The following is a 119891-nucleotide window of genomic DNA, read 5'->3' as shown; positions in this document are numbered from 1 at the left end:
CTAGAGGTCCACGCATAGTTGCTGGGCCCACACTTGTACCTGAGGGAAACCCAACCGAATTGGCCTGGTTGTTCACACCAGCTGGGTTGGCCTTGAGTTCTTTAACAAGAGCTATTTATCAAACTTACTCTGCCAGACACCACAAGTGCTTTACCTGAGAAGTTACTTCTTAGCCCTGTTTTAGAGAAACCCAAGGCTTAGAGCTCTTAGAATCCTGCTGGAGGTGACACAGCTCCTAAGCAGCAGTTAGAACCAGAGTGCCAGACTCTAATGCTAGCACCACAAACCTTCATTATGTTCCTAGCAGAAAGACTCCAAATCTAATTTATCCCATGAGCCTCTATTCACAGCCACTCAGGAAAGGACAGTCTTGCTCTCAATACGTGACTTGCTGGATTAATGACAGCAAGGAAGCTGGTGCGCATGCAACATGGCGTAGTTTATTAATAGGCATCAGACATGATGGATGTTTAAGAAGTACTCCTAAGGGTCAGGGCAGCCCCTCTTCAGAGAAGGGAAAGGCTGTTTGTGCTTTCTCAAGGCTGACACCCTGAGAAAGGCCTCCTTGGGTACATCCCAGCCCAGTACCCATACATTCACCTCCAAGCTCCTGAGCACATGGGGTCATGCTCTCAAGGAAAGCGTCACATTGCCTGGCCTTTGCAGAATTGACAAAGTGCTCCATTAATGTTGAGAACCCTAATGTACCAACTAGCTCTGCTTATCTCCCCCACCAGCTATGACTACCCAAATGTGAAACCCTCAACAGATATTCATCTGAAAAATTTAAAACATTAAAACACTAGTTGGGGCTGGGTTGTGACTCAGTGGTAGAGTGTGTGATTATGTGCAAGGCCCTGGGTTTAATCCCCAGCACTACAAAACATAAAAAAACACCCAAGTTGATACTCAAGGTCTTTATTAACTGTAACAGCAACTGTTTGATTGAGAATTTAACTTTTCCCCTAATTTCCAAATACCTGCTGGTTTTGGAAGGACAGTTAAAAAACAAAAAACTGGTCATGAAATCACACAGGACTGCCTCAGGACTGCATGGTGCCCTCCACTATCCATCCCCAACAGTGAATGGAAGGGAGGTCTGAGGGGACAACACATCAAAGAAGACAGGAGAGGACGGAAGAAAGTGCTGGCAGCTTCCGCCTTTCCATTCAGTATGGTTGGAACTGGTGGCACTAGACAAGGAAGGGCTTTGTCTATAAAATGTTTATAAAGATATTAAAATGGGACATCTGAAGACCCCTTCCTTCAGGGTTATCCTGGGGCTGCGGAGGGTGTTCTCACCCTGGAAAGAGACGGCTCTGCAGGTGAAGGAAAGGCACTGGTGCTATTGTTCCTCCCCACTCTCCTGCTTTCCAGGAGCAGTTCCCCTTGGCCTGAGCTTGGATTTGTTTTATTTTTAAAGACTAAAATGGAGAGGAAGGAGATATGCTGAGGCAAGAATGGATATTCTGTGCTGGATTCATGGAATTCTCCAAGTTTGAAGTGTCTAGGAATTTTGGTTTTAAGCACCGCCAAGAGCAACCTTTGGAAATTTCAACATGGCCAAGTGATTATCACGCATACAGCATCTCTCTGCCAGCCTTCTGTATTAGAAAGGTGGTAGAGTAAGAGTTAAATACCCTGGGAAACATGTTTCAGTTCAGTAATACTTTCCACTGGGTATCCATGACACATAGTATGGTCTGCCAGGGCTGTAAAGGAGAGGTTAACAAAGAGAAACCATAGACCATCTGAACAGGGATCCAAAAGACTTCTAAAGCTAAGCTTTGCCAAAAGGTATTGACTTCCAGGACCTGCCTAGAGAAAAACAGTATTAATCCCATAGGCAGAAAAGGTGTCACAAATCAGTAATTGGAAAAAGGAATATGCATCTATCATCCTTACAGTCTTCAGTTAGAAATTTCTGTGAGCTATCCTCAAGGAAACACCAGTTCTAAAATAGAAAACCATTACTAGAACAGGAAATGCCCTGGAGCATAAGCATTCTAAAATGGTGACCCACCTGCATCAAGATCTAATTTAATCGTTGATTAAAAGCTAAGAGATAAGAAGCTGTGGGGTAACTATGCCCCCTCCAAGTTCAGACAGAAATCACCCTACCAAAGAGACAAAGTTTCTTTACAACAAATACAACCCCTCCTAGATGATTAGGGTGGGTAAGTGATTGGGTTTCGCAGATTAATAAATAGTTGCCCATATGCTTGAAAGTCCAGAAAACATGCCAAGAAAGGCAGTTCTGAACCAGACAAAGGCAGTAGGGCCTCCTCTAAAGGGGACTGCAAAGAGGAAGGGCCCCCCTTCAAGCAGCTGGTATTCAAGATGGGGAGAGGGAAGGAGATTCCATCCCTGGAACATAGCTGCAACATGCCGAGCAGTGCCTTGATTCAAAGCAGATAACTCCACAAACGGGCTGCAGAATGGACTTGGGATGAATGAAACCCAAAGACCTAGCTGAATTCTGATGGAAATGTGGGACTTTAATGGTATTAACTAGGAAGGCAAGGTCTGAGAGTTCCAAAGAGAAAGTAACCTAAACAGAAAAACAAAACTATTTTGACTCTACCTCAAAATTAGTAAGAAAACCAAAATTCATAGGAAGGTAGATTAAAGATATTTCTTTTCCTTATGGCTGCCTGAGCAGCACTGCTCCTTATTCAAGCACATGCTAAAGTACTCATGGCTACAGGAAAGAAAATGCTAGGAAGGGGCAAAGTGTAACTCCAAACAAGAATTTGCATCTTTAAGACATCTGAAGTTGCTGACTTGGGAATGAGTGCCAGAAACACAAAGCAGACATTTACTAAGGATGTGTTGAACCGACAAGCCACCTCCAAGTTTCTCCTGAGGGTAAAAACAACTGGTTTTCTTTAAGAGCTATTTCCATCAAAAAGCCCAGGACAAGACGGGCATACAGAGCCAACCTCATTGGTCTTGCCAGAGTAATCAGGAACAGACATTTGTAATTCTTATGTGTTTCCTAGTTTATGGAGGGGTTGCTTCTTGGTTGGGAGTACTAATCCAAGTCTGTGAGCTGGGGATTCAGGTGAGGACCTGGCTTTCTGGTACCATCATCTATTTCACACTGAACCTGAACTGCTTTTCTCCAGCTCAATAACCTAGAATGTAATTCCCCTTTACTTGACAATCCCCAATCAATTAAGACAGCTTCAGAAGCTCAGCTGGAAGGCCCCAATTCCTTCTGTCAATTACTGGCTAAAGGAATACAAAAGTGGTAAATGAGCCTCAGAGACAAGTCTAAGACTTCCAAATAAGCATCCTTGAGCTGCTGGTATTCAGGCAGACTATAGATATCATAGTTCTCCTGGGAACCATCATTTCTTGTCACTCTCAAAACTATCAGATAGGTCTGTGGAAAGAAAAGTTTATCTTCCATCCCATCTTAGAGAACTGTTTGTGGTAGCAATGTATGCTTATCATTTAGATCAAATCCACCTCCCTGTTGACCTGATTTTATCCTCTGAGGGACGTAGTGGTTTAAAGGCACCATATCCTTCTTCCTGTCCTGTCTCCTTCTCTGGGATCAGTCACTCAGGGGGAAGCCAGTTACCATGGTGAGGACACTCAAGATGCCCTATAGAGAGATCCACATGAAGAGGAACTGAGGCATCCAGCCAACAGTCACAAAAGAGGGAATTTGGATCCTCCAGCTCCAGATGACAGCAGCTTCAGCCCACACCTTGCCTTCATCTTCATGAAACCCCATGCTAAAACCATCATGCTGGGCTGCTCCCAAATCCCCATCCCAGAGAAAGTGACAGACAACATTTGCTATTTTCAGATATTAAATTTGGAGGTAATTCGTTACACAGCAATAGATAACTCACTGACTGCTCTAGGTGTTAGCTGGAGTCAGTTTCCACAGGATGCCACTACCAGTGCATGAAGAATGAAAAACTCATTCCCAAAGAACCAAGCTCCAGGGTACAAAGAGGTCCTGGACAAGCTTCTTATGCCAATGACAGCACAACTTTTTTCCAAGACTATGTGAAGCAAAATTTGGAGTTTAATTACTATCAAAACAGGAATACATTAAACAAACAAATAAAAAAAAAAACTTCTCTGATTATCAACTCTGAAACTCAAAGCATCCCCAAAACATTAGGGATCCAGCTTATTCCTGAGACACCAAGCATCACAAAAGTTTTCACTCTGAACTATTCACATGTTGTAGCAGACAACAGAACAAAGTTCTGTAGACCTCCTTCCTCTCTGTCTTCACAAATAGAGTCTTTTCATAGTTCAAAAGAAAACCAAACAGCTTTCTTTTCTTACTCAATGGGCCTGTTACTTTCATCCTGGGATCTGATCTCTTACAAGGTTTAGGGCAGCCAATCCAACCAGAAATTCCCAGGACACCAGTGACTACTTTAGTAGTCTTCCTTTGAGGGGACGGATTCATCAGCCTTTCTTCCAGGGAGTCACTCTCCTGAGATTGCTGTGCCAGTCCATAGTACCAGGAGAGTAGGGTGGGGAGGAGGACAAATGGAAAAGCAAAAGGGAAAGAATGAGACTTTCCTGAACAACCCACAGCAAGGCAGAATGGTCCAGCTTTACAAACCACCCACTATAAACTCCAAACACACATACTCAAAACTCAAGGAAGAAAAGGGCTCAGAAGGAACTAGGGGAGACAAAGGACAATGACACAGAACAGCAGACTCGCCTATGGACATTTTTTACCTTCCTAATACTGGAAGATGTTTAGTTAAAAAGTTGCTGTTCAAAATTGTACTGAAAACATATCTAAAAATAGGTCTGTCATCATTTTAAAAATAAAAGATCACTGCTCAGATAAGAGAAGTGACAGATACTATTAGATACCAACACTTGAGGTATCTTAAGATGTAGATTTGAAAAATGGCCTAGCAGAGGAAAGGGAAGGAAAAGGAGAGACGAGAAGGGAGGAGGGAAGAAAGGAAAGGGAAAATTCAAAGTACAATGGGAATGGCAAGAAAACTGGAACACATTTTTAAGCCCATGCTCATCTATCCCAGCAGCCAAATGAAGCAGATCAAAACTGGGAAAAAAAATATAGTTTTTGTCTAAGAACATTCTGAAGGTTTTAAACTTAAAATATAAGAAACTGCAATTCAAGACAACAAATATCACAAAGTTCACTGGATTTTTAAAACAGTGACTACTGAGAATGGTACTCTTCAGAGGTCATTGCTAGGTATTATCTGACAGAATACTATAATCAGGCCTTATCCACCAAGTGGAGGACAAAACGCCTCTATTACTTCATGTAGACCTGCTCTGGGAGCAGTCAAAATCACCTGAATATCTCATAATACAAGAGGACTCTGCCAGCAACAAGATCCAAGCAGGGAGGAATGGCAGAAGAGCAAAAAGTAGTTGGTTACCAAGGGCTCTCTTCTGTTGTAGAACTTAAAAAATATCTGCACAAATGTCCTTTGGAAAGGAATGGGATGATGAGCTACAATATCAGAGACAGACACATTCCTCCCAGAGGAAAGAGAACTGGACTTCAAAACAGTGTCACAGGGTAATGCTACCAGAGTTGCACAAGCTGTGCTCTGTCCCTAAGGACAAGCTCTTCAAGGTAAAAGGGAAAGCAGCTCTTTTTTTAAGTTTATCATTTCCCTTGCTGGTTTAAAGATACCAAACTCAGTGTCAACTCACTGGTGGGATATAAGGAGAAAACAAGGTAAAGAGCATGAATAATGATGAATTCGCCAAACTCCTGTATCTCTTTTCCAGCCATCCCAGTCAGGATGCTATTGATAGACTGATACTAGATTTGGGATAAATCTGAGGAGAAGAGGGTTTCAGTAGAGAAACGATCAAGGAAACCAGTTTAACTGTTTTCATCCATGGGCTGCTTAGTTCTACAGAAATACCCCAAAAGCCTCAGGCTAATCTGTGTAGCTAGGCAGGGGCTGGAAACAGGGAGAAGAAATGGTCAGATAAAGCTCATCTTCCCATCTTTTGGCACACGAGGGGAAAACGGGAGGTGAGACTGCACTGGGGACTGCTGGTACTGCCTCTTCTGTCTTTTCACTGTTGATCATATTGGCCAAATCAGGTACACACAGGTATCCGCGTTGCTGCTTTTCTTCTGCTCCTTGCAGGAGAGTCAGATGTCCATTTCAAACTGAGCATCGTCCCCTGGTTAAGACAAAGGAAAAAAAAAAAGTTTAGTACAAAAAAGAAAAGCAAAATAATTTTAAATGGCATTCCCTACAAATAATTCAAACTGTCCCATTCTCTGGTACCTCAAAACACTTTTTATGGCTGGATTTAGTGCTTCATGCCTATAATCCTAGCACTTAGAAGGCTAAGGTAGGAATATCATGAGTTCAAGGCCAGCCTGGGTTACATAGCAAGACCCTATCTCAAAAAATAAGAATAAATGAAAAAAAGATTCTTTTAAATCTGGGGGGAAAAAGTCACATCACCAGTGGAAAAAAGCACTTGTGGAAAAAGACACAAGTGAACTTTTCCAGAGTCCCTTTGTCTACAGGCTGACTATACAACAGCTTCATCTATCAGGTGAACATAATATTCTGGAAGGTTGGAATTTGGGCCATGCTCTGAACCAACACTTTGTCCATTAAAAACTCAACTGGAATTACAGACAGCAGAATGCTTCTCAGGCACAGGCGTCACCAAGCACAAGTGCAACACCTGAGGTATATACAAGAGCTGGCCATTTCCACCTCTCTATTCTGCGTAGGTAGGGAGGCCTTGTTATAAATAAAACTGTGTGTCTGTGTGCAGAAGGTATTTATACAAGTTGTTACAGGTAGTTCTGGAAAACAAGGGAAACAAACTACACTACTTTTCTCACACCATAACAATGTCCATTCTTCTTGGCAAAAATAAGGTCTATTTTCCAAGGATGACGGAAATGGGAGCAATGAGATTCTGTTTCTCTCTCTCTCTCTCTCTCTCTCTCTCTCTCTCTCTCTCTCTGTCTTTGGAAATGGAGTTTGAACTCAGGGCTTCATGCTTGCAAAGCAGGTACTCTACCACTGGAGCCACACCTCTGTCCTCTCTATAGGGGACTGGACTCAGGGCCTCCACTTGAGTAATGTACCCCCAGTCTTTTTGTTTTTCATTTTATTTTTTCAGATAAGGAAGGTCTTTGCTTTTACCTGGGCCAGCCTCATACTTCATTCTCCTGAGTAGCTGGGATTACAGGTCATCACATCTGGCCCTCTGGGGGTGTGTGTGTGTGTTCCCTATCAGTTGTACCTGATATATACTTTTTCAGCCTACAACAGAAAACGGACATTCTATTTCCCAAAGCCACATTCTTGGCCCCCAACACTGGCATTCCCTTACCAACTGCATGCTTCCTGTCATGATTGTTCATGTTGTTCAAGTTGTTTACTTCCACTTTGGAGTCTTCAATTAAGGTGCCAGGGCTAGTGACTCCAGGAATATTAGGCAGATGGCAGGGTGGGGTCTGAGCCATGGGAGAATTGCGCCGATCCAACAGAAACTTTCGATCATAAATGATTCGGGTTCCTGGGAAACAGGAATGAGGAATTTTAAGTAAATTAAATGGCTACCAACATATAATACTGCTTAGGAACTTAGCTTAAATTCTATCTATCTAAGGATTTTCCAATTCAGGCCAAAAGAATAAACTCTAACGTCCCTGCCCGTGAACAGGTTCACCTACCCTTTCTTCCTCTTCTCCCAGGAAAGTCCTGCTTATCTAGATACTCAGCTTCAACATCACTTTCTCTATGAAGACACCCTCCCCTTCCTCTTCCTTTAAACATTCTTTCTCCCCATCCCACTCAATACACATACACAGGACCCGTTTATCAGATTATCTCCAAAGACTTTTAGTTCCTTATGCCAGGGCTGTGTCTTATTCATATTTGATCTATATCCTAACTTTAAAATCTTCAAAAAAAAATTTAAAGGAAGGAATAAATAAGTATGTGAAAAAATAGACAGCCACCTTTAAAGGCGTTCCAAAAGAGCATTGAGACTGACATGCTCCCCAGACAGAGCTTCCCAATAAGAGCTACCTGAATGTCTTACATAATACCACTGAAGAGTATACTTAACCTGGCAGTTATAAAAACCTGCTGCTTTCAAACCCTGATTACAGCCCCCCCGCTGCGCCAAAAAAAAAACCCAAAACAAAAAAATACCCTGCTGCTTACAAGTAGCTAACAAGTACAAAAAGGTACTCAACACCATCAATCACCAGGGAAGTGCAAATCAAAACCACAATGAGATACCACCTCATACTTGGTAGGGTAGCTATTACCAAAACCACAATATTTAAGTGTTGGCCAGGATATTAAGAAATGGGAACTCTTATTCACGGTAGATAGGAATGTAAATTGAGTACAGCCATTATGAAAAACAGTATGGAGGGTCCTCAAAAAAATTAAAAATACATCCATATAATCTACCAATCCCACTTCTGGATATTTAGCCAAAGGAAAGAAAATCAGTAGCTCAAAGAGATACCTATATTTCTGTGTTCACTGCAGCATTATTCAAAATAGCCAAGACATAGAAACAACTTAAATCTCTAAAGAATGAATGGCTAATGAATATGTGGTGTAGCTGGGGATATAGCTTAGTAGCAGGGAGCTTACCTAATATGTGCAAGAACCTGGGTTCAAGCCCCAGCACCACAAAAAAAAGAAAGTGTATGCACACACACACAATGAAATATTCATCCTTAAGAAGAATGAAATATGGCTATTTGTGCCAACATGAGTGGACCTTGAGGACATTATGCTAGACGAAGGAAGCCAGACAGAGGACAAATACTCCATGACCTCACTTGTATGTGGGATTGAAAACAACAACACACAACTCACAGAGAGCAGAATGGTAGACACCAGGGGTGGAGATAATGGGGAGATGCCAGTTAAAGAGTACAAACTGGTAGTTACAAGAAAAGTAAGTCCTGGGAATCTAAAGTACAGCACATGACTATATTAAACAATACTGTATTATTTTACCAAAAGTAGATCTTAAATGTTCTCACCAAGTTCACAGAACAAGGTAACTATGTGAAATGACAGATGTACTAACAAATTTGATTGCGGCAATCATTTCACAATCTTTATATATATAAAATCACTAAACTGTACACCTGAAGTTTATACAATTTTGTCAATTATGTCTCAGTAAAACCAAGAAGGGGGAAACCTGGTCAGTTCCTTTTGTCATGGTCCTCACAAGTTACTAATGGCTATAAATAAAATATAAAACCAAGTGACAAATAGAGATGCCTGATGTTGGGCAAATGCAGCAGATAGATATGCAGAGCTTTGCTGCTGATTCTAAGACAAGACTGGTTTAGTAAGAAAGAATGTGGTGATCATTTAGCAATATCCACTGAAGCTGGTGACAGTGGAGAAGGGGAGTCTTAGCTCAGCATATCTGTCAACGCTGCGTAAGTAACAAAGGGAAGTAGTTGTGTGGAGCTATCCTGCTCACAGTGTTCTTAAATTGAGAAAAGAAAAACCTCCTTACTTAAGGGTTTAGGCATCCAAGCTAAAGGTAATATTTATAGATTAAAGTAAAATTGTGTGAAAAGATATCCACAGTTTAAAGAAGTATAATCTAAATACTACCTGTTGATAAATGCTTTTAGATTCTCAAGTGAAAAAGAAAGAAAAGGGGTAGGGAAGGAGGAAGGAAATGCTTTGTCATATTAAAATAAGGAGAGTGGTTTAAGCAGACTCAACATACTACAACTACATCCCAAGAAACAGCTAACAAATCTATTTGAAATGTGAGGAAGTGGAAAAAAGTAAAGAACTATAGAATGGAAACAAAACAGTCCTCTCAAAGAAGGGAGGAGACAAATAATAATAATCTAAAGAAATAATACCAATACTGAGCTAAATAGTTGTGAAATTTTTCTTGTGGATAGTATCTGCAGTGATAAAATTAACACTTTCGCACAAAAGCTACTAATTTCCTTTGCTCTAATGGAAAATAAGTCAAACCTGCCTTCTGAAGTGAGAAAAAGCCAAAAGAAACTCTACCCTCTACCTTCACCATCCTTACTTAAACTAGAATACTAAACATAGTCTCTAGACCATGGGAAAGTATGACTTAAGTGTCTCAGATCACAAATGGATCTAAAAGTCCTCTTTGTTCTGAAGGCATTTCAAAATAAAAGAATCCTTAAGGCTTGCTTTCAAACCAACTCCAAAGGATACCAACTTGAAAAAAAAAAGTCTATTTCTGCTACTAAACTGAATAGTCATTTTTTTTTTAGTTTATAATAAATGAAAATAAACCATCTGGCTTTAGCCTCTACAATAAACTAAGAAAAATGTTTTGCCATATTGGGAACCTTCTAGGGGGTTGTGATCTGCAGATATCCACATCAGGATCATAGGGGTTGCTTGTTAAAAATATTCTAACTCAGCTGGGGATGTAGTTCAATGACAGAGCACTTGCATAGGCATACACAAGGCCCTGAGTTCAATTCCCAGCACAACCCAGAAGTCCATATTTTGAAGTTTCTGAGGTCATTCTTACAGTCATTAAAATATGAAAACTATATTGGGAAAGAATCCAACTTCATTCTTCTCTCAGAATCCTAGTAACAGTAGTTCCAGAACAGATGGACTATGAAAAGATGAGAGATCATTTTGACAGATGATGTTAAGACCCAGAGAAGTGATGTGATCAAGGTCACAAAGATAACCAGAATCAAAATCTGAAGGAAACACATGGTCTCTAGCTCCTAATCCAGCCCTTTTCCCATGGTACCACAGTCCCAATGACTTCCAATAGTGAGAGTGAACTGTCTGAAGTGAAAAGATTTCAAAGTGCTACCAATATACTATGAAATAACAGTACACCAAGTTTGGAAACTGCAGGATAGAAAAAAATATAGGACAGAAGCAAGCTTTCTAAGTTACTGAACTAAAGAACTGAACACACTACAAAGTAGGTAGTAGAGATTCTGCCTAAATGCATGAGGTAGAAGAAAAACTTGAAGAACCACTATGACTTTGTAGAGCTGTTAAAACAGGTTTTTAAAAATAGCTTAATTGATGGAATTCATATGTAATTCATCCATCTAAAGTGTAATAAGTTTTAAAACATATTCACAATGAAACCCCTTTGTACAATTACATGCTAACAGAGAAAAAAATGAAGCATATTCACCAAATTAACCACGATCAATTTTAGAACATTACCCCATAAAAAAACCTTGCCCATCCCTTCCAGTCCTAGGCAACCACTAATTTATGTTATCTCTAAGTATTTACCTATTCTGGACACTTCATTTAAATGGAGTCATACTATATATATAAGTATATATATATATACACACACACACACACACAGTCTTTTGTGGTTGTTTCTTTCACTTGCATATTTTTCAAGACTTATTCATGTAGCACAGACAGTCCCTATCTAATAATGGCTCAACTTACAACTTACTCACTTTATGATGGTACAAAAGCCTATGAATTCAGCAGAAACCAGTTTAATCTTGACCAGTGCCTGATCTAGCTAAGTGCCATATGATATTCTCCTGTAATGCTGAGCAGCTGCAGCAAGCTACAGTTCCAGCCAGGCACATGATCAAGAGGATAAACAACTGACTTTCTACGTGTACTGTGTTGCTAAGCTATGATGCTTGGTAGGTGTATTAGACGCATTTTTGAATTGTGGTATTTTCAACTTCAGAAAAGTTAACACATTTTAAGTTGAGGAATATCTGTACTTCGCTTTACTTTTTTAAATTGTATATATTTATGAAGCACAGTGTGATGTTTTTATTCATATTTTTGGGGTAGTATTCAACTCAGGATAATTAAAGTATCTACTACCTTAAATTTTTGTCATTTCTTGATGGTTGAGTACCTTCAAAATCCTCTAACTACTGTGACATATAATGTATTGTTGTAATTATATTCATATGCTTCATTTCTTTCCATCGCCACACAAATTTTATTGTAAAGTAGCCCCCCTTATCTAAGGTTTTGCTTTCTGTAATTTCAAAATATTAAATGGAAAATTCCAGAAATTCATATATTACTTTTACTGCAGAAAAGTTACAAATGTTTTACTTTATTATTATTGTCAATATCTTACTATACCTAAATTATAAATGAAGCTTTATCGTGGGTATGTACGCATAGGAAAAAGAGTAGTATACAGGGTTTGATATCAACTGTATGTAGTTTCAGACATCTGAAGAAGTCTGTGGTTTCAGATACCTGGAGAACATCTTGAAGTGTGTACCCCCACACATAAGGGGAGACTACTGTATGTCTGTATCACATTTTGTCATTTCATCAGCTGATGGACATCAGACTTGTTTCCATTTTTTAGCTATTACAAATAATGCTGCCTTAAATATTCATGTACAAGTTTTTGCTTGGACGCCCATTCTCTTGGGCATATACCTAAGAATGCTGAATCACAAGGTAACCTTTTGAAAAACTGCTAAAGATTGTTTTCTTAAGTGGCTGCACAATTTACATTCCATCAGCAGGGTGTGTCCTAATTTCCACACACTGTAGCTAACACTTGTTATCTTTCTGATTATAGTCATCCTAGTGGATGTGGAGTGGTTTCTGACTGTGGTTTGATTTTAATTTGCATTTCCCTGATGGCTAATCATGTCGAGCTTGCTCTTTTCATGTGCTCACTGGCCATTCCAACATCTATTTTCTTTGGAGCAATGTCTCGGGGCCTTTGCACATTTTTAATGAGCTGTCCTTTTATTGAGTTGTAATCATTCTTTATATATTTTAGATACAAATCTCTTATCATATATAATTTGTGAATATTTTCTCCTATCCTGTGGACTTCCTTTACTTCCCCCCTTGAAGATGTTCCTTACAGCACAAGTTTTTAATTTTGATGGAGCCCGATTTAAGTTTTTTTTAAATTCCTAATGATTTTGATATCATATCTAAGAAACCAAAGTCATAAAGATTTCTGCCTGTTTACAACTAAGAATTTTATAGTTTTAGCTCTTATATTTTGAAGACTTTGAGCTATGGGGTCCAACTTCAGTTTTTAAGTGCAGCCCCATATGTTTGAAACACTATTCTTCCAAACTGAATTGTTTTGGTACCCCTGATGATTCATGGGCTGTAACTGTGAGGGCTTATGATCGCTCGGTTCTATTTTATTGACTACATGCATATCCATATGCTAGTACCACACTCTCATGACTGGTAACCACTTCCTGATTTCAAAACTTGCAGTACTCCAAGTTTGTTTTTTCTTTTCCAAGACTGTTTACGTCCATTAACGTTCCATATGAATTTTGGAATCAGCTCCCTGATCAGCTGCAATTCTGAAGGGGACTGCCCTGAATGAATATATGAATGTTGAGAATATTGCCATCTTAACAATATTGTCTTCTGATTCATGAACATTCAATGTCTTTCCATTTATTTAGGTCTTCTTTATTTCTTTACATTTTATAGTTTCCAAGTACCAGGTTTATGCTTTGGGTTAAACTTATTCCTATGTATTTTATTTTATGCTAATATAAAGATTTTCCCAGTTTCATTTTTGGATTGTTCATTGCAAGTGTACAGAAAGCAATTAGCTTTTCTGTACTGATCTTATATCCTGCTAAACCCATTTGTAAGCTCTAATTAATTTTTTGCTGCACTCCTAAGATATATTTAGTTTGAATACAAACACAGTAAATAATTAAGAAGGTAAGAAAGCAAAGAGCTAGGATCTTAACTAAATTCTGTTAATGTTCTTAAATATGGCCCTGGAAAATATGACTACAAAAGGAGGGTATTTCAAGTTTTTGTGCTTCAGATCACTGCAGACCAAAAAATTTAATTACAAGGTTAAATTAAGGATTCTATGGTGTTAACTCAAAAGCACCTGACCATTCAAAACACCACAACTATTCAAAGAAGAAAAAGAAAAAATGGTTTTACTATGAATAAAATGCCTGGAAAAAAAAGTTTCCTTTGTCAGATATTACTGTAAAAATATAAGAATTCCAAGAAAACAATTTAAAAACCTAAAGTGAATGGTCTTTTATACAGATCCATTACCAGACACATTTTTGAAGCAAGAACTTTGTAGTAATTCATATTTCATCTAAACTATGTGACATGTTTTTACCAGCCCAATTTAATGTCAACCAACGCAGCCACAAATTAACTAGAAACAAGTTAACCTTAAATTCCCAAAGGAAAGAAATTAAACCCAGAGCTCACAATATTAAAATGCAGCACGACTTTGATCAATTGATGGCATATTAAAAAAACAAAGAATTTATTTGATCCTGGAAATGGAAACACTTTCCTTCCAGTGAGTTTGCAATTTCCTCTTCTATGGAAATAATCATACTCCTTGTTTTTAAATAGGAATGCTATTAAAAAAAAAAAATCACAATATTGTACATGCTATTTACTAGTTTTCAATGTTTACAATCAAGCTGTAGTAAAAAGGGTAAAAGATGCATAGTTAGGAAGAGTATGGTTACAAACCCTGATGTTATTTTAAAAATATAAAGGTGATGTACTAGACAAGTAAAGGCAGGAGGACAGTGAATGGTATTATCTTGTACAGTGGAGAGCTAAGGATGACAGACTGAGACAAGGTTTAACTATATTATTTGGAGTTTAAAAGGTAAGTACCAGAAGAACCCAACATGATAATACAACTTACAGAAATCGGTAACTGAGGGCTGGGGGTGTAGCTCAGTAGTCAAGTGCTTGTGTACAATGTGCAAGGTCCTGGGTTTCATTCCCAGCACAGAAGGAGAAGGGGAGGGGAAGGAAAGGGAAAGAAGGAAAAAGGTGGAGGGAGGGGAAAAGGGAAAGAAAAGGAGAAAGGAAGAAAGAGGTAAAACGCAAGACACAGGAAATGAGAGTTCGAAAGTAATAACAGGTGTCCTAAATTTTCGTCTATTATAACAGGGAGTCAGTAGTATTGTCTAATATTAAGAAATCAAGACACAAATGTGTGCATACATATTATTTACAGCAATAGTATTAACCAACAAAAGCAGTATAAACAGAAACAGTTGAAAGTGGTTGTCTATTGGCATTTTACATGCCTCTGTACTGTTCAGGTTTTTTTCTGTGGTGTCTTTTTTTTTTTCCTGGCGGTACAGGGGCTTGAATTCAGGGTCTACAACTTAAGCCACTCTGCCAGCCTTTTTTTGTGAGTTTTTTACAAGATAGGGTCTCACAAACTATTGGACGGGGCTGGCTTCAAACTGTGATCTTCTTGATCTTTGCCTCCTGACTAGCTAGGATTATAGCCATGAGCCAACGGTGCCCAGCCTCTGTTCTGTCTTTTAAATTGCATGTATTACTTAGTATTCACAAAAGAACTTCAGAACAAACAGGAACCTTTAGATCAAATTAACATTAGATATTTATTTTATTTTCATCCTTTAGTGACCAGATATTAGAAAAACTCAAATACCTTGATCCTGCATTTTCTAGACACTAACATCACCCGGAAAGTATGGGAGTAAAACAGATTTCCTTTGATGGAGAGTAAAGATCTTTTGATCTAAAAACTAGCAATTCTCAAAGGCAGAAAACAACAAAGCCAATGAATGAGGCCCAAAACTGCTTGCCAAGATGGTTGGTACAGAAACAAGGTCATTCGAGCTTAAGGGCCTCTTTCAAGACCAAGTAGATTAGTTTAAATGATGATTAATCCATGCATTATGCTATATATACCTAAGAAATTATGCAAGTTGGACAAAACAGGTAAGAAAGCCAACTGTAACATGGTTAACTTGCAGGGTAGCTGTTAATACACTTTCACAGGGTCCTCCCTATTACAATCTTTATTAAGGCTGCTTTCAGAGCTAAGCACCTACTCATGCAACTGGACAGCTTGTAAAAGAAAACATTAAGTACTGTGCCCAAATAGCAGTTTGAACAAGCAGGTGACAAAACCCTCCAAGAAGGCTAAGATGGCCCTATGCACTCACATACTAGGGTCTCAAGCAGCAAGGGACAATGTGGAGTCAAAAGGGGCTTTTGGTTCATCAGAGAGGAAAATCTCAGAAAACCCCTAAGCTGACTTACTCTCGGCACTGGATCAGATGCCCACTAGATCAAACACTGGCAAAGCCATTACTGCCTTAGAGTAGTCAGAGTGTACACCTGGAGCTTGGCATACTACTACTTAAAAATGAGGAAAGCTGTAGCAGCATGGAAGAGGTTGGAAACCAACAGTGTCAGCCACATTTGTGTTTAACATCTACCTAAATTTAATATTATATAAATATTAATTTAGCCAAATGGTTTAAAAAAAAAAAACGAAGTTGGGAGAATGGGAGAAGTATGTCTCTTTCTGTCTCTATATACACAAAAAGAATGATCAATAGAGGGATAGATATAACATCTCCCTCCCTCTGGGAGGCGGGGAGTGTATATCACAACTAAATCTCATCTCTTATAGTAGGAAACTAACATCTAAAATTCTGAAATAAAATTAAGCCACACAATTTACAAATTCAGAGGTAAACACTAGAAGAAAGACTTAAAAAAACAAAAACAGCCAGATGTGGTAGTGCAATTCTGTAATTCCAGCTACTTGGGAGGCCTACCTGGGCAAAAAGTGAGAGGGCTGGGGAAGTGGCTCAAGTGTTAGAACTCCTGCCTAGCAAGCATGAGGCCCTGAATTCAAACACCAGCACTGCCAAGAAAAAAAAAGTTAGTGAGACCCCATTTCAACAAACAAGCTGGGTATGGGGTAGACACCTGTAATCCCAGAGATGCAGGAAGTGGAGGTAGGATGACTGCTGCTAGACTCTGGGCATGAGTTCAAACTTCATTACCACTTTGAAAAAAAAAAGTTAAAAATGGTAATTGCATGAACTCTGAAGACATGCTAAATAAACAAGTCAGTCATGAAAAGACAATTACTATATGATTCCTCTTATAAGACGTCTCTACAGCAGAGAAATTCATGAAGATAGATAGCAGGATAGTGGTTCTCAAGGGCTGCTAGTTTTGTTAGATTTTAATAGGGAGTTACTGTTTAATAGGAATGAAATCTCAGCTTTGCAGAATGAAAGAAGTTCTGGGGATGGATGGTGATGATTGTTGAAAACACTGTGAACTGGTTGAAAGCACTGCCATTGAACTATACACTTAAATGGCAAATTTTATGTTATATACATTTTACCACAAAAAAAAATATTTAAAATGTTGGGGCTGGTGGAGTGGCTCAACTGGCAAAGCACCTGCCTAGCAAGTGTGAAGCTCAGAGTCCAAACCCCAGTACTGCTTTAAAAAAAAAAAAGTTCAAGAGAAGATGGACATGGAATCCCAGCAACTTGGAAGGCTGAGGCAGAACCATTTTGAATTTGATTTGAGGTTAGTTTGGGCTACCTAGCAAGACAAGAGTCTCAAAAAAAAAAAAAAATCAAGACAAAGTAAAGTAACAGGAGAATTTTTAAATACTTGTGAAGCATTTAATAAGTGTACATATAATATAGCAATACTGCCAGGTCAGCAGAAATCATGAGAAAGGAAGGTATCCTTCAAATCTTTCAAATCTAGAAATTGAATTTAAAAAAAGAAACAAAGCACTTGGCAAGGAGCCTCGGTATTCTATTAGGAATTCTCAACAACTCTCCAGCTGCATCTCCCATAAGAGCCCATCAAAAGATCAGAAACAGAGGACAAGCAGCGAGTGCTTCAAGACCACTCAGAAAAGAAGGCCTATTTCTCCCACACCCATAATAATAGGGAAAATAAGATGTGAAAACACAGAAAGGACTATAAAGGAAGCATCTTATTCCTTCAATCTAAGAAGGTGATAGCAAGGTTTTGATTGCATTAGAGAACACTCATGAACAAACTTCAGTTTTAAACATCTGTTCTTCATGGAGGTTACAGACAAATAGACAAGACTAGTAAAAAGTTCTATGGCAGATAATTAAAAGAAAGGAAACCAAGTGCTGTCTAACCCCATTGTTTTCCAGGAAGATTGGTAACAACCAAACCACAATCTGAGTTCATAATCATCAAATCCTGAAGTGCTAAATAAAACCAATAAAAGATATAATTTTTAAATCAACAAAAGATACATCTGGAGCTTCAGGGCCTTCTAATGTATTATGACTACATATGGCAAATGGAAGACATTCAAGATTTGTGAAAGGTCTATCCAACGGTCCTATGATTAACTCCAAGACTCAGTAACTGGGAGCAAATATTTCCAAGATTATGTTCAAGGATGGTTCCCTGCGCAATCACTTAGGACACTTCTACAACAGAACACACACCTAGGGTAAAAGAGAAGATGATAATAACTATGTTCCTATTCAGAAAAATCCAGTGTTAAGATAAGGCCTCAGAGAGCATCTGGTGGAAGCCTCTCATTTTATACAGGAAGAAACTAATGTCCAGAGAAATTAAAAGTACTTATAAAAAGTAACATAGTGACACAGGACACAGGAGACAACACAACACAAGTATTCTAGGCAAATCTGGTCTTCTGGAGTCTGAGTTACAAAATGAGTTGAACCAGTTACTGTCAGGTATAAAATAGCATATGGCATCATACTCACTTTAAGCCTATCTAGCCTTGACCACCAGGAAATCTGAGTCAAATGAGGCACACCAAACATTCCTACTGCTGTTTGGGCTTGCCTAGAAATAAGTTTTCTCCACAGAATGCCTGGCACTGATTCCAAGAAAATGCTGATTGGATCTGCCAGGTTGCTGGCTGCATCCTGAGTCAATTCTTTGAATTAGATTTCACAGATGTTGTCTGCCGCCATCTAGAATGCTAATAATTAATTAAGGACTACTGCTAATGATATGAGGAAAACACTCGGATTCAAACCTGGCTTCTAATCCAACTATTTTCTTCCTTCCCATGTTCACAAAGTGGACAACTTTCCTCATGATGCCCTTCCACCATGATGTTCTGCCTAGCCTCTAGCCTAAGCAATGGATTCAGCTGACCCTGGACTGAAACTTGTAAGTCAAAATAAATCCTTCCCCCTTTAAACTGTTTCTCTGAGATATCCGTCACAATGTCTAATACACAAGACATCTGCTCTAGAATTCTAAGCAAATATTTAATCAGATGTAAACACTCAAGATTTCCGAGCTTTTTTGGTTTTAAGCTGTGGTCTTAGAACCAGTTAAAGGGACCTTTAAAAACTAGATATACATGGGATAGATAGTTGGTAAGTGTGAAGAAACACACAGGTTTTAAGGGAGCTCCAAGAAGCAAAATAAAATGATCAAATTTGAAAATGGTATCCTAGGTCTTACCCAATGACTGTAAGTCTCAATAGAACATGTGTTCTATCATACAGCAGCAAGAATCTTCTCAACATTAATATGATCACCTTAAGACTTAGTAGCCAAGAAAAGGTTCTTTGCCATTCACCAGGCTCCCTTCCTCTCTCACCAGATGGAAGTAGCTTTCTCCACATTAACTTTTCTCTATCTAACCTGAAAATCTTTAAACATGCAAACTATTTATCAAGTCTACAATGTCTCCAAATCACATTAAATTAAAGTTATCTTTAAGAGTTCAGGCTCACGCTTGTCATCCTAGCTACTTGGAAGGCTGAACTCAGGAGGATCGCAGTTCAAGCCAGCCCAGGCAAATAGATCTCCAAAATAACCTAGAAAAATGTACTGGAGATGTGGCTCAAGTGGTAGAGTACCTGCTCTGCAAGTGCAAAGCCCTGAGTTCAAATCCCATTCCCACCCCCGCCTCCCCAAAAAAGACAGACTTCAGTCCTCAAAAGGTCACTAACGAATGACCTTGACAGTGTCAGTGTACAGACTAGTCAGTTCTCCTTGCTATCTCACATAGCAGGCTTCATGGGATCTTAAGGCCCTGTGCCACATCTGTCACGCATACTGCACTCCCTTCCATATAGTGCACTATCTTAAGGATGAGAACGGCTGCATTCTCTGGGCTCAGAATTCAGTCCCTCTCCAGCAAAAACTCATCCAATATAAAAACTGAAGGACAGCCTCTTCAAAATATATTCCTGCAGCTGAGTGAATGAGACTAAAGCTGAATCACAATATATACTAATCTGTGTTGCTCCTGAGATCAGTAAATGCCATCTTCTTCATTAACAAACAAAGTGACTGAACACCCTTCATTATGTTTTTCATGCACTCCTCACAGGGATTCATAAAGTCCTGTGGCAAAGAACTTAAGTTACAGAGTTAAAGAAGTACAACTTTGGTTCAAAAGTTACAGATCTAGAACAAACCCAGCCCAAATTCACCAAATGAGAAATGTTATGACAGGGTCAGAAACTGGCCCTTTCTCTGTATCTACAGAATATGATCCATTCCTTCCAAAAAGAACCAGATTGAAAAGCAGGTCTCTCCCAAAATAATCTTATTTTGACACAGTTCACTCCAAGCGATTATTTTCCCTTCTTTCTGCCTCTTCTATTTCCAAACCCTTCAATGGCCTTCAGATAATTCTGCCCCATTAACCTATTGCAGCAAAGAGGAACCAGTAGGCAGAGAGGAAGAGGGAGGGCATAAAAAAGATTTCAAACCATCATAGTGACCCTCTGTTGTTCTTGTGGCAACAGCTAATGAGAATGCTATTATCAAAAAGAAAGGCCTTTTTTAGGTCTCTATTTCTGCTCATTCCTCAAAACACAACTATCCCAGGAGACAGCTCCATCGAGAAATCAAATAAGGTAGCAGAATCACAATTAGCTTGCATTCCAGAGTTAGAAAAGTCTCTTTAACTATTGTCCTTTTCTATAGTGGACAAGTATTTAAAACTAAAAACTGTCTGTAAAATCTATGTGGAGGCAGGTTAAATGCTATTTGATCAAGCTGTGGTGATTTCATGTGTTTGGAGGGTAAATAAATCAATCAGTATATCTGGCAGAATCTCCGAGCATTTTAGGAACTAATCCAGACTATGAGAAAGATTTCTATCTTTAAAGCAATGCTTAAAGACTATGAAGTTATTTTAAAAACATAACAGTTTAGTGTGTAAAATATGCCAAAAGGGCTTTCCTCTGTGGCTCTTCCCTTAGGGGAGTAAGATTAACATGTAACTAAAGGTTTAGTTCTTTCCCCAAATGCCATTGTTACTGCGAAGTGTTCTGAACTGCTAGGAGCACAAGTATTTACTGTTCAGTACCACCAAAAATTGTGAATTGTGGAGTAAGTTATAAATCCTACCACCTTCAAAATGAATCTCCACTTCTTAAAAGTTCTGAGTTCAAGTTCAAAATAACTATCTGGGGCAGATTTTGGTCTACCAAAATCTTTCACGATTAAAAAAAAAAAAAGCACTCCATTGGGCGGGGTGGTGCAATTCTGTAATCCCAGCACTCAGAGGCTGAGGCAGGAGGATCAGAAGTTCAAGACCAGTCCTGGCTACATACCAAGTTCTAGGCAGGCCTAGGCTACTTAGTGAGGCTCATCTCAAAAAGACAAAAAAGCGAAGAACAACAAAAGAAAAAATGCTCCACACAGGAGCTGCTCAACAGACCAAATCAAGGAGGTTTCTTCAACAAGGGAAAGCAAAACTGTAGTAGAAGTGTGTAACACTTCCTTAAACCTGTCTCTGTATACATATTGATGAACTTCACCTGCCTGGGTAATTTTAAGTCTTTCAAGGCAGTCACCCCTCCCCTGGAATGGCCTCACTGGATCCTCTGTCAAGTTCTCTCCTAGATTTTTATCCCTTGGTGTTGGCAGGGAGGCCTCCTTACTCTTCGCCTTGTTATTGTGCAACAGATTCAAGGTCGGCCCAGGCCCAAATGCATGGGATTGGTTGTAGTACACTCGGTAGTCCTGCCTACGGGAAGGCTAGCAGTCCGGTAGACTGCTGGGGTTGCCAACCAAGTCTCCAACCTCTAGCCAGAGACCAGGCACCCCGGTCACCAAAAGAAGGCAAAGTTCTGAGGTTAAAAAGGAAGCCCCATTCCCTTCAATAAAGCTCTCAAAATCACTTTTCAGTCCCCTCCCTCTGGAGAACAGCCCAGGCCGAGCACAACCTTTGAGCTCCCTTCTACAACCAACTCAACATGCTTCACCCCTACCCCCGTGTTGCTTATAAACAGTTCCCTGCCATCCTTTGGAAAGCAATGCCCAGGAGCCTTCCTCTGCACCGCCCTGCTCTTCAAGCTTCTTTCCCGGGCTCAAGAAATCCCACCCGACTACGGTGTGCTCTTGACAAAGGCCCCTTCAACCATCTCCACAGGCCTGCCTACTCTGAAGGATGCCATCGCTCTGCCACCCCCTCCTGTCCCTTGCTTACTACTTGAGCATTATTTTATCACTGTCTCCTCCCAGTCTAGGGACTCCTCTGACCCGTGGGGCCTCGTCCAGCCAAGTAAACAATACTATCAAAGCAGGATTACGCTGGGTGAGGCTTCCAGACTGCATCTAGCCTCCTACCGGTGTTCTACAAGCAGCCAAACCAGTCATCGCAGGGTCCCACACCGAACTCCTCTCTAAAAAGGCCCGTGGGACAGCTCGGAAAGCAAGTACTGGAGGCGCACAAATGCACAATCTGCCAGAGGGAGCGGCAAGGCCGAGTGCAACGCAAGGCCAACTGCACCGATCGGCTCTGCAACGGGCGGAGAGGAGGGAAGGCTGGGTCAAGTGCGCAGAACTGCCACGAAGCGTGAACAAGGGCTTTCTCCGCGCGACCGGAGGGCCGCGTTCCCGAGTGGGCGGGCGGGCGCGCGGACCCGAGAGAAAGCCGAGTGAGGGGCCCCGGAAGCGCACGCGGCGTCCCGGGGGCCTGGCGGAGCTGGGGGATGGGGGGTTCTCGAGGCCCGGCGGGAGCCCGGGACGCGGCGCGGGCCGGCGCTCACCTCCCGGCGTGGTGGAGAACAGCGTCCCCCCGGGCGTGGTGCAATAGTCATGAGGTAGCTGCGCGGCGTCGCTGATGGCCACGGTGCGGGTGGGGATGGCGCGGCTCTGGCTGGGCTGGTGGCCGCTGCCGGCAGACGAGGACATGGCTCTGGCGCGGGCTTTCCGCTTTGTCCGGCGGGCGGGCGGGCGGGCAGGCAGGCGGCGGCGGCGGCGGCGGGGCCCGGGCGGCTCCGGCTCCTCAGGCGGGCGGAAGGGCGCACTCTGCCGGCTCCTCGCTCGCCTCCTCTCGCTCCCTTGTCCCGCTCCGCTCCCGCCGCCGCCCTCTCAGCCGCCGCCGCCGCCGCCGCCCGATCCTCCGGCCTCCGCCAGCAGCCTCAGCAGCAGCAGCAGCGGCAGCAGCGGCGACGACGACGACGACCGGAAGCGGGCGAAGGCGGGAGCCAGAGGGAATTCGAGGAAGCAGATCGGCCGGATGTGACGTCACTGAGGACGGTGCCTCCGTGGGCGGGGCGTGAGGGTAGCGGAGGGGGCGGGGCTGATCCCCCGCTTGCAGGAATGGAGTTGCAAAGAACCTTCCTGGGGTGAGCGAGCCCGGCGAAGGAGGACGAGGAAAACTTCTGTTGTGTGTGTATGTGGTTTTAGTTGTCGATCAACACTATTTTCCTTGAGAAAATTTCAGCTTCCTATCAATTTCTATCCATTAAAAGTATAATTTTACTTTTTTTTTTTATGGTACTGTGGTTTGAACTCAGGACTTAGCACTTACCAGGCAGGTGATCAAGCATTTGAGCCACGCCTCCAGCCCTTAATTTTACTTAAAATTGTTCGTTGTTAAATACAGGCAAGGCATGCACGATGTATTAAGAAAAAAAGAAGCAAATCAGAAAGGGTTACTGTAGCGTTTACCCCCAGTTTCCCAATTGTTCTCTCTCTGGGGAACCACTGGTACCGTTATCCTTCCAGAGAACGCCCCCGTCACATATAAAGCAACACACAAACATTGAAGAAAAGAAGAGACCAGTAGCCATCCTCATTACAAAGATGACTATTGTATTAGAGATAAACTGAGGCACAGGGAGGGTTAAGACTAGGAGGTAACTGTGAAGTCTAGACCTGGAACGTTGTTCTCTCTCTAGGGGTTCTCAAACCATTTGGTCTGAGGTCTCATTACCTCTTCACATTATCAAAAATTATTGAGGATTCCAAAGAGCTTTTGTTAGTGTGGGTTATATCCATTACTAATGACTGCACTGGAAATTAGCACTATGATATTTAAAATTTTTCATTAATTCATGAAAAATAGCCTATCACCACATGTTGATATAATAGTTTTTTTTAAATCACTATATTTTCCAAAGGAAAAAAAAAAACAGTGACATTGCTTTACAATTTTGCAAACACTTTAATATCTGACTTAATAGAAGGCAGCTGGATTCCCCTACCTGTTTCCCGTTCAGTCTGTTCTGATGCGTTTTGATTAATTAAAGTATGTGAAGAAAACTCAGCCTCACACAGGTGTGTAGTTGGAAAAAGGCCACTTCACAGACTCCTGGGGGCTCTCCAGACCACAGTGTGAAAACAGCCCCCTGGGTTCTCACAACATGCCCAAGACTGGATCAGCAAGAGAATCGTGAGCAGGCCCAGCATTCCCATTCTGCAAATAAAGAAATTGAGGCTAAAAGACATTGAGGATTTAGCTCAAGAAGTGACCATTTCATCATACAAGAAGTCAAACAGATGCTTGACATAAACAAAAGAGCTTGCAGAGCATGGGTTGGGCCAGGGCCTGATGTGGTACTAATTGTATGGTGAGAGTTCCTTAATTCAGAAAGAAGAGTCCTCTGCCTGCACTGCAGTCTGAAGCCCCCAGAACTGTGGGAGAGGAACACTGAACTTAACTTTGAGGATCCTAAGACTTCTGATGTGCCAGGAGAAAGAGATTTCTAGTGGAAGGAAAAGAAGACACTAGTTTACATTTGTGAAGAGCTTATAAAGCTCATGGTTTACAAAATATAGCCCTTTTTGATATGTCTTTAATTACAGATTTCTAGTGTTCTAGGGACGATGCGGAGAGCTTTCTGGCAAGAGCAAAGGCGGCAGAAAAAGTTAGACAAAGAGGGCAGGACTAGAAAAGGGATGAAATGAAATAAATGAAGGCTGAACCAGAGTACTGTTTCCAACTCTTGGGGGCAGGGGAGTAACACCTGCCTTTTATGTATATTGTCAGTGGCCGCAACATTTTACAGTCCCTCCAGAAGCGTAAAGTCTTCTGATTTCCCCATGTCCTTGGCCAATGTTTGTTAATGCCAGCTTTTTTTTTTTAATCTTAGTCACCTTAGACAGTGTGAAGTGGTGTAGCCTTGTGCTTTTTAATCACTCCCCCAGTGATTTATAATATTAAGCATCCCCATAGGCCTATTAGCTATTCTGAGGTATATGTCCTTTGGTACACTGTCTATTCAAATCATTTGCCCTTTGTAAAATTGGGTTATTGAACTTTTTATTGAATTTTAAGACTCCTTTATATACTCAGAACACTAGTGCTTCAGATGACTTACAATTTTCCTTCTTTGTCTATGGAGCTCTGAGCTGGGATAGGTTGAGAGTAGATTGGATTTTCTGTAAGGTGGTAAGATCCAGGTCAGCCATGTTGCTGGAGAGTCCCCAAGTGTCAGTCTTTGTAGATATTTTATCTTTTGCTTGTCCATGTTCTCCAGGAAGCATCTTCCATTTTCTTTGCCTGGCACACCTGACTGCTAGGGCTCTGGGAGCCCTCCTAGAGCTGAGCAATAAGTAGGGATTGGGGGGAGGGAAGGATGGGGGGAGGGGGAAGGGTGGGGGAGGGGGGCAGGGTGGAGAAATGACCCAAACAATGTATGCACATGTGAATAAATGAAAAAAAAAAATGAGTAGGGATCCTCTCCATTCAGAATGCAGACTTTCACCTACCCTTTGTTGTCTGTATACCTTCCCCACACCGGGGCTGAGATGTATCTCCAAGGACAAAGGTCTCTCTGAGGTCTCCTATACCTTTTGTTCAACCTCTGTAGGGTTCTAGCCCCACCTTGCTCCTCTAACTACAGAAGTACCTGGAAGGATTAGGGATATAGTAGAGTGCTTGCTGAACACACACGAGGCCCTGGGTTGGATCCCCAGCACTGCAAATATAAACAAAAAGTACTTGGAACCTCCCAATCCTATCATGATAGAGTACTGGATTGAAGTGGCTTTTTTCTTATGAGCCACTGCTAAATCACTTATCTCTCTGCTTACCAGTCCCCCCAATTTTTTTGTCATCCTGGTCCACTGGTCTACTTAGTCCTTAAGGGTTTCTCCTTGTCCTATTTCTTGCCTCCTCTGCTTCCTTCTCTTCCTCCTTTCTCCTCCTCCTCCTCTTTCTCTTTTTTCCTGTTTTACTGTGCCTGCAATTGACCACCTCCTGCCTCAGATTCCTGCGTGCTGGGATTACACGTATGACCACCACACCAGTTTATGCCTTTAAAAATATTCCTCTATTCTCATATCAGAGAGGTTTGACAGGAGAAAAGGGATAATTCTACCTTGCCTTGTCTCACTTCAGGAGCACAGTACATGTTTTTCAGGAGTGTAACCAAGAGTCAATTGCAATAACAAAAGATTTATTCAAAGGGGTCAGTTTTATTTATTTATTTATTGTTTTATTTTTTATACGTGCACACAATGCTTGGGTCATTTCTCCCCCCTGACCCCACCCCCTCCCTTACCACCCACTCTGCCCCCTCCCTCCCCCCCACCCCCTCAATACCCCGCAGAAACTATTTTGCCCTTATCTCTAATTTTGTTGAAGAGAAAGTATAAGCCATAATAGGAAGGAACAAGTGTTTTTGCTAGTTGAGATAAGGATAGCTATACAGGGAGTTGACTCACATTAATTTCCTGTGCATGTGTGTTACCTTCTAGGTTAATTCTTTTTGATCTAAACTTTTCTCTAGTTTCTGGTAAGGGGTCAGTTTTAAATAACCTGGGCAAGTAAGAGAAATAGGCTCCAGTCTAGGCATCAAGGGTGATCTTCACAACACTGCAGAACTGACCATCTTGGAGACTGGGAAATGGGTAGGTACTGTCTCAACAGTCAGGGCCACCCAAGCTACAAGTCAGATCAAGGTCAAAGACACACAGAGCCTGCTAGATCCATACAAGCAGGTGAATGCCTGGCAGAATACTACCTCTCTCCCACTTAACTCAGTTCTGAATTCAAGCCTTCTGTGAGGGCATCTGATTGGTATAACTGCAAACACATTGCTACAAGGGATTGTGAGAAATTGTTTTGTTGTTACTTTGTTTTGTTTTTAGCTTTTCAGACCCTGCACTATAAAGAAAGAAATTAGAACCAAAAGAAAGTTCGAATAGGTATGGAGTGCATCAATGCATAATATTTACCACAAAAGGTGGGGATGTAGCTCAGTGGCAGAGCACTTGCCTAGCATGGACAAGGCCCTGGGTTCAATCTCAAGCACTGCAAAAACAGTATAAGGGAAAAAATACACACACACAACATAGCATTCATTCCCATCATTTTACCTCATCTAATTTCCTTCCTCCAAGCTTCTGAGATTAAACACAAAAAGAATCCCCACCTTTTGTATAAAAACTCAGAGAGCAAATGTTTTAGGCTCAAGTCATCTGGTCTCTGTCACAACAATTCAATGCGTCATTGTCCTGCAATAGCAGCCATAGACAATATGTAAATAAATGGATGTGTATCTAGTAATACCTTGTTTACAAAAATGAATGGCTGACAATATTTGGCCTATGTCTGTCATTTACAGACCTCTGCCTTTGCTTGTGCTATTCATTAACTCAACAATTACTTAATGAGTACTATGTGCCAGGTCCTGGCCTGGGAGTAGGAGATACAGCAATAACAAGACAGCCCTGCTGATCGCCTCCAGTTTCCTGACTAGTTCACACTCCTAGTTAATGTTAAGTTTGGGTGGGCTTCCCTTGACCTTCTTCTCCCAAGAGATAGACACAGTTATGGGCAGAGAGGTCTGGGTAAAGGCTTTTTAGGTTTCCTATTCAGAGATGAATTTTTGTTTGCCAATTGGATTGTGGTGTAGCTCACACACACTAAAATGCACTTCTTTCTCCAGTATACATCTGGATACTTTTTGGCAAATATTTACATCCTTGGGAACAGTACCACAATAAAGATACAAAATAGTTTCATCATACCCAAAAGTTACTTGTGTCCCTTTGCAGCCAGCAATGACCAACCTCACCTCCAACCCCTGTCCCCTGGTAATCACTGCTCTGATTCTATCACTATTGATTAGTCTTTTTCTGTTCTAAAATTTTATATAAATGAAATCATACTGTATGTGCTATTTTACATCTAGCTTATTCAATCCCATAATGTGTTGCTTGTATCAGCAGTGCATTTCTTTTTATAACCAACTAGTATTCCCCTTATGGATCTGTCACAATCTGCTTATTGAATGAGAATTTGGAGGAAAGTATTTTTCTGTCCTCTCCCCTAGAGCCTACCATAGGAGATCAGGAGGGCCTTCCCTGGCTTAAAATGTGCAAATTGGGTATTATATTAGGTTATCTTCATAATTAGGGAGCTGCTAAGCAATTGTGACCCCCCCACAGCCACAGGACCCTCTAGATTCATACCTGATGTTTTTTCAGGAGAGAAACATAAGAGACAGTGTGTTGCTCCTGAAATATAAGAGGCAGTCTGTGCTGGGAAGGTGATAGTGACAGAGAGCGTCTGTAAGCTTCGAGGATGGGCAGGTGCTGTACTAGACACCTTTGAGAGATTTGATCTCTAATACCCCACCTGCCATACACAGGAGGAGTTATTGTGCCTATTTTACAGAGCATGCAAAATATATTATATGTGGCCAGCCCTGTCATGGAGTTTTTAGATTTTATCAATATAACCAGAGTTTCAAACAATGGAAGTGGTTGGGTTAGGGACATAGTTCAGTGGCTGAGTGCTTGCCCAGTATACATAAGTATGCTTCATCCCCTGCATGGAAAAAAAAAAAAAAGGCACTGGCCTAGGTGTTCCTGACACCTAGGGGTGGCCTTCCTCTAGTCATTTATTCCAATATTTCTGCACCTTGTCTTTCCCCATCTCATTCTTTCTAATTCACCTGCATGCACCTGCTGCCCTGTTCTATAGTTCTGTCTTTCCCAGACAGGAAGGCTGGTCCCCACCCTCTGTAATGCAACCACCCATGCTAGATCAGTATCACCATAAGGATAATGGTCTTTTACATCTAGGTAACACTTCCAATTTACACAGTACTTCCACGACTATCATTACAGCTGGCCACAGGCTGCTTATTAGTCTTATCTAAATTACACAGATGAAGAAACTGAGTGAAGCTCAAAGAAGGTAACTGACTTCTTTGAGATTATGCAGGTAGGACCTGGTGGGTGGTCCTATGAATTTTTTCCTGCACCTGCTGGCCTCCTGCATTCCTAAGAAGTGTGAAGTGTCCCTTGGGCACCCACCCTTTATCATCACATCTGCTGAACCCATTGGGGCTGAGAAGCATCCACTTCCTGAGTTCCTGAAATATAAGAGGCTGTGGGGAAGGTGATAACAATAATAGATAGCATTCGTAATTATGGGCTTGGGCAGGTGCTGTGCTTGACACCTTTGAGAGATTTTATCTCTAACACTCCACCTGCCATAAAAGGTAGGAATTATCCTGCTTACTTTACAGATGAGGAAGCAGCCCCAAAGGAGCTAGTTTGCCCAAGGTGACCTGCTGTGTCTCACGGTTGTTGGGAACAGTTCACAATGCACAGGTTCTAATGTCAGACATGCCTTGGTTCAAATGTTGGCTGCACCACAAGCTTGTTGTATGACCATGAACTCTTAGCCTTGTGTCTGAAAAACAGGAGGAAGAACCCCTTATTCAGAGTCCCCTCTGAGGATTAAATGTCAGGCCCAGCTATGATTTGGCTGATGAGGATGGCGACTAGGCCAAACTGGATCCAGGAAGGTGCTAGTGGTAATCAGAGCTGGAGAGGAACAGTTCAGCCATGTGTCTGTATGTACAGAGAGGACCATACTTTGGAGGTCTTGTCAGGTGATGTCTCTTGTTTGTCATTGTATCCTTCAGGAAATAAGGTGCAGCTTGTTCAAAGTTACCTAGGCATAATAAAGTCCTCTGTTGAAACAAGTGTATTATCTGCCTGTTTACTACAATTCAACACCTGTCATTCTTGTCTTTCTCCTGTTCATCCTGATAGTAGAAGATTATTCATAGATACAACTCTCGCTCTGACTTGCAGGGTGAAAATCAGTGTCAGACTGGGCAATACACTTAAGACCACATCACATCTGTAATGTGCTGATTTGAGAGCTTGCGCTCAAACCAGAGAGAGCACTTTTGAAATGGAAATGCACAGTCATCTGAACCTTGAGCAGTAGGCCGCACCCTATGCTGGCCACTGCCCAAAGGCAGGGTACACTGTGTACTGAGTCTGAGAGCCAAGGGCAGTGCTTGCCAAGTTGGGGCAAGAGGTGTTCTGCCCAGGGAGCTTCTTCTCTCTTTTGGATGGAGCCCAAGGTTCTTAAGGGAATCCTGTTGTGGTGACTGAGTGGACATGGTTGGGCCTGAGACTGATTCTCCATTGAGTGTCTGGACAAGCTACCTGGCTTCCATATAACCAGCAACTGACTCATTCTGAAACATTTATTCACTCCTAGTGTGGCCCCCAGTTCCAAGTGGAGGGATGAGCCAAGGGAGACTTGATGGAGCTCCTATTTATTCATGGGCTCTGCCTGCCTTGGTGATAACTCCTTATACCCATAGCTTCTAGATGGGTTTTGGATGGGCCTATTTATCCATTCCCACTGGATTGGATTCAGAAGCACTGAGATTCAGAGCAATGACTAGCTGTGTCTACTAGGTTGTGTCATCACCCTCTCTTCCGTGGCTCTCCATTCCTCTTGGAATCTGGAATAAGGCCTGGTATAGTCTGCTGTCATCTCCCACCTTTTTCCCTCTCATTTTTCTCTTCTGTTCCTCCAGTGGGCCATGCTTTCGCCTTCCCAGGACCTTTACACATGTGATTCCCTTTGCCTGGTTGTTCCTTGTAGTGAACAGACTGTAAAGTGACCCTCATGATCCCCATCTCCTGATGTCACACCCTTGAGTGTGGACAGGACCTTAGACTTGCTCCTAACCAACAGAACATAGCAAAACTGACAAGACTCCATCTTGCTAGCAGACTCAGTCCTGGTCAGTCTATTTCTATCTATCTCTCTGTTTCTGTTTATCTATCTCTCTGTTGCTGGCTTTAAAGAAGCAAGCTGCTGGCTGGGGATGTACCTCAGTGGTAGAGCTCTTGCCTAGCATCCATAAGACCCTGGGTTCAATCTCTTGCACCACAAAGAAGGAGAAAGGAGGAGCAAGAAGAGGAGCAGCAGCAGGAGGAAAAAGCTACCATGAGCCCATAAGTCCTACAGTCACAAGAAAATTTAATTCTCTCAACAATCCAAGTGGTCTTAGAAGGGGACCCTTTCCCAGTCAAGCCTCCATGTGAGAATTCAGCCCTGGCTCACACCTGTCTCACAGCCTTGCAGAGGACCCAGATATAGCTGTGCAGAAACTGTGAGATAATTTTAATGTGTTAAACCACTAAGTTTGTTGTCCTTCTTCCCCCCAAAAAGCTGTGTAAATGTGCTATTATTTCCTATAGGCAGCACAGAAAAATAATCTATTCTCTAACATCCACCTAGCTGACTCCTCCTCTTCCCCTACTGTTCCCATCCCACTCAGGTTCATTTTCTAGAACAACTATCCTGCCAAGGCAGGTGTCCTCGGTGTAGGTTCCCAGGGCACTGTGTTTCTCCTCCATGCTATCCGATCAATTATAATTGTGTGAGTATTTAACTCATGTCTGCCGTCCACAGAATGTATGTGCCGTGAAAGCATCCTGTCTTGCTCTCTGCTTTTTGCAGGGACTGGCACAGTGCCTGGCACGTGGAGGTGCTCAGCAAACATCTTTTGAGTTAAGTACATGATTCACTTTCAGCATGAGGAGGAGTGGAGTGGTGAGCAGGCAGGCTTGTTCAGTGGTTAGAGGCTAACCTGGTCTAGGGACAAATTTGGATAACAAAGTCCTAAAACTCACTTTTATTTTTGGGACACATTTGAACAAGTAAAACTGAAGTGTATTTGGGGCATCCTTGGTAGGAATAGCAAGCTGTCCCCAAGGCTGGCATGAGCATGATTCTCTTGGAAGCTCCAGACTCTTTCTTCCTTGCAAAGGAACATCTTGTATTCTGATCACCAGGCAATTCTCTGAACAATGTCCTCCACCATCAGCTTCTACCTTCATGGTCAAAGGCAGGAAAACCTTTGCGGTGAGGAGAAGGGAGCTCCAGCTTGGCTGTTTTAATAAGGCCCACGAGTTAAGTGCAGAGGCATGCACTTGTAGCTCCAGTTGCTTGGTGTTGGTGAGAGGGGAAAGGTTGAGGCAGGGGGAGATGCTGAGGCAGGAGGATCACTTGAGCCCAAGAGTTCAAGACCAGACTGAACAACATAGCAAGCGCTGTCCAAAAAAAAGCCCATGAAACGCCACACAAGTTAATAGACATAAAGGTGAATTCATGTAGTGCTATGGACTGAATTATGTCTCCTTAAATTCTGTGTCTCCTTCTTTGGAGACTGGGACTATATGGAAGCAATTATAATTAAATATGGCCACAAGGTGAACTCTAGTCTATTATGGCTGCCATCCTACCAAGAAGAGGAAAATGCGAGCGCACTCTCCTCCATGTGAGGATGCATCCAGAAGACAGCCATCTGCAGCCAGCAAGAGGGCTCTCACCAGGAGCCCAGTCAGCTAGCACAGCACCTTTACCTTGGCCTTCCAGCCTCCAGAGCCAAAAGAAAATAAACTGTTGTCTAGCCTACCAGTCTGTGGTATTTTGTTATAGCAGCTTGATCGGACTAAGATAGGGATTATCCCAATGGCTCTATTTTACCAAACTTTAAAAAAAAAATTTGTCAGGTGCTGAGGATCAAACCCAAGGCCTTTAAGCATGTTAGGCAAGTGCTCATGCCCCCCCCCCACCGCCCCAGCTCCAAAGGCTCTATTTTATAAAAATAAACTTAGGGGGGGTTTCAGAGTCCCTAGATCTATGTTCTCCTGTATCTCTAATGGGACTTTATTTCTCACCACCTCCACCATTTGTTGTCCTCAGAGTTTGAATGGCCCAAATCTTTATGCTTTAAGCTTCCCCACCTAGGTCCTAAGGCACTTCTAGCTATGATCATTTTCCTCCTTCCCTTCTATCCAACTTACTGGGTTGTCTGCCCTTGCTGGTCACTTCCTCATTTTCATATGTTCACTCCTCTAGTTTTGGCCTCTACCCACACATTACACACAAACTGCTTTAGTGTCACATCCAATAGACACATTTTGGTCCCCATCTGTGTATTCTTGTGGTTTTGGTTTTTTTTTTTTTTTTTTTTTGGTCCTTTCTCCTCCCTTGTAATTCTATCCTGCTTCCCCTCATGTAAGTGATGATGTTAGGCAGGTTTTGCCCCTGGTCCCTTTCCATCTCACTACACATTTCCCCGAGTGAGCTGTCCAGTCCTATTGATTCAGCTTCTGCCAATGATTCCCAAATCTGTAACTTCAGCCCTGATTCCTCACTGAGCTCCTGACTTGGCTGTCCCTCCAGCACATTGAACTGTATATCCCCTAAATTGAGCCTGCCATCTCCCCCTCTGCTCCAGGTTCTCCCCACTCCTACTTGCCCTTGTGGCAACTGGTACCATTGTTCTTCTGATCCCTCAAGGTCAACCTCGAATCTTCCTTTGCCTCATGTTCAATCAATCACAATGACTGTCTTTTCTTCCTCTTATTTATTTCCTGTTTTTCAGCCCTACATGAGAGCCTGAAACATGATGAAGTATTTACTGCCTCTGGGTGATTTTAAAAAACAAAACAAAAAGGGATGCACAGAGAAAATGGTTTTTTGCTCTTTCTAAAGCAGAAATGCAGACAGATATCTGGAGTACTAGGATTTAATGGATTTCTAATGAAGTCTCTGACCTTAGAAGCATATGAGGACAGGCTTGGAGGCCCTTATATAGGATACTGACATGTGGAATATTGCTTTGGCATGAGGTAGGACTGGACAAGGGGTGGCACTTTGGTGACCTCCTAGATGCATTTTGTTTGACCCAACTTTGTTCAAAATCAGTTGATGAGTTTCTTACATTAAAAGAATCCCTAGAGATTTTAATATAAAAATACGTTTCTAGCTTTTCTTTAAAAAATCATACTTGGCCATTCTTGGCCCAGAGCACAGCATCAGTACTTGGGATTTTCTTTAGGTTTTCCCATTTGACTGATTACAATAGTGAGAAGTATTACCGGCATCTGCTTTTTGCCTCTCTCCCCACTTCCCCCGCCCATCCATCTCAATCATCTTCCTAATTTTAAGACTGCTCTTGCTCAGCTCTTGAGCTCTCCTGAGGCCCTCTCTTCTCCATCTCCATTCTGTGTTTCTTCAAAGCCCATTCTTGGCAGGCATTGCAGTAAAGAGCATGTATGCCTGTGCCTTGTCTTTGTTCTGCTTGCCTGACTTTTAGAATAAGACAGAAGAAGGTAGAGGAGGGAAAAGCTCTTATGTGCAGTTCTGAACATCTTCTATCATATGCATTGAACTGAAGACAGTCCAGGGAGCCTCTGGGAAAGTAGGAATGCTATCAGTGGCAGGTAATAGAAAACTCTCCAGCAATGGCTGGAATAAAAGCCACAAAACAAGATGCCAGAGTTCTGAAGTGGCAGCTGGTGATCAGGCTCAGGGGATGGCAGGTGAGGCATTCACAATCAAGGCAGGCAGAAGGTTGTCCCATTTTAGAAGAACATAAACACTTGCCTAGAAATTCCCAGCTGACTTCTGTTTTTATTTCAATGGTGATATGAATTGAATTGTGTCCTCTACCTCCCCCACATCCCACCCCAACCCTGCAAAAGATAGGTGAGAATCCTAACCCCCCACTTTGGAATGTCTTTATTTAGAGACAAATCTTGAGAGCAGTGATCAACTTGAAATAAATGTATTAAGGAGAGTTCTAATTCACTGTGACTGGTCCTCACAGAAAGGGGAAATCTGGACAAGACACAGGCATGTGTAGAAGGAAGGCATGTGCAAATAGGTACTGGGAGAAAATGGCCAACTCTAAGCCAAGGTGAGGCCCAGAAGAGATCCTCTGTCACAGCTCTCAGGAGGAACTGGCCCTGCTGACACCTTGATTATTAACTTATACCCTCCAGAACTGTAAGACAATACATTTCTGTTGCTTAAACCACCCAATTTGTAGTCCTCTGTTACCATAGCCCTAGAAAACTAATACAATTTGCCAGACTACAACAATGCTTTCTCCTAGTTTCAAGAGAGGCAGGGAAAGTGACAGCTTACTTTTCATATTGCTGCCCCAAACAAAATGGGGATCTTTAGAGAAGAAGAGAGGGGTGGATATTAGACTAGCAATCAATAGCACCTGCTGATATCTTGGTGAGACAAGGACAAGGAAGACTGATCCACCAGAAAGTGATGAAGATGAATGAATTAACAATTGTCTGTCCTCTTAGTAATGAAACAACTGATCAAAAATGCTTCCTAAGCATGTAAGATCTCCAGCCCTATGTCATGTAGCAGGTACGCTAGTGTCAGTCTCAACTCTTTCCTCAAGGAGCTCATCCTTAGAATAGGGACACAAGAGCTATATTTATAAACCATATTTGCTTAGGCACAGTAGTCTGAACATGAAAAACAGTATTTATTTATTTCTTCTTTTTTTTTTTTTTGGTGGTAGTGGATTTGTACTCAGGGGGCTTCATGCTTGTTAGGTAGGTACTCTATTGTTCAAGCCATGCCTCTAGCCCTGTTTATTTCATTTTAGTAACAAAAACTCTTAGTTTACCTGGGCATATGACTACACAGCCATAGGCTACATTTCTCAGCCTCACTTGCAGCTAGATATGGTCATACGACTAAATTAGGACTTTAGGATGTGCAACATCCGTGATATCTCTTTAAAGGCAAAGTGGCTTGCTCAGGTCCTGCCAGCTCAGATGAACTGCACCTGCAGCCTTGGACCAGAGATGGAAGGATCATGTCAAAGATGACAGAGGAACTGGCCATCTTGGTTTTGGAGTAGGACTGTCAACCTCCCCTGGATCATTTTGTTTCCTGAAAGAGAAAAAAACTATTTCATTAAAGCTGCAGTGTTGTGGGGCCTTTGATATACACCCCAAGAATACAGTAGTTCTCTCAAGTGTACTTGCAGACATAGTTGTCCATGGACACTGTCAGGGAAACACTCTCCACCCTGACAATTTACGTAAGCTCTAATTCCAAGTTACAGAATAGACCTTCCTCTGGCTTTCATTTTTCTCTAGGACCCAGAAGCTAGAGCCAGAGTGAGGCAATCAAGGGACCTAAGTGCAAAACTTAAAGAGGCACTTACTTTCAGATGCCTGCAAATGGAGGGCTGGCACCAAAGAGGGAGTGCCGCCTTAAATTTTGTATGCAGGATTGGACTCTCCCTAGTCCCAACCCTGCCAGAGGCCTTGGAATTGTCATTAAAAGATAGGCTTGCTCTTTGACCTAACTGCTAGCAAAATCTTGGACTCCACTGCTAGGAGCTCTTTCTATGGAAGAACCATGTTTCTAAATGATATGTACAAAATGATCATTTTCATAAAAAGTATAGAAAGAGATACGTGGAAGGACATGCATCCAAATGATAACAATAGTCATCTTTGGAAGGTAGGATTCTAGGTGATTCTCCTCCTCCCCCATTCTTTTATGTGCTTTACAAATGTTCTGCACTCTGAAAACGGCATTTTTGTGGCTATTCTACCAGCTGGGTGGATCCTTTGTCTTGCAGAGGATAGAAATTAGATGCAGATGAGTTCTGAAATGGAGGAAAAGTGAGTTTATTACAACAGGCTACTCCATAGGCAGAGCATTACTAGCAGAAGGTTTAAATAGCCATGCTTTTTCAGGAAAGGGAAGAGGTTTTTAGTAGCATGTGCCACTTCGCACACAGCTGAAAACGTGCCTGTGTCTATGTTTAACTCTCCTCTGGGCAGAGATCTTACTATGCTAATGTATTGCAATGAAGGCATAATGAAGCCCAAGACAGTCCTTGGTCAGATTTGTTAACATCTTTGTGGTCCCTGGTCTTAACAGTTCTGCTCATAGCTCCCTGGTTTTCTGCTCAGTTACTGCTTATTTCAAGAAGTGCAGCAGCTTGCCTATTCAAAGAGAGTGTAGCAGCCTGCCTGTTTTTGCTGGTTCCCTATCTTAGTTAATAGGGAAAATATTACTTAAAGTTTTTTAAAGCTGTCCCTCTTTTCCAAATGTGCCCCCTTACTGCTTGGACTAAGCTGACAGGTCCTCAGGGGTGCTATCTTCCCTGAGGACACTATGGGAGAGATATGATGGTTGAAAGGCACTATGTAGTGCCAGGGAGAAAATCCACCCAACCTCCACCTTCCTCTTGAGTTATTCCCAGGGGTAGCTCAGTCTCTTCATACCCTTGTGATGGAGCCTGGTAGATTGGATTTGATTTCTGATTCTGCTTGGCACAGGCCTCAAGACTTTGGGCAAGCCACTTAGTCTGTCTGTGCTCTGTGCTCAAGCTTTTACATCCCTGAAATGGAGATAACACAAGTAGTTATTTCACTGGGGTGGTGTTCTGGACGGAGTAAGAAAATGTATAAAGTGTGGATCTCTGTTTGGCTCAGGATGACTCAAAAAGAGGTGGGTGTTGGCATTGTTGTTGACACCCCCACCCGGATTTATCAGTTTCATCTCAAACATAGTATCAGACACACTTCACTCCTGATCATCCCTTCCCCACACCTGTTCCCACCCAGTAAGGGCTCAAATTGAAAGCCAGGCTGGCATCCTTGATACTTCCCTCTTTCAGTCCCCAAATCTGATCCATTGCCAGACCCTGAAGACTCTGCCTCCCACTGTCTTGCATTTTTCTGTCTCCTGTTCCTATTGTCTCCTAATTGTTCTTGGCTCCCGACAGTCCTCATTGCTGTCAGAGGGATCTTAAAATTTAAACCAGATTTTGTTATTTCTCTGTTCAAAACTCTTTCTGTCTTCCAACTGAATTCAGACCATGAAAGGTTACCAGGACCTGCCCATCTGACCCCTGCTCACTCTACTCCTTCCTTCACTGCCTAGTAGCCTTACAGACCTTCTGTAGGTTCCTGGCAAACACAGCCTTTTGCAGCTCAAAAAGGGGCTTTGCATCTGCTCTTTCCTCTGTCTTCGACACTCTTCTTCCCCTCCTATCCTGGTTCACTGACACTTTCTTTAGGACTCTGCCTGAATGTTTTTTCCATAAAAAGGCCTCCCCTAACAGTTACCCAATCTAAATCAGCCCTTCCTGTCTTTTTTTTTTTTTCCCTTGCCAGTACTTCCTGCAAGGCACTTTTCACAAGTATATTGATTAATGTAGCCATGTATTTCTTTAATGCCTGTCTCTAATACCGAATTAAAAGTTCTAGGAAAGCATCAACCCTGTTTCTCTTACTATGGACTGTCTGTAGCCTCTAGTATAATGCCTAGGGCAAAAGCAATTCAATAAAAAATTTGTTAAAAGAATTACTTAAATGTCAAAACAAAAAGCTCTCCAAGTGGCAAGATACGTGCCATTTAAGCTCACAGTAAATTGTAAAGAACTTGAATTGTGAGAACATATTCTGGCCTAGTTTGGCCCCCAAAATCATCTTGGAGGAGTAGTATCTGTCCATTTGCCATGTAGCCATTCATCTATCCACTCACACATCCATACATTTAACTAGCCATCTATCCACTCATTCACTCATCCATCGCCCACTTGCCCAGGTGTCCACACATTAGTTTATTCAATGTTCATTGAATGTCTATTATGCACATTGATTCAAAAGTTGGAAAGAGTTTAGAGATCATCTAGTATAATGCTCACAAATATTTTTAACATTGAACCATAGTAAACAGAATACACATTTACACTAATGATCCAGCAATACATACATTTGTATAAAACTTATACTAAAGTTTCCTTCAATCATACCCATATTATAGGCAAATCTGCCTATTGTTCTCATTCTATTCCATTTATAAGAAATGTTGGTATGAGCCACTATGGTTGGCAGCTGCTAACCAATAAGTCTAACCTCCTGGTCATATTCATGACCTGTGAAATTTACTCCTCATGAGTGAGGAGGGAACTAGTTAACTGCTTCTGATGAATAGAACATGGCAAAGTGATGCGATGTCACTTTTGGGATTAGGTTACAAAGGACTGTGACTTCTGACTTGTTAGCAGTCTCTCTTGCTCTCTTGCTTGCTTTCTCTGATGAAGCAAGCTGCCATGCTATGGGGTACCCTATGGAGAGACCCTTATGGCAAAGCCCTGAGGGAGGCCTCTTGCTAACAGCTTGTAAAGAACTAAAGCCTTCGTCCAACAGCCCACAAGGAATGGAATCCTACCAGCAACCATATGAGTGAGCCGAGAAGAGCATTCTTCCCAGTCCGTCTCTGAGGGACTGTGAGAGACTGGGAGAGGTTCAGAGCCAGAAGACCCAGTAAAACCACACCCAGATTCCTGACCTGCAGAAACTATGATACAATAAATGTTATGCTTAGCCATTTAGTTTGGTGGTAATTTGTTATGCATGAGTAGATAACTAATACAGTCACTAAATTGATTTTCCAACCTGTTGATGGGTATTGACTTACAGATTGAAAAACATTGGTGAAGTTCCAAGTGCAAATTTGGTGCTGGCTATCAAGGGGATATTTAAGAGTAATAAGATGTGGACTGGAAGTGGAAGTGTGGCTCAAGTGTTAGAGTGCTTGCCTAGCAAGTGCATGGCCTTGAGTTCAAACCCCAGTATAATAATAATAATAATACCTGGTGGTCATTGTTTTTAAAGAATTTTTAGTGTTTTCTGAATATCTAAAAATGTAGTAGGATATACACACTTTTAGGGCAGGATTCCAGAAGATTCTAGTAGATGTAAATGAGAGATTTACCCAGGTTGGGGAGTCCTTACTGGGGAAAAACGTAGACTTCAAAGGAGGACCCAAAGCAGTTTCCACCGCCAGAGAGCCTTAGAAGAGGGGGGAGGAGCTTATGAAGAACTCTGTTCAGAGGAAGGATCAAATTGGCCACAAATCATATTTTACTTCCACTGTGGTTAGAGCTTAAGGATTTCTCATTAGGGTAAGTGTAGGTAACAGGCTGCTGTGAGGATTAAGTGAATAAATATATGTAAAAATGCTTAGAATGGTGCTTGGTGCACACCAGGAGCTATGGGTTGTGAGAATGTCATTGTCATCTAGTCCTGCCCCCTAGCAGCATTCATCAGTATCTTTCAAAGGACCAAGTCAGCAGCCCTTCTCAGTTCTCTACCTCTTCACCTCCTTGGGGCTCAGCTCCACTACTAAAGTTCTCTAGCCTTCTGGGGCCATCCCTGCTTTCTCTCCTGGGGAATTTCTCCTGTCACCCCCCTGCTCCACCTTTAGGTGCTCCTCTAGTCTCCCTCCAAAGACCCTCCATTTCCCTCTTCTCCTCTCCCCTCCTGTCCTCTCTCTCTCTCTTCCTGTCTCTCCCTCTCTCCTTTCCTCCTTCTCCCTCTCCTTCTCTCTCTCTCTCTCCCACCACCTGGAGATTCTTCTTCTTCTACATGTTTTCACCCAGCCACCTTTGTCCCATGAGACATGAGCCTTGAGCCCCAGCCCTGCTTTCTCTCTGGAGCTCTACATCTCTGCTATCAGGGCCTCAAACAGATGTTCACTTACCATCATCCCCCAACATATCCTAACTCCTCTTCTTTCTCTACCTCCAGGTCAGCTACTCCTCCTGCTACCTTACTTCCTGTATGGGGCATAGCCACTTACCCCATGCCCAGCACCTCTCCCACATAATTTTCTCCTCCCTCACTCCATCAGTTTCTAAGTCCTGCAGAAAGCATTTCAGGAGTATCTCTTGAATCTGTTCATTTTCCTGTTTCCTCTACAATTAACTTAAGTCAGGGCCTGTCTTCCTTTCACAGACCACCAAAAGATGCTCCTGGATCCTTCTGTAGCTTTATGGTTGTATGTTTTGGCTGTGGAGTTAGAATTCTAATTGTACCACTAAGTAGCTGTGTGACCTTTGACCACTTTAATTTCTCTATACCTTAGTTTTCTTATCTTTAAAATGATATTGCTGATAGATGTGTGTGTGTGTGTGTGTGTGTGTGTGTGTGTGTATGTGTGTGTGTGTGTGGTGAAGATTGAATAGATAATGTAAAGTCTCTGGTTAAAAAAAAAAAAAAAAGTGATGGCTCTTTGAGCCACTCTGCCCTAAATAATTCAACGACTGGGATAGTGAGAGTCACTCAAGCTATAACAGAATGAAACATTTGTGAAATGAAAAATTATTTCAAAACAACAAAAGACCCAATAAGAGTCCTCTTTCATAGGAATAAACATATACTCAATGTAATATGAAACCATATGCAATTTGAGATTGGAAAGAATGAGTCAGTGATCTTGTAAGTGAAAAAGTTTTGGCACAAACATGTTATCTGCTTGGCAGTTTTACATGTCCATCTTTCATAATTAGGTCCATGACTCCTTTTCTTCATATGAAGCTAAATTTTCTTTCAAATTCAAAGGAAATATTGCTGTAAAAACAGCTAAATGCTTTCAGTTTGTGTTGATGCTCAGGTAACTGGTTGTTTCACACATAACTTTTAGGTAACCAACAATAAAACATCATTTTAAATATTCAAATACTGCTGCCATAACAAAGTGCTATCATGTTATGGATTTTGTAGACTCTTTCATCACATGTGCTTTAAGGACTTGGAGTTCACTTTGTCTAATTGTTTCCCAAGGTAGCGGACGACTTAACTCAGTCTCCCAGGGGCCTATTAAGCATTTGGGCTAAGTCCTGTTCATAGAGTTTCCGTTCCTATATATCTAATATATAGGAATTATATATTAGAATATATAATATTCTAATATATAATCAGGAATCAGCATTTTTTAAAAAGGCTTTCTAAGTGTTGAGCCTGCCAGGGTGGAAAACAGTGATTTTAGTCCAACCTCCAGGCCAGTCCAGAACCCCTTCATCTACATTCCTAAGAAATTGTTACTCAGATGTGTTTTGAGATCTTTCAGAGAGTTGTTAATCTTTCCTGGAAAAGTCTGATTGGTCAAAAGCTTAAAGGAAGGAAGGAAGTGGGTCTGCCAGAGACTTCCTTGAATAGGTCCAGTTCTGTCCTCTGGCATAACAAGGATAATTATATTGGAAAGCACTTCATGCCCTTTATTGTGGCTTTCAGGTTCCCCACAAATCTTTTCTTCTAAAGTTAAACAGCTAGTTTCCATACTGCTTGCAGGTCTTTCATCATAGGATGTAGGCACGCTCTCTGTCACACCATGCACACATTCTTTCCAGAGCTTTCCCCTCTACTTTGCCAGCACCAGAGACCCTAAACCAGCTTATGGGCCACTTGACCTACATAGCAGTGGAGCAGCATGCTGCCAGAGGCCATATAAAATTGCAAATACCCCATGGTGATGGCTCCCAAACACCGTCGTGCTAAATGATGCCACAATGGGAAGAAATTGTCACCAGTCCATAGCGAAATGAGGTAAATAAATAGGAACGACCTGGCTAAGTTTATTTTATACAAAAGTTTGTACTTTTTTCCTATATTATATCTTGCCTAAGTCCTTTTAAAAATTTAATTTTTTTCGGTACTGGAGTTTTAACTCAGAGCCTACACCTTGAGCCACTCCACTAAGCCTTTTTGTGATGGGTGTTTTTGAGATAAGGTCTCGCAAACTATTTGCCCAGACTGGCTTTGAACAGAGATCCTCCTGATCTCTGCCTCCTGAATAGCTAGGATTATAAGCATGAGCCACTGGCACCTGGCTAATTTCTTTTTTAAAAGAAAACATGAAACAGGACCAGGTATGGTGGTGCATGCCTGTAACACAGCAACTCAGGAAGCTGAAGTGGGAGGGTCACTTGAGCCCAAGAGTTTGAGACCAACCTAAGCAACATAGGGAGAGCCCCATCTCAAAAAAAAAAAAAAAAGCACCAATAAAACAAAACAAAAGCTATAAGGATAATAGTTTGCTTGGTTTGGTTTACTTGCTTCTTTGTTACAATAAAAAAATCAACAATTCTATGTTGACAATACTATTCCTTTTAGAATTGTATTAGTTCATGAAGACCAAATTTGGGAACACTGCCAAGACTTGCCTCCTTTGTTGATCTACAATGTTCTCTAATCAAACCCTTTCCTCTTGAACACTTACATCACAAATGTTGTGACAAAGAAGAAGAAGAAAAAGAGGAGAAAAAGAAGAAAGAGATGAAGAAGAGAAAAAGTGATGGTTGTAGTTTAGGTATAAACACTATTATTGTTGTTTTATGGTTACTGTTACCATCATTCCAAGTTATCCAATGCTCATTTCCTTCATCCTAAAGCATTTCTTTAATTGCATCACTCCTTTGCTCAAATATTTTCAAAAACTCTCCATCACCTCAGGTGGGGAATTGTTTCACTTATGGTCCCCATATGTTAACTCCTCCCTGTGTATGACAGCTGTGGGTGGCTCTTTTGTACTGACTCTGGACTTGGCTATGCTTTGGCTAATGAGGTAATCGTAAATTTGTGCCATAAATAGAGGCTTTAAAAGTGTTTTTGCATTTAGACTCACCTTTATGTGGGGGCTGCTCGTATTGGTGATGAGTGACTGAGTGGCACAAGGCTGCATTGTGTCCCTGCTGAAGTCCCTAACCAATAGCCTGCTTACTGCTAGGTATGTGAGTGAGGCTGCCGTGGGCAACCCAGCCCCCGCCAAGGCCTGCTGACTAAAGAGATAGATCATCCTAGCCAGTTCAGATCTGAGCTATACAGGTGACCTACCGAGTTGTGACAAATAAGACATTTGTTGTTATAAATCATTAAATTGATTTGTTGCATAGAAAAAGCTAAGGGAAGCACCCAGTAAACCTCACACCAGTTCTTCCTGGCATCAAAGGCTCTCAGTCAGCTCAATGTGCCTTTCCATGTGACTCCCTCTGCCTCCTCATCCCCCACAAAGGTGAATACCCGGTATTCTCAGGAATGCTTTATCTGTTTTTGCTACTGAGTGCCCCACCCCCAAATGGTCTTCCCTTTCCTACTCCTTTTCCTTACCCACTCTTGGCCTTTTATACTTATTGAAATTCAGCCCATCCTTTAAGACTTATTCAAGTATCACCTTTTCCTGCACTTGGCAGGCTATCAGGAGCTACTTGTTCTTGAAACTCTTTACTTGATGATACTACTGAACTCCTATTTCTCTTTGTTCTAGTTGAATCTTTCCCAAGGTGGAAGCTGTATTCTTGGTGGTGCAAGATCACGGATGTGAAAGAGTTATTCCCTTTTCAAATCTCTTTAAAAAAAGTTTTTTTTAAGAGACAGTCTTACCATGTTGCCCAAGCTGACTTGGAACTCCTGTTCTCAAATGAGATTCCCACCTCACCTTCTGAAGTAGCCGGGACTACTTTCAGTTTTTGGTTTTTTTTCAGTATTGCAGATTGTGCATGTCAATCATTTTGAATAAACCAAGGTGCTGGTGTCTTTACTATCTTCCTGAACACTTGCTAGACTGCTTTTATAACAGGAATAATGTACAGATGTAATAACATTACTTCCTTTTTATTTTATTTATTTACTTATTTCTAGACATGTTTCACTACATAGCCCAGGTTGACCTTGAACTCACGATCCTTCTGCCTCCACCTCTTTTTTTTTTCCTAATGTGGCAGTACTGGGGTTTGAACTCAGGGCCTCATACTTGCTAAGCAAACACTCTACCACTTGAGCCACTCCGCCAGCCTCACTTCCACCTCATGAGTGCTGGGATTACTTACGTGTGCCACCACTTCATTGTATGTATGTATGTGTGTACGTATGTATGTATTCTATTAATTTTTTTGGTGGAAATGGGGTTTGAACTCAGGGCTTTGCATTTGCAAAGCAAGCACTCTACCACTTGAGCCATACCTCCAGTTTTATTTGCTCTGGTTATTTTGGAGATGAAGTCTTGTGAACTATTTGCTCTGGTTGAAGGATTGACCTTCAACCTCAATCCTCCTGATCTCTGCCTTCCAAGTAGGTAGGATTATAGGTGTGAACCACCATGAGCCACCCGCCCTGGCTCATTATATTTATTTATTTATTATTTTGTTGTTGTTGTACTGGAGTTTGAACTCAGAGCTTCCAGCTTTCAAGGCAGCGCTCTACCCCTGAGCCATACCTCCAGTTCTAATTTTAAGGTTACTTTCTATCTATGGCAAATGGTGTAAGTGTGAGTAATGATATAAAGTTTCTTTTAAAAAATAAACATTGTACAGTTAAAAAGTGAGCCAATTTAAAGAAAAAAGTAAGTAGAGGGAGCTTGTAAACCTTCTTTCTGAGGAGGAGAAAAAAAAAATCCTTATTTGTAGCAGCTGATTTCCTCCCACCATTCCTGTTTCAAGGAACCAAGGTTGCTGAGCCCTGAGTTGGAGAAAGGGCAGGATGAAGCGAATGTCTGAGCCTGTGTGAGTGACTCAGGCTCACCACTGGGAGGAGCACAGACACAGCAAAAATCAGGAAGGCTGCACCACCGGCTGAGGCTTGAGAACTGCTTTTTACAATCACTTTCACGTGACTCTTCCTTCCCATAGTGTAGTGTAAGCACCTGAGGGTACTGGTGGCTGAATCTTCTGGAAGGGGACTGGGAGAACTACTCTTATGCCTGAGGACAGCAGTGACTTGGAGCAGCATCTAGTTCCTGGCTGTTGGTAACTCAGCTGCAGGAAAAGGTGCAGCCAAGCACAGATAGGCAGAAGAGGAATCATGCGTGGGGAGGGGGAGGGGATAATGATGGGGGGACTAACTCACACATGTCCATGGTACTTCACATTTTACTGCCATCCATATGTCCTTTTCCCTTAAGTGCTGCAAGATAAGGGCTGTCTGAAGAGAACAGAATGAGAAAGGAAAAATGTAAGGCCTTGTATTAGTTTACTAGGGCTTCTGTAGCAAAGTACCACAAATAGGGTGACTTGAAATTCACTGTCTTACACTTCTAGAGGCCAGAAATCCAAGGTCAAGGTGTCAGCAAGTTTGGTTTTTTTGGAGGGCTGTTAGGGAAGGATCTATTTCAGATCTCTTTCCTTGGTTTGTAAATGGCCCTCTTCTCTGTGTCTCTTAATTTGCTTTCTCTGTGCATGTCTGTCTGCATATAAACTCCCCCTTCTTATAAGGACACCAGTCATACTGGATTAGAGCCCATTTTAATGACAGCAATTTTAACTTGGTTGCCTCTGTAAAGAGCCTAGCTCCAAATGAGGTGATATTCTGAGGTAGTGGGGGTTAGTACTCCAACATTTTTATTATTTATTTATTTATTCATTTATGTACAGATGAGGTCTCACTATATTGCCCAGACTGGCCTTGTGCTCATGATCTTCCTTCCCAGCCTCCTGAGTAACTGGGATTATAGGCATATACCACTGTGCCTGATACCTATCTGTTGGGGGTGGGAGGGGTAAGAGGACACTAATCAACCTATAAAGGCCTTGAGACTGCCTTTAGAAATCCTTTGATGAGAAGGTCCCCATCACAGTCTTTAGTTATAGGAGTTGAGAGGCTGGCTCTGTCTAGGGGCAGTATCCCTTCCACAGAATTTAGAGTTTATCCTGCTCAGCAAGGGGCAAGCTGTTTAGGGAGCAACTGCATAACAATTTTGTCTTTGCACAAGAAGTTTGCTACCTATAGGTAGTTCACAAGGCTTTCAAGTATCATCAAGGTCTGTGTCCAAGCCCTGGTAAACACTGAGTCTCTGCTTGTAGGTTGGGGCAGAATGCCGGCTCTGACCGCTGCTCCTCCAGTGGCAAGAGTGAGCACTTCAGATTATATAAGCTTACCTGTTCACTTCCTTGGGCAGTAACCCGTGGACTCTATCCCATGTGCTTCTCCCTTATGCTGGAACGTAAGTCCCAATAAAGCCTCATTCAGATGGTATTTCTTGCCTCTTTGTGATTTCTATGTTGAATTAAGCAAAAGAACCCAAGTCTAGGCTGGGTTGATTGGTAACAAGTGTTCTAGAAAAGCAAACACAGTAGGCCTTTTAGAGGTGGCCCTTGGGCTCATTTGTGGAGTGGGAGGGTCCAGGATGAACTTCCTGGGAGTGGGGCTGGTGAGGCAACGCAGGCATGTGGGAAACCGAGACTGATGCCATCAGTCAGTAGTACTTGCTGAGTCCTTATCAGAAACATGGAAGCCCTGGCTACCTCAGGTATGTTTACAGCCTGGCTTGTGTAGAAGTTGGCCAGAACTGTAGGGCTGGTTTTAAGTGAAACAGTATCCCTCTTGTCCAGAATAATGAGCATCTTTGCTTGGGCAGAACTCATCTCTACTCATTTGTTATTCATATCAGGTACTTGGTATATAGCTGACAGGAGTTGGAAGAGGCCTCTGAAGTCTTCCTGGAAGGCACCAGGAGTCAAACAATCCTGGCTGCTCAGGTTTCCACTCAACTGGAAACCCCATGGAGGGTAGGTCTCTGTGTGATCACCTCTGTCGGTTTAAGGCACAGGGCCTTCTAGGTATTTGACATTCAGTTTTAAAAGACTTCCTTTAAGGATATTTCTTATCCTCTTCCTTTTTTTTTCCTACTCACCTATTACAGGATGAAATGCTTGAGACCAGAAGTATTTTGTATTTCAGGTTTTTGTTTTGTATTTTGGAATGTTTGCATATACATAATGAGATAGCTTGGGAACCAGCCCCAAGTCCAAACACAAAATTTATTTGTTCCATATTCACCTTACACAATGTTTTTAGTGCACTTTGGTTTTGACTATGACTTGTCCCTTGAGGTTAAGTATGGAATTTTCCATTTATGTATCATTTTGGTGCTCAAAAAGTTTTGAAATTTGAAGCATTTCAGATTTTATTTATTTATTTATTTATTTTTGCTGGTATTGGGGTTTGAACTCAGGGCCTAGCACCTGCTAGGCAGTTGCTCTACCACTTGAGCCCTCCACCATCCCTAGATAATGAATTTTTGGATTGGAGATGCTCTATGTTTATTCATTTCCTAGGGCTAATGTGACAAATGCCACACTCTGAGTAGGTTTTTCTTTTTTTTTAATATTTTTCTTTTTAGATGGTATAATCAGAATTCCAGACCAGCAGCCTGATTCTGAGGGTTCTAACATGTCAGGTTGGGCCACCAACCAAATAAAGAAAACAGAAAGCTGGACATAGTGGCTCATGCCTATAGCTACTCAGGAAGCAGAAAGTGGGAGAATCTTAGTTCAAGGCCAACCTTGGCAAAATGTTAGTGAGACCTCATCTCAAGAAATAAACTGGGTGTGATGGCCCATGCTTGTCATCCCAGTTACATAGGACAGCACAGGTAGGAGGATCAAGGTCCAAATCCAGCTCCAAGCAGAATCACAAGACCCTAGTTGAAAAAGAACTAAAAGTGAAAAAGGACTGGGGACAACTCAAGTAGTAGAGTGTCTGCCTAGCAAGTACAAGTGCAAGGCCCAGAGTTCAAGTCTTGTACGGCCAAAAATCCCTGCTATTCTGGGAAGGTGGAGAGTAAGCAGTTCATGTTTGGGATACTGACATGAATATTTTGGTTTAGAGGAGGAATTGAGGCAGGGGTGAGAGATATACACAATTAAGCAGTCTTGGTCAAAGCATGGTCTGGTTGATCACTATCTCAGGTCTGGTTCTGCAAGGTAGCTAGAAGTCCTACTGCTCAAGGGGACAGTCCAGATCCCATGAGATGATTGCTCCTGCGTGGGGGTGATCTCATCATTGGGTGATATGTCTGTGAAGTCTGCTGTTCCTGGAATCCAAGGTGACTACAGGTTTAGGACGATGAGTGGAGATTTTCAGGGGTCTTGTCAGGGTTTTGGAACAAGACATTGTAAAAGCTGACAGTAAGATGAATCTGTTACTCTTATCTTTGGTTTTGAAGGAGGATGAGTAGATTCATATCACAGATTTTCAGAAGACACTCTTTGAGTAATTAATATGCCTGTGTGCAGAGTTGAGTAGAAGTCTGATCCAAAGTTTTTTTTAAGCAGCTTTTAAATATTTTATTTATTTATTTTTATTTGGTGGGACTGTGGTTTGAACTCAGGGCTTCACGTTTGCAGCAGGTGCTCTACTGCTTGAGCCACATCTCCAGTCTATTTTGCTCTGATTATTTTAGAGATGGGGGGGGTCTTTCGAACCACTTGCCCTGGCTGGCTTGAACCTTGATCGTCCTGATCCCAGCTCCAAGTAAATAGGATTACAGGCTTGAGCCACTGGCACCTGGCTGACCCAAAGTTTTAAGACAAAAGAAGGAAACGGATGCAAACTGAAGGCAGATGTGCTAGGCTTTTCTCCTGCTTTTAGTTAACTTGTGGGCTCATGTGAGTGCTTTTTTTTTTTGCAAAATCAGTTTCTAAGTACCTATTATAATGGGGACTAGCTATGTTGTCCAGGCTGGTCTTGAACTTGTAAGTTCAAATGATCTTCCTGCCTCAGCCTTCTGAACAGCTGGCTGTATAGGCATGCACCACTAGGTCCGTTTGGGTAGGTAAAAACAACACAAATTTATTCTCTCACAGTTCTGAAACTGTGAGATGCAGTTGTTGACAGGGTCAGTTTCTTTTTGGAGGATCTGAGGGAGACTTTGTTCCTAGCTTCTGGTCCTTGTCCACAACCACTGGCATTCCTTGACTTATAGGCACATCACTCCATCTCTGCCTCCATCATCACATGATATTTTCTGTGTGTCTCTTTTCTTATAATACCAATCATACTGGATTAGTGGCTCACCCTATTTCAGCACGACCTTATCTTAACTAATTACATATGCAATATATATCTACATATTTATGTATATATATTTGGTGGGGACACAATTCAACTCATAACATCAGTGCTCAAGGAAATGTGTGTTCCTTGTTGGACTGCCTAAGCCCCCAAAAGCAGAATAAATATACTTTCTGCAGGATTCCCCTTACTTACTGCATGCTTCTGTTCACTAAAGTACTTGACAGGTTTATCACTGTGACTAGGTGAGGTGGGGGGGTCTCATGTCTTTTGTCTTGCTACAATGCTTGAAAGGGGTATGTGGTAGGTCCTTGCTAAAAGGAAGACCTCTGGGCATGGGCACTGCACTGAACAGTCCATGCATTATCCTCACAATGACACAATGAAGGAGGTATTTATATGCTTTGATTCCTATTTTATGGATCAAAACATTGGGCTTCCTAAGAGGTAAGTAACGGTGCAGCCAGAATTATGGTCCTTAAAAACCTGAACGGGCGTTTGAAGGTATCATATGGAAAATTCCCCATTCTCCATCTTCACGTTTTTTTCAAAATACCCTTGATCTGGCTAATTCAGCTCTATCCCTCGAGAAAACCAAGCCTGGACCCTCAGTCCTATTGATCCCAGGATGCATTGTATATTCAGGGCTACAAGCGGGTCTAACTCCAGCAGCCGCACACAAAGCGGTTCCTCCCTGCGTTCGGGAGCGCGCGTGAAGAGGCGCGCGCTGATTGGTGCGCGCCCCCGGGGCCCTGGGCTTGCTCCGCCCCGTCTCCCGTCCTGGAGCGGCGATTGGTCGCGAGGCCATGCGCGAAATGCCGGCGGTCCCGCGCGCCACGCCCCGCGGGCTCCGAACTTGCATGGGGCGCCGCTGGTGGCCGAGGGAGCGTGACTGCGCTGCGCAGGGCGCTAGGAGGCATTGTCGCCGTAAGTGGAGCCGAAAGCCGCCCGGAATTGGGCCACACGCTTCGTGTCCCGCAGAGTAAACGTAGTCTGAGGCCAAGCGTTGCAGGGGCTTGGGGGAGAGAGGGAGAGACGTGTCCCGGTTTTTGCAGTGTCCCCTCCCCTCCCCCAAATCACCGGGTGGAGTAGTGCAGCGACGCCCCAGCTGCGGCTGTTGCAGTGCCATGGGGCCGTGGAGTCGCCGGCTCTTGCTTGCACACTGCGACTCGACCGCGATGGCTCGGGGGAGTGGGTGCAGGGCTTCCAGGGAATTAGGGAGCCCGGGGGAATCGCTCCCGGGCGGGCTTCCGTTTCCCGAGGGAGGCGCCGGTGCTGGGAGAGGTTGCTGTGTATTTTGTCCCCGACGCGACACTTTTGGGGTTTGGTTCCGCTTTGGAGAGCTGCAGGCGCCTGTCCTGAAGCTTGCCTCTCCACCGGGACGCCCCCGGCCCTCTACGACGTACCTTCTTCTCTTTGCTTTATTCTCCCCAATCTCCGCCTTCCAGGCCAGCGGGGACCAAAGACCAGGAGCCATTGGTTGCAGGCAATTGGGCGGGGGTGGGGGGGGAGGCAGGGAGACGAGGCCCTGGTGTGCGGGGCACGGGGATCCTGGCCTGTCCACCGCTTACAGTCCGGGGAAGCGCAGTCCTAGGATGCTAAAAAACCCATAAGGGAGCTCGCGCTGGGCTCCCCAAACCCCATGGCGCAGACACAGGGCGCCGACGCGTCCTGCCCACGACCCGGCTGGCTTTTTCCCCTGGGTGGGAAAGTGGGTCAATTCTGTTCTAGCCTCGAGTGGGCCTGTAAGGCTCCTGGGTTCTGAGCAAAACCCCCGTCCCTCACTTCCCCACACCTGCTCCTCGGCTTGGCACTGTCCAGAGGCCTGACCAGAGGCAGCGGTGGGGGCAGCTTGCACGCATGGCTCTGGAGGCTCCGGTTGCTGGTCCAAGCTGCTGCCAGGCTCTAAAGTTCCCAATTGACCACACCAGTAACTAAATATAGGAGCAGCTGGTGCGGACGTGGTGTCGCAGCGGCTCCTGGGACCGCAGACAAGGTAGAGTTCTTGCTGGTAAGGGCCTAGTCAGAGGGCCACAGTTAGGTTTTTAAGTGCGGGTCCCTCCTCCCGCTCAACTTTGAATCCAGGTGAAACCGGGTTCTGATCTGGCAGAATAGGAGGGCAGTATTGGCAGCTCCCACAAAGCAGGACATTCGATTTATTATAGCCAAACTTCCTATCGCTCCTGTTTCTTCACTTATTTATTGGTGAGAAGGACTTAATGGTTTGCAAAGTTCTAAAGTCCTTCCTCAAAAATGACTTATCAGTTACTTTTCCCAACAGCCCATTGAGGAAGGTAGCATTTCCATTTTACAAATAGGGCGCTTTGCAACCCTGATAACTTTCGGAAATGCTGGTTGGGTTAGTTGCTCCTGGCAGAGGACAGCCCTATAGGAAGGCCTCCAGTAATCTGGAAACAGACCGGGGTCTGTCTCCCTCTCTTCTGCATCTCCAGTACACCGGCTGGATCCTGTCTCTGTTCCTTCCCCTGGGACCATGTCACATGCTTCATGGCCTTCAGGCCTGGTAGCATGGCTGAACTGGCATCTGGCTTATTCTGCCTCCCAGTGGAAAGCTTGTTCTGGCCCATACCCAGTCTGTGTCACTTTACTCCCCTTACGGAAAGTGCCAGAAGATATTCATTACATTTAAACCTTTCCTGGGACCATGGTGTGTGCATGCTTTGGGGCAAGGGTCGGTGGGGAGGTGAGAGAGGAACATGTGAGGACAGCAGTAGTGTAAGGCCTTGTACCCTATGTCAGAGGGTCACTGATTTGGACAGCAGCAGTGTGGGTAAGGCCTTAGACCCTATGTTGGAGGGTCACTAGGATTTGGTGTGCTTCCCTTGAAAATTTCTAACACTCCCCTCAACCTCCTTAAGGCCTGGGACTAGTACCATCTAGCTGGAGTACCTCAAGCCCAAATCAGACCCTGATGGCTCCTGCTTCTCTTTTGGAGATCCCTCGACCCTTTCTATCACCACCCTGTGTGTGGGGTTGACCTCCCAGGAGCCCAGAACTTGGGCCCCGAGGGGCTTTCTGGAGGCCTGTAGTTGGGCCTGGTTCCAGGAAGGCTGCCTTGTGTCCCCATTGTTCAAATGGTGCTGACATGTGGATTATGAGTTGACTGAAATTGTTTGTATAGACAGGAGCCCCTCACACCCTAGAGGCAGTCCTGTCTCGGGGGGGCTTTGTAGTCAATCTGAAGTAAGTCCACAACTCTTCACTGTTTCTGTGTGATTTGGACAATTTTCTGGTTTTCTCAAAAGAAAAGAAAAGAAAAGCAACAGCTTTCTTTATCCCTCTCTGCCAGTCTTTTTTTCTGAGCGCCTATTCTTGCTGTTTTTGTCAAACAGACTCAGCTTTGGGAGTGAAAGAAGCAGTAAGGGAAGTTAAGTGGTCTTATTGGTGCCTTTTGGGGCCCCAAGAGCCCATGCCAGCACCTTGACATCCAAGTTTGTTTTCCCTTGGGAGGTCTGAAGCCTTCTTCCTCTGTACAGCATGTGACTCTCTGAGCCCCTCCATCTCACAGGCTGCCTGCTTTGTCATCTGGCCTGGGAGAGGGACAGCTAGCTGGACTTGGTGGAGCAGTTCTCCCTTGTGGGGGGGAGAAGTAATTTTAGGTGAAGGGAGGGTGGCTTCCTAGCCAGGCAGTGAGGAGTGATTTTAGACAGCTAACATTTTAGGTGATGATTTTAGATTTCCCTTTGGGGATCTAAAGCACATCTGTGCTGTACCCAGAACATCCTTGGCATACAAGGAGTCCTTCTTCTTAGCAAACTGTTTCGATACCCAGACTTTGCATGTTTTTCCTGTTCATGCTCCGGTATCCACTCTGACCCATACCATAGGCCACATGAGCTGCCCCCAGTGGGGAGGCTTTCGATGGAACTCCTTTTCCACAATGCCCTAAGGCACTGTCCCACCTAGTGGCAGCTAGTGGAGTCACAGGCCTAGTGCCTGATTGACAGTAGTCAGTTTAGGCAGCTCAGACCCTGGGCACCTTGGTGATTTCTCTTCCCTTCCCTGTCTGCTGTGAGGCGAAAATTATCTCAGCCCAGTTGTTTAGAAAGTTCTTCTTCATCAGAATCATAGGTCAGAGCTAGATCCTGTGTTTTTCTTTCTTCCCTCTTCATTCTTATGCCTTGTACCTAGAGCATAAGATACTCAACAAATGTTTGTGATTATTGGTGAAGATTATTAGAGGTGAGGTGAGGAGAGAGAGCATGGTATGATAGGAAGAATCCTAGGCTGGAAATTAGGAAACCTGGATTTCTTGTTTCCATCAAGCTGACTCGCCTCCCATCTTGGGTCCTCAGTTTTCCCATTCATAAAGTGGTTGCAGTAAGTCACCATGATTCCAGCAACACTGCTGTGATTCAGGATTAGGGAGATGGTTTTAAAGGCATCATGATGAAGGTGTTGGGTCCAGTTTGCCACAGACCTTTCTATTCCCTACTGTCCTACACTGGTACTCTATATGTATGTTGCCCATTTGACACTTGTAAGCTTTTGAATTTATGACACTTTAATTTAGACTGTGCCTTAGATTGTTTGTAAGAGTCATTTGACTTGTACTCATATTTAAAACCCAAATGATGTCTGTGGACCATCATCCTTGGGGAACAAAACTGAGCACCTGTGTTTGGTGTGGTTATAGAGTGCAGGGGAGAAGCACAGTACAGCTGGGTGGTGGAGAACCTCTGTGTGTGTGTGTGTGATTTTAAAGCTCATAAACAACCCAAGTGACTTGTGCTAAGCCATTAAGTGCTACTGAAACTCATAGGGAGGGGAGAATACTGAAGGTTGGGGCAATCAGAGGAGACTTCCTGAAGGTGGAGAGGTGGGAATTCTATTCATTCCTCAAGGATGAGTTCCACTGAGTCATTTGTTCAGTCACGCAGGTTACATGTGGGTTAGTTGCTGGTATCATACCTGCACGTGTACTGCTTCAACCCGCCAGCTAGCATTTCTTAAGTATTTCTGTGTCCTGGGCTCAACTGAGGCTCAGTCATATGAACTCAGAAAGGTGGGAGTTACTAGATTCACTACTCAGATGAAGAAACTGGTTTCAAAGCAGTTGAGAAAGGCCCCCAAGGTTTCTTACTACAAGTGGTAGAGTTGGGCATGTGGCCTGACCCACTGTACTTGTGACTCTGACCTTCAGTGTCAGTCTGTTGGTGGACACACATGCTGAGCACCACTGACCCCCAGGAATAAAGGTGGACGTGGCTGTGTCTACATTACTTGTCCAGATGACCCTGAGGGCCCTCTGTTTTATTATCTGCCAGCAGCTGTGAGCATTGTCTCTATACTCCTCTCTACACTTCCCATTCTCTACCTTTGACCTTGGAATGGAGCAAGTTCACTAGAGCTCCTTGAGCTGCCTTTGAAGCTAGGACTGGGTCCAGTGGCAAAGAGGACCGTGACCTTGACCTGGAGTTCCTGCCTCTCTTTGTGGGGTGCTGCTGGTGGTGATGTGGGTGATTTTGGTACAGTAGGCCTAGAGCCTGCCTGACCTGGTTATTGCTGCTCGATCACTTTGACCTTGTCTCAGTCACTTAACCACTCTCTATGCCTTAGTTCCTTTCTCTGTAATAAACAGGGAATTGGGAACATTTTTTATGTCTTTATATCTTAATACCTTACAATTTTATTATGCCTTATGTCTTTAACACTGTATAATTTTGTCTTCCTCCCCCTTCTTTAAGTCTTTTCTCCCCTAGTGATCCAATTCCCTTCTCTAGTTTCCAGCACCTCCCCTTTGCCTTCAGATAAACTCAGCATCAGGCTGATAACAAGGTCTGCAGACAAGTGCTGTAACCTTCCCTCCAGATTGGCAAATGGGAAGGGAATTAATTCTTACAGACCACCTACCTGCAGATTGTGAGCTCTGACTTGCATTGGTGTCCCCATTTCTTGTCTTGAAGGAAGAGCCTGGAAGATGGGAGTGGGGCAAGCAGGGGAGCTGGAAGAGGTGGATGGATAGGGCACTGGCTCAGCAGCCATGGGATGAAGGGACAGGAATCTCTCCCCTGCAGTTGGCTAGGCCTCACCTCCTCCCCAACACCTCATCTGTTGAGTCACAGGCCAACATACACGTGAGTTCTCACACCTGCCTGACCACTGATTCAGGCCTGGGCCCCATGTCTGGTGAGGTCATACACGTTGATCCTACCAGAAAAGTGGTAGGGCCCAGCTGCCCTCAATCTTTGACAGGCAGATCAGCCTCTACAAAGGCCAAACTGGATGTGGCCTGCACTCTGGGTCCCACAAGAGAAGGTGAGTGACCTGGAGCCCACTCTGTGTGTTCCTGGGTCTCCAGGGCAGATGATGCTGGGGATGGTGGCCTGGCTGGCAGGTGGGTGCTTCATGGCCTTGTGTTTTCCTGCAGGCACAGGCCCCTTTGTGAACAGGAGACCAGCCTGGGGGCTGGGAACAAGACATCCACGTCTGTATGCTGAAGAAGATGGGTGAGGCTGTGGCCAGAGTTGCAAGGAAGGTCAATGAGACGGTGGAGAGTGGCTCTGATACCCTGGGTGAGTGAGGGCCCCGAGAGTAATTTGTTTAAGTCAGCTTAAAAATGACACAGAGAGGGCTGGCACAAGTGGTAGAGTGCCTGCCTAGCAAGCATGAGGCTCTGAGTTAAAACCGCAGTACCACACACACACACACACATACACACACACACAAACACACACACACACACAAATAAAAAAAGAAGGAAATGGCCCAGAGATGAAGGAAACAATATGAGAATGTGCCCCTGCTGTGAGGATAAGTGTTTCAGGGAACTATTACTGCAATTGTGTGTGGCTTGTGTCCCAGTATAAGACAGATTTCTTATTATGGGTCATGGCCAAAGAGGTTTGAAGAATGCTGAGTAATGGAATCTTGTGTTTCTTGCTCTTGAACTATGATGACTCTGAGTGTGTGTGTGTGTGTGTGTGTGTGTGTGTGTGTGTGCCCTTGGATCAGCTGAAAATACCAAGCTGGCACTTGCTGGGTCATCCTATGTGCAGGTCTCATGCCAACTACCTTGTGAGTGTCACCTTGTTGAATTGTCACAGTCTCTCTGTGGTGACCGATACTTTCCAGGTATGACTAGCTTCCATCTTCAGATGTGGAGGAGAGGGAGGTGTGAAGACACAGTGGGTGTCTGCGGTTTTCCCAGCTGGAAGTCCCCTTTACACTCCACTGTTTTACTTGAATTGTGCCATAGACATCTTCAGGTTTGAATTGGTCATAGAATTTGAGCCCATCAGTTACCTTAAGACTCCAAGTATTTAAGCAGACCATCCTGTTTAATTGGATTCAGCAGATATTTATGACAAGGGACAACAGGGGATACAGTGAAACTCCCTATGTGTATGCCTATGTGTACATGAGTGATGCAGGTGTGTGCACATGCTCGGATGTATGTGTGTGTGTCTCACTCACTGAAGTATACACACCACTGTGGAGCCACAGGCCTGTTGTGAGGACTCAGAGGACCAGAGCATAGTCCTGTCTTGGGGATGATCATGCTGATGGACAGGTGGGGCTTTGGCTGCAGGGAGGAATTTTAAAGGAGGTGGGGGCTTGTGTACACATGTGTCTGCTTTTGTCTGTGTCACAAAGGACTACTTCTGTGGTGGCTGAGCAAAGACCCAGACTGGAAAGGCAGAGCATTTTTTCTAGCAGCCACCCACCAAGTGTGTCTGGAAATGCAGGTTCCTGGGGCATGCATGGTGGCCCAGGAAGTGGAGGGACATTCAGTCTTGAGGATGGGCTTGGTCACTGCCTATGGCAGGAAGTCCTCAGTCTCACTCTGTCTGCCCTCCTCCCTTCCTCCTCTGTAGTGCTCATTGAACCTCCCTACAGGACAGGGACCCTTAAAGTGTCACAGGTCTTTTGCCCTCCCACCCTACCCCCTATAGCTTAGCACAGTGTCTGGTTCTGTGTTAGCACATGGGAAGTGGGGAGAGGTTGCTAAACTGAGCCAAAGTGCAGGAGGCATTGCCTTTATCAGAAACCTAATGCGAAGGTTGCCACTGGCTCTGGAGCCAAGTCTCTGGGGGGAGCCTTAAGCTGTTGAGCTGTTGGCTGTGGGTCCTCATGAAGAATTCTCAGTTCCTGCACTGGTTACTAATATGGCTGTGCTTCTGCAGTGTTCAAGGGTCTCTACCATCAGGCTAGTCTTTGGGTGTTAGGGGCCTGAGTGTAAACCCCACTCTGCCACCTACTAGCCTGGCACCTAGCAGTTTGCTTAACCTGTCTAAGTCTCAGTTTCTTCATCTAAGCTGAAGATTGTAATTGTGTCCACCCCATTGGGATACTTGGGAGCAATTGTAATGTCTGTCATGTGCTCGGCATGCAGGGAGCTCAGTAAATAGAAGCTATTATTTTAAATTTTTTCTCATTCCCCAGGGCTGGAGGTGGGGCCTGAGCCCTCCCAGCACAAACACACTTTCTCAGGTGTTGCAGCCAGGTCTCTTCTGGGCCTGCTTCCCATTGCCTCTGAGTGGGGAGTTCAGTACAAATCAGCAAATCTGCATGGTAAATCACCCACCCCTGCCTTAAAGTGTCACAGGGTAGAAGGACACATGCAGCTCCATCTCATCCAGGTGTGGTGAGGACCAAGGGGCAGCAGGAAAGGGAGAGCCAAATTCTGAATTATGGAGTTTTGGGAGCTCCCTAGGGGAGCAGGCAGCAGTGAGGTGACAGACATCCCAGGCAGTGGGAGGGATGCAGCTGAGCTGGGGAGAACCCCTGCAGCATGGGGAAATGTGAGAAGTGTTACCTGGCTGGCCTGGAAGGCTGTGCTGGGAATTTGGACTTCAACCTCTGGGCCAGAGATTGCAAACGTTCACACCTCTGTGCATCTGTGAAAAGAAGAGGGACACCCGCCAATAGTAATATGTGCAGGGCAGATAGGGTAGGCATGCTACACCAGCTCCTTTGATGGACCACCATAGTGCTTGGAATCGGAACCCTGGCTCTCCAGCACCAGAGCTGGGGCCCTGGGCCTACCACACAGCCCTGGTGTGGAAGTCAGCAGTTGGTGATCACCAGTGGCATGAGCACAGAAAAGCTGTAGCCACCTTGGAAGAGCCTCTAGCCATGTTGGTCTTAACCAAAGCTCAATGCTTTCTTTTGGCAAGGACTGGCCCTTTAAAGTTAGAGTCAGACAGCAAGGGTCCTTTTTACCTCTACCGTGGCTGGAGAAGTACAATATCAGACCAGGCCACAATCCTGGTCCTTGCCAAGTGGGGCTGATTAGGTAAGGAGTCTGGGCTCTAAGCAGTCAGCATGTATTAAGTACCTGCTGTGTGCAAGGTGCTAGGGATCTTCTAAGGGATATTAGTCCTGGACCTGAGGCCAGTTCACTCCCTTTCTTCAAGACAGTCAGAGAGCAGTGAATGACAGGCTCTGTGCTATGCTGTGTTGGGTGCACTACAGGTTATCAGAGTTCAAAAGAAGGAGATGCTGCTGGGTGTGAAATAGTTCCAGAAGGCTTTCTGGAGAGGTAGGAATCATCAATCAGGGTGTTGAACGATAGGGGAAGTAGCTCAGTATGATTCTCCTGTAAAATAACAAGCAATCTGAAACACCTAAGCATACAGCACCAGAAAATGGCTTAAATAACTTTTTTTGGTTTTGGTGGGACTAGGGTTTGAACTCAGGGCTTCATGCTTGCAAACTACTTGCTCTACCACTTAAGCCACATCTCCAGTCCATTTTTGCTCTGGTTATTTTGGAGATGGGGGCTTGTGAACTATTTGCCCAGTCTGGCTTGGAACCATGATCCTCCTGATCTCAGCCTCCCAAATAGCTAGGATTGCAGGCCTGAGCCACTGGCACCCAGCTTGAATAACTTCTGTCACAGCTATACAATGTCATTTATGTGGCCGTTAACAATGGTGCTGCACATTTATTGTAGGCTTGAATAAAGACTGGCATGTTCTTATATGTCACATGGACTAAAAAATGCAAGGGTCCCAAACTGTCTATACAGTGAGATACTGATTATGTTAAACATGTATATACATGTAGAAAAGAAAATGGAAGGAAATAGAGCAAGATGCAAATGGGAATTAGAAAAATACTAGTCTATGCTTTCTCAGTGTTCTGTGGTGAATGCATTACTCTTAGAACTAGAGAATCGATCTTAGGGAGCAGACTACCAACCACTATGAAAGCTTGCACTAAGACCACCGGGGCAGAGGTTCCTAAATCAGGCCCTGGGAGAGATGGGCTTCCCTGGTCTCTCTCCTCCTGTGGGGGTTACTGCAGAGCTCTGGGTGTGTTGCTGCAGCATGGAAGTCCCTGTCCCTGTGTTCTGTCCTCCGCCTGGGAAGAGCTCAGTTACAGCTGCTCTCACCTTACCCAGGCCAGTGGCCCTGGTCAGCACCCTGGCTCCTCCAGCCCCCAAGGTGCCTCCCAGTCAGAGCTGCAGCCAGAACTGAGTTGGGCTTGCTCTTCCTGAGCCTGTAACCTGAGCTGGGGATTCCAGCCCCATACCCCTAGTTCCTCCCCCAGGAAGTGGGGTCCTTCCCATTTGATCCTCAGAAGGCCCCTAGCTGGAGCTGGAGCCACTCTGTCCCCCAGCTCTCACCCCTCCTGGCATCATATTATAGACTCTTAGAACCTGCAGTGTTCAGCCTCTCTTCCTCAAACCAGGCTCTCCTTTCTGCCACCTCTTGGCTCCTCAGGCTAGGTTTCTTTCCTCTTTGTACAACCTCACACCCATCTGGACTTCTGGGTCCTGTAACCCCTGAGTGGCTTCAGTCTGACCTCGCCCTTCCCTCAGGTGGTCTGTAGGGCCAGGCCACTCTGTCCCCTGCTCTGTGCCTGGGTAGAGGCTCCTCAGGCCTTTGTGCTTTTAGGGTGACTTTAAAGAGTGATTATTCCTGCAGAGGAGCTGAGGTGGAAAGCCCTAGGAGCATGGGAATAGGGCGTGGCTGGCGGGAGTGGAGACTTTGGCACAGAGGGTAGAGGACAGACCACTGTGGGCTGGGAAGGAAGGAACCAACCTCACTAGGCTGGCACATTTGTTATCTTCTAACCTTTCTAGAATCTTCTGTACTCCCTGGCTCTTAGGAGTCCTGTTCATATCTAGAAAATTCTAAATCATTGGCTTTTGGCATGTTGCTCTTGCCCACCCCTGCAGTCTTTTTTGCTAAGGATTCCTCACAGGCCCTCACAACTGTGCCTCCCATACGTGCCTCCCACCTCTTTTACCTTCTCTCTCTGCCACATTTGAGAGATTTCCTCGGATCTAGCTTCCATTTCATTGTTTGCTTCTTTATTTGTGTCTAATCTGTTGAACCATCCATTGAATTTTTAATTTTTAATATGACATTTTCATTTTCAAAAGATCTATTTGGTTCTTCTTAAAAAAATCACATTTAATATACTGTAGGTTCTCTTCAGATCCAATAAACTTTTTTGCCTCTGAGTAAAACTGAATCTGATTTCTTTCTTATGTTTTCAAATCTCTTTTGTATTTCTCTGATTAATTGACTGCACCTATTTTTACTTGCTTTTGCTTCTTCTATGACAGGGGTTCCTAGGGGTGCGAGTCTACCATCCTGCTGACTCTTGCTCACTGTGGGTTGTTCTGGATGGATTTTGTGTAATTTTGGACCCTGTGTTTGTGTTTGGGAAAGGCTCGTCTGTGTAAGTGTAGTCTTGGGGCAGGGGATCTGCATCCTATTAGGGGTTGCATTTGCTCCTGTCAGTGCCTGAATTTGACCAACCCTAGCATGTCTTCAATTCACTTGTCACCCCTCAAGGTTTTTGGACCTTAAGGGAAGTGACCATTCGAACCCAAGTAAGCACATGCCTGTGATTTTAGAGTCCTTGGGAGATAAAAAAATAAATAAATAAATTGAGTGCCCAGGCAAAGACAAAACAGCTTTCTAATGGTCAAAAAGTACATTTTCCAGATTCACGCTTTTGCTGAAGGTAGTCCTTCAAAATTCGAGCTTTTTGCAGGGTGTGGTCTCAACTTCCTCCTGGAGCAGGCCCAGAGCTGCATTTCTGAGTTCTGAACGCTTTGCCAGTTTTGACTCACTTAACCATCATGACACCCTTATAACAGAGATGATATTAATACCCACATTTTACAGATGAAGAAACTAAGCATGAACATTTTTACCTAGTGTTTCCAAGCATTTTGTCACATGAGGTGTTCCACCTGTCCCTCTGCCATGTTGCTTTTTGAAGTGGGAGTTTCCCCCTGTTTTACAGATCCTGGAGCTACGCTGAGGGGACGAGTCCCTTGGTCAAGTGGAACCAGAGGTCATCCAGGGCTGTGTGAGGCAGAGACTGCCTTTCCACACACCCTTTTGCCCCCATGGGGATGTGTAGAAGAGAGGAAGCAAAGGGACCAAGAGACCTGAGCAACTCGAAGCTTCCCTTCTCCCCATGTACCTACCTCTCCTATCATGCTTTCTTGGAACCCCAGCAGGCCTACCCTGTTCCTTGACTCCTTCACAGGAGGAAAGTAGCCTTCTTTTTTTTTTGGTGGTGGTACTGGGGCTTGAACTCAGGGCCTCAGTTTTGCTAGGCAGGCACTCCAACACTTGAGCCACTCCACCAGCCTGACAAGGAGGGGAATAATCAGAGGCTAATATCTTCCTTGGCACTTAATATCAGCAGCGTTGCTAGGATGTCCCAGACAGTGGGGACAACCCTGAGAGGCTGCTTCCATGGGACTGATGTCCCTCCATCAGTTTTTCTCGTGTTGGTATTCTAGTGAAGGGGTGCTGGTAACGAGCACCAGGGCTGAAGGGGATCTGGCTAGAGTATATTCCTGGGCTGTACCCCAGAGCTTGGGAAATAGAATCTCTGACAATCAGCCTGGAGTTGGGCTGGCAGGTCTGCAGTTTAGCCAGCTTCACAGGTGACTGTCCTGTACCCTGAGTTTTTTCACACTCTGTCTTTCATGTCCTCGGGTTCTGCATCCTTGGGCACAAATGAGGGTAGAAAATATTTTGGGGCAAAAAAACCCCAAAACTAGGCCTGTCCTGAACATGCACAGACTTTTTTCTTGTCATTATTCTCTAAGAAATCCAGTGTGGCAATGCCATGGATATCACTTACATTAGATTAGGTATTATCAGTAATCTAGAGTTGATTTAAAGTAGGGGGAGGATGGGCTGGGGAGGTAACTCAGTGGTAGTACACTTGCCCAACATGCATGAGGCCCTGAGTTTGAAAAAAAAAAGTGTACAGGAGGGTGTGCATAGGTTAGATGCAAGAAATATGCCATTTTATATAAGGACTTGTGCACTCCTGGATTTTGCTCTCTGCAGGAGTCCAAGAACCAGTGCTTCATGGATACCAAGAGATAACTATTAGCAAGCTATCATGTACAAATAAAATTTACCCTTTTCAGTATGTAAATCTATGAATTTTGGCAAACGCATATGATCATGTAACCAGTGCCACCTCATGACAGGACATGCCATCACCTCAGAAAGTCCCCCATGCTCCGCTACAGCCAACGCCCTGCTCCCCAACAGCTGGGAGCCACCAGTCCATTTTCCATCCATGGTTTTGCCTTTTCTGGGGTAGCAGGCAAGTGGAGTCACATGGGACATGACCTCCAGAGCCAGCTTCTTTACTACAGCCCAACGTTCTTGAGACCCATCCCTGGCTCTGGAGAGTCATCGGTAGGTGGCTCCATTCTGGGCCACATGGGATGTATCATATGGAGGTACCACGGCCATTCAGCCACTCATTGACAAGGGGATATTTGGGTTGTTTCCAATATTTTTCACATCATAAATCAAGCCCACAAATGATCTCTGACAGGTTTTTTGTTTGTGGCAGTACTGGGATTTGAACTTAGAGCTTCATGCTTGCTAGGCAGGTGCTCAATAGCTTGAGCCATTCCTATAGGTTTTTGTGTGATGTGAAGTTTCTCTTCTCTGGAGTCGACACTGGGAGCAGGGTTGCTGGGTTGTACCTGTTAAGATTATGTTTGACTGTAAGACAGAGCCCCACTGAGGTCCACCAGAGTTGTAGTTCCGTCATGGCCTCTCCAGCACTCAGTATTGTTCCAGTTTAATAGTTTTTTAGGTTTGTAATGACGTCTCATTGTGGCTTTCATTTACAGTTCTTTGATAACAAATGGTGTTGAATATTTTTTCATGTACTTCTTGGCCATTCATCTGTCTTCTTTGGTGTGGGAAAGATTCTGTGGTTTGGATTCAGGGCCTTGGCAGGTACTCTACCACTTGATCCACGAACCCAGCCCTTTTGTTTGCTTCAGTTACTTTTCAGATAGCCTCTTGCATTTTTGCCTGGGGCTAGCCTTGGACCTCAGTCTTTTTACTTTCAGTTTCCTGGGATTACAAATGTGTACTGCCATGCCCAGATTATTTGTTGAAATGGCAATCTCTAACTTTTTGCCTGAGCTGGCCTAGAACCATAATCTTCCTGATCTCTACCTCCAGAGAGATTATATGCATAAGCCACTGCACCTGGCCCTCATCTATTTGTCATTGATAAAATGTCTATTTAAATATTCTGCCCATTTCAAAGAAATGTGACTTCTTAACTTTTGAGGGTTTTTTTTATATATTCTGGATGTGAGTTCTTTTACCAGATATGCATCTTTTAGTACAGTTTCCAGGTTTGGTTATCTTTCAACCTTTTCACAGTATCTTTTGAGGAACAGACATTTTTAATTTTAGTGAAGACCAATTTATTCTTTTTTCTTTTACAAATGGCACGTTTGGTGTTTTATCTAAGATACCTTTGCCTAGCCCAAGGCCACAGAGATTTCCTCTTAGCTGAACCATCAGGGTATTGGGTAAACATGGATTCGTGGACCTCAGAGCTAGAGCTCTGCAAGTAGACTCCTGGGGAGGACTGGGGACCTGCCTGCTAACGAGCCTGGTATATGACTCCTCCCTGCCTCCAGTTCTGAGGACAATTTGGAAATTCCTTCCCCTGTGCTTCTAGGGGGCTGGGCAGGGACATTCCCTGAGTAGGCCTCTGGATGCGTGTATGTGTGTCTGTGTCTGTGTGTAAGAGAGAAAGAGAGAAAGAGAGAGAGAGAGAGAGAGAGAGAGAGAGAGAGAATGACTAGGGATGTAACATGCCTCTAGGGAGGGAAACGAGCAACTCACCCGGGAGCCATGAAATAATCAGTAAGGAGACCAAGGCTAGTGAGAGAAGAAGGGATGTGTCTTTTCTCTGGTCTCCCAGGCTCACCTGCACTTATTTCTCTTGTACTCACCAGCAGATGGTGCCCTGTCACTGGCCAACCAGTGACCCACTGGCCAACCTGAGACTCACCAAACTGTTGCCAGGTGTGGGCTGCAGCTCCTGGCAAGGGTGTCCACTGGCTGCCCAGCTCACTTTCAGTGTTTATACCCAGTCTGACCCCTGCAGAGACCTGATCTCACAGTCCCTTTTTTGAACAAGAGAACTCAGGAAGAACTTAGTATCACTCACTGAATCAGAAACTACCATTGACTTCTTTTCAACAAACATACACTGTTGAGGGAGGTCACACCTCTAAGGTGTGAGTCTGGTGCCTCCTGCAGTCAGCTGGGCAGGGCCTGCTTCTACAACAGTGGAGGCTCATGTGCCAAAGGAAGATGGGAGCTCTGTATTACAGGAAGGACAAGTTACAGAAATCAGGAAGCTGAGGTTTGGAGTCTTACCCCAACTTCCTATTGCTGGGCTGCATTCCCATTGGTAAAATGCAGGACTCCAGCCCTGACCTTTTGCTATTATCTCTGTGTTAAACCCTCAGCCAAGCTCATGCCACAAAGCCATGGTGACCTGAGACTTGCCCACTCCTCCCACCACTCTGGGCGCTGGGACTCCCCTCAGTGCATCCCTTTTGATCCTTATAGGCTAAGGTTTCTAGCCTGAGGCCTTTGACCTGCTGTTCCCTTTGCCTGGGATGCTCACCCCTATCTTCATGTAGCTGGGACCTTCTCATAGTTTAAGGGTCAGCCTAAGTGTTTATTCTTCAGAAAGAGTTCTCAGATCTTCCATGCTAAGTAGGCTCACCCAGTCATTTTTCTTTAAAACAAAAAGCTGTCAGATACTGTACACGTGTAGGAAAGTGCATAAAATAACACATGCAGTTCAGATATTTATGAAGCAAATATGCATGTAACCACTGCCCAGGTCTATACATAGATGACTTCCAGAATTCCCAGAAATCCCTCTCATCCTGCAGGTCCTGTCTATTGTATGTACTTTCCCTGGTTCTTGCTTTGCTTTAGGTTTATAATCTGTGTATGCACCTTTAAATGGTATATTTTAGTCTGCTCAGTTTTATACTTCATATGCATGGATTTATAATGCATGCATCTTTGACTTTGTTTCTTTTACTGCTCAACTTTTTTTTTTAATTAATTAATTTATTCATTGGCAATACTGGGAATTGAACTCAAGGCCTTGTACTTACTAGGCAAGCACTCTTCCACTTAAGCCATGTACCGCCCATCCTTTAGCTTTTAATTTTGTTTTTCAGACAGGGTTTCATGCTTTTGCCCACATGGCCTCTGACCATGATCCTCCCACCTCTGCCTTCTGAGCAGCTGGAATTACAGGCATGAACCACCATATCCAGCTGCACAGCTTTATATTGTGAGAATCTTGCATGAGGTTGTTTATACTCATAGCTTATTCTTTTCTTTCTAATTTTTTTACTAGCGTTTGAAATCAGGGCCTGGAACTTGCTAAGCAAGCACTCCACTACTTGAGTCACATGTCCAGCCCTAGATTGTTCTTTTCCTGGTTGTGTAGTATACCACTGTGTGCACATTCCCTAATGTGTTCACCCATGGTGCTGTTCATAGGCACTCAGGACCATCCTGCAGAGCCACCATAACCCCTCCCCTGTGCACCCCTGGAGCATGAACTTTTCTAAGGCAGACTCAGCTATGGGATTCCTCTCAGTGCTGAGTGCCTTCCAGGAAAAGCATCATTCAGGCTGGCCTGGGGCGCTGGCTAGTTGTGGCACTTAGGGATTGGGAGATCTGGTGAGTGGCAGATGCCCAGGGCACCTGTGGCATGGCAAGAGGAGCCCTGACCCAGTAGTCCAGAGGCCTGAACTTGAGTCTCAGCTCAGCCATAGCCTTGCTGGGTGACCTTGTAAAGTCACTTTACATCTCAGCCTCCTCATTGGTCACACAGCCTGCTCTCCGAGGCACCTGTGGATATGCATATTCTCTGGCCCTGGTGGGTCTAAGACAGTGGGCTGTGGGTACTGGCCGTGACTTCAAAGGTGGTCGATAAACACTTGTAGGGGTTGGGAACTTGTGCCTGGCAGGACATGCCAGTGTAGAGAAAAGAGTGTAGGTGAGACCCTGGCGGGGGTGTGAAAATGTGACTCAGGCAAATAACCAGCTTGGGAAGGAAAATCAATAGAGCTTCAGGGAGCAGGGTGGCTGCACTGACAGCAAATTGGCCCCAAGCAGCAGCTTCAAGACTGAAATGCAGGACCCGGGCCTGAGAAGCCCTCTTGTCTCAGAGGCACGTGACTAGCATTAGCTTTCCAGGACTCCTGCCGGCTCTGACACCTCCTGGACTGCTGTTGAGAGCAGATGATGTCCAAAAAGGTGGGCAAAAGTGTCGTGTCCAGGCATTAGGAGACAGAGCCCACTGGGGGGCAAGGAGAGGGCCAGGCGGGGCTGCCAGCAAACCTTGCTCACTGTGCCTTGCTTTAATACTCTGCCTATTAATGCCCAGGTCAACATGGGGCTCTGTACAGGCCTCTCTGGACCCCACAGCCTTGGGTACAGGAGGGTCGTGAGGGAACGGAAATGGCTTAGTGATGGGAGACAGTTCCTGGGATGGACAGAGGACAGATTTGCTGTATGGCCCACTCTTGGCAGTCGCACTTGGAGGAGTATTTAAAACACAGGCATATCTCATTAAAAAACAACAAGTAGCCTGTGTTCCTCAGGTGCAAACTATGAGGCACAGAAGAGTAGGCAGTGAGAAACCAGGCTTCCCCTCAAACCATCCCCCCCTCCTGTCCTCTGGCCACTTTCTCCCAGGCACAGTGTCTTGTGGAACCAGAGGAAGTTGTGAGGCTTGTTGAGGTCAGGCTCTGAAACTGCCAGGGCTGAGGGTGGTGGGCTTGGGGTCCTGGGGATTGTTCATGTCATAGCAGTGGTGGGAGAGGCCCCTAAAGCCCCTTGGATGTGGCTCAGGTCTCTCCACTGGGTTTCCCTATACCTTTTTAGAGCTTTGGAAGCAAAAACCCCACCCATCCTGTTCTAGCTCCACTGTGGATCTCAGATTTCCACAGGGAGGAAGGATAATATGGAGGTCAGCAAGTGGTGACCCCAAGCCCAGCCATCCTGTTCCTTAAGTTGCCTGTTCCCCCATGCTGCCCCAGTAGACGACTCAGGATACCTGTCAGAGGAATGAATAAGTGAATCCCCTTATCCTGTGGTTACAAATCACCCAGGCTCTCTTCTCAGTCCTCCCCTTTCTCATCCTGCTGTGGAGATGCCCCAGGTGTGAGAGCTGGGTCTATCCTGAGTTGTCTCCCCGGAAGTCCTATGGGTTGGTCCCTGGTGACTTCTGAGCAAGAGAGTGATGCAAAGATTATTGCTGGGTGTAGGACAAATGTGAGATCACCTTAGGGAACTGAGGGAAGAAGGGACTTGGTACCTCCCTGAGGTGGGGCCTGGGGGAGTAAACAGAGGTGGGAGGAGACCTGGGGACAGAGACACATGAGGACAGTGGGTGGTGGTGGGCACCCGATTGGTTGTCTGGGGCATGCAGTTTGAACCTGGTCACATCGTAACAAAATTAGGAAGTCTGGGCAGTTTGGCGTAGATAGGGGGATTCAGATGAGTTGGGGTCTGTGAGCGACATGTGTGAAGCAGCCAGCTGGTATTGGGGATTTCTGCAGAAGAGCCCCTGCCCAGGTATCTCACCCCAGGTCGCCTGCCTGCCCCAGGTTCACTTAGAGCAGTATTTTTTTTTTGGGGGGGAGTGGAAATGTTCTTTCAAAAAATGTATGTTGGGAGAAGAATAAAAGCCTGTCCATGTTGGAAGGGGCTAAAAGCCAGTTTCCCCTTGACCAACTCTGAGGTGCAGATGTGGTGACGCATTCTCTGTGGGTGAGCTCTTGCTTGCTAAGGTGAGGAAATTGCTGCCACTTCCCAGAGACAGGTGCTGCAAAAAGTCATTATCCTTGAAGACGAGGACGAATTGAAGATGCTTGTAATTGGCAGCGGCCTCGTCTTGGCTGACTGTGTTTTGCTAAGATGCATATTTTTATCATGCTCCAATTTATCCCCAAGATTCCTTATTTCGTTAAGTTCTTCTTGGCAAGCATTAATTCACCAAGGGCCGCATCTGTCTGCACACTGCCCTGCAGAGGATGGTTTGGCAAGGTGAGAGGAAGGAGGGAGCTAATTACTGACCCTGGCATGTGCCCCATTAGGCTCTTGTACTTGCTGTTACTTCTGCCTGAATCCTCCTTTGCCCAGATGTGTGTGTGCCCTGCTCCTTGTTTTTCTTGTCCCAGCTAAATGTTGCTTTCTCCAGAAAGCCCTCCCTCACAACCCTGGTGGGGCTTGCCCGTGCCTCCACCTCCTTCACGTGCTGCTGTCTTAGGACACTTTTTTGTTTTCTGAGGGCAGGAGTCAATGCTAGATATCTTCTTAGGTGTGGGTCTCTGTTTATTGCCATTCTGCCCACACTAGAGTGTGGGTCCTTCCAGGAAGGGACTCTGTCCAACTCACCATTCCATCCTTGGACAAGGTTAGCACATAACAGGGAACCAGGAAATATTTGTCAAATGAATTTGATGCATCTGATTTTCGCAGCAGCTCGGGAGAGACAGTATTTTTGCATCACTCAAAAGAAGGGGAAGCAGGCTTCATGAATGACAGGGGCTTGCCTGATTCTCACAGCCAGCAAAACTTGTGCTGGAATTTGAACTTGAGTCCACTGGCCTCTTATGATATTTAACAGGACCTAAGTCCTAACCTCAAGGAGCCCTCCACTCTGCCAGGAAGAGTGAGGCAAATGTGTTAGTAACTGCCACGTTCCTTTAGGGAATAAAAAGAAAAGAAACTGTCACATAAGATACCACGGGGCAGTGGCCCTGACAGAACTGGCAAAAATGCAGTGGGAGTTCAAGGGCAGAGCAGTTACCTTTACTGAGGACAGGAGCATTTTACTGAGAGGGAGTTTGAGGTCCTGAGAGTGACCTGCCCAAGATCATTTGATGCATGAAGGGCAGCAGCAAACCAGAATTTGGATCCCCGCTCTGTAGGGCAATGTCTTCAAGAGGTAATCAAGCCCACCCTTTGGTGACTTTGAGGACAGCATTAACCAATTTTGGGCCTTCATTTCTTTATCTGCAAAGGGAGACTGATAAGTCTAACCCCTTATCTTGGAGGTGGCTGTCAGGACTAAACAGGTGACAGTGTTGACTGCTGTTATCCTTGAGGAAGACCCCATGGCCTTCAGACCAGCTGAGGCCCCTCAGAGATGTTGATGGCTGTGCTGTCAGCATCATCCTGGCTGCTGTTTTGATTATTTTTCGTGACTATGTTTTTGATGAGTAATTGATTAATATCAAATTAATTGAATATCTCAAATCAGGAGCTGTTATTTGTTTGTATTCTGTATTTTTTCTTGGAATTGATTGACTGGCTTGCCAAGAAGGAACATGGATTTTTTTTTTCCCCCCTGAAAGTCCCATATTCCTTGCTTCTCCACAAGGTTGTCTCCTTGATGTGAAATTGTTAGAATAAGTGCACTGCTGGTGTCCTCTTCCTCCTTCAGGGGACAGTGGAACTGAAGCACACTGTAATGGATTCTCAAGTAAAATCAGTATCTTTGCAGCCTGGTACAGTGGTGCAAATGTGTAATCCCAGCATCTGGGAGGCAGAGGTAGGAAGATCAGGAGTTTGTAGCCAACCTGGGCTACACAGTTAGCCTGCATCAGAATTTCATCCCTTTTGATGGGCAAATAATATACCATTGTATGGATAGAACATGTTTTGTTTATCTTTTCTGTTGATGGGCATTTGAGTTGTTTCTACTTGCAAGCTGTTATGAATGATGTGACTGTGGATATTCACATACGGGTTTTTTGTGAACTCCTCCTCATTGTACTGAAGAAGACTTAAACTGGAGTTAAGTAACTTGCTGGAAGTCTCACAGCAAGAAAGAGCTTGCCCTAGAAAAGCCTTGATTTGGACCTGAGGAGATCTTCCTTCTTAGGTCTCTGTCTCTCTTCTTGTGTTGTTACAGCATATTCCAAGTGGCATGGAGCCCAGCTTTATCCTCTGAGACAGGCACAGTGGTCACCTTATTTGCTAGTGAGGTTGGGCCCTTGCGGCAGGTGGATAAGAAGCCACCTGGGGAATTCAGGACTGATGTGTGTGGTGTTTGTCATGGGAACAGTGTGAGCTGCTCTGTGCAGCAGCCTTCCTGCTTTGCCCCCCAGAAGGTTCCCCATTGACCTGGGTCTCCTTGGAATCAGTCTTCTTGTCACTTGAGGGAAGGTGTCCCCTGAGGTAGCTGGGTGTCAGGGATGTTACTTTCCTTAAACTGAGATATTTGTAAGAAGTCACGGTGCTTATAAAAACCTCCCACAACAAAGAAGCCCATAAAGTAGAAAGTGAATGAAAAAACCCAAACACACTGCCACATTCAAGTCAAATGCCCTGCCTACACAGGGTACCCCAACCAAAAGTAGCCTCTGCTCTTCTCTCCTCAGGCAGCTTGCCCTTGGGAGCTGCTGTCATGGTGGAACTTGCTAGACTTGTGCAGCCCTCAGTGAACTCTTTCTCCCATGCCTCCCTCCACAGGTGGCATGATTCAGGGAGCATATGTTAAGCAGCTGTCTTGGAAAGGGGAAAGGGTTGGGGACTTAGCAAGAGGGAGTGGGGATTGTGCTGCTGTCTGAGCCTTTTACAGTTACTGGCTCTGTGAACACTGTGCAGAACACCATTGCTCAAGTCACGGCTCCCTGTGCTTGGTGGTGGGCAGCGCAGTCCTGTGATGATTCATTTTACTCACTCTTTACATCTCATGTGTCCCCCTTTGGAAAGCAAGTGGCATTTCAGAGACTGAAAGACCAAGTCTCACATTGGAGCTGTTTAGTTTTTCCCCGTTCACTAGGATGCCAACCTTGAGCCCCTGGCCCTTAGATGTACCTGGAGGTGCTGGCTCTTCCCAGGGAGCCTGTGTCTCTATTTTCATTGCCATATTCCACAGAACTCTGTTTTCGTGAGGTCAACCCCCCTATATGAGAGTCCCCTGCTATTCAGGTCTTCTATCCTGACAGCTCACACAACCCACATCTTGCCCTGCTAAACAGCTCTCTCTCTCTCTCTCTCTCTCTCTCTCTCTCTCTCTCTCTCTCTCTCTCTCTCTCCAGTGCCTGGGCTCCACCTCCTCTAGTTATCCACTCTGCCTCAGTTTCCATAGTGGTGAAATGGGATGAGCGTAATGGTACCTACCTCATGGGGTGGTTGTGAGGATGTGACAAGTGCTCAGAAAAGTCTTGGGCACACATTAAGTGCCACATAAGAGTGAGCTTTTATTATGTTCCTTTTTTCAAAGACTGTTTTCTGACCATGGTAGGAAGTCACATAGTGCAGTATAGACTAATACAATGCTGTGAAGGAGCCCAAGGGCATAAGGGCATAAGGGATGCTTGGGTTCCTCAGTCAGGAGGTGACAAATCTAGGTTCCTGATACACTGATATTCTTTCATCTCCAGTCTGTCTGTAGCTCCATGGTAACTGTACTATCTCAGAGTTGCATGAACCCGTTGTGAATCATGGAACATCTAGCTGCTCTCTGGAAATTCACCATTCTTCGGTTTTTTTCAGAGCAGCTGATCCAGGTGAGAGGTACATATCCTAGAGGGCAGGGTAGTGCAGTGGTCAGGGCTCTGCTGCTTACTAACCGTGGCCATCAGCTCTGTGCCCCCGGTTCTTCCTCAGTGAAGCAGAGATGGTATAACAGTGCTCATCTCATGGTGTTGAGAGAAGTAAATGAGTTAATGCATGACAGTGCAGAGGTTACCATCTGCAGGGGGGAGCACCTTGGAAATGTTTTTCATTATTTCATTAATGGTGTGACTCGAATAAGTCACATGGCTTTGAGCAAACTGTTTAATGTCTCCATGCCTCAGCTTCCTCATCTGTTAAGCAGGAACAATTCAGCACAGTAGTGATCTTACAGGGCTGTGGGGAGTTGAGGCAGTGGCAGCTCTGAAGCCCAGCAGGGTTCCTGTTCCCAGCACACAGATGGGGTCACAAGCAGCTGCTGCAGTTATTGTTGGACTGAAGTCTGCACAAGAGAAAGGTCTTTGGGCAGGGCCAGAGGAGAAAGGTCTTTGGGCAGGGCCAGAGTGTGAGCTGGGCAGGTCCTGTCTCTCTGAGGGGAGCATCAGGATAGTGGGATTGAAGGTTCTTGGGATGCTTTTGCCTGGAGAGAGGTTATAATGTTCTGTGGGGCAGGAAAATGGGGAGCTGTTTAATGAGAATAGAGACTCAGTTTTGCAAGATGTCAAAGTTCTGGAACTTGCACAGCAGTGCGACTGTATGTAACACCACAGGACAGTACACTCAAAGGTGAGTACAATAGTAAACTTTTTTTAATACAAGACTAGTTTTAGAACAGTTTGCGGTTCATAGCAAAATTAAGAGGAAAGTAGAATTCTCGTATACCCCCTACTCTCACACATGCAGCTTCCCCCTCATCAACCAGAGTGGTCGATTGGTCAGTCACTGAGCCTTCACCAGCATGCCATCATCTCCCAGAGTCCACAGTTCACAGTGGGCTCTCTCTCAGTGGCGTACATCCTATAGATTGGATATATAATGACCTGTCTACCGAGCGCTACAAATCTGTGCTCTGTTTGTCCTTCCTTCCTTCCTTCCTCTAACCTCTGGCAATTCTGATAAGGTCATAAATTTGTATGTATATTTTACCATAATGAAAAGGAAAGAAAAATTTATAATATCCTGTGTCCTCATGTATGTAAAATATGGCCATGCAGAGGGGGGCAAACGGACTGTGTGGTGCAGAAGGGCAGCAGGTCCAGTAAGTGATGGAAGGGTGGCTGCTACAATTTGAATATGGCTTAAGTGTGTCCTCTAACGGACCATGTGCTGGAAGCTTGATTCTCAGGCCACTGATGTAAAAAGGTGGTGGGAACTTTAAGAGGAGCCTAGTGGGAGGTCATTAGGTTACTGAGGAGCATGCCCCTTCAAAGGGATTAAGGAGTTCTCATGGAACCCAGAGTTAGTTCTCAAGAGAGGGGTTGTTATAATAAAAAGACAATGCCAGCCCCTTCCTGGCTGCTTTGACATCCTCTCACTGTGTGCTCTCCTTCTCATGTGCATTCCTGACTCTGTTTTGCCATCTGCCACAGGCCTTCATCAGAGCAGGCGCTGAGCCATTTGGACTAGCAACCTCCAAAACTGTGAACTTAAATGAACTTCTTTTCATTATAAAGTACCCAGACTTAAATATTTGGTTATAGTAACAAGAAGTAGATAAATACCAAAGAAGTTATCAATATAGCTCATAAAAGAACTCTCTAATAGTCTTCTGTCAAAGGGGCTGTGAGCTCTCCAAACACTGCTTAACTTTTGGGTTTTGCTTGTTCTAACTTGGTTCTGCCCACTGGGTACTTTCCATCAGGTATTCATTAGAATTAATATGATAACCTTTCATAAAGGATCATAAAAGGTTTCTTTATTAACACAAAATACTGTGCTAATTAGAGGTTTGGGGCCTGGCGGTTTGGCCTTTTTACAATAATTATAATTATAAGGATAATTAGACCTTGTGATTTTTGCAGTGCTCTCCTCCAAGAATCGTTCTGTTCTCTGCTGCAGCCCAAGTGTAGGCAGTTGGGTGCTGGATAAAGGCATTCTGGAGTCCAGCCGCCATCCAGCATTGATGGAGGAGTCCAGTGTTGCCCCTAGTATTAATTACCCAGCCCATCTCTGCACCCCCTACCCTGTTGGCGTCTGTGGACATGCACCACTGTTTAGTCAGACTTTGCATCACTGTAACAAAATACCTGACATAAACAACTTAAGAGAGGAATGATCTATTTTGGCTCACACTTTCAGAGATTTCGGTTCATGGTCCTTGGCTCTGTTGCTTCTGGACCTGTGGTGAAGCACAGCATCATGGCGGTGAAAGTGTGTGACAGAGGAGAGGTGTTCACTTCATGGTGGACAAGAAGTAGAGGGAGAGAAAGGGACCACAGACCAGGTATAATCCTCAAAGGTGTACCCCCAGCGACCTAGTGTCTCCAGCTAGGCCTCACCTCCTGAAGTGTCCAGAACCTCCCAAAATAGTGCCACCAGCTGGGTACCAAACATTCAACACATGAGTCTACACCACCAAGTGGCACTCAGTGATGACATTACTGAGAACTTTTCTCTCTGAGCACTCATGGAGCCAGGTGAAGCTCTGGGAAATTGGAGAAGGCAGAGCTCGAAGATGGAAGCTCAGAGGAGAAAAAGTCCTCTGAGCTTTTGCTTGTGTCATGGCTCCTCCTGGGTTGCCTTCTCCCTCACTCTCAGTCTGTAGAAAATCTCTCCTCAATCGGGCTTAATCTAGGGTCTCCCTAATTGTTCCAATTTGCCTAGGCCTCAGCAGGGGTTCCCTAGGATACAGGACTTTCAGTGCTAAAGTTAGGGATGCAAACTGCTCTACTGGTCACCCCCTAGTTGAATCTTTCCATTTTGATTTTTTGGGCCCCTTCATCTTACCAAAATGAGCTTGGATGATTTACCTATAAATGTGACCTCATTGGTGCAGCATATGCCTAACATGGGCAGGACCCTGGCTTCCATCTTCAGCATCACAAAAATAAGCAAAAAGAATGGTCCTCATTTTCTCACTGTGAGAGTAATTCATAGGTTGTTAAAGGAATTAAATGAGCTAACATATAAAAAGTACCAACACATTATAACAAATACTCCATGCTGTTAGCTGTGTTTACTTCACTGAGCTGAATGGACCCTTTCAGATCACCAGCTGAGCCTCCATCTGGTTTGGGAATTCTCTTCTGAGGACCCTGCCCCATGCCCCATGATGTGGTATGAATTTCCTCCTTTCCCCTATGGCTTGGTGAACACTTCCCCATCCTGTCTGCTCTGAGGCCTCTAGAGAATGGACCCTCTTCTTGATGACATCCCACGTATCCTGAGGATAGCTCTATTGTCTATAGTCTGGATCTTCTCTTCCCTGGGTGGGAGTCCACCCTTCCCTAATGGGACCTGGCCCCCAGCCACATCCTGGCTGTGTCCTCAGGAAGCAGCTCTGCCTGCTCCCATAACCCAGGGGCCTGACATTGAATTTGGCTCAGCTCATGGAGACATTTCCCTTCTGTAAGCAGGTCTAGTGGGTGTAGAGGGTGCTCATCATTTGAATTAGGCCCTCAGAGGAATTGCCTGGGAACAGAGGTGGCAGTTATGTAGAAGACTGTGGGCCTCTCTGAGATCTTGGGGTTATAGGCTCTGGACTAGACAGGCCTCCAGGAATTTGTAGCCTTTGGGGGAGCTTAGCCTTGATGCACCCTGCTCTGACCTGCTCTAGAGACAGGTGCCTGAGCACTTCCTTGACTCAAGGGGGCAGTATTGCAGGGTGCTCAAGACCCCAGCTTCCTCATCAGCCTAATCTGGGTCCTGATCTACTACCCCACCCCTTTTTGCTACAAGACGGTGAGCAAATCTCTTAATAGCACTTTCCTCGTGCCTACAGAGGGGATAGTTCCAAAGCACAGATGAAATAGTAAGTGGTATCATTTATGGTTATTATGACCCCCATCCCCTAGGGCATGGCCATGAAGGATGTTGGCCCTTGTGTACAGATGGGAAGGGACATGGACCATGGACCTCTCCTCTCAGCAGGAATGGGAGTTCCCATGCCATGTTAGTGGCAGGTGATGTAACCAGGATAAAGGGTGTTTGCATCATGTCCAGCAGGGCCCTTTGCAGGTATCCTTGGTAGCCTTTGACATCACTGGCAGTCAGACTGTTTTGTGGTACATCCCTTACCCAACTCCAACCTCTGGTAGGCAGTTTGGGGATCATAGGATGGAGGGAACAGATGAGTTTCCAGAAAGATCATAGAAAAGTCACAAGATACAATGTGACCAGTGCCTGCCACATCATTGGGCCTTGATGGCTGTTTGTCAAGAGAGAATGAGAAAGCAGATGTTGGGGCCCTCAGCATCCTGCAGGGTCAAGGTGGGTTGCTGTGTGAATCAGAGACTGAAAGAGAAGGATGATTGTGTTAATCAGACTTTTGTCTCTGGGACAAAATACCTGATATAAACAACTCAAGGGAAGAAAGATATATTTGGCTCATGGTTTCAGAGGTTTCAAACCATCATAGAAGGGGCATGGCAGAACATAGCAGCTCATATCAGGGTGGCCAAGAAGCAGAGAGAGTGCATGTCTGAGCTAGCAGACTTTCTTCCTTGTCCTGTTTATTGCATTCAGGCCCCCAGCTTATGGGATGGTGCTGCCCACATTCAGGGCTGCTCTCCCCACTTTGTTAATCCTCTCTGGAAATGCCCTCAGACACACCCAGAGGAGTGCTTCACTAATCTTTTAGGTGCTTCTCAATGCAATCCAGTTGACAATCCAGATTAACCACCACAGTGGTTATAGTTGAGATGACGTGTACCTGCCCAGGTAGAGGAATAAGGCAGGCATTTGGGGCCAGTCTGCTCAGGGAGGACAGGCTGCTTTCAGGACTCTGGAAATAACTATAATGACTTTATGTCTTCTTTATCTCTCCACTTTGGGGACTGGAGACCCATTGTATAATTCTTCATTGGTGCCCAAGTCATGATCATGAAGGTTCCATTTCACAGCTTCTGTCCTAATCTAGTGCAGAGTTCCAGTCTTTCTTTTGTGGGTCTGCTGTTCTCAGATTTTCTTATTGGTGAGGAGCTGGCTGCCCTTAGATTATCTTTGAATTTGTCAGATTGTTTTTTCCAATAAAAGCTTATTTTGTGATAAATGTATCTTCCTATTTTAAAAGTAAAATATCAGAGGAAGAAGGTTAAAGAAGAATGATGGAGGGGTGGATTCAACTATGATATATTTTAAGAACTTTTATAAATGTCACAATGTACCCCAAGTACAACAATAATAAGATAATAAAAAGAAAAATATCACTATATATGTTATGTATGCATAACATATGTTGCATATGTTATGTATGCAACTACAGGTGTAGTTGACAAATTGTTTTATATAAAAGTATAGTTGTAATTTTTTTATATAAAATAAACATTGGGACTGTAAATAGTTATAAATTAATCAAATCCTCTTAAATAACTACTGTTAACATTCCGGTTGTTTTTCATTCTGTTGTCTTTCCCAGGAATGTATGTTTTTTTTTTATCTAGTTGAAACTATTGTGTGCATATACTGATTTTTTGAGACAGTCTTGCTGTATTGCCTGAGCTGGCCTTGAACTCCTGGGCTCGATTGATCTTCCTACCTCAGCCTCCTGAGTAACTGGGAGTATAGGCATGAGCCACCACACCCAGCTCAATAATTTGCATATTTTGCTTTAAGGAAATCCCTAAACTCTGTAATGTGGGAGTAAAACAATCAAGAGACATGGGTTGACAGTACTAGTTAAGGAGTTTAATTAGCCTTTCACTGGAAGAAGAAAAGAATAGCCAGAACTTCAAGTAGAAAAATAGCAAGAGTCTTGAGCAGGATTTTCCACAGGAGGAATAAAAATGGTTAATTAACCATGAAATATGATACAATCAGTCTCATTAGTGAAAGTATTGCAAATTAAAGCAAGGAGTTCCATTCCCCTAATCATACTAGCAAAGTGTATGTGGGGCATTGTTTTCAAATGATCCTATTGCTTAACAGGGTGTATATAAATTAGCATAAGTATTCTAGAAAGCACTTTGGCAATACACAAAGGAGCTATACATTTGTTTATTAATTATAGTTTTCCCATGTGACTGTCTTATGTTCTGTTTTTTGATTGGTCTTATTTTTTTTTCTTTTTTCAATTATATTGAGTGTTTCAACAATAAAGTTAAACCTTTGTCTTATCTGTAGATTATTTCCACAATTTGTTGCTTGCTGTATGTATGTATTTTGGTAGCACTGGGGTTTGAACTCAGGGCTTTGTGCTTGCTAGTCATGTGCTCTACCACTTGAGCCACACCCCCCAACCCTGCTTGTCTGATTTTTTTTCAAGTGCCCAGTGTTTTATGTTTTATACAGTTTGTTTCTCTGTTCCTTGGTGATTTTTCTATGACTCCTAGTTGGGAAAGTTACCTTCAGCTAAGAGGTCATGTAAATGTTCACTTCTGTTCACTTGCAGTTTGCTTTATGAATATACAGCATTTGTAGCATTGTGCAGCTATCACTGCAATCCAATTGCAGAACATTTCATTGCCCCCACAAAGAAGCTTAGTCACCAACCCCAGGACCCCTTAATCACCAACCCTGGGACCCTCTCTCCCCTGCAGCTCTATGCAGTCACTAATCTGTGTTCTGTCTCTGTGGATTTGCCTCATCTGGACATTTCATAGAAATGGAGCCATTCAATACCTGGCCTTTGTGGTTGGCTTCTTTGGCTTGGGAACACGTTTTCATAGTCCATCCATATCATAGCATATACTGGTACTTTGTTTCTTTTTATGGACATAACACATGTGGTTGGTCCATTCTCAGTCAATGGACATTTGGGTTTAAATGTCCAGAATGGTACACTTAAAGTGGATAAATTATACATCATGTGAGCTGGATTTCCATAAACCTGATGGGTGTGTGTGTGTGTGTGTGTGTGTATACATATGACAGCACACGGACACCAGAAGCATAGAGGCTCAGAAATTAGGCTGTCCAGCTCATCTAAGTCCCTTGAGTTCCTAGAGCCTCAGTTTCCATCATCTCCCTGGCAGAGCTGTCAGGAAGACTACAACAAAGTAATGACTCACAAAGTGCCTGCCAGATGCATAGCTGGAGGCTGCCTGTGTTGTTCTTCTCCCCTCCCACTGTGCCATTCCCTCCCCAGTCTATCCAAATCTTTCTGTGCTCCCACCCCACCTCATCCAGAAGCCTTCCCAGACACCCTGGACTGGTGATTACCCCCTAATCCCTGGCCCCCAGGAGCCCTCACAGCTGATAGCACTGACCCACCTCATTCAGCAGATGTCTTTTCCCCAGAGAGACCAGGCTTTCCCAGGCCTCTAAGCCTCTGCAGATGACTCTAAGATAAACAGGTAAAATTCAGTGATATTCTCATGTGCCCACAATAAAACATAGCTTCTAAAGGTCTTGTTCCCAATAGCAACAGTAATACAGATTATATGGAAATGATCACAAATGATGCCCTTTCCCTTAACTGTCCCATAGGATTTCTACTGTAGTTCCAAATTACAGTTCAAATGTCACCTCCTCTACGAAGCCTTCTTTGACTGCTCTAAGCTGTTATTGCTCCAGCTGCTGTGTCTCATCTGCCTGGCAAATAATGCAATGACACCTGTTCATCCTGCCCCGTACTAACCCCTTTTTGTGTCTGTTTTCCCGTTGCTCTGGGAAGACCCCTGGATCACAGTGCCAGACATCCAGCAGCCTTGGGAGCAGGACAGAGACAAAGGTGAACTCACTGAGGTGGCCTAAGAAAGAAAGGGGACAGGTAGGAGAAGGACAAACATTCAGATGACTGAGGGTTATCTGCTGGGCAGTCTGTCAAGAAGTGTGGCGAGGGCCCTATTCCAGGGCTGTGGGTAACCCCAGCCCTGCTGCTGTCCACCGTCAGGCACCACCTTTTATCTGAGAGACAAGTTGACAGAAGAGATGCCAAGTCCTACCAGGGAGGACTGAATCTCCAGATGGCAGGCTTCAGAAGAGAGAGATCAGGGCTTGGCTGCAAGTGAACCAGAGCTACAGGCTCAGAGTTTGGGGCAAAGTAGGGATTCTAGAAACAACAACCCCCCTGGTGCCTTGTGCCAGATGCACAAAGGACTGGAGGCGAGTTTTCACTGTTGTTGTGGACTACAGCTGCCCCCTGGGTAGGAGCAGTTAGATCTCACCTCAACACACATGCCAGGGACACACAAGGGATGTCAGAGCTTTCCCTTTCAAGCAGAGTACAAAATGAGGATGTCCTGGATCACCCGCATTGCTGCATGGGTTGAGGAACTAGAAAGCCCAGGCATTGCAACAGTCACAGTGACTGTTACGCGCACGTAAAGTAGCTGTGTAACCTCAAACACATTGCAGTCATCTGACAGGAACGTGAACTACAGAGTCTGGAAAAGTGGCTGATCAAAATTAACAGGCCAAGGTCAATAATGTCCTATGTTTAAAGACCTGTTCTGCACAGCAACAACCACTTAAAATAGAGGGAGGTACTCATAATGGAAAATGTGTTTGACCATGAAGGAAAGTAGAAAAATTCACAAAAGTATACGTATATATACACACGACCTCAGGTGCCAGGCAGGTGCTCTACCACTTGATCTACAACCCCAGCCCTTTTAGCTTTAGTTATTTTTTAAATTTCTCTAGTTTTGCCATGATCTTCCTATTTATGCCTCCTGTATAACTGGGACCACAGACAGGCACCCCCATGCCCTTTTCTATTGGTTAAGATGGGGTCTTGCTGACTTTTTGTCAGGACTGGTCTTGAACCATGATCATCCTCATCTCCATCACCCAAGTAGCTGGGATTACAGGTATGAGCCACCACACCTGGCCACAAAGATACTTTTAAGACTAGATTTGTATGTGAAGATACATAATATATTCATTGATGATAAGGGCAAAATAGTTTCTGCTGGGTATTGAGGGGGTGGGGGGGAGAGGGAGGGGGCGGAGTGGGTGGTAAGGGAGGGGGTGGGGGCAGCGGGGAGAAATGACCCAAGCCTTGTATGCACATATGAATAATAAAATAAAAAAAATTCATTGATGACAAGTCAAAATATTGCTATTGGCTTTTTAAAAGAAATTGATTATGGATTATTTAGTATATTTCCTACCCAAATCTCCAAAAGATTTTTTTTAACTTGATGAAATATTTTTAAAGTTCAACTAGGAATTAAGCAAGCAAGACCATCTAAAAAATAAGCTGAGATTATAACCAATATTGTAAGGCCACAGTAACTAAAAGAGGGAAGAATAGATCACAGAACACATGGAGTCCAGAAATAATACATAAATAAATTTATATTACAAATATATACAGTACACAATATAATAAGCCCACCTTGTTCACAGATTTGTAACACTTGGTTTTGACCAAGTGCAGTCAGAAAAAAGCAAAAGAAATTTCAAAAACAAAAATTGACATTCCTGAATGCACATTATACAGCTCAGTGGATGTGGAGAAGCTCTGTCAGTGCTGCATTATCATAAGTTGTGTTTAAATTGTTGTGTGATAATAAAAGCAAGAGCACACAAGGGAGATATGAGGATAGGTAAGACACCTAAAAAATTAGTTAGTGTTTGTTGCCCTCAACGCAGAGAAACTAAAGCAGATACCTTAAAAGCAACTGAGGCCAATAGGAGAAGGGGACCAGGAACTAGAGAAAAGGTTAGATCAAAGAGAATTAACCTAGAAGGTAACACACACGCACAGGAAATTAATGTGAGTCAATGCTCTGTATAGCTATCCTTATCTCAACTAACAAAAACCCTTGGTCCTTCCTATTATTGCTTATACTCTCTCTTCAACAAAATTAGAGATAAGGGTAAAATAGTTTCTGCTGGGTATCGAGGGGGTGGGGGGAAGAGAGGGGGCGGAGTGGGTGGTAAGGGAGGGAGTGGGGGCAGGGGGGAGAAATGACCCAAGCATTGTATGCACATATGAATAATAAAAAAATTTTAAAAATAAATAAATAAATTGTGTGATCTGCTGAGTGTTTCTTTGCCTTTAATTTTGTGAAAATCTGCCTCCCCAAAAGCAAGTGGTGCCCAGAACATAAGATAAAAGTGAATGTGCTTAATTGAAACAAAGTGAAAAATTGAGATTTGTTGGAAGGCGACATGTCTTTAGTGGAATTTGGCAGGGTATTATGGGAAAAACGAGTCAAGCAATTTCAACACAGGGCTGAAGTCTATGCATCTAGAGTATGCACGGGTTCCCCCGCCCCCACCAGTGGTTTCCTTGGAACCATATGCCTGCAGATACCAAGGCTCTTCTGTAATACACTGTATTACAGAACAACATTACTTAGTAATGTATTAAGAAATGCTAAAGGAGGCCTCACAAATTAGGGAAAGGAAGGATTCATCAACATATGTCCAAGTAACCACTTAACAGTTTTAGGAAAACAAAAGAGACTCAGCCTAAGAATCAAAATTCCAGATAGAATCGCACTTCCTAAACTTTTCCAAAGTCTATAAAGTTCCACATTATTGTGAGTAATGCTGCTGTAAACATCCGTGTGTTGTGTGTGCTTGCATGGACCTGTATTCATGTCTCCTGGGTGTGTATGTGGGAGTGGCCTCCCTGGGCCACAGGTCACTCGGTTTGACACTAAGGAATTGCCACGTTGTTCTGTACATCAGCTTCCAGGCTGCACTTTTAAGAGGCTTGGCATCTGTGGGGCGGTAGGGTGGGACTGGGTGCATTGTGCATCTTCAAAGCAGGTTGTATGAAGCACTCTCTAGAAGGCTGCCTCGCTCTTGAGACTGTCATGAGTCCAAAGAGACTTGGCTTTGCAGGATCTGAAGGACACTGCTATGACTGCTCGTTGTCCTCGTGCCAGCAGGGTATTGCCTTCTGCATTCCAGCTGGCGGGGTGTGGTAACAGAAGGTGCTAGACTGACTCCCAAGGCTCAGGGGTGAAGAAGGGGCAGGTGAGAAGCATCCCTCCTGGAAGAGGAAGGGTAAGGTCTAAAGCCAGGTGCAGGGAGGCTGGAAGGAAGATGAGTTGGGTGCACATGTGTCTGGGCCAAGCTCTGGGGCAACAGCAGCTGACATCTCTGGTCTGGCTTTGTCCTTTGGTTGCAGACCTGGCCGAGTGCAAACTGGTGTCCTTCCCCATTGGCATCTACAAGGTCCTGCGGAATGTCACCGACCAGATTCGCCTCATCACACTGGCCAACAATGAGCTCACGTCCCTCACCAGCAAGTTCATGACCACGTTCAGTCAGCTCCGAGGTAGGTCTTGCTCAGCTCAGGCCCAGAGGGAGAGGCCAGCCCTTGCCCTTTAGGCTGTTACTGGTCTGGGGAATGTCACTAGAGCTAGTCCCCAATCAGCCAGCCCCTTGAAGTCATTTATTTCCAGGGGTAGACTTTGAAGATGAACTGACATCCCCCTGCAGCTTGGAAACCTCTGGGTCACCTTCACCCTCCACTTGTCTGTGAATTGCCTTGACTAAGGGTGGGGTCCTGGACTGATGATGATGATGATGACTGTGTGGTGATTATTTGGTGTGGTACTGGGTTTGAAACTCAGGACCTTGTGCTTGCTCTGCCACTTGAGCCATGCTCCCAGCCCCTGGATTGATTCTTCTGTTCTCACAGAGCAGCAGGGCATTTGGGTCCTGAGGCCCAGCAGTAGTGAATTCTCAGTAGACTTGAAGGTGCTTCTTGTCCCCAATCCAGCTTTGCTCAACTGTGCTGCTTTCTCAGCTCAGGAGTGAGAGATGCCAGGGACGTTGCTATTTCTCTTTGGACACACAGAGCAAGCAGATGTGGTGCCAGGAGGGAGATGGGCTGGAGGCCAGCAGTAGGCACTGTGGAGTTTTGGAAATGATTCCACAGAATGCTGACTGTAGAGCCCACCCTTCTCCAGAGAGCATTGTCTCTCTGCCACCCATGACGTGAGCTGCAGCTTAGGCACCTGTGTGTTTGCAAAATGCTAGGGCTGGAGGGTTGCAGAGAGCATGAGAAGCATAAGAGAAATGATTCCTGCCTTCTGGAGTTCCCTGTCCGCAAGGGGCATGCAAAGTGCTTACCATCCTGTTTAGAGAAAAAAAAAAAAAACAACACAAAATGCAGGCATGATTTGAGCAAGCCTATTCAGACATCTGGGTTTAGGTTGGACAGGCTTCCTCGAGGAGGTGTGGGCATTGGGCAGAACCCAGAAGGGGTATGGAGGTGTGAATGGACAAACCTGGTCCAGCAATGGGAAGGAGCTTGTGCAATGGCTAAGGAGGGAGCCTGGAATGACCTGGAAAGGCCCCTGGCAAGGTAGAACGATCCGGGTGGTTACTTCTGAGGAAGCTTACAGAGCTCATCACCTTTGTGCCCAAAATGTTAAAGTACTAATGAATGGAAAGGGGCAGGAATCCTAGGGCACGACTCATTTCCCCAGAGGAGCCTGTGGGAGCCTTTGCCTGCCTACTTCTCCCTTCTTTTCCTTCCTGGTTGCTGCTTCTTTACATAGGTGAGGTGGGTCCTTGTAGCCAGCAAGCTTCTTGGACAGTAGTTCCCATTCCTGGCTGAAATCAAAATCAGTTGAGGAGCTTTTCCACAAACTCTGGATCTGGACATTCATTAATACCTACATAGGTCATTCTAAAATGCTAGCTGCCAAGGCTGAGGACCACAGTTCAGAGTTATAAACACAAATGCCTAGGAGAGTAGTGATGAGTAATGAGGGATTCAGATTGGGTATAGGGCAATAGAGAGTGGTGGGGACTGTGGTAAACTAGTACACACCCTGTTCAGCTTTAGCCAGTGTGCCATGAGAGAAAATGGCCTGGTGTTGTCCACTGTTCTAATTATTCAGTAGAAGCTGGAATAAGCATTTTTATGTAAATTTCCCAAGTTTTATATAATATGAAAGCCAATAAAACATATTTGCAAGGTAGATTTAGCCTACCCACCACCAATTGTGACAATCTCCTGTAAAATACTTGCATTGCCTCTACTATCCCACTTCATGGATGAAGAAGGAAAACCAGGGAGGGAAGGGCTCAGAGCAGAACCCCCAGGGCTGGGATCCAACTTACCCACCACACAGGTCAGGGCTGCTTCTCCAGACCACCTGTGTTAACTCAAGGGTCCTCTAGTGCTGCATCCAGCCAAGTGGGGTGGGCATTTGCTTTCTGGAGAGAAAGAGAAAGGTTGAAAATGGAGGGTGGGAGTTGTGGAGTCCTCCAGGAAGGGCAATTAGTCAGGGGATTCTTTTGAGGAGAGCTCGGGTGTGCTTTTTTATGTTAGACATGAGTACCTGCTGTCTTCCTGACACATATCTGGAGGTAGGGAAACAGGTTAGACCCCTCCTTACCCCTGAGGGCTGGAATACTGTCATGGACAAAGTGCTAGAAGGCACAGCTGGGCAGAGGAATTAATGCTTCCTGAGAGTGGTATGGCAGAGGCAGTGGAAGGGGGTATGGAAGAAAAACTTTTAAAGGACTTGACAGTGGGGCAGTGCCTTGTGGAATGAGTGTGTTGGGCATCTCCAGAAGTTCAGTGAAGAGTGATGGAGAAATGCCACTTAGGCTCAGCTGCAGAAATGTATTTATGATGCCCTTTGAGTCAGAAGTCTATCGTAGGATGCAGTTTGAACTTTGTTGCCAGTGCTGAGACTCCTAAGTCCCCATCAGCCCGATTACAAAGGGAGGCCAGTGCACAACTAATTGGATTTCACATAGGGCTGCAGTGGCCAGGGGAAGGGGGACAGGTAGCTGGAGCCAAGTTTCATCTGGCTCTGGAGGAGATGCTGTGGGCATGAGTCTTTGTTATAGTTGTTTCTCTTTCAACAGAAAAACCCTCTTCTTTTATGTGTGTGAAGAAGGTACTGTGTCCTTCTGTTTTATGTGTGTGTGTGTGTGTGTGTGTGTGTGTGTGTGTGTGTGTGTGTGGCAGTACAGGGGTTTGAACTCAGGGTTTTGTGCTTGGTAGCCAGGCACTCTCTACCACTTGAGCCCTGCCCCTGTGGAGAGTGGAGTAGGAGAAGCCTATGAGGACATTAGCACAGTTGTACTCAGTGTTCTGTAGGCTGGGTTTGGCACAGCCCCAGCCACAGAATAAGGTTAGAGTAAGATGCAGAGTAGCTGGTTTTCCTAGGATGTTTATGTCAAATAATCTGTAGGCTGAGATTTGGCACAGCCCCAGCTGCAGAAGAGAGCGAGAAAGCAAGCTGCAGCTCAGCTGCTTTTCCTAAATTGTTTAATGCAGGTTTCTCCAGCTACAATATCACTTTCCTCCCTGAGAACCATTGCTCCACCTCCTTGCTTACCACTGGAAGGAAGGCTTTTTGGATGTGGGAGGCTTTTGGATGAAGGGGGTTGTTGGATGAAGCAAGGCTTTTGGAAAAAGGAAAGCTTTTTGATTGGGGGTTTTTGCTGAAGGGAAAGTGCTGGAGGGAGATTGCTGAAGGGGGAAAATGAATTGAAGGGAGGATTGCTGAAGGGAAAAGGATTGCTGAAGGAGACTTGCTAAAGGGGAATTGCTGAAGCTAAAGAGAGAACATGGGACAGTGCGAGTCTAAGGACTGAGACTTTAAGAGTTATGCTAATGCAGTTTTTAGATGCAGCTGCTGCTGTTTGTCTGCAAGTCTGAGCACCGAGACTTTAAGAAAGAATGTGGGACAGTGAAAGTCTGAGGGCCAAGACTTTAAGAAAGCTAAAGAGAGAGCATGGGACAGTGCAAGCCTGGAGGCAAAGACTTTAAGAGAGAATATGCTAAAGAAAAGCAAAGAGAAAACATGGGACAATGCAGATCTAAGGAAAGAGATTTTAAATAGTAGAGCAAGGTTTTAGAGAAGACTTTAGAAGCAGAGTTTTAAAGAACTGTAAAGGAGTAAGGCCTTAAAGAATAAGGATAGGGAAAAGAAGTAAAGTAAATGAAAAGAAGCAATGAGGCTGTTGTGCGTCTCCATCCGAGAGCCCAACACATCTGATCCCACTTTCTGTCTGTCTGTCTATCCTGTGTCCTTTCTGCATCTCCCATTGCTGCCCAGTTAGCCCCAGCTAGGTTCAGTAGTAACAGGAGCAAGAGAAAAAGCTCGCTCTAGGCCCCCATCATTTGTGTTGGGCAGAGACTCAGGGGCAGGTAGAGCAGTGGGAATGCTTCATAGTGGAACACAGGGAAGGCTTCTGGCCTGAGCAGCTGCTGTTGGCAGGGGTGGCTACAGGCATCTAACCAGAAGTGACTGGTTAGATTGCACATTTGTCTTTCTCTGGTTGGTTCTTAGTTGGAAGTGGAGACAAAAATCAGGGAAACTACAAGTTATGAATTGAGTCCTGGCCATTGTTACAGGGGTCATTGTGTGCCTTCATGCATTGTCTTCTTGCATTGCTGCTACAGATGACAGTCTGACTTCCTATAGGTCTGACTTGTTGTACACAGGTGTCCTGGGTGGTAGCTGTAGATAAGGGACTGGTTTCCTGGGCAGATGGCTTCAGGTCACAACCTGTTTTGATACTTGTTGGGGCCATCACCAGTACATGCAGTCTTTCACACCCCTGTCTTTCCACTCAATCCCATGGATTTTTGAGCTGCTGTCCAAGTGCAGCCAGGGGACTGCTAGGTGAGTGACAGCATGTGAACCCCAGTTCAGTGGCATCAGCTCTCTAGCCCCATGCGCAGTGTTTAATCCTTATCCATATCATTTAGGAACAGGAAGACCACTAAGAGCTAGCCATATTCCTGCATGGATGCAGGTATATGAACAGAAAGCCCCATAATGTGGGGGGCGGCCTAGCAGATACTGGCTCAAGAGTCCGTGGGTGCCCAGGAGGCAGAAATCAATTCTGTTTTGTGTGAGTGGGGAATCAGGAAGCCTCCAGAGAAAATGGCTTAAAGCAGGATTGATAGGCGAGTAGGCGTTTGCCAGATAAATAAGGGGGAGTTTCTGAAGCATCCTTCAGAAGATAAAAAGTGTGTTTGGGAAATGACTGGAAAGATGGTACAAGATTAAACATTATAGAGCAGAGGAATACAGTGTGCTGTCAGGGCCTGGCCGGAAGGAGCCGTCTCTGCCCAAGAGGGAATATTTAGGAAGGGTCTTAGGAAGGTTGGCTGGAATAAGGGGAAAAAAGCACAGATAGGCATCACAGACGGAAGAAGCATCTGAGTCAAGCATCCTGAGCCAGGAAGACACCAGAGATGGCCAGGCCCTGAAAGCCCAGCCTCAAGCTTTATCTTCATTCAGGCTGAGGGAGGTCCTAAGGTTCTTTTGCCTTCCTTAGAAGGTAATATGCCCCTTACCACAAGGCATGAGTCAGCAGAAGGACTGCCACAGGGTATATCGTTGTAGGTGAGGGTAGGCAGGGAGTCTTGGGCTGTTCAGGTCAGCCAGGCTGGAGACAGGCTGAAGCTGGAGAAAACGGGGCTCAACAGAGCCTGGCCTGTCAAAGAGAGGGCTTTTGATTAGATATTGGGGGGAGTAGTCGCCCCAACCCTGAAGCAGTGTGCAGTTGAGATGTTCTCTTGTACATTTTCCATTGTGACTTTTCAGCAGTGATCCTTTGCCTCTTTCTGCTGTTTCCCCAAGTGTGTGTTCTCTTACTCTCTGACAGAGAGATACCAGCCAATCGTAAACAGGGAGGAAGTGCCACTTCCTGTTTCTCAGAGCCTGGGCCCTCACAGGTGGCACCCTGCAGGGTCTGTCTGCTGAGTCCTCCCCAGCTCACTGGGCAGCCTGTTGTCCTCACCACAGGGGTCTTCAGGAGCAGCTCCTTTAATTGCTGCCAGAGAAAACTGCCAGTTTTCCTCATTGCCTTAGCCATCAGGACAGGTGGGAGGAAAGCTTGTCTTTCTCTCTGGCAAGCCACCTGGTACCGGAGGGGGCGCGGCATCGCTTCCTGTCTGTACACCTTGGGGAGCAGGCTACTGCTCCAAGCACTGTACATGACTGGTGCCTGGGGGTGGACATGGGCAGAGAGCGGGGAGAAGCTAGTTTGAAGCAACTGCATTCACATAGACAGGCAAGGGTGAAGGAGGCAGCATGGGTCTCTTACTGCTCAGGTTGCACCGTCCAAGTTGCTACTGTCCACATATGGGGTAGAAGTTTAGGAGGTAGTAGGAGACTGGGAGGGACAATAGACCATGTGGACTAAGCCTGAGAAAGATCAGTATTCTGGTGTTCTGAGAAGGGAGAATAAGAAAGGGGGCCCCTGGGCACCATAGCTGGAGACTGGTGGAGCTGTCCTTGGAAAGGCTATCGGGTAATAGACCCCAATATGGCAGAGGATAGAGAAGTCTCAAAGTGCTATTCTGCCCCTTTTGCTACTTTGCTTCAGCCTCCTCTACTTTTAGTCAGGTTTTTTCCTGGGTTTTGTCACTTAGTGGATAAAAGAGAAAAGAAGGTCCAGAATCTTTACTGCTGCTGGGGAAACTGGGCAGATAGAGAAGCCATGCTGAAGTTGGGTGCTGACATCTTGGTTACAATCTGGGCTCAGTCAGACCTACTGTTGAGAGTCCACATTTTCTCTTCCCTGGAACAGTGGCGTCTAAGAGGGTCCATCTCTGAGTTATCCACGAGGGGTGTTCACCCATTGCTGCCCCTCAAAACTTCCTATCAATGTGGAGTTGGTGATTAGGTTGTAGCCCACTTTGTTCTTGCCATCAGTACTCAAGTGTGTTTGGCCCTGGAGGTTACTTGGATGACCTGAAGGGAACAAAGGCTTAACTGTTTGTGCCCTCTGTATGCATGCTTCCCAGCGGGGTTTGCCCTCCTTAGCAGAGTTAAAGGAACCCACAGAGTTAAAGGATGGGTCTCCACATCCTTAAGATAGGATCCCAAAGATGGGATTATCTAGGTGAGAGGCACAAATATTGTAAGATTACTGCACAGAGCAGAAGAACCATCTGCCAGAGACCAGCCCTTCCATAAAGCTGAAAGAGACAGGTTCAGTCCCCCTGAGGGGAGTTGGCAGGAGCCTGGAGAGGTGCTCTTGGCCCACAAGCAGGGGAGCACCTCCTCCACCCTGCACCTCTGCATCCCTGGAAGTCAGCGGCTTCAGCAGCCCCTCTGCCTACCCAGCTGAGGCTCACATGCAGGTGCATATGGGGAGGTAGCACAGCTGGAACACTGGGATACCATGACTGTGAGGCACTCTCCTGTGCTTGTCTTCTCCAGGGCCCAAGCCAACATTCTTGAAACCCTGTGTGATAAAGAACTTTACAGTTTCTCTCCACCTCCCCTTCAAACAGTGCAAATTTTTGCTGCTGCTCTGCAATTTAGACACATTTCCCTCCCATCTCTGCCTCCTCCCCGTGCCCCATCCATTTCTGCGCTTGTTATTCATGTCCCCGTCACACTTGCACAGTTCCACAGCTTCATTTGAAAAACTGTATTCTGTTTGCTTATTTATTTTTGAATAGGCCATGGTTGCACATAATGCAATAGCCTGGGTGGAAAAGGGTAATAGGGAAAAATAAGTCTCTCTCCCTCTTGTCCCCAGATACCCACTTCCCTGCCCAGAAGCAGCTGTCATTTCAAATTCTAGAGATGTTTAACGGGTAGCATTGGTGGTTCAGTGGTAGAATTCTCAAATTCTAGAGATGTTTAGTCCCTATGTAAAAATAAATACAAAACCATTTAAATCTTTACATCCCTGCAATGCAAGGTGGGTCCTCTTACTCACTCTCTGTCTCTCTCTCTCATTCTCTCTCTCTCTCTCTCATTTTCTCTCTCTCTCTCTCTCTCTCTCTCTCTCTCTCTCTCTCTCTCTCTCTGTCTCTCTGTGTGTCTCTCTCTTTCTCTTTCTGTCACTGTCTCTGTCTCTCTCTGTCTGTCTCTTTATGCGAGGAAACTGAAGCAGAGAGTGTAGGTAACTTGCCCAAGGTCACACAGGGCTGAGACTGAAGCTCAGGCCTTCAGAATTCCTTTAGAGATTGTTCATGGGAGTAAGGGACCCACTGTTTTACATCTTGCTTTTGGAGGGGTGGGGTGTAGGGAACAGTATTAAGGTTTGAACTCAGGGTTTCATGTTTGCTACACAGACACTCTGCTGCTTGAGCCACACTTCCAGCCCTCTTTACTCTGATTATCTGGGCAATAGGCTCTCACTTTTGCCCAGGCTGAACTGGTCTGCCTTCCTTCTATTTTATGCTTCCTGCAGTGGCTGGGATGACAGGTACTCACTACCATGCCCAGCTTTTTTCCATTGAGATAGAGGCTTACAAACTATTTTGTCCAGGCTGGCCTGGAATTTAGATCCTCCCAATCTCAGCCCCCTAAGTAGCTCATAGCTTGGGATGACAGGTGCATGCCACTGTGCACAACTGTTGGCTGAGATGGGTTCAGCTGCCCCCACATGGCTGGCTGTCCCTCAGTCTCTGCCTATTCTTCCTTTGGCTCCTGCCCTCCTTCCCAGGGGAGCTGCTTTGCTCTCTGGCCTGGTGCTTTCTGATCAACAGGTCTTGGTCCCCACAGTAGGAGCAATGGCCTAGTTGGAGTAGGAAACCAAGGGCAGCATGGGGTCTTGGGGAAGCCAGTAGACACCGATGGTTGACTGTTCCCAGAGCCTGAGTCCTCTCCCATGTGGCTCAAGTGAGCCTTCATTATGTGGGGCCAAGACACTGGGGGCTGTGTCCTGGGTTTGGGTGATGTCAGTTGTAACTGGGACTTGTCAAAGGCCCTTTGGTTTGGTCTCTGACGATGGGATTTTGGAGCCAGGCAGAGGACCACACACACCTGCTTCAACCTCAGCACCATCCTCCCTGAACTGCACGTGAACAGTAAGTACCTGCCAGCCCATGAGGCAGGTGCATTTGAGTTTCAGAGCCTGTCAAGGAAGGGAGGCTCCACCCAGTCAGGAATGCTGCCTCAGGGGCCACTGTGGCCAGGGCAGGTTGCTAGATGAGGCTCTGAGACCTCAGTGTTTATTGAGTGCTTGTTGGACAGTGTTTTGAGCACTTTTCTACAACAAGGACGAAGCCCCACTTTAGTGCAGGTTACATTCTCATGGGAGGAAGCAGTGTACAAATAAGTCAACATGTTGGGAAATACTGTAAGGGAAGGGACAGAAAACAGAGGGAAGAGATCCTATTTTGAATGGGGTAACATTTAAGTAAAGACACAATTGAATAAGGCAGTAAGCCTTGCACATTCATGGGTAAAGAACATTTTAGAAAGAAGAAACTGCAAGTGCAAAGGTCCTGAGGTAGCAGCATGCTCTGAGTATTTGAGGAAATGGTATTTGGCAAAGACATATTTGGGAAACACTGGACTAGATATTGTCCAGTGTCCCCTCTAACACTGTGGCCTCATAACTATGATCTGGAAAAGGTGTTTTTGGATTTTTTTTTTTTTTTTTTTTTGTAATTTGAGGGTTTGTTTGTTTTGAGACAAGGGCCTGGAACTCCCAATGTAGCCCAGGCTGGCCTCAAACTTGCAATCCTCTGGCCTCAGCCTCCGAAGTGCTAAGATAATAGGCATGTACCACTGCACCCAGCTTGGCTGGGGATGTTTTATGACTAAGATGTGGGTTATCCATGAACCTGGCTGCTGAAGGGATCCTTGGTTTGCATGGAACAAGCCATGGATCTGCTGATGGGACTTTAAGTTCAGGATGTCCCCAAAGATGGGACAATAGGAGGTACTTCAGGCCTCTTGCATTACCTGTTTACCTCCTGACGGGAGAAGAGCTATTACTATTCAAATACTTGCTAAGTAACCACAGTGTGCCCTGCAGGAGGCTGGGTGGAGGGGCAAAGAAAAGTCCCAGGCAGTTCCTGCCTGCCCAGAGCTGCAGCATGCTGGAACAGGGGTCCTGAAGTGTGGTTGTTCTCAGAAATATGTGCGTATGTTTGGATACAGAGGTCCTGTGGAGGGAGACAGGAGTTCTGTCCTCACTCTGGGGAACCCTAGGTGGACTTTTGGGACTTCAGAGCAGCTTCTCAGCCCAGCATCACCTGATAGAACCGAGTAAACGTTAGGAGCCCTGAGGAAGGGCAGGACCAGCTACACAGTGGGCAGGGCCCAACCAAAGTGAAGTGCAGGAATCTTGTTCTGGAGAAAGTGCTGTAAAGCACATAGAAAGCTTTTCTTTTCTTATGCTCTCAGCATGTCGTGGTGCTTTTCATTTGCTGTTTAATGTCATTCTTAGTAAGGAACAATAAAAACAGGGTGAATTATACCATTTATCTTTATGTTGTACAATGCGTTTTATGTGCACTTCTCAGAACATTTAGCTTGCATGTGAAATCATGAAATTGCCCAACTCATATTTTGTGACTGTTTCTGGAGGTGTCTTAAGTGGGCCAGGATGAACTCCAGCCTGGCTAGGGAAGGTTGGAAGAAGGAAGAGAGGCAATGCAGAGTCACAAGTGCCCAAGGCCTCACGATGCAAGGCATCGATTCGCACCTGCCCAGGCGGACAATGGCTGGGTTTTGACTTTTACCAGATACTGGACTGCTACACTTTGCCCTGGCCAGGTGTCTCCCTTTCCTAAGAGCCCACCACCCTAACCTGTAGCAGCCAGACAACTCAAAGGTCTTTAATCCTTGGCATCAAGACCTGCTCAGTTACCTGGTCAGGGTGGGTGGGAGGCTTATGCCTGCTAAGACTCAGCTGCCAACTGGCCACCCACTAGGCACACTATGGTGCTGCCAGCTCACGGGCCTCAGTGTGGTTGTGACAGCTGCCACCATGTTCCCCTGACTCAGATCTTCCCTGCTGGGGATGGAGGGCCACATCAATTACAGAGCAGAGACTGGGAGAGACCAGGTGGATCCTAGGGTTCTAGGGAGTGAGGACTGCTGACAGCCCACCCTGGGGAGGCAGCAAGGCAAGCCCATGGGTGAGCTCAGACTCCACCACCCAGGCACTACTTCCTAAACACAGATTCAAGGGCAAATGATGAAGACTTTCAAGATGGTACATGGAACATTCCACCACCGAGCATGGGACCTTGTGTGATTGCACTGGTCACCTGCCCACAAGCTGACCCTGGAGAGAAGAGCAGAGGGACATTCTTCAGGTCACACGGCATTTCTGGATCTCCATTTCCTTTGGGTCAGGCAGGATGAGAAGGTTCTTGCAACAGAGGAAGGGCTTGCAGTAAGGTCACATGTAGATGGGGCTAGGAACCTGCAGAAATAGGATCTTCCTGTTACCTCTCTCCTGGCATTTTGCCAATGTTAATAGACTCTATCCTCAACAACTATTATCAGCCCCTTGCTCAGGTGAAGAAACTAAGATCTAACCGGGCTAAATGACTGAGTGACCGGCTGGAGGTGGCCACATTAGGGTCTGTACTGGGCATCATGGACTTCCGATTTCCCTTTTATCCCTGTATTATGTTCCCCTACCCACCCATCTTGCTTTACCTCCCCCTTGCACAGGGTCCCCATGGCTCCCTAGTCTCCTTCTCATGACATTTTAGCTTTAGCCTCTACCCTGGTCCATCTCTCGGCACTACCTTGGCCAGGGACTCTCACTGGCCCAACCTCCTCACACAGGTCCCCACATAGGTCACTGGTCAGTTTTTAGAGCAGCTGCTCTGGAGCAGGAACTCACCCACATCTGGTCAGTGGTGACTGAGCAGGGGGAAAGAGCACATAGCACAGAAAGAAGCTGGCTGTTTCCAGAGGCCTCTTGTGCAGGGAAGGCCTTGAAGAGTGGTGTGGTTGCCCATCACGAGCCATCCCATCAAGGCCTCATCTGAGGAAGCCAGCACATTCTGCCCCTTTGTCTAGGCCCAGGCTTCTGTTTTCACTCTAAAGCAAAAGCAGATGACCTCTGCTAGAAAGATGGTGGCAGGCCATGAACAGCAGTGGCTGTCCGTGTCACCTGGGGGGGGGGACTTCCTGTGGTGGCTGGGGCTTCCTCACTGCCCTCCTGGCCCACCACTGGTCTCTGGGCAGTCCCCCTTCACACTCGCCTCTCCCTTCTTCCTTCCATATGACAGAGCTCCACTTGGAAGGGAACTTCCTACATCGTCTCCCCAGTGAGGTCAGCAGCCTGCAGCACCTCAAGGCCATTGACCTGTCTCGGAACCAGTTCCAAGACTTCCCTGAGCAGCTCACCACCCTGCCAGCACTGGAAACCATAAACCTGGAGGAGAATGAGATCATAGGTGAGTGGGCCTGGCCCAGCCTGGGGCTGCTGCACAAGGCTTTGCAGGACACCAGACTCTGGGAGTTCAGCTTTCACAGGCAGGAGTGGTAACTTGAGTTTACTGATCTAAGACAGCCTGGAAACATAGCCACTGTGTGGCCCTGCCAGGTGCTGCCTTGGACACTTGCTTTCACTGTCAGGTAGACGGTCTCAGCTTTTCCCTTCAGCGCAGCCCTGAACTCTCTGGGCCACTGTGGACCTCAAGCTCTCCCTCTCTGGGTCTCCATCTGCCAGCCTAGGCAGTCTCCAAGACCCTTCTGCTGTGACCCTTTTACACTTCTACCTCAATTGCCTGCCTTCACAGTGAACGCCTCCCTGTAGGTAAGCAGGGGCCACTAGGCACACTTGTCAGAACGGCCTGTCCATGGCTCCTAGTGTAGACACCAGGCTTCAGAAATGTGCCTTCTACAAACAGCAGCCTCTGGGGAGTAGGGGCTGGGTTCTGCTGAAGTTGGGGAGCAGGCCCTCCCTCTTCTTGCAGTGCTTAACATAACTCTGCATTTCACCAGAACCTTGCAGAACTGAGTGTCCTCTCCAGCTGGCAGCCTGATCTCCCTGGAGAGAATGGGACACTCTCTGGGTCTCTCTGTGTCTTCACCAACTTGGCTCCCTCCTACAGCTGCCCTGACCCTGTTTCACCTTCTCACTGTGCCACCAACTTTAATGTGGTTCTGATGTCATTGCTGTTACTTCTAATCCCCTTCAATTTTCCTCCTATTTTCATAAGTCCTTTTTATAGTCATTATTCCATTTGATTAGAAGCAAGGGCTTTTGAGTGGTTTGGACTGCCTAATGGGAATGGCTGCCTCATGCAGTGGTGAGAGCTCATCTCTCAGCCATGCTGCTGGCAGGATTCCAGCCCTAGTTGGGTGGGAGGTGGGACTGGCAGACCTTTGTGGTTTGGGGTCTATTTTGTGACAGATAATAAGCTGAGGATTCAGGACATTATGAGAGAGCACAGAGATACTGTAGAAGTGCTAGGAGGAAAACATGATTCCAATCCTCAGCCCCGTGTCTGTGATGGGGTTCCTGTGGCTGCCCTCCAGGAAGCCCCTGGAGATGAGCCATGGCTCAGTCTTGCATGTCAAGGCCAGGATCCCCAAGCATCTTGTCCTGGGTTAGTTCACCTGCATTCAGGCTTCTGCACAGTCTATAAACAGGAGCATGCCCTGAGGTACCTTCTTTCTGTGAGGTGCTTCCTCCAGTGCTGCCCCAATGGCCCAGGCTCAGGCTGCAGGCCCTCCTTGCCTATCCTACCTTCCCTGCCTCTCACTCACAGAATAGCACCCTTCCTGTGTCTCCAGTTTGTTCTACTGCTTATCCAAATGGACCAGTAACTGAGCCATGGATACTGTGGGCAATGCCAAGTCCAGAGCTGAGCAGGCAGCTCAGGAAAAGTGCTGGCCATGGGTGTTCCCCCTTCTGACTGTGGCCTCAGGTCTCTGATTCTCAACTATGGAAAAATGAGAAGGCTACCCCTAGAAGGTAGTCACTGACTGCCTTCTCTAACCATCTTACTCTATCTCTACCCACCCCCAGAAGGTAGTCAGGGATGAGAAGAGGTTTCTCTGCCAGGCTTGGGAGCAGGCTGATTAGACATCTGTATTGGGTGCAGGACATAAAGTGACTTTCACCCAAGCAGGCAGCACAGAGGGTCCAGACTCTCCTAATGCTTCCCCTCCCACAAGGGACAGTATCCCTCAGCAGCCCCCCAGTCCCCAACACACAACAGAGAGGGACTATTGTGGCTCATTCCCACATATACATTGTGCCTTCCTATGAGTGACAGTAATCACTTGTTACATCGGGGTCATCTCACAGCTTACCAAAAACCCTGGTGTGCACATCTGCATCTATCCAGTCTTCACCCGCTATGACTGAGGTAGAGACTGCAGCTCTAAGAGAGTCACCCAGCCTTCATGCCACATGCCTTCTGTACACCTGGGCTGGTAAAACAGGCTACTAGGTTGTTTCTCAGTCAGTTCATCCTATAACACAGCCCCCTGGTGCCTGGCCTGGGCCAAGTTGGGGGATATGGAGATGCTGAGGTAGGAAAGCTGTCTTGTCCAGTAGAGGCCCCTGGTTTTCCCTGCTTCTAGGGGTGCCTAACTGAACCCAGGGAGCCATCCCACTGTGGAAGGCTTGGTGGTTCTCATCACCCTCCTGCTCAAGAGAGGTGGCATATGGAGGCAGTCATTGTCTGTCCGCCCCCCCCCCACCCGTTTCTTCCTTTCCCTGATCCATTCTGGCTACTTGGGAGCTTCTCCACTCGCAGACCAGTATGAGGGCCACACTGCACTCCTCATGGTCTTGTTGGAGGATGGCGACAGCACAAGGCAGGCTGGAAGGAGGGACTGTAAACACAGCAAAGGCCAGGGCTGCGTGTCCTTCACTGTGGAAATAGCTTTGTGCTCTTCACTGTTGCAGCTGATCTTTTGCAGGATCTCATTGGAATAATTGTAGTTGGAGCTTGGGATGCCTTCAGAGTGGCTTATCTTTTCCCTTTAGAACCTTCAAAGGAAAAGGAAAATTAAAACAATATTTTTATGAGAAATATCTTTGAGACGCATGAATTGCCTTCAAGCTTTAGCTTTAGTAAGTAGAGAACAAACAGCTCTGAAGTGAGCCCCCAAATGCACCAGAAGGACACCCACGCTAATGGACCTGTGGCCTGGCTCCTGGATGCTGGAGGCTTGCAGCATCAGGAAACTGTCAGGATCAACTCAGTCATCCTGTTATCCCAATAGTGCTGCCATCTAATCTTCCTCTGCCCTCTGGGCTGTTCAGTGGGGAGAGGAAGAGTGAGGGCTCCATTCCATGGAGGAGAGAAGCCAGGGGTCTCAGCAGGACATGTAGGCTGGAAGGGACAGAGACATCTCCCAGCCCCAGAGATGGCAGTGCCTGTCCTGAGTGCTCAACAGTAGCTGGATGCCCCAAGTGTCATATCTTTGTAGCATGTGATGCCCATGCTGCTGCTACCTTGTACAGTTAGTCCTTTAATCTTCTTTGCCCTCCCCTCTCTGGAATCACATGCTTCTCACTCCCACAGGCATTGAGCATAGCGTCTAGTATACAGCAGGCACTCACTTGGTTGGGAGAGCAGTTTAGAGCAGAATTTTCAAAGCCTCAGAGCTCTTGTAACATAGCTGAGACCCAATAAGGTGGATTATCTCACTTGCCAGCTATGATCCACCAGAGAATTGTAATGGCAAATTAATGAGTTGAGACAGCAGTTTTTAATAGAATAGTAAATGTCAGCACATGTCACATGGAGCATGGTAATTACTATTTTGTGACTTTTAATTCCAGTTTTACTATGTGCATTGCCCAGGTATACACTCTCGGTCATGACGAACAATTACATTTCTTACTGTGGGTCATGATGAAAAAAATAATCAAAAAGTATTCCATAAGTTGTCCTGCAGAGATCTGGGGGTCACTCTTGGCCAGCCTAGCCACCTGTCTCCCCTCACTCACCCCCATTCATGCTCCCAGCCACGTCATACAATCTTCCCTCTCAGATTCCCCCTACCCTCCCTTAGCCTGTGTTCTCTGTCTGGAAGTCCCTCCTCATATCTGCCCAAATTCCCTGAGTCTGAAGATGTGGGCCCAGTTCAGATGAACAGGAAGCAGAGCAGGCCATGAGTCCTCTTACCTTCCCCCAGCTGCCTCTGAGTGGACACACACGGCAGCAGGTGCCTCCCACCCAGGTGGAAAGCTCCCTGCATCCTTGGGGACTGGCCTGTCAAGACACAGCATTCCGAAGAGGGAGAAGGGGTTTGTACCTTAGATTGTTTATTCATGCAGTAGTCATTTGCAAGTTCCTGGGGTATGGGGCGACAGTTGCTATTTCTTTCTTTCTTTTCTTCTTTTCTTGGCAGTTCTGGAGCTTGAACATAAGGCCTCGTACTTCCTAGGACGGTGTCATACAACTTTAGCTGTGCCCCACCCAACCCTTTTTTGCTTTAGTCATTTTTCACATAGGGTCTCCCATTTTTGCCTGAGACAGCTTTGGACTATGATCCTTCTATCTACAGCCTCCCAAGTAGCTGGGATTACAGGTGTGGGCCACTATACACAGCTTATATATCAGAGATGGGGATCTCACTAACTTTTTGCCTGGGCTGGCAAAGTAGAGATCTTCCTGATCTCTACTTCCTTAGTGACTGGGATTACATGCATGAGCCACCACACCTGGGCCTAATTCCTATATTTTCTAAACCAGAAAGTGGTACAGTTGTCCCTTGGGAGATTGGTTCCAGGACCCAAAGTCTGTAGATGCTCAAGTCTCTTATATAAATGGAAGTACTTGCATATAACCCATGTACATCCTTCTGATATATTTTTAATTGTCCCTAGGTTACTTATAATATCTAATACAATATAAATGGTGTGTAAATAGTTGCTATCCTGCATTATTGAGAAATTAATGGTAAGGAAAAAAGTCTGCACATACTCAGTAGAGACACGGTAGTTTTTGATCTGCAGTTGGTTGAATCCTTGGATGCAGAGGACACGGAGCACCAACTGTACGTGGAAATATTTATGAACATTACTGTCCCTGGAGAGGCAGGGGCTGTAAAGACAAATGAGCTGCGTGTCCTGACCTCACATGCAGGTGTTAGTGTGAGCAAGAGTCAGACCACCAGTTAGGATATGGCCACATAGCTGCAGGGGACGTTGGGTATGTCATGGCCTGCCAGGGAGAGGACTCTCAGGCAGAGGATGGCTGTCTGTCCTTGAGGGATGGACTCACAGGAGGATCCCTATCTGTGACTAATGACATGGGTCCATGAAGATGAGGGAGTCAGCTCTTTCACTCCAGTAACTGACACGTGACTTGAAGGCAGCACAGCAGAATCATGAACTCCCTCTCACTCGCTGCTGCGTAGCAGTTCAGTGCTGGAACATGTGGGGGTGAGGAGAGAAGCACGTATTTGGAAGACTTCATCTTGCTAAGCAGGAGACTACTTCAGTTCAGCTAGAATTTAACTTTCCATGACCCTCAATTCCCTGTTTTGTTTTTTCCCCTGATGCATCCATACTGTTCCAGAGAGAGCAAAAGATCATAGGAAACAAATCTTTGTTAAAAATTTTACAGACAGGTAGGGGCATGGCTCAAGTAGTATAGCACCTGCCTAGCAAGTGTGAGGCCATGAGTTCAGACTTCCCCCCACCCCCCAAAAAAAAGAAAGATAAGAAAAAGAGAACAATGTGACCGCAGTTAAAAGTATCTATGGCTAGGTGTGGTGGCTCAAGGCTGTAATCCTAGCTCCGCAAGAGGCAGAGATTGGGAGGATTGTCAAGTTCATAGCTAGCTGGGCAAAAAGTGCATAAGACCTTATCTAAACCAATGCTGGACTCAGTGGCATGTGGCTGTTATTCCAGCTATGTCAGGAAGCACAAAAAGGAGAATCACAGTCCAGGCCAGCCTGGGCATAAAACGAGACTCTCTCTCAAAAATAACCAACACAGGTGACTTCTGCCCAATCTCTTCTCCTATCTTGGTTTCTCTGAGACTGATAGCAGAAAAGGCACAGAGCTGAACCCCCAGGCACATCATTAGCATAAGCAGGTTACCTCACCTCTGTGAGCCTCCACCTCGCCTCTTTGAGGCTCCATTGCCTTGTCTGCCAAGTGGGGAGAACACTTCCATTCCCTGGACTTGGGCTGGGTTAGGGTGATCCCTGTGATCACCTCCCACCATCTGCTCGTCCCCCTGCCACTTAACCTACCTTTGTCCTGACCATGTTCTGCCTGCTTAGCCTCTCCCTCACTCCTTGACTCCCAGCTTGCTGGGCCACTTTTTACCCATGGGCCAGGAGGCAGAGGATGCTGCTCCAGGGTTGAATGGAGGTTGAACAGTGGGTTGTAGGGCAGGGGTCAGCTGCCATTGTTCTTCTAGAGTAACTCTATGTGGGCACCGTCCCCCTTCCCTATTCACACACCTTGAAGCATACTGCTGTCATTCCAGGTCATTCTGAGGCCCTGTTCAGCTCAGAGAGAGACCAAATCATTTCTGCCAGGGAGGTAATTGGCAGTTGAGGGATTTCCTGCTAACCACCTTAAGGATGGTGGAAAGGACAATAGATATAAGCTGAAGATCTGTACTGTGTCCCAGCTTTATTCCTTACCGTCTGTTTGAGGTCATTTGACTGAAGACAGAGACTCAGTTTCCTCATCTGAAGAATAGGAAGAGTCCTCCTTCGGAGGACCAGTGACACTGATGCACACACAACATTCTATTTTTATACAGGATCTCGTTTGTCTTGCTTTGTAGGTCAGGCTGGCCTCAAACTCGTGATCCCTCTATCTCTACTTTGCCAGTGCTGGCATTACACATGTGTACCACCACACCTGACCACAGCATTTTATAAAGTATAAAGGTCCTCTGTGAACTTTTAGGGGATTATTACCCGTGTAAGTTTCAAGGAGCCCCTTTAAGTCCTGGCTGGATAGATAACTACAAGTAACTTTCTCAGGAATGTTGTGTCCTGGTTACAGAGCACCTTCCCCTACTGTGTTTCACCTAATCCCCCAGACACATTGCTCAGGGAGTACAGGAAGCAGAAACCACCATGGGCATCTGAAATGAGAGTGATTATGGAGACTTATGTGCTTACAAAAGCATTGCAGGCTGTAGCGGTGGCTGGGCCACAATTACTTTCAGAACGCCATTCACTAATGAATTATGATTAATCATTAATGATTATGGGAGGAATTCATTCCTCCCATAATCAGGAAAGTGAGCAGGAGGCCACAGGGCAGCTGTGGAGCCCAAGATGTTCTCCAAGGCTGCTGTGCTGAGCAGGGGCCCTGGGAGCTGAAGCAGAGTCCTCATGCCACCTGCAGTGCTGATTGGCTGACCCTGACTGCAAGGGCTCAGGGAACACATGGGTTTATATTCCCAGCAAGTTGTTCAGCCTCTCACTGTCTCCATTTCCTTCTCTGGAAGATGGGGAGAGTAATGGATTAGAACTGCACTGACAGGCAGGGATCTCTCTTCAGGGGTGGTGGCAGCTTCTAAGAGACAAAGGACAGGTTAGAGAAGAGTTTATAGAATGTGACCATGGACTGTTAGCATTGACAAGACCTCAGTGAGTTGCTCAGTAACCTTGATATAGCATGAAGATTAGAGCCAATTGAGCAGTACAGATTGACAAGGAACTGACAGTTGGTGCTGGAGTGACAGGGACCTTCCTTCTCCCCTCCCTCTCTTTCTTCCCTATCACATCTGTGGCCACTTAGTAATTGATTAAGGGAGTGATCATGATGTAAAGCCTTCAGGCATGGCAAGGGTTTGACTAGGCAGGGACCCTTGGACTGGCACATCCAGAAGGGCAAATACAAGCTCTGACATTTCCCTTCTGCCCCTGGATCTGGGGCTTCAGGCCCATCTTGGCGGAAAATAGAATCCTTGTCTCCCTGGGCATGGGGTTTGGATTTCCCCCTGAGCAAGGCCAGTTTCCCTGACTCTGAGCCTTGCCTGCCACTGCTGAGCATCCCACAACTCAGGGAAGGATAGCTTGCCCTCCAAGGTGGTAGCTGCCTGCATGCGCAGCACACTCGTGCCCTCTGCACTGCTCTCACTCTCCTAGCACCCTCAGAGCTCTGAGCTGTTGCCCATAGGCATCAAGCAGTTGGTGCAGGCAGAGAGTACTAGTGAGCACTTTGAGGAAGCAATCATTAGACAAATGGTGCAGGGAGCACCTTCCTGCTCTGCGGGCATATGGAGAGAGAGGACTGGTAGTAAACAAATAGCAATTAGTGGAAATATCACAACCCCTGGACTCAGGTGAGATGAGCTCCTGTTTGCAGCTCCTGCCCCACACATGTCCGCTTACCTGGAACCAGCAAGCCTGGTGTGTAAGCAGAAGACTTTTCACACATTTCTCTGTGCCAGTCACTGTGTAGTGAAGCCTTGATAAGCCAGAACTCCAGTTGTCACCCTTCTGGCAATTTACAGGTGAGTATCAAGAAAATCTTTGACACTTGTTTAAAACTCAACAGAATGCTTCCCCTCTGTATTCATCAGCTACTTCCATCCTGGCTCTGTCTAGAGTACTGGAAAGCCCAGCCTTGCAAGAATGCCTTATCGAGGGCACAAGAGGCTTGTGGGGACATGGACACTGGTTTAGGCTGAGTGAGTGTCCTACTTTGTACCAGGTCCTGAGCTGAGACACAAGACAAAACAAAACCCCTGCACCCCCCCACACACACTCATGGGGCTCCTGGCATGAAGTGTTACAGGAACTAGTATTCAGTGACCATTACTTCATGCTCAGCTGTTCTGTAAGCACTTTTTAAGAATGCGCTAGTTTAATTCTCACTGCAACCTTGAGGCACAGGGAGGTTAAAGAATCTGACCAAGGTCACGCCATCTGGGCAGAGCCAGGATTCTAACCCGTGCAGTCTTGCTCCAGAGCCCCAGCTCTTCAGGACAGCTCCTTGCACAGGGAGAGACAGTTTTGCACAGAAATGTAGGATGACAGAAAAGTTATGACACAGAAAAGTTATGACACAGGCATGTAACTGGTTGGAAGGAAACTCCCTCAGTGTGGAGACAACAGTGTAAGATAATGAGGCAGGTTTCCTGAGGACACTTAGGTGATCAGCCTCATCCAAACTGCTCCTGCCAGCTCGCCCCACACAGGAAGGCAGCAGGACAGCATCGCAGGATAGAAGTGCCTGCAAGTGTTTTTGCCAGCTTCTCATTAATACTCGTGAAGAAGAGCAGTGGTGTTTAAACTCGACGTATGCTCCCATCATCCAGTGAGCTTCTAACCATACCTGGGTCTAGACCGCATCCCATGCCAATTAAATCAGAGTTTCTACTGGTGGAATTTGGGATTTATAACTTTGAAAAATTCTCCAAATGATTCCAATGAGCAGGCAAGACAGAAGCACTGAGCTAGACCAGAATCTTATCCAATAAGCACCCTTCTGCCCCAGGTGTAGAGTCTCTTCTCTACTTGGAAGCACACATAAACCTGGCCTGGGGGAGGAAGTGGTAAAAACATATACTTCATGTACTTCTGAAACCTCATTCCAGCCCCTGGAGAAGATATACCCCCCCACCCCCCACACACAGTATCTTCTGTTGTGTGTGTGTGTGTGTGTGTATAACTCAGCAACAAACCTGGCCATGACTGGACAGTTGGGTAAAAGGCAGGAGAGTTTAGCTCTGTGGAGATCCATTTTTCCTCTACCCAACAGTCTGCTGCACTGTGGGCCCTGGGCCCACAAAATCCCCTTTCCTGGTTTCCCTGCTTACTGGCAAGTTTTAGCAGAAACTTTGTCAATAAACCAAAGGCAGCTGAGAACACTGAGATAGCAGAACAGGACTCTAATCCTAAAGTGCAAGTTTATGCCAAAAAATCCCAATGTAAGTAGGGAAGAGCTGGCTTGAGCTTCAGTTCTCTTTGCTCGGGAGCCTGCGGTCCTGTCTGGATGGGCTACACAGTGTGGCCCTGGCAGGGTGGTGTGTTGGGGAACTTCATAGTGGTTGATTGAAATCAGCCTAGTAGGAGTACTTACACCATGGGAATTGAAAATGGACAAATGCTACCAAACAGGTAGTAGAGAGTTGAACATGAGTGGGCACACCACTGGCTAGACCCTCCCCACTGCTTGCCCCTCAGCTCTCCAGCTGCTCCTTGGCAGCACTGGCATCCACTCCTTAGTCTGTACCCCCACCCCAGCACATCTCCCTTTTGATTCATTTGGTTTCCAGGAGTTGGTCCCTGGGCAGTGCCTAACGCATCCCACCAGGTGGCTATCCTGGGTGCGATTCTCATTTTTCCAGTTGTAAAGGAGGTCTTATTTCTTTGACTATGAGCAGAAAGATTGGTACAGTTGGTCTCAGCCACCTTAATTTCCAAGAATGGAGCCATCTGTACCCCACTCCTACCCCTTACCCTCACCCAGGAGAACCCTTAGGGGAGGCAGTTCCCTTCTCTATCCTGCAGTCTGTCACCCCTCTGCCCCAGGCACTTGGCAGTCAGGTAAGACAGTTCTAGTCCTCCACTTAGACACATGCATACTACCAACCATAAGAGAGGGAATGGGGAGCTGATAGGGAAATTGTCATTCTCTCTGAGGCCCTCCCCAGAGCATCTGAGCAAGCAAGAGCCTGAGCAGACTCAAGCCTTTCAGTAGTGGAAGAGTAGGGACGCAGTGATGGAAGGAAGGCGCAGAGGAGGGGACCATAACCACTAGGCGTGGGCCTGACAATTTGAGCTACTCATTCGGCTGTCTCCAGAGCCATGAAGAAGAAGACTGTGTTTTTTCTGAAGAGAATTGTTGTGATCTGACTATGATTGCTTGTCAGATTCGGGCACAGGGTATCTGGAAGGAAAAGCGTGACAGGTGGCCCCCTCAATGCCCATTAGCTGCCTTTGCTGGCCAGCCTGGGGCAAGGAGGAAGAAATGGAGACCAGAGCTTTTTTCCTTTGGTTTTCTTCCCCTGCAGCTTGAGGGAAACTTTGAGGGGGGAAAAAAGTGCTTCTAGGTGTGTTATGGATTCTTAAAACACTCTGACCTTGCCACAGGTTGCCTGCCATACTCTGTTCCTTGGTAACTGTATCCTCCTTGGAGAGCACCTGTGGTCCTCTCAATATCCAGTGTGGCATCACCCCGCAGACCATGAGGCAGAAGAGCCATTTTAAAAGTGAAAGGTTAAAAGCCGAGTGTGGTGGCAGCTTGAGGCAGGAAGATTTAAGAGTCCAAGGCCAGCCTAGGCTACATAGCAACTTCCAGGCCAGCCTAGGCTATAGAGTGAGACCTCATCTCAAAAAACAAAAAGACAAAAAAAAAGAAAAGAAAGAAAAGAGAGAGAGAGAAAGAGAGGTTCAAGAGTTCACTGCTTTAAATATCAGAGCCAAGACTGACCCTGGTCTCTCCAGCAGTGGACTTGGAAGCCCTAGTCCCACTCAGCCCTCACTACTCCCTGAGGACAGGGGCTATTCCATTTCTAACTTCCTGTCCCATCCTCACCAGGATGTTCAGTCCAAGGCTGTGGACGTTTAGTAAGTGCCCCCACCTGGCTCCCATCCATCAGTGAGCATGGTTGGAGGAATGTGTGAGTGTCTGGATGCATTCCTGTCCCCAGGAACCATTCCCTGTCCCCACCATGTTACTGTAGTTTGCCTTGCTTGGCATTTGAAGTGGAGTGTGAAGCTAGGCATCTTTCCTCCTCCTGCCCCCACTGGGGTTTGAACTTAGGGCCTTGTGGTTGCCGGGACAGGCAATCTGCCATTTGTGAGTCTGAGATATGGGGCCAGCCCTGGATCCTGGCCTCTGGATTCTTGGGATTCTCAAGACATGCTGGACCCCCACAGATCCCTGCTGGGTTGCCTCTATTTTGGGAGCTCACTGGTCCTGGCCACTTCCCTAGACCCAGACCCCTCCTCCTCTTGGTGTCCTTTTGGACACTGATGCAGAACGGCGCTCCAGAGTGATTATGTCTCCCATCCTGCCTCTCAATTGATCCCACTGGCATGAAACAAATTTATTGGTCAATAGTGCTAGTGATTGATTAGTGAGATGAAGTCAAGCCAACCTCAGGGAAGTAATTTCTGTAAATACTGCCCAATTCTTCCATTATTGATTACGCTAAGCCTTCCACAGGGGCAGGAGTCCAGGGCAGTGGTCTGAGGACGGAGGAAGGTCAAGTGTTTGTCTTGGGTGAGGTTTTTCTTCTCTGCCAACTGGCCACTGAGACTTTTGCTTTAGTCCCTGCCCAGGACACAAGGCTTTGCAAAAAGAAAACTGTCATTAACCCCTTCCATAGACCCGGGGACCTTGGGAAGTTTAAGGGAACTTTCTCCAGCTTTAAAAAAAAAGGATTCTAGACCCTCACATCCTACAGAGATAGGCCAAAAGAGATGGAAAAAACTCAGAATGCCTGGTAGACTCATAACCTCTCCTTATCTGGAATAGTGAAAGGTTGGAAGCAAACTGAATGCCCAACAAGTGAGGCACAGTGGCACATCCATACCATGAGTGATGATGGGGCTGTAAAATTGCCACTGATTTGTAACCTGAGATAGTAATTAAAATATGTCACAAAGCCAAGCATGTTACAGCATGGCATCTAGCAGTCCAGTCCGTTTGCCAACACATAATAGTGACTAATTCCAGGTCATGGTGATTTTATTTTTGCTCACCAGTATTTTCTCATTCTCTAAATTGGATTACTAGTGCCCATAGTATGAAGGGAATTCCAAACAGACCTGGCTCTGTTACCTGTGCTGCCAATGTGCCAAGTGGCCTGGAGAAGCTTATCTGACAACTCCATGCTTGGGTTTCACCATCCACAAAATGCAGATCATTTCATACCCTCCTGGCCTCCTTCCAGCTTTCTCCTCCTCCTGTCGGGATGCTGGGAAAAGAAGTGATCTTGCTGAAGCTTTTTTTGGAAACTCCCAGCCGGCCTCTTGGGCTTATCACTTGCTAGTTTGCTGCAGTTGTTGGTTCTACCAGCTTTCACTGGATCTGTTGATCTTATTGCTCCTCCCTCTGAGTTACCTGAATGACCTTAGCAGTTAAACCAAGGGAAAGAGATTGAGCTCATTCCTGCTCTGCACCGGTGGAGGCTGCCACCGCCTTTTAGTAGTTCAGAAAGTGCTGTAGACCCAAGAGAGGCCCGCTGGGATGGTAGCATTGACAGAGAGAAGCCAAGACCCCTGAAGTACTGTTTTCCCTGGGCCTGGAGGCACAGGGCTTTGCTGCAAGATTGGGCTGCATCTGGTCTTTGTGTCATGCCCAGCAGACCTGTGGCAGCGGCATTGAAGGAGGCCCTCTTCCTGCCCTCAGGAATGCTACTGGTCTGCATGGCTGAGGGATGGAGGAGTCACAGAGTCCAGGATGGGAAGGGTCCTTAGCAACTCCACAATTCAACCAAGTGAGGATCAGAAACTGTCCTGCTTGCACTGCTCACTCGCTTGCTGACTATGGTTACCAAGAATCTGAGGCTCGGTTTCCCTATCTGCAACATGGGTCATTATGAGGAAACCTCTAGAGCAGGGCCTCTTACCAGTTCCCAGAAGCACTGTTACTGGACCCATTTAGACAAGCTGCTGACTTCCCTGAGCCTGCTTTCCTTCTGTGTCTCATGGAGCTTGGTACCCATGAAATCACTTTACTAATCAAAATCCAGATGCGGGGCGGGGAGGAGGGGGCTCTGATTTTGGGTAATCAGGGACAGAGGGTATGTTATCCCGCCCCCATCCCCAGCCCCATGGTCTGAGAAAGCAGACAAACCAGGGAATTAGCTCTTTTCTTCCCCACCATCATTAATAGGGAAGCTGGGAGCCAGCTTGAAAGAAAAGAGCCAACCACAACCATAGGCAGCTCCTTCCTTCAGCCCCACACTCAGTAAATGGCAGGGAGGAGCCAGGCCAGGCTGCAAGCCGGGATGTAGTGCGACATTTGCATCTGAATGAACTCCAGAGGAAGTGGAAGGAGGTGGGTGGATGCTAATTAACACCAGTCGCCTTGCTTTTCCTCTGCTGCCTGATTTAGGTCTGCTCTGCCTGGAGCCCTGAATTCTGGTGACAACCTAGTCTCTGCTTCTTTCCCTACCTGAGCTTCCCAAATTTGCTTTGGACTCTGGTCCCTCCTTGGCCCCTCCTTCAAGGCTCACCCTGCCCTCTCACCTGTGCTTGTAGTCCTGCTTTGCCAGACAGGCAGTGAGATATTGCCGTATGCCCTGTAGCCAGTCTTCTTCTGGGCGACCCAGCGCTGGTTTAAGAGTTTTCTGAGGTCCCACTGTGCAAGTTGGGGACTGGGGCCTTGGTATAACACGCAGCACCCCTGGGGAGCAGGAAGGTCAGTAAGCCCAACACCTAAAGGTGGGCAATCTCCCCTGAGAGAGGAGTTGGTTGCCCTGTCACAGGGCCCAAGGTCTCCTGTGCATTGCTTCTCTTCTCTTTGGCCCAGCAAGTGGCTGAGTGACCTGGGACAAAATTGCTTCTTTCCTCTGTGTCTGCAACTTTGAGGAACCCCCAGCTCAGATAGTCTCTGTTGTGATCAGTGCAGCCCCTGGCCAACAGCCTCAAGGAACTTTCCAATTGGGTCTTTCAGCTCCCAGCAGAGGTCAGTCTAGGGCTCTGACCTGTGGAGGTAGCCATGGGCAGGAGCTGTAGCATGTCCAGGAGAAATCTAAGCTCAACCCCCTTGATCTGACATCCAGGACATCTCAGGTTGTCCAAGCTTGTTGGGCTTGTCCCAGGGACCTGGGGTGGTTCTTGCTGTGCAGGCCCCTGACCCATTGGTCTTGTGGAAAGCATGTTGTTGGGCCAGTGGGCTGGCCTGCTGCACACAGGCATCACTGCAGAGTGGGCAGTATGACTCCATTTTTACAGGTGAGAAAGCTGAGGTTCAGAGCTTCCTTTTAAGGCAACAGTCAGGCACTGGAAAAACAGTCTTACCTTTCTGACTCCAGGGATAACTTACGTGTCACAGCCACCCCCAGCCCCCATCTTCCCTAAAGAAGCTAATGGTATTTCCTGGGCTACAGGTTTCAGAATTGTCATGGACAAGAAGGGACAGGTTTGTTCTATACTGTAACCCAGGTACATGGGAGACATAAATAGAAGGGTTGCTATTCAAGACCAGCCCAGGCAAAAAGCACAAGAACCTTTCTGAAAAATAAGTAAAGCAAAAAGGGCTGGGAGCATGGCTCAAGACAAGAAAAAAAGAGAGGAACCAGGACTCCTTTGAGAAGGGAGTGACTCTTGGACTGGGCGGGGAAGGTTCATGATGAAGAAAATAAGGAAGTGTGTCTCAAAATGCTTGGGGCATGTCAGCAGGCACAGGAAAGCTGGGCTCCGTGGTAGGACACTTGCCTCTTGTGCCCAAGGCCCTGGGTTCCATTTCAGGAGCCAGGCTATAGGGGCCAAATCACCGCTAAGTTAATTCAATACAACAGCAAATTATAAGTCACTGGAAACGTAGGAGTCCTTGTTGATAATAAGTATAAGTCCACTCATGAGAGCAGAGGGCAGTCTCTGGCTTATATATAGGATGCAGGGCTGGTGGAAGATCATTGGTTTGCATCCATCATAAAGATGAGGTCGGGCAAGAGTCATCACTGGCCCCTATGTCTAGGGGCGATGGATGTAAATGTCAGTGAGCAGCAGGAGTTTCTGAAACGAGAGTTTTGGGCCCAAGGCCCAAACTCCTGAGATTCCGTTTGCCAGGTTTGGCCACCAGCCCCTAAGGGCCAAATGAAGAGTCATAGTGAAGGCAGAGAACGGAGGTTTATTACATGGATCGGGACATGCCATGGGAAGAGGCAGGGTAAGCACTCAGCCCATTTTTAGCCATCTTCAGGGTACAGACATGAGCTATAGGTGTGAATAGACAAAAGAACTGGGGTCAGGGGACAAAGGTATGCATAGTTAAACAGTCTAGTCACAGGTGTGGTCTGGTTGGTCTCCTGACTGGTGGGGCTGGCAATCTTGGTCAGGCAGGAGGTCTGGTCCAGTTTTGAAAGTTATCACCTGGAGGGAGTAATCTGGTTCTTGTTTGAGAGGATTCTTGGGATAACTGTCCTCCCTGGGAGGGTGGCAGCTCTAGGTGGCTGCAGTTCATTGTCATAAAAATATTATCAATTTAGTCCTTTTTGGAATCCAAGGTAATTGGCTTACAGCAAAGACAGGCACAAAATGGAGACAAAGATGCCAAGCTTTTCCTGTTTTTTGTTAATTGTGGCCTCAAGTAAGGAGTCAATACTTTTCAACAAAAGCAACTTGAGTGCCTCCTACATTTCCCCCTTATGTTTGAACATGCCTCAGTCTTGAGGGAGTTAGAGATTCTTGGCCAGAGAAATTAATACAGCTGTATTAGCTGACAGCTAAGTCAAAAGTACTTGTTTAAGTCTAAAACTAGAAATGCCATTATAAAGCAGTTATTTTTGTCCCTACTTAAATGGAAGGCCTTTGCCAAAAATATGAGTTTGCTTTCTGTCAGAGGTGCCTGTAAGGATCTGAATGTCTGGTAGCCATGCATAAGAGCACTTTTTTAAAAATCTCTTGGCTTTAGTAAATTTTGTAAGGTATGGCACAAGTGACTCTATCTGGATTGTGACAGCTTTCCCCCCTTGTCTCCAAACTGTTTGTCTCTGAACAGTCTTTTCTGAAGAGTTCTCCAATTAACCATTTTGGTTAAGGAATGTCATTGCCAGGAATACCAGTTTTTCCCGGATTTTTTGATCAGGTCCCACATCAGAGGGGAAGCAATAGGCAGGTCATGTGGGAGTCAGTGCCAGCGAGACCCATTTGGCAAAATATAAGCAACTGAGAGGTTTAGAAGAAGTGGCCCTTAGGCTGGCATCCATTTTTTAATATTTTTGTCCTATAGATCATGTTCTGTCATCTTAAAAATGCTGTAGAATGTCAACAGACAGCAGTGAAAAATTTTCCAAGAAAGATACAAAAAGCCAAAAAAGCAAATATTTTTAAAAACTGACAAATAAGTACTTGTTAGAGTCATTTTCATGGATTTGATTGTAGATGCTCTAGAGAAGGACCCAGACTGCTAATGATAAAACTTAGAGTAGGCATGGCTAAAATACTAAAAAGCAGTTTAGCAATTGTTAGGACATCTAGTTATTTCTACTGCAGACAACATTTTGGGAAAATAATTATGACTGACAGCATTATAACAGCAACATTAAGTGCTCCTTGTTACAATTAGGAACACATAGACATAATAACATAATAACACATAGACATCTGCTTGGAAACATTTTTTTTCTAAGCTTTGCATTTTTGAAGGATTATACATTTGGGAAGTATAAATACATTGCAGAGGAGCTGGCAACAATTAGCATCACAGCTACATAGATGTTAGATATACATATTACTTAGCTTTTTTTTTTCTTGCAGTAAAACTTAGAATTTTTGGCTAGTTAAGAAAATAGATGTATAGCACTGATAAAAGTCAGAATTTTAGATCTCTTATACGTTAGGGAGACAGTGCCTATGATCCCAAATAGCCTCATTTTTTAATGTATAAGTATGTCTTTTATATACAGTAACACTCACTTAGTTAAGACAAATAATTGTAAGCCAAATACTAAATAGGAGGATTGCTCAAATGGCAGGGTTTTTTTCCCTGAATTTTCCTGATTACAAATAGCAAAAATGTTAAGAGTCTCACTGACCAGTTTAGATGTAATGCATTTTGAATTAAAGAGAGCATTAGCTGGTCATTTTACATGTAATAAACTCATACATCTTTACTTCTGTAACTGTTTGCACAGTATTTAGATAAAGTGTAGACACACAACTTCACATACACCCCAGTTAGAAGGTGGTCATTTAAGAGACCTTTTCATGAATAGATACTTAATTGAATATTTAGTTAAGGTTTACTTTTTTAAGTAGTCAAAAGCCTAACAAGATCGACAGAAAGCACAACTAATAATTTTGACAAAATCTTTTCTTTAAAGCCAGTATTTCTAAGTGTTACTAAGAGCAGAACAATATTAAGATAACCTTGTTATTATAGACAGAGAATTAAGTTCTAGTTTTACTATATAAGGCTAATAAGTATTTTATTGGAAAAAGAAACAATTTTGTCTAAGTTCAAAATTTTGTAAAAATTATTTCAAAGCGCCAATTAGAAAGATCTTAAAGTTTATTGAAAGTTTATATAGGTAATTAAATCAACTATAATTCTAAAAGTTGCCTAAAAAATTTTCTAAGGTCACATTAATTCTAGTAAGAATCATCCTAATGATGTTCACTTGCAAATATACACATGCAAAAAGTTCTAAATTAGGCATGTCATAAATGTCAATGTAAGTGTGAATAGTTTCATGAGCTCAAGAACATGCAAAAATTAATTTAGTGGCCACAAGTACCTTGGTCATTTATTCCTCAAAATTTCAGGAGCGGATTGAGATGTGCCCCATGCTATTCTTTTAGGACTCATTTTGGGAGGCTTGATAGCTGAAGCAAGAATCAATTCTAGGGAACCATTTTGAGTCAGTCTCAGTTTTCAAAGACTATCAGACTGTTAGCCTGTAATAAGCCAATTGTCACAGATATACAATAATAGACACACACACAAAATACACACAAAGACACACAAAAACAATTACATTAATTTTGAGTGTACTCTTAGAAACTGTCTTTTTCTTTCTTATAGACTAGTCAGATAGAATTTTCCCTATGGGGAAAATTGGATTTAGTACTTTTCATTCTTAAGCCATCATAGATTTAGTGTGCCCCATGACTACACAAATTGTAAACTAGATCTCCCATTCATCCTGGTCCTCATTATCTTGCATCACTCCTTTACTACGTGGTTGTTCAAGTTTCTCCATCTACAAACACAAATGGCATAGGCCTCAAGTAGCCCAAAAGAACTCAAATGACAGAGGAACAAGATAAAGATCACAAAATTTCAGATTTCTTGTCAAAACAAGTGGTCTGTACAAGCGACAAGAAAACCAAAGTCCACTGTGCACTATTGGAGAGGTCACCAGGGATCCCACTAAAAAGACCTTAAACTCGGGCTGGGATGTAGCTCGGTGGTACAGCGCTTGCCTAGCATGCGTGAGGCCCTGGGTTCGATCCCAGCACCAAAAAAGAAAAGACAAAAAAAAAAAAAAAAAAAAACCTCTCCCCAAAGGACCTTAAACTCATTTCTCCGCTTCACTAAATGGTGGTAAAAAGCAGTTGATGCTGGCTGAAGTGGAAGGATGAGAAAGGGTCCCTGGAATAAAAGTAATTCCAGCAGCTGCAGGGAACCAATTCTATCCTTCCTCTCCATCCAGGGTCGACTAGCTACAGGTGGCTAGTGCCTGAAGGATGCATTTTCTCCTGTCTGGCTTGCCAAAGCTGAAACCAGGAATTTTGGACCCAATGCCCGAACTCTTGAGATTCCATATGCCAGGTTCAGCCACCTGCCCCTAAACGCCAAATGAAGAGTCATGGTGAAGGCAGAGAAAGGAGGTTTATTACACAGCTCAGGACATGCTGTGGAAAGAGGCAGAGTAAGTACTCAGTTCATCTTTAGCCATCTTCAGGGTACAGACATGAGCTATAGGTTTAAATAGATAAAAGAACTGGGGTCAGGGGACAAAGGTATGCATAGTTAAGCAGTTTGGTCATAGGTATGGTCTGGTGGGGCGGCAATCTTGGTCAGGCAGGTAGTCTGGTCCAGTTTTGGAAGTTATCACCTGGAGGGAGTAATCTGGTTCCTGTTTGAGAGGATTCTTGGGATAATTGTCCTCCCTGGGAGAGTGGCAGCTTAGGTGGCTCTGGCTCATTGTCATAAAAATATTATCAGTTTTGCCCTTTTTGGAATCCAAGATGATTGTAAAGTGACTATAAAGAGAATAGCTTAGAGCAAAGACAGACACAAAATGGAGACAAAGATGCCAAGCTTTTCCTGTTCTTAGTTAATTTGTGGGCTCAAGTAAGGAGTCAGTGCTTTTCAACAAAAGCAATTTGAACGCCTCCGTTTCCATGTTCTTAGAGTAAGTCTCACACACCTCCGGGTAGTTGCAAATTAAAAAAAAAAAAAACAGTAATTATACAGAGGAGAAATGGAACACCATGGTGACCGCAGGGTCAAAATTAACCTTCAAGATGGACTTGTGTGTCTCCCAATGTGGTACCCTAAGAAGGACGCACACGCCATCGGTACAGGCTGTCGGCTGAGGACTCTATTCCCCATGTCATTGGGAGAAACACGAAAAGAAGAGCCCTTCATTTTCCAGATCAGGAGATGTAACAGTGTTAGCAACCAGGGAAGTGACAGCATCATAAGCAATAGAACTAGGGCAGCCAAGGTCTCTCTGAAACTCCATGTCCACACTGTGCCGCATACCTCTTCATTTATCACTTAGCATATGGGACCTTGAATTAGTGAGATCATCTCTAACTCTGTGCTGGTGACAAAATGGCATTTTGGGTGAGTTTTGAGAAATACCTTGGACTCTTCATATGGATGACAATTTGAAACTTGATTTTCACATTCCACATATTAGAAGTTGGAAGCTAGAGCTATAACTGGAGATAAACTTTGTTTTGATTCCAGAAATCATTTTATCTCTGACTAATGATCCATGTAGCCATAGCCTGGACCTTCCCGGAGACTCTTACAGGGCAATGGCATAGGAGGGGCATCCATCAAGAGTTCTAATGAAGAATTTTAAAATAATAATAATAATTTCTGATGAGATCACATTTCAGCAGACCTCCCATAGGTAGAGCCAAGATAGTCATGCCTCCTCCGTTAGGGGCTCCTCAGGGGCTTGATGAGCCAAATGAGGGGCTGGTGGAATGGCTCAAGTGGTAGAGTGCCTACCTAGCAAGCGTAATGCCCTGAGTTCAAACCCCAGTACCGCCAAAAAAAAAAAAGTTTTTCCATGCATCATGCCTGGCGACTTTAGCTGTTTCGAAGTGTACCACTCAGCAACTCAATGACATCACAATGCCATGCATTTATCACCACTCTCCAGTTCCAATATATTTTCATCTCTGCAACCGGCACTGTCACTATGAAGCAGTAACTACCCATGACCTCTTCCCCAACCCCTGTAACTTCTATTTTACTTTCCATCTCCATGAACTTGACTGTTCTAGATGCCTGACAATCATGTAGCATTTGTCCTTCTGTTCCTACCTTCTTTCATTAGTATGGTATCTTCAAGATTCATCCATATTGAAGCATGTAGCAGAAGTCCATTCCTTTTAGAATGGAATAATATTCCATTGCACAGATATACTATATTTGTTTCTCCATTCATCCGTTGATGGACAATTGGCTATTGTGACTTGTGCTGTTGTGACCTTCACGTAACAGTACTTGCATATCTTTAATAGGAGGTGAATTGCTGGCTCACATGGCAATCCCCTGTTTTATTCATAAGGGTGTTTTCCTCCAAGTGGCTATAAAATATCCTGGTGCTCCGCCTTCCCCTCCCCCACACACACACACACACAGCCGTGCACCTGGAGCTGAGCCCATGTGCAGTGAGCGGTGGAGAGCTGCCCCACACACCATGGGCTCTGGTCTTCCTGCTCTATTATACTTCTCACCTGCCTGCTTCTGCCCTGTAACCTGTCTTGCCTCTTCCTGACAGATGTGCCCGTGGAGAAGCTGGCCGCCATGCCAGCCCTGCATACCGTCAACCTCCGCTTCAACCCACTGAACGCCGAGGTGCGGGTGATCGCCCCTCCACTCATCAAGTTTGACATGCTCATGACTCCAGAGGGCGCACGGGCCCCTCCACCTTAGGCAACCCTTTTTGTGCCCACCCAGCAAGGGACAGAGGCCACTGGCCTGGCACCCTGACAGGAGGGAGACTCATAGGCTCACAGGAGGCCAAGCTTGGGGGAGTAGGGGTGGGTGGGCCGCACAGTCCGCAGTAGGAGGGGGTGCAGCTGGGCCAGGATAGCTAGCTTAGCACCATAGTGGACCCTGGAATGCCCAGGGGGAGGAGGCAAGGGCAGGCTGGAGCCTGGGCTCTGGACACTCAGCTGCTGTGTAAAATTGGGCAGATCTCCTGCCCTCTGAGTCTTGTTAATTGGGAGGAGGAATGGTGGCAGAAAGCCTTTGCTTCTTTTTGGGCTGATTGGAGGTTTTACCTCTGCATCATCAGACGCCCTCTAAGGCCACAAGTGAACGCTGCTGAGCATTTTCTGGGCCTCTGCATTTGAGGCCGTTTCTAGTGCTGTAAGCCAGACATGGCCTGGGAGGAGTAGGAGAAATGTCCTTCTATTTATTGCTTCTTGAGAACTGAACTTGGTGGGGCCCTTCACGGGTGCCCCAATCTTGGCCATGTGGATCCCCAGGCTGGTGGGAACTGGAACCAGGAATCCCTATAGCAGGGCAAGAGTATTTGTATAGAATCCCAGGCATCGGCTGGACAGGACACTGGGGAGCAAGTCAAGGCAGCTCTGTCCTTTCGTGATTAAGAAGTCAGTGGGTCTGTAGTTCTGGGTGCTCTCTCCTCCCCGGGAGTGGCCAGTGTACCTGCTCACCACCCCCTAAGCTGCGTGAAGGGCCCAGAGAGCACCAAGCCACCTCTTTGCCTATGGCTCTGGTCCAAGATATTAGATGGCTCCCCTCTCCATGGCAGCCGCCTGGCTGCTTTTCCTGACCCCTGGGAGTGAAAGCATCATGGACCACTGGATGCACAGTTAGCCACCACCACCACCACCAGATCCCCAATGACCTGACCCTAGACCCTCCGCCTGGTCTAGGAAATGGCCTTGACCAACCAGCCTGGAGTGCCTAGGATTGAGAGATTTCCCAGGTTGTGGGACTGTCAGTGCTAATGCTGGGATAGTCCCAGGAGAGGGCTAGGCTGTCACTTCTTCATAAAGCCTGTGCTTTAGAGAAGCCTGACCTCCTGATCCCCAGGTATCTACCTCCCACATCCTCAGCTGTGCAGCAAGCTGACTCAGAGCTTCCCCCACTGGCCTGCACCTTCATCTAGGTCTGGGCTCTTGATGCCCCGGGACTTGGGCACAGCTGGGCCACTTCACCTGCCCTAGTGTCAAGCTGTTCAGAGCTCAGACCACTGCTCAGAGCAGGAACTTTGTCTCAGAATGCCCCCCATGTCCCTTCCCCTTCCCAGGTTTCCTGTCTCTTGGCAAGAGCTGACAGGTTGGACCTCACAGGGTACTCAGTATCCCTTGTTCACTCTATTCCTATCCTAAAGCCTGGTCAGCCAAACTCTGGGAAAAGGGCTTTTAGGTAAGGAGGTCCGGACCTGGTCTCCACAGCTACTGAGTTCAGTTGGGAACACTGGGGACAAGTGAAGGGCTAAAGTGCAGTCCAGGTTGGAATGGCCCCTTCCACCATGTGTCTTGGAGTATACTTGTTGAAGAAGAGGCCGCTTCTAGGATGCACAAAGGTATCATACATCTGGAGCCTTGCAACTTCAAGTGTGGTCTGTGGACCGGCAACAGCAACATCACCCAAAGCCTGTGATAGATGCAGTCCTGGCCAGGCATGGTGGTGCACAGCTGTAATCCAAGCACTCAGGAGGTTGAGGCAGAAGGATCCAGAGTATGAGGCCAGCCTGGGCAACTTAGTGAAACACTGTCTAAAAACAAAAAAGGAAAAAGAAAAAAAGTGCAGGGTCTCAGACCTGCCCAGACTTTCTGAGTGTCTTCATTCTCACAATATTCCAGCCCATTCCTTTGGGTACTATTGAGAGGCAAGATCATAGGGGTGACCTGGACATGTCCTGGGAGTGGAGGATCTGAGTATTCAGCCTCCCCTGGATCCAGTCCTGGCAGACCTTGACCTCTTAGATCTTTCCAAAGTCTGCATGACAGTCGCAGCAAAGGAAATGACTGCGGTCACCAGGACATGAGGGTTGGATTAGCCTGCTCTCTACCCTGCCTCTCTGGTTTGCCTCTGCATGCCCAGTTCTTCCCCATAAGTCTTTTGGAGGGGCTGCTTCTGGAAGTTGTTTTCTACTGTGCTTGGACAGTGTGCCCTTGCCTCTCTGGGCAAGCTTGGGCAGTCGAAGAAGCCCGCAAATCTGGGCTCACAGTGTGAGTGAGCCCTAGCATCAGTCTGCAATAAAGAATGTGTTGGTCTCATCTGCCTGGTTGGTGTTTGATTCTCCCTGCATAAAGCTCCAGGAGCTAGTACCCACAAAAAGCAAAACAAATCAAAACAAAAACCAGATTTTCAGCCCACCCTAGAGCTACGAGTCAAAATCCCAGGCTGGCTTGGGGCCCAGTACACAGTCTGAATGCACCCCTCTAGGGGGTTCTGATGCATACTCTCCAGTAGAAAATCATTCTCCTGGGTACAAGGTTAAGTCAGGTTTTGTTTTTTAAATCTGAGAGGCTCACTTGAGTTTGCCTTGAATTATAGTTCAGACACACTATAATTTTTCTTTAACAGACACATAGCTTAGTGGGTAACTAGTCAGTGTCTGAACATGTCACAGATGTTAATTCATTTATTCCCTGTAACATTTCTAGCTATCTTTGTGATTTGGACAAATCCCTTTCCATTTCCCACCTGTAAAATGAAAGGATCGCACCAGGAGATCCCAAGGGTCTTTCTGGAATTCAGATGGTCATCGCTTCTCAGACTCAAAGGGCCCTACTATTATCACGGTGGCCTATGGATTAGCCCCACTCCCAACCCTACAGGT

At 45.4% G+C, this 119891-nt stretch overlaps 2 protein-coding genes across 8 annotated transcripts; one reads left to right on the top strand and one right to left on the bottom strand.

Annotated features, from left to right (window-relative positions):
* Nucleotides 1-902: 902 nt before the first annotated feature.
* Eif4ebp2 (eukaryotic translation initiation factor 4E binding protein 2) lies at nt 903-23025 on the bottom strand. The gene is made up of 3 exons (XM_020162095.2): nt 22820-23025; nt 7351-7536; nt 903-6171 (listed from the first exon to the last, which is right to left on the bottom strand). The coding sequence occupies exons 1-3, from the start codon at nt 22962-22964 to the stop codon at nt 6140-6142; spliced, it is 363 nt and encodes a 120-aa protein (XP_020017684.1). The 5' UTR covers nt 22965-23025; the 3' UTR covers nt 903-6139.
* Nucleotides 23026-50567: 27542 nt separating this feature from the next.
* Nucleotides 50568-119325, top strand: Lrrc20 (leucine rich repeat containing 20). 7 transcript variants are annotated; one of them, XM_020162074.2, is made up of 7 exons: nt 51290-51744; nt 55676-55846; nt 55965-56027; nt 56140-56284; nt 83730-83879; nt 95535-95702; nt 116850-119325. In XM_020162074.2, the coding sequence occupies exons 4-7, from the start codon at nt 56203-56205 to the stop codon at nt 117002-117004; spliced, it is 555 nt and encodes a 184-aa protein (XP_020017663.1). In that variant the 5' UTR covers nt 51290-51744; nt 55676-55846; nt 55965-56027; nt 56140-56202; the 3' UTR covers nt 117005-119325. The 7 variants fall into 7 exon arrangements, with proteins under 7 accessions (XP_020017657.1, XP_073935173.1, XP_073935170.1 ...); XM_074079069.1 differs by lacking the exons at nt 51290-51744; nt 55676-55846 and adding an exon at nt 50611-50675; XM_074079070.1 differs by lacking the exon at nt 55676-55846.
* The last annotated feature ends 566 nt before the right edge of the window (nt 119326-119891 follow it).

Source organism: Castor canadensis, chromosome 7 (assembly GCF_047511655.1).
Source record: "Castor canadensis chromosome 7, mCasCan1.hap1v2, whole genome shotgun sequence".
Taxonomy (NCBI): Eukaryota; Metazoa; Chordata; class Mammalia; order Rodentia; family Castoridae; genus Castor; species Castor canadensis.
The sequence above is the reverse complement of the archived record's forward strand: the minus strand, read 5'-3'. Positions and strand labels throughout refer to the sequence as shown.

What these genes read in the sequence shown, in the direction of transcription:
- Eif4ebp2 (XM_020162095.2), bottom strand. Translation starts at nt 22,964, where the DNA reads ATGTCCTCGTCTGCCGGCAGCGGCCACCAGCCCAGCCAGAGCCGCGCC. An exon ending in GTTCTCCACCACGCCGGGAG is followed by an intron (nt 7,537 to 22,819) that starts GTGAGCGCCGGC and finishes CCTGTTTCCCAG; the next exon opens with GAACCCGAATCATTTATGAT. An exon ending in TGACAGGAAGCATGCAGTTG is followed by an intron (nt 6,172 to 7,350) that starts GTAAGGGAATGC and finishes TGTCTTAACCAG; the next exon opens with GGGACGATGCTCAGTTTGAA.
- Lrrc20 (XM_020162068.2), top strand. Translation starts at nt 56,203, where the DNA reads ATGCTGAAGAAGATGGGTGAGGCTGTGGCCAGAGTTGCAAGGAAGGTC. An exon ending in GAGTGGCTCTGATACCCTGG is followed by an intron (nt 56,285 to 83,729) that starts GTGAGTGAGGGC and finishes CTTTGGTTGCAG; the next exon opens with ACCTGGCCGAGTGCAAACTG. An exon ending in CACGTTCAGTCAGCTCCGAG is followed by an intron (nt 83,880 to 95,534) that starts GTAGGTCTTGCT and finishes TCCATATGACAG; the next exon opens with AGCTCCACTTGGAAGGGAAC.